Raw genomic sequence first — 121,896 nt, forward strand, 5'->3', positions numbered from 1 at the left:
GAAGATTCTGTGGTGTACTCGTTTGGCTAGAGCTGGGGGCCAGGACGAAAGGGAGAGAATCGAGGAAGAGATGTTGTGTTTAGGTCCTGATTCGGCTACAATTGTGGAGGAGCTATGTTTGACAAGGGCTAGTGCAAGAGGGAGGCAAAAGAGTAAGGAGATGAGTATTAAAGTAGAAACTCACAAGTAGAATAAGGCTGGGGTTGTTAACAGAGATGGAGAAAGTGGTGATTGGTGGAAGAACCAGCAATTTGATCATGGTTATATCTCACCTTACTTCGTCACTGATAGTGAGAAAATGGCTGTTGAATATGAGAACTACAAGGTAATATAATCAACTACTGTTTTGTTTCTGTCTGGAGGTTATTTTGGTCATTGTAGTTTTGCATCCTAACACAAAGTTGTTTTTGCAGTTGCTTCTTGTTGATAAAAAGATAACAAATGCGAGAGACCTTATTAACATTTTGGAGGATGCTATTTACAGGAGGATACCTAATTCATCAATTTCCTTAAGTTTATAGGATTATGAAGTGGCAGAGACTTTAAGATTGGTGGTGGTTTCTTGGGCTAACTGGGTAAGGCGAGATTTATCTCAATGGCATTATTATGGTCTATCATGATTGCTTATATTATGGCATGACCAATCATGAAAGAAATATTGATGAAAGTGGTATTCCAGCACCCACCGAAAACAAATGTGTACTTTGATATTACCAAACTATGGCCAAGCCTAATCATTCCGGCGTCCTTTGCTCTCTTAAAAAGTTTCATTTCTCTCTATGTTGACAAATTGTGTAATTATGTAATTGTGATTTTTGCACTGGCATGGTTTGTAAATTGACTGGGTCAATAAACCTCTTAAAACTTTCAAATCAAGAATATCTTTATTTTTACTGATTATTGACCCTCAATAAAAATTTTATTGGGGGGCAATAAACTTTTTTATTGGCAGTCAATAAATCTCCTAAAACTTCTATGAGATCTCCGATGACCTCCCCGTAGACCTCCGTGACCTTTCCGGGAGGCAATAGAACTTTTATTGGAGGGCAATAACAGTTTTTATTAGGGGTCAATAAACCTCCTAAAACTTTTATGACATCTCCGACAACCTCCCTATGGATTCTGGCAAATTCCAGCGAGGTTCCGGCAAATTCTCCAATCAAAGCAAATTCCAGCGAGGTTCCTCAATCAAAGTTTTATTTGTCTATGTTAGAGAGATTAGTCCCCCTTCCCCCCAATAAACTTGTATTGTCCCCCAATAAAAGATTTGGAATTGATGTAATCTTATCATCTTCTTTCTCAATTAAAGTTTTATTTGTCTTATTTTAGGGAGATTAATCCCCCACTCGATCAATGCCTAAGTAGCTATTATTCCACATGAGTTTGATTAATTTGAAAGATAGATAAGCCAGCAAATTGCCAAAAACAGCCCAATCTAGTAACTTTGTTGTGCTGGAATGACTGAAAAAGTTACATTCTTTAACTTAGAGCACGAACAAATGTCTAATCAATGTATTTTGACTCTCAAAGTAAATATGAAACAATATAACTGATACTCATAGTTTCAGAAAGATGGGAGTAGATGCTCAGCAAAAATATCTAGTTTCGGATGTAATTGAATTCTTAATAGTTAATAGGCTAGATAACTTGTTACTAAGTTTAAGTTTCATGTTTAGAACATTAGTAATATGTTAGTTTCATATGAATTTTACTAGTTTCAGGAACTGCTATGGTGTTTCGAAATTTGTCATGGAAATTTCAAATTAGTGCAAAGGGTTGCGAGGTTGGTGATTAGCAGTGCAGCACTCTAAAGTCGATCAATTTTCCTCTTCTTTTTTTATTTCAATTCTGATGTTTAATCAATGCAAATTATTGGTAAACTAGCAGATGATGGATCTAGCTATAATAACACTCAGGTAAGGATGGCTACATGCATGATTCGAAAATTATGCTTGATTGAGATCACACGTAAGCAAGGCCTCATGACTCCTGTACCTGATCTTCATTCAGCCCACCAACCAATGGAAGATCAATCAAGCGGTCGGTTCTGCGGTGGTGTCAAACTGTGCAGCCAGGGCTCGCAGCATGCACCTAATGTGTTTAGCACATCAGAAAGAGAAAAAGAATTTAAGCTCGAGGAGATGGAAGCTAGCAAAAGAGAATGAAGCCGGTCGGGGATCTTCATTTTAATCTGTGGCCACCTGGTAACTGTGGGAACACTATCATATACATAGACATCAAAAATTGAGAAGACAAATATACACAAACATAGATGTCTCTACCTCTACCTAGCCCGCTCATAACAGACTACTTTCAAGGGGCCATTGCAGCTATTAATGTCCACTTCTACAACCAACAGTCTTGTTCTTCCATGGTTTCTAAAAGAAATCAAAGGAATGTACTACTAATATACAGGCTCCGGACTCATGGACGGTCTGACGCTTGAGGGCATTCGCACAGGTTGGTGCATGGAATCCTCATTAACACCAAAATGTTGTTCCTCCAAGCTCTGCAAAACCTCACAATCCATTTCATTCTCCTCATTTTCACACACAAAGGCTTCACCAACATCTTCATAGCTGGAAATTTCTTCATCTGCTTCATCAGTACGTTGAACCATGTCCCAGTAAATGAAATTCTGCCGGATGAATCTTCATACAAACAAAAACCAACTGTTAGCATGCATTCGATTCTTCAACTAAGCAAGTTTTCCTTTTCCCATCCACATAACAGTATCCAAAAGAAGTGTGAACAGAGGCTTCCTGTGTTGTATGTGATTTCAAATTAATGTATAATACAATAATTTCCTTATGACGCGATCAAAATCAGATGAACACAAACCTGTCACTTTTTATCAGCAGAGATGGGGCAAATGGGAAGAACTTGTGAAGCTCTTCCTTCCCACCCCATGCCCATGAATATTCTGATTCCAGAGCATCCTCAAAACTCAAAGACCTCAACCATTAATTAACCAGCTGCATTCACTTGCCCTAGAAACTCCTTCACTATGGAAGGCAGACATGCCTGCTTAAAAGAAAAAATAAATATGATGATGATGCCAGTGTATCATCTAGGGTAAGACTGCATGATGAAATATCCTTCTTCAAAACAGTCCTCACCTTCAGCGGGCTAAATTTAATGCTCAAAATAGACTCTAAAGGAAGGCCAGCAAGGAATGACTTCAACTGCGGATCATCCATCATTGATCTCATTCGGAAGCACAGCAAATAAATGATGGCCTGTTGCACATAAATAACCATCAATAAAACATGATCTGCTCTTATTCCATATAAGCTAAAAATAAATACATAAATAACCCGCGGTGACAAAAGATATGACATTGCGTATAAAACATAAGCAACAACAGTAGAGGAGCATACAGATCACATAATGCAATTAATGAAAGACTTGGAGACATTTATGAAACAGGATTACAGACTCTGTGCTTGTAAAGCCATCACCTTATCCTATCATTGTGCATAAGATCCTTAGGGAAGCTTCCGAGCCAAGCGAATTTCGATTTCAAATTTTCAAAAGATTGACCTAGGAAAACTTGTGAAGAACTCACCCCTTGTGGAAGGGAACTAAAAATGGTTAGTTATATAGCTTTACAAAAGTGTTCAAAGTGAAGAGCAACCTAAGATGGAGAGTACTCTTGATAGGTGAGAGGTCACTTATTGATGATACAAATGTAATGATTGGGGGGTGATGAGCAATCTTGGCATTCAAGATACAACTTCTCAAGGTGTGCATATGTAAAATAATGCACAATAGTTATCGGAAAATTCATAATAAAAAATTCACGTCATTTCTGCAGGGGTGCATCGTGCATTTGATTACAGAGGCAATGGTAAAATGGAATTGAAGTAGAATCTTTTGATGAACATGAATATTATGCATGAAATGAGTTGAGACTCCATCCCCTGATTATGAAACCGATATACAGGCTTGGGACCCAACTGCCATACAGAAAGCTTGTATTCCTGTTGCGCAATCAAGGAAGGTCGGATGAGTTTATTGTATAAAAAAAAATCTGTGCAAAGTCCATCAGATATAAGGGTCTCGCCCAGTACGAGCACATAGGTTTCTCTAGCATATCAAACAATGCCAGAATACAGCAGAGGAGTTCTAGCATTCGGTTGTCACCTAGGTATTTACAGAAAGAAATTCCCAACAAGGTATGATCCTGTGTCTATGCATGAGCTATGCCTACAACCCAATAGCCACAATGGACCTATTCATATCACAACCAAACCTAATCATTGTTGTTTAAATGTGAACTGACCCCGGTCTATGAGTTCCACCTAAGCGAAATGGATAAAGAGAAGCAAGCAATGTATAGCAACTAAGTATGATATATGCAGTTTAAACAGAAAAGTGTTCTTCAACTTGTAATGAAAAGCTTAGTTCCATGTCTTCGAAAGCATGTTATCAGTGTCTCACTAGAGTCTGTTAGATAATGAACCTTTTTGCAGTCCGAGAGTTAATAACAACACATATGGAATGGTGTTTGATATAGGAAAGAATAGATACAAATATGACACCCAAAAACTTTTATAGCATACCAAACAATGGGCCAATTATACACTACCTAGAAGGAAACCTAAAAACTTTGCCAGTTCACACCAAAAAAGAAACGGTAAAAATTATGATACTCAAATTGGATTCTGTCCAGTGCTGGTTGAACACTGCAAAAACAAGTCAAACAAGACTAAACATATTTAGAGATAAACTACTACAATGATTGTCATTTCCTACACCTAAACCAAATTATTCATAAGTGGAAAATATATACCTGGCATGTAGAATAAAATATTCCATGGGTTTCTGGGTTTATTTTACCATCTTGCTCTTTGACATATTCGTTATACCAATCCACCAAACTGTAACAAGCATAAGACAAATGCATTAGAGGAACAGGAAATTATCAATCAGGTTGTTTACACTACACCTAAAAAAGGCACCAACGTTTCATCCATTACTGCGGTCAAAACTAGTGCATGTCAGTCATTTTTGCAGAAAGGTTATTGACTTCCAGTAACTAAAAGAACTGTTTCATCTAGCTTATTCTTTTTTATTAGCTCATGTCACAAGCCTAAACTATAGATCATACTTGCAGTGAAAGTAGATATACTTCTAATTTGAGTGGAGGTAGTGTTATTGATTCAAAAATATCTGAGATATTATTGACCCACAGAAAGTAACTTTACTGCATGCCAATAACTTTGTCCGCATGGAAAATTTCTTCCCATTTGAGACACAAGGGATGAAATCTTCCACTTGGTCTGCCAAGGGAAAAAAAAAATAAAAAAAAGCCAAGTGACCTTAAGTGTGACAAGCTTAGATAAGTTCATTGCCTCTTTCCTTTTTTACGTCTCAAGGATTGTAAGAACAGATAGATTAGCTCAAATGTTTGGGTTTGCATACGACCTTTTTAGCACTGTCTGACATAAACTTCGCACAAGACAGATAGCTAGCAAGATAAGCAACAGCACTCATCCTGCACAAAACTCTAAAGACATTTGTACTATCAATAGTACAAATAATAAATGATGCCCCTAAGCATCTAATTTTAATTTGTTCTCAAACCAAGCATCTAAGCGTACAGATTGACAATAAGCAAAAATGTCCTAACTTTTACCACAAGTACAGATGAATCAAATACATTCTCCAGGTGTCCACACACCATAAGAAGGAAAATCTAGAAATGTGCTAACGAGTTGTATCCACCTAGGACATTTTACAAAACAATAAACCTAAATGGGCCAATTGGTACAGACCAACAGTAGTACATCTGTGATTTCAACTAAATGAAGCCCCTAAAGCTTTCAATTTCCAACAACCCAATGTGCTATTAGACTGAATGAAACTTTCAATTTCAAGGTGCCCATCCCCTTTTGGGGCTAGTTTGATTAGAGTCAACACAAGTGTAGGACTGTATCTATGTGTACTGTCCGTGGTACAAACGGACATTGATACTTGAGTGAAAAAATCATGCTTGAATGTAGTTAAAATGTGCCTCATCATTGAATGGAGCAACTGAATGAGTTGGTGATAAAGTCTGATGTCATTCAAGCATCGTTCGTTCTACTATAGAATCCATGCTCGGTACACATCACTAACAATCTTAGACCTGTGATTTCATTTTAATCAGCCTATCCCCTGAAGCTTTCAATTACCACCAAGCCAAGTTGTGGGTACTTACTGGTTCAAGGTGCCCCTATGGCTAGTTTGATTAGATTGAAAACAAAAGTGTAGGCCTGAAATGGGTACAAACTACAAAGGGTAGTAAACTGCAATTTGCCCAATGTTTTGCTTTGTTTTCTAGAACATTCAGTGGTGCTTGTAGGTCAGTTGATATGGATGCTAAGCATGACCTGTCTAAACCATGTTGCTTACTCAAAATGAGTAATAACTGCAAAGCAAAATAGTATAGCAAAGATAAAATATACAAGTCCACTTCACGTGATTTGAAGACAATCCATAAAGCATCTAGGAGATGAATATTTTAACATTAGTAATCAAAAAGTAACTATAGATCAAATGCAGGCATATCACTCGAGTCAAAGGCTTGCAATATCTGACCAAAATTTTCACAGACCTAACACGTGTGAGTTCAGAGGGCGAATACAAAATTTCTGCAAGCGTGGAAGCAAATCTCTCACCACAGTTGACAGGATCGAGTTCACATGCATAGAACATCACAAACTGCAATAAAGCAAGTTGTTATTGCAGAGACTACTAAAAACAATAAAGAAAAAATATTTCCAGCATAAACAGAAAAACAAGAATGAAATGCATGAAGATGAAAAATATGATCATATGTAGGCATTACCTGGACAAATTTTGACTTGAATGCGGTCATTACATTCTTCTTAAATGACTTGAGCAGAGTTTCAAATACCTAGACAAACATAAATAGGAGATAAAATGTAAATACAAAACAGGGTGTAGATTGTACTAAAAGTGTCAACCAAAAAATAGTATTTGAGGTTTAGGGTTTAGGGTTTAGGGTTTAGGCCACCACTTTCACATGATTCAAGATGCTCAAAAGTTAAGACCATCAAGTTATCTAATTTTTCAGCACAACTCTTCTGAGTGACTTCATTTTTAGTGTCTTCTCTGGGAAGCTGTATAAAATACATGTCAATCAATTTACAACGGAAGGCTAAATTCAACATATGCAGTCAAGAAGAAGAAGAACAAGAACAAGAATAATTTGAGGAAGAAATGCTAAGCAAAGTTCTATTTTCAAAAGCAAAAACCACACAGCACACTATGTTTCTCAAATTGAACAAGTATTAATAAACTTCTTCCAAAGCAACAAATACATTCATATCCTGCTTCTCCATCCTATCCATCACTCCCTCCCTCCCATCTTCTCTTCCTTAATAAAATCCTCAGCACCTGTTTCCCACTTTACCTTTTGCATGCAGACCTTCTTAGCAACTACTTGTCAGCATTGATTTAATTGGAAATATTTTATTTTTTTACAGGGTCCTATCTCAAAGGCACATCCAGCTCTGGATCTCAGACTCTTTTCACTTAATTCTCCATCGCCCTCAGTTCCTTAGAAACAGCCTTAATTCAAAAAGAGTTCCAAAGCTAACAAGCATCATGTTTTCAATTTACCTAGTTTAAGCCAACTCAGTCATACCTCACTACCATCATTCAGATAAAGGTGTTCCAGCTCCATCTGAAATAGTCCATGATCTTGTGAGAATTCTTCAATGATCCAATTTCCAACTGCAGAAATCAGATGATAGTGTTATCATAAATAAATGCCAACATTTCTTTCATAACTAAATCAAATTCAACATTCAATATACATACATCCAAATCTAGCAGCAGTTGCACAACATATGTGACCACTGAGACCCGAACAACTTAGCCAAGTGCACCGCTCTCCAACTTTAGCATGTTCTCTACGTATAACTCAAGAGCAAGAGTACTCTGTAAAAGCAATATCTTTAAAAAAAAGGCAATCTTCAGATAGCACTAATCTCATAAAAAATGCAGACATTAAAAGGAAGAAAACAGATATCAATGCATGATCGATATTCAACCACAACAGAAGAAAAGCGAATGTTCAGAGAAAACAAGATTTTGGCAAACATTGACCTGCTTTTTGTTTGTATGATCAATCCATATCTCATTAGGTATCAGAAAGAAAATAATGATTGCAAAGGACATTTTCTGAGCTAACACTTTAGTACTAGCTCGAGTGCATGGTAAACATACAGTTCCTTTTCTGGTATAATATCCATTTAGACCACGGTAAACTAGTATCAGCAAATTTCTAGGGGAAAGAGGTGACAAATCAGAGATAACTTTCAGAGCTCTGTGGACACGAGTTAAAACGTGATCCTTCTTTTTAAGACCATGCGGCACCTTCAACTTATCCAGCATACAAGGAACCTGAGACACGAAATTGGATACGAGCATCTCCAAGCATATATCAATATACTTCCCACTTGAAGTGGCCTGCGGCATAGTGAAGTAAACATTTCAAAGTCTTGCTAAAACCATTGTTTTAAAAGATGACAATTGCAGAACAACGTGAACTCCCTTACCAAAGCAATAATCAATTCAATCAATGCATCCATCACCTCCGGCCCATAGTTCCACAGGCTCATGTTAAAAATCTGAGCACATTTTCGCAATAAACAATTAACAAAACCCTAACCAATGATCATGACAACAAAACGAAGAAGAACAGAATTCTACTCTCAACTCACTGCAGAGTAAAGGTCGCAATGAGCACTGTCAATATAAGCAGCTGCGCCTGATAGTCCTTTCAAAATTGCCTTTCCCAATCATCAAATTTCAAAACTCAGTCACACAAGAATCGAATCGAATGATAAGCAGAATGAGATAATCAATATAATCGAATAAATGCTAAAACTAAGAGCTAAGAACACACACCACGAGCTCAGCTACGTCTTTAGGGGAGAGGTTTTTCTTCCTGTGCAGAACCACAACCAGGTTCCGGTAGTTTTCAGAAGATTCAACATCTCCCTGAGCCACACTCAGACTCATCAAAGCTCATAACTGAACAAAACTATCAGTAGCATTCATTCATGCTTCATAGTTCCGAAAACTTACAGATGAGAACGTCCCTGACGTGCAGAGCTAGGTCATACTCGGAGTAAACGGCGTCGTTCATATCAAGGTCTTCTCTGAGCTCGGCGGCCATGGTGTCCTCCTGCAATTTCGGAGGGATAGCCTGGACCTGAGGTTCTGGCTCAGCTGAAATAAACAGGTAGGTTCGTCGGAGGAGTGCGTTTTGGTGACGTCAGCCGGTGCCGGTCGCCGAGTGAGAAAGTAGGAAGAGAAATTCCCAAAACAGAAATCAGGGTTTTGAGGAAGCGGCGGAGCCTCCGTGTAACTAACTCAGTCCTCGAGTCTATAAACGCGGGAGATAAAAAAAACGGTTGTTAAGAGTTATATTAAAATGGTGGGCTTTGAGAGGCCTGTGCTGGGGTCTAAATTATGGGCTATCAATCCAGCAACCCGTAAGAGAAAAGGCCCTATCCAATCTCAACGGAAGATCCAAGCCCCCAAGTGAATGAAGCTCGCCATTATCCATGTTTCTGTTTTATGCGGTCCGATTCAGATTTCATACTCAGAGTAGGGGTGGCTGAAATTCCCGAACATGCCGAAACCGGCCGTACCGCCGCCGTCGGTGCCGACTGAGATGGTAACCGGAAGTTTCGGTACGGTATACCGTACCGTATACGCGTACGCGGCTCGGTATTGGTACCCTAATATCAATTATACGGTATTACCGTACCAACCGTACATTTGTACTTGTATTATTTTTAATTTATTTTTAATACTAGGTATGTTTATTAGCCGTTGATTTCTAGGGAGGGTAAATGATAGCCGTTGGATCTTAGTACTGATCGGGTTAACCTAACAGGGGTCACTCAGATAGCCTTCATTTGCAGCCTCTCTCTTCGTCGAGTCTCGACCCTCTCTCCCTCTCTCTTCCTCTCAGAACCAAACCCAGCCCCAATCGGCCAATCCAATCCCAAAAACAACATGTCGAATGAATCGATCATTGATGCGAACCTCACCAACATAAGCTTCAACCCAGATTGAGTTTGATTTGAGAAATCCCCAAATCGATCGACCAACCCGAGACTGTTCCTCTCTCTCTCTCTCCCTCTCTCTCGACACCATACTCTCTCTCTCAGAACCCAGCCCCAATTTCTTGATTCCAGCCCCAATTATACAGAGATTTTGGCAAATCCAGTCCTAAAAACACAATCTAAGCAAGATGCGAAGCTCACCAACATAGATATCCTTTGATTTCGAACTCGGGGCAGACTCGAAGTGGACGCTCTGGTGGTCGGTTGACTTGTTGTCCCAGTTGGTTATCATGCGGAACAGAGCAAGAGATGGTTTGAGAAAGAGAAGCAAGGGGGAAGTGAGATTTGGGGGTCGGAGATATAGATGTGGGTTCTGTTAAGGGTTCAGTATGATGATGATGGTGTGTAAAAGCTAAGCAAAAGCAGAGGAGAAAGAGAGCTAGAGAGGGAGGGAGAGAGAGTGGGGGGGAAGGGGACTAATCAGTATTCAGCCCGTTCATCCACTTCGGTTGGACATGAACCGGAACTAAACCAACCGAACCATCGGTAACCGAAAGTATCGGTACCGACTTTTCCGGCACGGTAGTGGTACTGAGTTTGAGCCTCCCGACAGGTTCCGGTCGGTAGTCGGCCCAGCCCCAAAAATGCGGTAACCGTACCACAGCCAGCCCTCAGACCTGCTCAACTGTTGTTGAATATCGATTCAAAGATAAAAAAATAATAAATTAATTGAAATATTCATTATGCACAACTAAACACAAATCAATTGATTACCAAAACATAACTCTTCTTTTATATAGTATTTCTTTTAGAAAGTCATTATGAGAACTTGGAAATCAAGAATAGATTAAGAGCATGATAAAGTTTACACCATGTATTAGATGATGTGACTTATACCTAAATAGGTCTTTTACCCTCTTTATTGCTTTGCTAATATGTTCTTGCAACCTTCTATTCTCATAGAGTTAGCAACACATCATGCTTAGTAAGAACTAAGAAGTAAGAAGTAACCCTTCAAGTTGCGGGTCGCATAATACCTCATTTGTTGTTGGAGGTTCATTAGAGAATGGCGTAATCGGTCTTGCGTTAAATATAAGTTGAGAAATAATTCTTCTTCTTTTTTTAAATTACATAATTAACCAGTTGTACGATCTAAGCTATGTTCACTCATATTGTCGTAAACGCGATCGATATTCACAACTGGTAAATAAGAATCACGATTTGGAGTAGATTTTATTTGTACATAACACTGACAATCAAGACATGGGTTGGTGGCACTAGGGCTGTCACTTGATTTGGTAATTACCAAACCGAATAAATACCAACCGATATTTTAGATTTGGTGTACTGACTTTTTGGTAACCAATAATAATGAAACCGAAATCAAAAATTACTGAAAAAGTTGGTTTGGTTTTGGTAAATACTGAATCTACCGATTATCTAAATATTAGTTTTATATACTATAGTTTTTAATACACATACATGTATATTAAGAAATAAACATAAAAAATTTCATAATAGTATGAACATTAATAGTACATGTATTTTAAGTAATCTGGTCAAAGATGGTTAAATAACTTAGTTTTATTAAAATGGCTCAAACTTGATGTCATTATGTACAAAAGAAAGTTATAATAAGTAGATGAATACAAAGTTTACGACTATAAAATTAAAAAAAACCTAGTATTGTTCATTCTAATTTATATTACAAAGAAGTAATTGTTATAAAGTTGGTAATACCGAAATACTGAATTTGGTAGATATGATTAAAAACAGAAAATTTTAGTTGGTAATTGGAAGCTCAATTTTGAAACCGAAAGCTTTAATTTTAAAGTTGATAATACCTATGACCAATTCAAGCCGACTGAGTAACAACGATAGTTGGTGCTCGTAGAAGAAAGGTGAAGAGAAGACACACAGTCACACTCAAGTAAGTGAAAAGGTGAAGGGACACACAGTGGACAGGAGAAAAGCATTGCATGTGATGGGGGAGAGGTCCTTGGCTCACTCCTCTCTCTCACTCTGATGGTAGCAGTTACTGGAATTCCATATCTCTCTGTTTTTTTTTTTTTTTTGTGAGAATGGGAATTCCATATCTCTGAAAATTGAAATTAAAATTAAATAATAATAAAATATAAAAAAAGCCCGTAGAGAAAAACGCTTATGGCGTGAGCAGTCATGCCAGCTGGATACGGTTGGACGTCGACCATAATCCACAAAGAAGCAATAGCGACACGTGTCGCCTATCCCAACGTGGACACCTGGATACTGCAATTAATGCCAACAAGTGGGTCAACCTCAATTCCCACGGTTGTCAGTTGGAGACTTGTAGACGACCCCTACTCTCTCACCTTATGGAAGAAAAGAAAAAAAATATATTAAAAAGTTGTCTTAAATATTTTAAAACCTATATTTTTTTTTTTATAGGTAACTGTTTGTGATTATTTTTGGACATCCAAATTCGCTTTTGAATTTACAAAAGGATTAGTTATAAATCATAAAATTTTCATTCATATTTTTAAATTTTCATTCATATGTGTGTGGAGAGAAGTTAAAGGTAGTGAAAAAACTTCTCATACAACTACTACATTTTCTAATTATCATTTTTTTATTCTTTTATTTTTTATTTTACAATTTATCATATTATCTTTATTGATTAATTATATTTTATAATTTTTTAATATATAAAGGTTAAATTGAAAAAAAAATTAATTTTAGAGAGCAAGCTCTCTTCTCTTAATAATAGTATAGATAGATAATATAGCTTAAGTGAATTTTGGACATATTTGACAATGCAACCCGGTCAGAAAGCGGTTTTAAACTTAAAGAATCTCAAACTAATATTATAACATGTTTTATTGTGTGATGTCTAACATTTGAAGTTTACACTCATTTTCTTTTATTTTAATAATATATGCGTTATTAAGGTATAAATATAAAGAAAAGAGAAAGTAAAATTAAGAGAAGGGCAAATGATAAAAGAGGTCATTTTGAAGTACCTTATTATAATTCAGATAACACAAATGTTCTCATGATAATTAAGGTTACCTCTTAATAACTTGCCACTAAAATTAAATGTAATTACCAAAGATGCCACTGGGCAGCTCTCTCTCCCTCCCGTTATCCAATCCCGTCTGAACACTCTCGACCCTAACCAATCTCTTTCTCTCTATCTCTGCCCCGCCTCCGTCCGCACCTTCAAGGAGCACTCCTACTGCGTCAACTCTGCCTCCGGCGACTGTACCGCACGCGTCTCGGACGTGCGTGAGCCTAGATCCACCATGATCATCCCGACGCACGAGTTCGAGATCCTCTCTTGCGATTTGAACAAGTACGACGACTGCGTCATCGCCACCGCCTTCGTCGACAAATCGATCAAGGTTTGGAACGTCAGATCCATCAGAGCTCCGATTTCGGTGCTCAACGGCCACAGCTACACCGTCAAAAAAGTCAAATTCTCGCCGCACCAGCAAAGCTTGATGATGTCGTGCTCGTACGACTTGTCGTTGCTTCAATACAAGGACTAGGCACTGGTGACGGTTCCGATAGCTACAGCTCCGGCCTTGGATCAATGACTGATCACTTAGGGTTCCGGTCCTCCCATTCGCTCTCAAAATGCCTTCAATTTTGTGATTCCCTCACTTGAAGAGTACCGATTTGCTAAGGTTATGATTCAGTAGTAGGATAGGGTTAGGTTTTTTTTGCTCTATCAGAGCTCTGACTGTGTCTCTGTGCTTGCAGCAAGAGGATGAAGAGGTGCTGGTGCTGCATACGGATTTGGTCGAAGGTCCTCTGCCGATGGAAGGTTTGTATTTTCAACACTAACACCATCGTTTACTGTTTTGATTTCTTAATTTTTGTGTTTAGAGAGTTGGGTTGAAGCTTTGTGTGTTGCGTAGTTGATTTGGATAATTGAGCTTTCTGCAAATTTGGTGCAGTTGGGTGATTAGAGTGCAAGTGAATGGATTTTTATTAGGCTTTTGTTTGATACATGTTGATTACAGATGAAGCATATATGTAATGTTTAGAATCTCATGTCCTGTTGCTTGCTGGGATCTCATTGAGTTTATGAAATCTGTAACAAAAGTACTAATTCAGTCTTTAAATTGTATAGTTTATCTATATATGGAACTATCTGTTTGGGTATCTGCGTGTGACTGTGACTGTGACTGATCGAATATTGTGGCATACATGTATATAAATGAATGATATACGTGTATATAAATGAGCAGACTTTGTTTGAATTGGTTTGACCTTTTATAAACCAGAACTCATGAGACAACATGAAAATCTGCATCTTGTTTAAGAGAGGTTGACCCATTTGCTGACCTGTTTTGTTTTAATAAAAAATATCACTGTCATTTGCATAGTGGTCACTCCCAATTCTGGGTTTTCATGCCAATATTGATAAATATGATATTTTATTTTCCGCATATATTTTCATTTCAGCCATGATCAACATGTGCATCTCTACATGGTTCTTGTTTTTGTTTTGGACTTTTATGGTATTTGATGTTTATAGTAGCTCAAGTAGAGCCGGCTAGTACAGTTGATAATCAGCCAGTGGAGGAGCCTCTAACCGTCAAATTGACTTGGACAATTGAGAGCCTGTCTAGGTTGAACACCAAAAAGCACTACTCTGACATGTTCATGGTTGGTGGTTATAAATTGTATTATTCCCTTGACAATCATCGTATGGTCTAATTTAGCTCTTGAGCTACAGATGAGTTTTTACTACCATAGGGGTGTGTTATTTGTATAAATTTGTATTCTTATGCTTCTTTGGGATGTAGGTAGTTTTCATGGAATTTTATATCCTGGAAAATGTATTCAATCAAAGATGTCGGTTGCCATGATTCTTTTTGTTGATGGTGCCGATTTCACAGACAAAGTCACTGGCCATGTCACAGTTATGAACATGTCACTGACCATGTCACTGTTAATCTCTGGCCAAGTAACTATTAACCTCAAGTCACTGGCCAAGTAACTAGTAATCTCAAGTCACTGACCATGTCACTGTTAATCCCTGGCCAAGTAACTACTAACCTCAGGTCACTGACCATGTCACTGTTAATCCCTAACAAGTCACTATTAACTCAAGTCACTGACCATGTCACTATTAATCCCTAACAAGTCACTATTAACTCAAGTCACTGACCATGTCACTATTAATCCCTGACAAGTAACTACTAACCTCAAGTCACTGGCCAAGTAACTGTTAACCTCAAGTCACTGACCATGTCACTGTTAATCCTTGGCCAAGTAACTATTAACCTCAAGTCACTGGCCAAGTAACTATTAACCTCAAGTCACTGACCATGTCACTGTTAATCCCTGACAAGTAACTATTAACCTGAAGTCACTGGCCAAGTAACTATTAACCTGAAGTCACTGACCATGTCACTGTTAATCCCTGGCCAAGTAAGTATTAACCTGAAGTCACTGACCATGTCACTGTTAATCCCTGACAAGTAACTATTAACCTCAAGTCACTGGCCAAGTAACTATTAACCTCAAGTCAGTGTAACTACTAACCTCAAGTCACTGTCGACCATGTCACTGTTAATCCCTGGCCAAGTAACTATTAACCTCAAGTCACTGACCATGTCACTGTTAATCCCTGACAAGTAACTATTAACCTCAAGTCACTGGCTAAGTAACAATTAACCTCAAGTCCTGCACTCCATACTCAAACAATAATCACATAGAGCTAGAAGAACAGATATTACAGAAAGGGCAACTTGTATGGCAGATCAGGAATGATTCTATTAGTGGCTTCAAATCTTAATAGATGAAGTTGTTTTCGAATTCTAAACACAACTTTAAACAAGAACAACCTTTTTTTACAACTCAAAATGGAACCAAACTTCATTCATTGGATACCTAAACTGTTACAGAGAGATGTCAAAGGGAAAGGAAGGTGGCATTCTACTCCTTCGAACTAATCATTAGAATAATATAATGACTATCTTCTTTTGTTTTTTCTTCCTAAGAAACCATGTTAGCTACACAGGTCCTGGAGCTATCAATAGACCAGCCAGTCCAACAACTCTACCATCTGAACCTGCCAAAGAGACGCTCATGCCACCTGACCTGCTCTTTGTTCCTTCATTCTCAGTTGGCATATATGATCCAGACAATGAAAGTATCTCAAATCGGCCCTGTAAATAACATTTCAAGTAAATCATGTCAACCTAGTCAAAAACTTGAAAGTTAAAATCGGGTTGAGACAAAAGTACAGAAGTCATATATAAAAACAGTGAGATGCAATAATGTACTATCTTCTACTTGCCAGAGTTGATCCATTTTTCACAGTAATGTTGATATCTCCTATTTACTAATACAAGAACATTTAAACAAAAAAACAATACTATATGTACAACAGTAAATACAAGAGTAGAAATGAGAATACTTTGCAACTAAGAAGTTACATGATGCAATAACTTCATATGTTAAAAATTACACAAACACTTGCAAAGGACGGAAGGTCGTACCTCGTATGTTAAAAGTACCTCTAGAAGTACTGGGTTGTCGAAGTGTGACATTTGATATGGTACCATTTGCAGAAAGTATGCAAATAGCATGAGATCCTTGTTGAGAGAATGTCATAATCTTCATCGTGACATCCTGCATAGAACAAAAGACACATCAGAAATCAAGTATAGCATAGATCAAATCACTAAATATTTAATGCATGCTTAAGATATCTTGAGATATGGGACCTGAATCAACTTTCCTTTTCCTTTTTTCTCTTTTTCTTTTTGCTCGTTATTAAAACTGATTTCCCATAGAATCCATACTTTAAGATGATAACTTACATTATCCATTGTGTATTGTCTTGGTAATTTATACAAAAGAAACCCATACTTGATTTACAATGGAAGTATACCATTAGGCCTCCAGAAAGCTGGGTGTACTAATAAATTTGTATTCATAAACACTTCAGTCTCAAACAAACAAGCAAGTTCTCAAAAAGAAAGAGTAGATTATCATCCAAAAACCGGGAACAATTCAAACTATTAATACAGACACAGACATGGAAATCCTCAACTAGTAAAACACTAGGCTAACAAGTTAATAACCAAGCAACTTAGTACCACTGGGAATCAATTCATTATATTTGTATTCCAACCAATTCTAGCCAATGCAAGAAAACAACATCAACCGGAAAACTAAACAAAAAATCAGTTCAACGGACACTAGTTTGACAGTAAAGAATCCTTATACAACTAGAGAAATAACGCAACAAGTACAGAACCCCTCATTCCAAAATCCAGATTGATATCTAATTACAAACTTCACGGACAACAAAACAAAGTAAGATTACCATCATTTCTATTCTCATACCACAAAACTGAGCATTTCAAGCTATTTTTCTAGAACTTAATTCCTCAGGACAAAAACCAAAACAACGGTCCGAAGGTCACAAAATCCTCACCAATATATCCAAGCAGAATAACTACTAATATATTCGAGGCAGCCATACATACACTTCCATTACAGTCTATAATTCATATTCATTCAATCACTAACACATATATAAACGAAAGAAAATGACCAAGAGATCCACACCTTGACACATATATAGAAATTGAAGGCTTACCAATTCCAGAAGCTCCGCCGGTGACGAGAGCTGAGAGACCTGGTTTCAGCTCCATTTCATCGGAAATTGAAGAGCTAAGGTGATGATGACGATGACGATGATTCTCTCCTATAAGCATGTTATATGAAAATCCACAACTCTCTTACACCGCATTGGAAGTGAATGATACATTGCCTGACACGGAAAACAAAATTTCACAACTCCTAGTCTACAAAATTTTGTTCATGATCGTCAAATTTCATCAAAAGAGAGAATTAATCCAAAGCTGTGCGCGAATTTGTGTGATAATTGAACGAAAACGACTCTGATTTATACAGATGAACTGGAAATTTCAAAACAAGTACAAAAAACATATTCAATCTACAATCACAGTCACTACTATTTCTCACGAGCATCTCATCAAACACCTTATATGCACAAAAATCTATGCCTGATTCAACGAACCACTCTTTGGAGTTTTTGCCGGAGCTCATTGGAGAAAGCTAATTCGGCCTGAAATTCCTGCAACCTCCGGCCATATTCTTCATCGGATTGCATATGTTTTCGTATCCAAACACTTAAATTGATACGACCGAGCAAAAAAAAACTTCAATCGAAAAAAACCTTAAAGTGAATTTCAGAGCAAAACCTGAACAAGGAGTGATGAGGCGTCGACGACGAACACATTTTAGAGCTAGGCGCGGCGATCGTCGATGACGTTCTCGTCAGCCATTGTTTCAGAGATCTAGAAAAAAAGAAGAAAGCTGTGGATTGAAGCTCCAAAACCATTCAAAATTGAGATTTCAGATCGTCGTAGAGAGACCAAGCGCAATCTGAAGCTAGCGGCGGAGAGAGAATCTCCAATCAAATTGAATCAAGCTTTCTGATTAAAAGATAGAGAAAATTTGAGCTGATATTTTGAATGAATAGCTATAAACGTGTATTACTTTAAGGGCAAAATCGGAATCAAAAAAATTAAAAATTGACATTTTTTAACATCACATCATTATTCATAATGACTAAATTAATATTACTAACAATTCACAATGGATCTTTTTATCAAGTGGAAAACTAGGTGATCTTTTTATCATTTCACTCTCTAAAGTGACTTTTTCCATCATTTCCCTTTAAGGGAACTCACTATCATTTTATTTGTAGAATTAATTTAAGAACAAATGAGCACAATTTTCTAGCTCACTGATGTTACTATTTACATAATATCAAACATAGAAAGATCAGATGTCTGAACCTTCATTATAGCAATCAATTATTCGGTTATATTAAAGCATGTATGGACTATGGAGTTGAAATAATAAAACACCAATAATAAATCTCCGACAAAGTACAACTGGTAAAATGCCCAAACGTCGTTAAGCAGCAGAAGCGGGGGCAGTTTCGTAATCTCGAACTGATAGATGACTATATCTTGAGTTCCGTTGATAACCGATCAGTCATCAAATAAGTCGCAATCGTTTCACGCTATATATATGCACCAAAAAATTATCTTTTTCTTTTTTTTGGGAAATTTTTTTTTTTAAATTTCTGTAAAATTAAAAAAAAAATTATAAATGAAATTGCGAAATCCTCCAAAATAGAACATATGGAGAAATAGCTGGATTTCTGAGACGACGACGCAAGAGAGAAGAGCCAGCAGCAACCCCCAGTTCAAATTTACATAACTACCCACTCACACCTCCACTCCCACACTCACTTCCCTCTACCCTTTTCGTCCAATTCAGATTCCAACAGATGGAGTCGACGGCGGAGTCGGTAGACCAAGTGGTGGAGGAGATTATGAGAATCCACAGATCCTTGCCGCCGCGGCCCGGCATCGACGAGGTGGAGGCGGCGAAGGTGCTGATTCAAAATGTGGAGAAGGAGGACCAGGCCAGGCTGGAAGCCATTGCTAAACAGACCAAGAGCAACAACGTCTCCGAAGAGCTCTTCATGGTTTTGCAGGAGATGCAGAAGAACATGGTCTACTTCAACAGCAGAGAGCAGAAGCAGGAAGCCTTGAAGTTGCTCGATCTTGAAAATCTTCACGAATTGTTCGACGATTATATCCAGAGAGCTTCCACCTGCGTTTCTTCTTCTTCTTCGGCTCCGTCGTCTTACACGAAGTCGATTCCCAAGGCTAGACCTAAGCCGTTGGATTCCGCCGCGGCGTACGTGTACCGCTCCGACAGAGAAGTCGGTAAGACTAAAGCCATGGTCAGCAGAGACGACAGTTACGTGGTCAACAAGGCCAAGAAGAGCTTCTACGCCGACGGAATTGGGCCTGGGCCGGCGGTTTCCGCCACGCCGCAGATTGCCGATTCGTCTCTCAAGTCTGGTCTCGCTCTTGCTTCATCTGGCGCTGGAGGTGTGTATCTAATACTGTAAAAAATCTATATGCTTTGATTTTGTTGTTTGAATTTGATTTTGGTGCTGTGGTTAATTAGACAATGTGGGTGTTTGGTTCAGTGTTAGGGTTAGGTCAAGAGGGTGAGAAATTGAGTTTGATAAAGCTAGCGAGTCTAATTGAAGTCTTGGCCAAGAAAGGGACTAAGGAGGTTAATCTTCGAAACAAGTTGAATGACCAAATCGAGTGGCTGCCTGATTCGATAGGAAAGCTTTCGAGTTTGCTGACTCTTGATTTGTCTGAAAATCGGCTTTTGGTCCTGCCATCCACCATTGGAGGACTTTCGTCCTTGACCAAATTGGATTTGCATTCCAACAGGCTCACTGAGCTACCGGACACTATTGGGGATCTTCTTAGCCTTGTCCATCTTGACCTTAGGGCAAACAATTTGGCATCTCTGCCTGCTACATTTGGCCGATTGGTGCGTCTTGAAGAGCTGGACTTGAGCTCAAATAGGCTCTCTTTGCTTCCTGACTCAATTGGGTCGCTTGCTAGTCTCAAGAACTTGAATGTGGAGACCAATGAGATTGATGAAATTCCTCATAGCATTGGTCATTGCACGAACCTTAGAGAGCTCCATGCTGATTATAACCGGCTTAAAGCACTTCCAGAAGCCGTAGGAAAGATTGAGACCCTGGAGATTTTGTCAGTGCGTTACAATAACATCAAGCAGTTGCCCACAACCGTGTCATCTCTACTGAGCTTGAGGGAACTGGATGTGAGTTTCAATGAGCTTGAGTCAGTGCCTGAGAACTTATGTTTTGCCACCTCGCTGGTCAAGATGAACGTAGGAAACAATTTTGCTGATCTGCGGTCGCTACCAAGGTCCATTGGGAACCTCGAGATGCTTGAAGAGTTGGATATCAGCAATAACCAGATACGGTTTCTCCCCGACTCTTTCAGGATGCTCACACGACTGCGTGTTCTACGTGTAGAAGAAAACCCTCTTGAAGTGCCGCCTAGACATATAGCTGACAAGGGAGCGCAAGTAAGTTTCCTAAGCTGTATTTACTTTCATTCATCAAATATGTCCTGTAGCTTTTATCTCAAGGCTAATCATGCTTTCTTTGTGCAACATCCTAGGCTGTTGTCCAATACATGGCAGAGCTTGTCGAGAAAAGAGAAGTTAAAGTACAACCGACTAAGCAAAAAAAGAGTTGGGCTCAAATCTGCTTCTTCTCAAGGTCAAACAAAAGGAAGCGCAATGGTGCAGATTATGTGAAAGCCTGATTGATTACTAAATAGCTGAGAAGAGACTTGACGATTTCAATCAAGTAAGCTGTTGATTCAACAGTTTTCGAATTCACTTGTATGCTGTAAAATTAGAATTCATGGGTGAAACCCCCTGATTGGTATCACTTTTTGACACTGTTGTGGTAGCACCATCCCATCCTCTCTTTAGGACATAGTTTTACTGGCTTGTGACCCTGTATGGTTAAAGTTATCATACTGTTTTAGCTAGTTTGATGAAGTTGTAGTAACATTCCTCACGACTCATATGTTTTCGTTATCGTTTTTCTAACAGGGATACCAGGCTACTACCAGCTGTTAGCAGGTTAGATGATTTCAGGGACTATGAATCACCCTCATCTCATTTGGATTGGGTGGGTTTCAAAATTTGCTCCATTGACTATTGCATACCAAATTGTATATCGTTTTTTCCCCTGTTATTGTTACATTTTTTTTTTTTATCCATCTGTATTTCTATTGTCTTCTAGTCAAATGAGGTGCACAATTCAGCGGCATATAGGAAAAGGAAAGACGTTGTACTCTGTATATCACCTCCATTGTTCATGATAAATTTCGTTGTATCCACTTCCTCCCACTTGTAATAGAATTTGTTTCCATCGAAATAGAATCTAGAATCTTATTTCCACTTCATTGATGTTGTTCTGGTAAATATTTGTAAAGTTGACTTTGATGGGATCTCGGTACCAGAACCCTTGACCTATCAATGTGGTGAAAGATCTCTTATCTAAGCTTCTAATCTAGACCTTAGGAATATCCCCCTGGAGTACTGCTTCTGAAAATCTAGTTGACTACTATCTCCGTCTGAATAAAATTCCTTTAAACTATGAGTGCAATCGGATGCTTCAATTACTGTCATAAATGTACTGGTTAAACAGTCAGTGCAAAGTGCAGCTAGGAAAGAGTAGCAGATACTCATAACTAAAGAGGTCAAATATTGTTGCTTATTTGGTCCGGGATCCGCACCATCACACATCACCTCAAACTCGATATCAGCTTTCAAACTCCAGTAACCGAGTATTGCAACCCTATTTGTGGATGACTCGAATCTAGTTTGGCATTGTTTCCAGAACGGCGAAAAGCAATTCCAGGTAATCAAAAATGCTTTTAACAGCATTTGACAAGAATAGTTAAGATGTTTTCCGATGAAGCATGGTACTGTGCTTATTGTGCAAGTGCTTTCACAAGAAGCACATGGAAGGCTCCATCTGTTTTAGATGGGTATATTCAACCAACAATCTCAAGGCAACTCCCGACTTTGCCTCAGTGTTAGAAAGAAACAAAACCCCCAGAGTAAGAAACCCTACAAATGAAGAAAAGGCAATCCAATCCCAACTATAAAATAGCAACCCCATCAAGGCCATCACATGCATTTCCTCACTCGCTTCTTTACAGCTCACCCAATTAGGTTGGAAAATTGAGAACCCAGTTTCTAGGAAGGTCCATTCAAGCAAAGCATATGAGACCTACCAGCATGGAAAAGACCGGTGGCGGTGGTGGCCCAATAGATTTCTCAGGTGGGTGGTTGGCATTTTGGCAAAACTAATAGAATCTGGCATTTGTCAATATAGAAGATGAGGTGGTGGTGGCTCTAGTGCATGTTACAGAACACTCTTGTTGGCTTTGTTGAGAAATAGGGAACAACAGCTCTACAATGCAATATCCTGCACCCAACCTAAGCATGAGTTTAACGACCAAAGGGGTTCAAGCCTATTAAATTCGATTTAGGGGGGTTTTGGCTAGTACTGCTTAGTTCTCTGCCCATGTGAAGCAGCTGTTGCCAATTCATAGAAAATCTTATCAAAGGGGATAGGAAAAACATATAATTGATGCCTAAGATCTGTTGGAACTTGGAACCAAGAGACCCATCTCAGATATTTCTTCAACTTCACATAATGTGAGGTTAAATTCACAACTTCTTTTTCTAGGGTACACGTCATTTTTTTTCACAGCTACTCATCATATGTTGAAGAGATAAAGACGCATGAGTAGGAAAATTAACTAAAGACCAAAGAGGTTAAAATAATCCCATTGCCATCATTGGGGCACTTGAGAATGTCTTGTCTCTATCATTTCTCTCCTTTATTCATCTTATGTTATCCGTATCATGAGAAGATCAAAAGAGAAAGACTAACTCACTCTTTCCTACTAAAAAAAATCTTATCAATATATCTACATTGAGAAGATTTTCACTAACTAGAAATTCCTATGGCTACTGAGGTTAAAATAATCTCACTGCCATCATTGGGGCACTCGAGAAGGTATGGTTTTAATATGTTTGAGCGAAATATTATATGTTTGGGTGGCTTTTTCTTCATCTGAGAAGGTGTGGGTAAAAATCCAAAACCAAAATATGATTACTATCGTGGCTACACTATACTCAGGGCCGCTCACCTGCGGGACACTCTTTAAGGGACAAAACGGGACAAATCAGCCACAACCGTTGGATGTTAAATGAATAAATCCTACGGATCTGTTTCATCCTAATTCTTATCCCAACTCCCACTGTTCATCTTCTTCTCCTCTCACGGCTCTCTAAGCCATGCCCAGATTTGTTCATCTTCTTCTCCTCTCATATCTAAGCCATGCCCAGATTGTTTTCAACTTTTCATCTTCTGCTCCTCTCATATCTTTATCTGCCTTTCCATTTTTTTTACCCATTTCTTAGGTAAAGTCTCCCAACTATATTTGAAAATGATGAAATGGGTACGACCTGTGAGAGTTTATGCAGATGGGATATATGATCTCTTTCACTTCGGACATGCCCGTTCTCTCGAGCAAGCCAAGAAATCGTAACTCTCTTTCTCTGTTTTTGTGTATTAGTTCGATTTTTTGTTGATAATTTGAAGTGGGTTTTCATTATTTTTGGCTAAATTCGTTGTTTTCTTTCTTGAAAGTCAAGCAATTTCCTTTCTTGGTTTTGGTTATTGTCAATTTGTAGTTAGCTGCTGGATGTTGAGGTCTTGAATGCGATATTGAATTGCATTTGTCTTGGAATATGAATTTTGGGCCAAAAAGTTTCATCATTTTCAAATATAGTTGGGAGACTTTACCTAAGAAATGGGTAAAAAAAATGGAAAGGCAGATAAAGATATGAGAGGAGCAGAAGATGAAAAGTTGAAAACAATCTGGGCATGGCTTAGATATGAGAGGAGAAGAAGATGAACAAATCTGGGCATGGCTTAGAGAGCCGTGAGAGGAGAAGAAGATGAACAGTGGGAGTTGGGATAAGAATTAGGATGAAACAGATCCGTAGGATTTATTCATTTAACATCCAACGGTTGTGGCTGATTTGTCCCGTTTTGTCTCTTAAAGAGTGTCCCGCAGGTGAGCGGCCGTGACACTATACTTATGCGGGTTTCTGTTTCATTTGTTTGGTATCTGTCAACGTTATGCACAAGATTAATTCAAGAAACAAATATCTACAAGATCTTCTGTCTAAAATATATAGCTGCATCTTAATAATCCAGAATACTAATATCATATATAGTATAATGCTTGCCATGTACTTAAAAACAAAGAATCTAATCTCCTTCTTCTAGTTCAGAAACCAAGAGATAGATCACATCCAGCATTAAAATTAGATAAATTTCGATACTAAGTACGATAAGGACCCGAAACAAAACTAAATGAGTTATGATTGATTGATACTCACTACAAATCCGAAAGTAAAGTGACTTATGAAACTAGATGACTAACAGACTATGTCAGTTTATGTCAATCATAAACAACTTAATTATTGGAGCAAGCTAGAACCTTGATTCCTTGAAACAGAAACAAAGCAAGATAGTTGAAAGTTGTTTCCCAAGAAAAGATGGCTGAAATTTCATATCAGATGCTTGTTGGGCTCCTGCCTCTTGAACAGCTAATTAGTTTAGTTGGGCCACATTCTGTCCTTGGGCTTTGCTTCGTTTCTTGTACTTCCTACGTTTTCCCACTTCAGTATGATTCTGCAAACCAGTATTTTCGTCTGATGGGCCTCCTCCTAGTATAAAAGAAAACCCCGACTTAATCAGGAGTGAATTACACAAATTTTAGGTATTTCTACATTGATTAATAGCAAATCTTAAAAGGACATCTCCAATCAAATTGGAAGCAAACAAGAATCAAGAGTGGCTCGAATCCAATCTAACTGTTGATGGAGCTAAGTTTGTGCAACAACAAAAATTAATAAACAAATTTATTGTTGAATAATCAATAAAATAAATCATTTGGTGTGTATAATATATATATATATATCGGATGTAGTACTAAAAAGCTCTAGTGATGAAAGGGGATGGAGACTTTGAATGAGATTAGGCTCAGAAGTTCGAACCACTAGCAAAAGAAGAGATACAAATAGATGTACTGGTGTCTCATTCAACTTGAATGCCACCGAGTATTTAATTATTTTTTAAAGATCATAACATCTAATATACGAAACCGTCAGCTGTTACGTAAATTATATTAACATGTGAGACATTCGAATAAAATAAAGCACTATATATCGACAAGGTATCTCACTATATCCACATAATGATTTTTCATAAGTAAAATTTTCACTGATCACATAGCAAGGTCTGAAATTGGACCAATATAAGGAAATTCACCCATTCATGGCATAATATCTGACAAAACTTCTATAACCAGCTCCATCATATTTAACGATGATCAATGAATATGATTAGCTAAAACCATTTAGTCACTGCAAAAATTAAGGTATTTGTCACTACAGATCGATTCTAAAGCTTATTATTAGAGGTGGAGCATTCACCATTAGCATTTTGCTCAGATTCTGCAGAGTTCTGAAGACGAAGGAAGTACTTCTGGGCATGACTTGCAACTTGTGTTGGGTTCCTTGACATTACACAGTGTCTAGATATGCTCTTCCAATCCCCCTTGCCATATATCTTCAAGCCCTGAAGGAACAACCTGTTTATGTCAAAACATTTGAGTACATCAATATCGCTTTATAATTTTATCTATTTTTAATCTGGAAAAGAATCTAACAGTGTGTATAGAACACTTACTTATGTTCTTCCTCAGTCCATATAACACCTTTCTTTCTAGGCTGAGACCTAGGATTTGATTTCACCTGAGTTGGAGTAGTCTTGTAGTCGGGTATCGGTATAATACCCGTCTCAATCTTCTCAATGTCTTCAAACAAATCATCAAGGTGTTTCTTGATTTCCCATAGAGTTTTCCCAGGAACCCTAGTCTGTATGTTATCAAACAGGTCCGGGGCACCAAGATCAAACTCCGCGAGTGCAGTCTCAAACCTCTTGTTCTCTTCGAAAGTCCACTGATCACCGTCTTCTGCAAGCTGGGCTGTAGATTCCAATAAAGCTGAGGAAGAAGAAGAAGGGAAAGGTGGAGAAGGAGCAGTAGGGAAGAATGAAAACGGTTCCATCTTGTTCACACGATTATGAAAGAAGAAAACAGAGTTAAAATTATTTCCAAACTGGTTCAGTCAATGTACATATTATACTTGGTTCTTATACAGCTGGTTGTTCTTCCAAGATTCTTCTATATGCGTTGAAAGCGTGACACCGGAAGTTACCAAAAACGTTGGCGAATCTTATAGGGTGAATTTACTGCAATGATGTGGCAAACTTAAATTTATGATAATGCCAACTCACAAATATATAACCTGGAAATTATCCATAATGTTTGTTTCCTGGAAAATAATCATCCATATTGTTTATTTTTTGGAAAGTAATTATCCATATTGTTTGTTTTTTGGAAAATTAAATTATCCATATTGTTAAATTTTCTTAATCCTAATCCTGGGGTAGACCGACCTCTATATGGAAATCTCCCGAAAATTTTTGGATACTGCACTCGCATTATGACTCTGGAGAGACCGGATCTCATAATTAGAGGACTAATTAATCTCACCACCCAAATGAATATGAGTCTATGAGATGTTAATTATTTGTATATTTTGTTAGAACGTACAGCTCCAAACATTAACTGGCCTCTTTATTGGTCCTTTTGTTCTCTCTTCTTTCATGATTTCTGGTTTTTACGAAATTAAAGTTTCAGTGTGCGATATTGTAATTTGCAAAAGATGTAAGAAAAACCATCTAAATATTTAAAAAAGCTAATTGAGGAATTCGTTAGAATTTTGGAAAAAAAAAATTATAGTTTTGTTACTACATTTCATACAACAATGACAGTTTTCTTGTAGAGCTCATTGTGATGAGCAATGATATATCAACCTATGGTGAGTTCCAGGTCAAGGTCATGCTCATCTTCAGCCTTACCATCTCCACGATCACCAGTAACAGATGATGAAGTACTATTTCCTCTTTCAGCAGAAAGTGAAAAAAGCGGGGCTTCCAATGGGAACCAGTGTTTTCAAAGGCGTCGCCGAGGCGAGCCCGGGGCGCGCTCCGGTGTGAGGCGACCAGAAAAAGCCTCGCCGGATCAAACTCAGACGTGCTGCTGGAAAAGCGGTCGCCCAGGCGATGGAGCGTCGCTTTTTTGCAGAAGCGGCGCCTCAGGCGGCAGTGCGAGGAAGAAGAAGACGCGAGGGTCATTTTTTTTTCTTTTTCTTTCCATCAAAACGACGTCGTTTTGACTTTTTTTTTTTTTTTTTTTCTTTTTAATTTCCCCAATACGAAGTCGACATCTATCACATTGACTTGTCTACTTCTATCAGATTGAGAAGCAAACTTTTTCTCTCTTCTTCTTCGTCGTCGGCGACCTCCGACAAGTCGCAGGTCACTCTGGTCTCTGTGGCTTCTAGCGAAGGAAGGCGAGAAGAGTTCCACACCGAAACAATGACGGATGAGGCGTCGGGGAATCCAAAAAAGAGAGACAATGACGGATGAGGCGTCGGGGAATCCAAAGAAGAGTTCCACACCGAAACAATGACGGATGAGTACGATTTCTATTGGAACCCAAAAAAGTGAAGGTAAGCTCTGTAAATGAAGTTTTTTGGGATTTTTGGGTACTATGTGCTGAAGTGGGTATCAATGGTGTTTGGTATCATCTGCATCTCATATGGGTATGAGAAATTTTGGTTCTTTAATTGTAATTCTAGTCTCGTATTTGAGTTCTTTGTTTGCAACCAATTTTGAAATATAGGAAGAGTTGTCATTGACTTTTTAATGTGTTTAAGCTTGAATGATGAAATCAATGTCCAATTCATGGTGTTAATTGATCCACGAGAGTTCTATATGTTTGAACTTCAAGAGTTCTATATCTCGGTACTCATTATATGCTTCCTTGTGCCCTCAGGCAGAGACCATTGTGAGGTCGAAGATGGCTTGGATTTACGGCCAGCAGAGGAATGTCTCAGCTCAGTTGCTGCGTCTCTTTTTCAATGACTGCTTCATTGAGGTAAAGAACTCAGATTCTTCATGACTTTGGTGTGAGTTTTTTTGTGATATGGCTTTAATTTCTGGTTTGAAGTATCGAAATATAAGGATATATGGATTCTTGAAATTACGGATTTCTTGATTGTTTGTGGCTGATCAGCTTGGCATTGAATGTGGTTTGGGGTTTTGCTCAAATCGGTTTTAGTTGCTCTGCTCTGAACCATTGAAATTATTTCTTGACTCTTGTAATTTAGGGATTTTTTGACTCTTGAAATGCTTAAAATGTAGCTTGTTTCTTTGGATTTTTCTATATGGGTGTTGTTTGGAACCTTATTTAAGTATATTCATATTATTTATAAATGTAGTGTATTATTATAATAATTACGGGAAAAGCGATCGCCTCAACGCCTTGAGGCACTCGCCTCGCGAGGCTCTAGGTGGTCGCCTTCGCCTTCGCTTTCGCATTTGAAAACACTGATGGGAACCGCCTTAAAATCTGTGGTGGTTTCATCCCTGAAGTCGGCAACGGGACAGTAGTTGGCGCCGCAAGGACAGGATTAGGCACCGGCTGCCTCCATTGGCCCCGGCCCCTCAAGAGCCCTGGTCCTCCTGAGGGTTCATGCGCTGTCTGGTTTGACCTACGATTATCCTTCCAACCCCCAATTGACCAGCCTCCTCAGGCGCCTTGATGCTGGATTTTTTGCATGATCGAGGAGCAACATTGACCACGATATCCATTATGTTTGATGGACCAATTGATGTGGATGGTGAATCTTTCTTAATTAATGTAGCAAGTGGCACGTAAGCTTGTAGAGCGAATTCGCCTGAAATATTCTGCAGAATAGTCATATATCTGTTCAGGAGTCTTCGTCTTCACAAACTTCTCTGCCATCATACTCCGACCAGTTGCCCATGCCACACTTTGAAAGACCTTCCACGAATAGGCTGAAAATTGATTGCTTACCCAATTAGACACTCATATATACCATATGCCTAACCACATAATAGATAAACTAGCTTAAAAAATCAATGTCAGTTTTACAATTTTTTTCAAATATTTCCTTCACATAGGTAGAGACCAAGATCAATGCAACAAAGCCAAAAAAAAATAAATGAGTTCTAGTCTCCCTCAAAAAAAATTTCCATGAGACAATCAATCAATGCATCTCCCAGATCTGCTTACAGAAACAACACTGTATGTTGGATTGAAATAGATGGGAATATGAAATTTGGAAATGCAGAAGTTTATGAGTTGCTACTGCAGAGCTCTTCAGTTTCTATTGAATGGATTAAGCAACAGTACATCAGCAGGGCTATATTTATAGGCAGCTTAGGACTCTAGACAATTCTATCTTAGAGAACCAAAAACACTCATTGGGACTCTAATACATCATTAACTTAGACTGTTACAACAACCAACAACTTCATAAATTCAAATCAACAGATAAACAGAAGACTCTAGAGTTAAGGAGAAAGTACATTAATTCCAACACTCCCCCTTAATGTGCTTTCTTCACCACACCAATGAGCTCCCTGAGATGGCAGAATTTTTCCTTTGAAAGTGCTTTGGTGAGGATATCAGCCAACTGCTCCTCTGATCTGCAATACTCAAGCTACACTATTTCTTTTTCAATTGCTTCTCTGATGAAGTGATACTTGATTGCAATGTGCTTTGTCCGTTCATGATTGACTGGATTCTTTCCAATGGCTATGGCTGATTTGTTGTCACAGTACAAGGTGGTTCCTTTCTCTTGCTTCTCTCCAATGTCTTCAAGAATTCTTTGAAGCCATATCGCTTGAGATGTTTCTTTTGCTGCTGCAATATATTCTGCTTCCGCAGAGGATTGAGCCACAACACTTTGTTTCTTTGAAGCCCATGAACATGCCCCTGAACCAAGAGAGAAAACATAAGCTGAAGTCCTCTTCATGTCGTCAAGGCAACCAGCCCAATCATTGTCAGTGTACCCAACAAGAGTTGATTTTTCTGCTGCTTTGTATAGAATTCCATAATCAAGAGTGCCCTGCAAGTATCTTAACACTCCTTTTGCAGCTCCGTAATGAATTTGACTTGGCTCTTGCATATATCTGGAGAGAAGACTTGCAGCGAACATGATGTCAGGCCTAGTAGCCGTTAGATACAAAAGACCACCAATTAAACTTCTGTACTTTGTAGCATCTGCCTTCTTTGCACCATCCTCCTTCTTCAACTTTTCATTTGCTATCAAAGGAGTAGCCACAAAATTGCACCTGAGCAGATTAAACTTCTTGAGAATGTTCTCTGCATATTTCTTTTGGGAAATAAAAATCTCATCTTTTGATTGAGATACTTCAATCCCCAAAAAATAATGTAGAAGGCCCATGTCATTCATCTCATAACTACTCATCATATCTTTCTTGAACTGCTGAATCACATTCGATCTCATCATTGCCAGTAAAAATCAGATCATCAACATAAAGAGAAACAATGAGAATAAAACATGCTTTCTTGTACACATAGAGGGTAGGCTCACTTAGACTCTTTTGAAAAACTCTCTTGACAAAGTATTTGTAAATTTCAGCATACCATGTCCGAGGAGCTTGCTTAAGCCAGTAAAGAGCCTTTTTTAACCTGTAAACTTTGTCTTCTCCCCCTTTAACTAGAAACCCTTGAGGCTGCTCTACATAAACTTCATCTTTCAATACTCCATTTAAAAACGCTGACTTCACATCAAGTTGAAATATCAACCAATTCTTTTGAGCAGCAAGAGCAACCAAGGTTCTTATAGTTTCAAGTCTTGCAACAGGAGCAAAAGTTTCAGAATAATCAATACCTGGCTGTTGAGTAAATCCTCGAGCCACAAGTCTTGCTTTATGGATGCTTCCGTCTTGATTGAAATTTGTCTTGAAGATCCATTTCACCCCAATAACTTCTCTGTCTTTTGGAAGATCAACAAGCTCCCAAGTCTGATTTTTTTTTTCTATCATTCTTATCTCCTCCTCCATTGCTTTCACCCAAACTCCTTCGTTTTGAGCTTCTTCAAAGCTTTCTGGTTCTATTCCAGAAAAGTTTCATGACTCATATAGGTCGTTGAGTCTTCTGGTCCTTAAAATAGGACTCTCTAGTGATGAGTACTCTGGAGTAGAAGGACTTGCATTTGAATTGTTTGCTGGAGTAGTTGGTGACTGAGGAATGACATCGTCTTCATGCTGCTCCAATGGAATATTTTCTTCTTGTTGAACGGTAGCATATGGCAACTCCTGCACTTTATTTTCATTCCAATCCCAGCTAGCATTTTCATTAAAAATCACATCTTTGCTCACAATCAACTTCTTAGTTTCAACATTGAAAAGTCGATATCCTTTTGAGTTGGTACTATACCTAACAAAGATGCATTTTTGGCTTTTTTCATCAAACTTACTTCTCTTTTCAGCAGGGATATGAGCATAACAAATGCAGCCAAAGATTTTAAAATGACTTACAGATGGTTTGAATCCGCTCCAGGCTTCAAATGGAGTCATATTCTTTACTGCTTTGGTTGGACATCTGTTGAGAATGTAAACAGCCATATGCACAGCTTCTGCCCAAAAGTCTTTCGGTAAACTCTTCTCATTCATCGATCATTGAAGTTGCCATCTCCACAATTGTGCAATTTTTCCTCTCTGCGATCCCATTTTGTTGGGGGTTGTAGCCTACTGTCAACTGCTTCCAAATGCCTTTATCTTTGCAAAAATCTTCAAATTCATGAGAGGTATATTCACCTCCTTTGTCACTTCAAATGACTTTAATTGTGCAGCCACTTTGATTCTCTACAAATGCTTTGAATCTTTTGAAAACCAGAAAAGTTTCTGATTTCTCCTTCAAAAAATATACCCAGGTCATCCTCGACAAATCATTGATAAATGTGAGAAAGTACCTGAATTGATTGAAGGAGGGAGTTCGCATTTTGCCACATATATCAGTATGCACAAGCTCCAGTAGTGCCTTTGCTCTCCATGAACTTTGTTTTTGGAAATGGAAGTCGATGTTGCTTGCCCATGATACATCCTTCACATGAATCTGATGTTGCTTCAATTTTCGGCAGCCCATTCACCATGCTATTCTGTTGAAGAAGCTTCAGACCTTGGAGATTTAGATGACAAAATCTCTTGTGCCACAGCCAAGTGTCTTCAACAACATCTGCCTTGAATGCCTTCATGCCATCATAATGAAATATAAGTGGAAAGTTTATGTTTTTCTCCATTCTGACATGTGCAATCACCATCTTTGCCTTCTTATCATAAATAGTGCAGTAGTCATCATAAAAAATAAGACGATAACCATTCTCCTGCAGTTGTCCAACACTTAGTAAGTTTTGGCTTAGGTCTGGAACAAACAAGACATTATGAATCTGCTTTACTCCCTTCTTAGTTTTGACTGCAATGCTTCCTTTCCCCTGTGATTTCACAATAGCACCATTGTCGAGCTTTATCTTTGGAGAGACTGAGGTATCCAGATCAACAAATATGTTTTCATACCCTGACATGTGATTACTACAACCACTGTCAAGATACCAGGTCCTTTGTTTTTCTTCAAGGACTGCTTGATATGCATAGAATAAATTCCCAACTTCATCTTCATGCTTCTTCTCAAAGAAATTTGCTTGATTGGTTTCTTTAAATACGCAGTTCTTTTCAGTATGCCCAAATAAACGACAATACGTGCATTTAGGCTTTCCACGAAACCAACACTTTGCTGAAGCATGATTAGCTTTATTGCAAATCTTGCAAGAAGGCTTAGTTTCAACATAAATCGTACCTTTGTCATTGTTTCTGCTGCTGGACTCTGCTTTCTTCCATTTTTTGTCTCCCATCCGATGATCATCCCTTGGATTAACTCTGCCTTTCTTGATAAATTTTGGTGATTTGAAGGTGAGTTTTGACTGGAAAGCACTTTCAACAGCTTCCTCATTGCGTCCTAGCCTTCTTTGCTCATGAGACTTCAAGGACCCCATCAGCTGCTCAATGGATAAGGTGGTGATGTCCTTGGACTCTTCAATTGCAACAACAATAGGATCATATTTCTCAAGCAAGCTGATTAAGATCTTCTCCACGACCTTCTGATCTGACAAGTCTTCACCAAGGGTTCTCATTTGATTGACAACCTCAGTTACTCTAGAAGAGTAATCTTGGATGCATTCAGATTCTCACATCTTCAGATTATGAAACTCCCTGTGTAAAGACTGAAGCTTGATGGTCCTTGCCTTGCTATCACCTTGAAACTCCCTTTCCAAAATCTCACAAGCTTCCTTTGCTGTGATTGCTCTTGTTATTCTTGGAAAAATTTCGTTGGTGACTGCATTTTGAATTTTTGAGAGAGCCTTGGCATCTGTCATTGCATCTGCTTCATATTTTTCTCCTTGTGCAGCTGAAAGTTGATTCTCATCTTCTGGTTTGGTGAAGCCCTTCTCAACGATCTTCCAAAACCCTTCTGACCGAAGCAAGGTTGTTATTTTCACTTTCCAGAAATCATAGTTTTCTCCACCAAAGATGGGAAGAAAAGAATATGAAACTGGAGTGGTTTCTTTAGGAGACATCTTGGCAGGTTGATATAGGGGACGCCCAATATGAACGAACCTGGCTCTGATACCAATCTGTTGGATTGAAAAAGATGGGAATAGGAAATCTGGAAATGCATAAGTTTATGAGTTGCTACTGCAGAGCTCTTCAGTTTCTATTGAATGGATTAAGCAACAATAAATCAGCAGGGCTATATTTATAGGCAGCTTAGGACTCTAGACAATTCTATCTTAGAGAACCAAAAACACTCATCGGGACTCTAATACATCATTAACTTAGACTGTTACAACAACCAACTATTTCATAAATTCAAATCAAGAGATAAACAGAAGACTCTAGAGTTAAGGAGAAAGTACATTAATTCCAACACTGTAATCACCAGTACAAGAAAAATATGAATATACACCAACATGCATTAAAGTAAACGTAGTATACTCTAAAATGTAAATAAATAGACCAGATAAAATGAAACAAATTAGAAAAAAAATTCAGAAGCAAAAGCCTTACTGGTGGTCTTTCTCTTTCCACTCAGGATCCAAAACGGGGGGAGTCTGACCACCCTGCTGTATGTTTTGGGTTCCAGACCCATGGACGTTACTGTGGTAAACTGGTAATGGGATCGGCTCGGGCCGGCTGTTGTTGGTGTTGGTTCGGTTAGACTTTGATGCTTCACCTGCTCAGTCCTTATGAACCTTTTGTAATCATATCTAGATCTAGGGCGTCGGGGAAAACGACGGGACTGGTAATTTAGCATAGCAGCAGCTAGCAGAAGAAGAAGCTGTTAGTTGACGAAGATATGTGGGATTGGACGCTGGGGATGAGCAGGGCTGGACGGAGGAGTGTCAACAGTGAGGTCGATGATTTCAGGGGCCATTTTTGGCTGATGAAAACGATGATTTGAGGGGAGGGAAAGTTGAGGGCAATGGAGCTGAGGAGGATCGACTTGCACATTCAGCATGAGGTCTGTGGCTCTTCTTATAAATTGTTAGGGCTGCAACTAAGTTACAAAATTACCCTTCGAGATATATATAATATTTGAAAAAGATTACGTTTCGGGAGATTATCCTCAAATTACCATAGTGCTTTTATAGTAAAGAATGACCGAGACAACCCTAGTTTCTAATTTCGTGAACCCTAATTGAAGAAATAGGTGAAATGATGTGGGAAAATAAATTGGTGGATACAATTAGTGTAAAGAAAATTAAATTTTATTTTTGATTGATCTTATTGAAGAAATAATTAATTGTAGATATCATCACTCAGTCGTATTTGGAATATATGTATAAATCATCGAGTTCCACTCTAACGAACTTTATTTATATAATGTTACGTCTCTTTATGTAAAACTATAGAACTTAACTTATCATCTGCGTGTCGTATATCAAGTCATTGAAATTCAAACTTACAATCTTTTCAGTACACGTGTTCTTTTTATTGGTAATTTAACTTCAAGACTTTCTAACTAAAAGTTCTTTAAATGGATATATGAATCAACATAGAGACGACAAAATATAATAAATGAATTTGAAGAGTAATGCATGAAAGTTTAATTCTTAACAAGTTCGGTCAATCCAAAATGACAAAAAGTCCAATTTATCGGCAAAATCTCATTGATCTAGTACAACTGTACAATACGACTAGTTCACTCACAAAATTTACATGAGCGGCGGAGGAACAATTCTCATGTTCACCTCTTGGGTGAATTAGCATATTCACCCTCTTTTGTGGTTAACGCATAATAACATTATAATTTTCTAATCCAACCATTCATGTTGTATAATGTAATACAAAGATTAGCTATGTAAAAAATCAATCAAATTGAAGATCTTTTAGTTATTCATTTCTATGAAATACATGGACGGTTCATCATAATAACAGTAAGTGTTGTTAGAATCGTCCATTTTTTTGATTTAGTTAGATAATTAAATCATTTCCGATTCAATTGATTTTTTACAGAAATGATCTTTAAATACTAATTTAAGATATGGACTGTTGGATTATAAAATTTATTAAGTAAAATTGAGTTAATCGACAATAGGGGTGAATATGCTTGTTCACCCTAGGGGTGAACCTAAGAATTGTTCGCGGCGGAGCATGTTTTTGACAATAATGTAAACTAAAAGAGTAAAATGATGAACAAATTAACTTCATAAAATGATACTAGTAGTAAATAATTATAACTATTCATAACAGTAAAAATGAATTACAGCTAGGGTTTGTGAGTGAGAGCTCACAAGGGTAAAGTTGTAAACTAAGTAGTCGATATTTTTTAGGAGATTCTCTCAATTGAATCTTTATTCTAACATAGGAAGCAACAAAAGTAATTAAAACACAGGAGTAACGCTTTCTATTTTCAAAATATATACATACAACAATATAAGGCAGGTAATCTGTTAAGCAAAATACCAAATCTAGATTAAATGTTCCAAGTTTCCATATCCACGTGTGTGGAATCTACGCAGTCAATTACCATGCAAACTCATACTTTTGAGTTCCTAACCATACTTACCATGTGAGCTTCCATCAATCTCTGGCGACCGTTTTGGTCAAAAAAATTAAAAATAGAAAATTTTTGTTGGGAAATATTTAAAATCCAAATCAACAAGCCCAGTACCATTTGGTCTAATGGCATAGTCTTCCCTTTGAAAGTGGGAGGTTGTGAGTTCGACTCACGAAAGACTAGTTGTAGCATTTGAGTTGTTTATCTGATAAAAAAAAATCCAAATCAACTTAATAAAATATATATTTAGTCACATGTTTGTTCATAGTTGATTTCATACTAGAAGAAGGCACATATATCATAGGATATTAGGATTAGTAATACATATATGAAGAATAGTATTCGAAAAGAGCCAACTAGAAAAGTATTCGAAAAGAGTCAACTAGTAATCAATTTCGTTCAACAATTCTTTGAATGAAGTTCTTAATATGTGACAACAATTTTCTCTGTAACTTAAACATTTAATTCATTCGAAGAGGTAGGAAACCGAGGGTTAATAAGTTCTAGTAATGTTTAGTTTTAACAAAAATAAAGAGAATTTTTTTTTAAACAGAACAAAAATAAAAAGAGTTGAGGAACCAAAATTGTTGCTCTCATCACAGACTGAAGAAGCTCGATTAGAACGAAAAGACATTAGGGCACTTTATTTTTTATCTTCATTAGTCTCAATCGTTAAATATGTAATCATGTTATTAGCAATGCAAAATAAATCTCTTTCAGAGGGGTGGATTATTACTACCCATTTAATATGCCTATTGTTAATTATGCTATACATACATACATACGTACATACAAGTTCATGAGAATTCACTCATTAGTCTCAATTAGTCCAAGGGGAGAACGAAATTAAAACTTGATAAGTTTATTAACGATAGAATTACACTAGCTACATCGCACACAAAGGGCTAATTAATGTTTGACTACAGAGAAAAACCCTTGAAAACACAACCAAATTAAAAACAAACATCGAGAGCTTAGAATTGTTATACAACAAGGACATCATTAGAGTGAGAGGTCCAGATCAACTTCATCTTCGACATTGCCATGATTATCACCATTGTGGGGAACTGGATTCTGCTCATATTCGACCATGGCATTAGATGCTGGCAGTGCCAGTATCCATTCTACATCTCCAGGCTTAGCAACAGCCACATCTCGATACACACTGAGATCCACATCATTGTCACCCTTACCAGAAGTTGACGAACTACCCCTTTCACTCACAATGGGAAAAAACTGTGTCTCCACTGGGAATAACCTCAACGTCTCCGGTATCTCCCTCTCCGGAGCTGGTACAAGAGGAGCAGGCGCTGGAGGAGCCGAAGCAAGAGGTGCTGACATAAGAGGAGCCAGCACATGAGGAGGAGGAGCCGGCATTGAAGGAGCTGACGCAACAGGAACTGGCATAGGATGAGCTGACATAAGAGGAGCTGACACAAAAGAAGCCGGCACTGGGGGAGAGGAAGCATGCAAGAGGAGATGACACAAGAGGATCTGAAGCAAGAGGAATTGGCATGGGAGGAGCCGACACTAGAGAAGGTGGTATATGAAGAACTGAATCAACATGTGTAGGTACAAGGTATACACTTGATGTGTTGGCATCCCTATACAAAGCACTAAAGAAGCCTACAAAGTTCATCAAAACTGATGTCGGAGAATTTCAGGTAATTGCATCTCATGCATAAACACGGGATTGCAACACATGTTGCAATCCCCGAGTCAGTCCTAGTCAACCCTACGTTTTTGGGAGTCCAATTTTGGAAAGTATCTTTTGGTTTTTAGATTTTATTTTACAAAGATATTTTTCAACTGATACAATCGTGCTTTTGAAGTCCTAGGTAATTTAGGATTTGTTTATTTTAATTTGATATCTTTTATTAAAAGATCTTTCCTAGTAGGAGTCCAATTAGGGTTAAGTCTTAATCGTTGAGAATTTATTTTCTCCTCAATATATTCAGAAAAGCAGCGTTGATTGTAGAGAGATTTTGATGCAAGAATTATTGTGTGTCTTGCTTGCTTAGAAAGAGTTCCATAGGAGTCCATGAAACACTTGTTCCGTGTCTAAGTGTTTCATTGTTCATTCATATACATGCATTGATTCTCTCGAGATCAGTAGAGAAGATTGGTACGTGGTGCAAGTGGAGCGATATTTGCAGATTGTTCAAGTGAAGAAGAAGGTCAAGATTCAAGACTTGTGAGTCTAGAGATTGTAGCCGCGTAGAGAGCTATATGTGTTTGTAAAGAACCATATCTTTCATCAATAAGTTGATTGATTTTATTTGGGTTCTCAAGAATAAGAGCCTCGCAGTGTTTTTAATATCAAAATTGAGGTTTTCACTGCATAACTAAAAATCTGGTGTTCTATCTGTTTGATATTTTTGATTTCTGCCCAGTAAGAATTGATACGTGCCTTGCAATTCCCATTTTCCAGAAAACACATTCTGTCCTTGTATTTTCAAGAGAAATAGGAGAAGATAGCACAGAAGGAGCCGGTACAGGTGGAACTGACGCAAGAGAAACCCGCACAGGAGGAGCAGACACAACAGGAGCTGATATAGGAGGATCTGACGCAAGGGGAGCCTGTACAAGAGGAGCCGACGAAAGAGGAGTCGGCATATGGGCAATTTTTCCCTGTACAGCCGACTCCAATAGCATTTTTTATATAGGAGCAATCCTCCTGAAGTTACCTGATAAGCCACATCCACGGGCGTCTTTGAGCTTGACGATGAGCCGGAATTGTTTGCACGAGCCATACAGTTCACCGGCTTATTCGGGTTTGAGGAACACATCTGAGTGTCTGACGCATTAATAATCTATATATTGACAATTTAATGAATTAAAGAACCTCATGTCACTTGTAATTAAAACTCATATGTGATCACTGAGAAATACAAGTAAATTTCTCAAACTAATGACTCTTCACATAATTATGCCAAAGTTAAACGAGGCATCAATTAATTTTAAGACATACAAGTCATGGCAAGAACGATTTCATAAGACGAATGCATACAGGTGAGAAAAATGAAATTTATCTCCTCCAAATCAAATAATTAATTTAGTCACAAGAGAGAACCAATGCCTCACCCAAATCTGCTTACGCAACAAACGTTGGTGGTTTGTCATAAAATTTTTTTTTTTTTTTTAAAAAGAACAAACGTTGGTGGTTAATTAGTAGTAATGGAGTCCATAAAAACCATGAAGTATGAGTGCAAGTATAGCTATAATGTTAATAAAGAAATAAAAAAAATTAAATTTTTGTTGAAGCAAAAACCATTACATATGATCTGCCTCGGTTAACTGAACCTTGGACAAGGTCCCGCGTAGTCGATAATAGTTGAACATGCATGGGTTTTGTTCCCGATCCGATGATGTAATTCTCAGAAGAGCTTCTCACGAGGCGAAGCTGACCCGGTGTTGATTGGTTGGGATTTCGGGGCTCCATGGCCGGTTCACCAGAGATTCGCAGCCTTTTGGGAAGAGGCTGAGGTTGTTGTTCTGGACTAGGCCGAGGCTGGTGCAGGTTTTGCATCACAGCCGGGGCAGAAGGAGAACCAGCTGATGTTCGGGAGGTGGGTCTGGGGGTCTTCGGGCTAGCCGGAGGAGAGTCGTCGGTAAGATCAACGAATTCAGCGGCCATTACTGGTTATGAAAACAATGGTTTTAGCAAGGTGAATCAAGGGCAAGGAGAGGACTTGCAGGGAGGAAGAATGGTAATTATGGAGGCTGGTTTAGGGTGTGGCCGGGGCCCGGGTGTGCTCTTCCACATGAGCACCTCTGTTCATATAAGCTTATGACTGCGAGGAATTTACAGAAAAACCATTGGATAAAGATGCTTGGGTCCACCAAAACTGGATGAGGTTTCAAAACTTTACTGATAAAATTACTAGAAAACCTCTCAGATCGATAATGACCAAAACCACCCCAGGTTAATCTTGCCCTAGTGACCAATTCTATGAACTAGATAAATCACTATTTTGCAATACTTGATTAATCTCACTATACAAAGAGGGAAGGTGGAAATAAAATAAGTACTTGAATCTGAGCTAAAATTTACTATGCATTGGTTTTTATAAGTCGGCTAATCTTAAAACAAAATCTTTAAAAGAATTTGAATTTAAAATCACGTATATAGTAATTCTAGATTCAATTACGTGTCAGCTTCCTTTAAAAGAACTCTATTCTTTATGACTTTTAGAAGTTTTAATTGAATAAATTACGTGTCAGCTTCCTCTAAGCATTGTTTAACACATGATGATCGTTCATCAATTGACAGTCAGTTAAATAAATATACAACTGAGTAAGTTATAATTCCAATATTGTAAAGGTCATGGATTCGATTCTCTCTGGCACATGTAATGGTGAGATGGGTTAAGATTTATTTATTTATTTTAAATAAATAAATAAATAAATAAATAAATAAATATACAACTGAGTATGTAATTAAACGACAAACAGTAATCACGAGCTTGAATTCAAGCACAATAGTGGACGTATTATAAATAGTAATATCATGTAACGCTCTAATCTATCATAGTAAAATCTTATTAATTGTTCTCGTACGATATCTGTTTGGACCCAAAATGAGCATTTTGGTTTGACAAAGCGTGTCTTGGAGAAATTGAGCCAATATCAGTGGCTCACATATATATTTTCGATAAGTTCAAAAATATATTATTAAGAGGCTAAATAAGGCCTACCAAACATGGAAATGAAAAATCAACTTTAGCACATTTTCCTACTTCGGCTAGGAGAAAGCGAGCTAGACAAGAAATGAGGGATGGCGGACTAACCATCCAAACTCCAAATGAGTTGAAACTTTCCAGATTAATTCTAGACATCCCATTGATCATTTCTTATGAAGAGTGCCAAAGCTCGTTCGGAGTGGAAAACCTTCAAACAAACAGTCCAATTTTCTGCAGAAGCAAAACTTGGAAACTGGACCTGTAAGAGGTCCAGCAGTGTTTTCGGCCCAACCACTATATGAAAAGCTCTGAAAATTTATCAGGATGATCTAAACTCATAGTGGAACATTTCTTATGAAGACGTCATGGTCAAAAACGGAGTGCTTGATGGAGATAAAATTGAAGGAATTTCCTTGTCTAGAAAGGCTTGGAAACTGGACCTGTAAGAGGTCCAGCAGCGTTTTCGGCCCAAACACTATATGAAAAGCTCTGAAAATTTATCAGGGTGATCTACACTCATAGTGGAACATTTCTTATGAAGAAGTTACGGTCAAAAACTGAGTGCTTGATAGAGATAAAAATTGAAAGATAAGGGAGTAGAAAATGACTCAAACCTAACATTCCATTAAGTGTTTAAGTGCTCAAACCTAACATTCCATTAAGTGTTTAAGTGCTCAAACCTAACCCATTATGATTTGTTTTTAAGGCCAAATAGTGTTGCTTGGTAGCCTATAAATAGAGGCTACAACATAGAACAATTGACCAATTCAAACAACAACACCGATTCATACATCAAAACATCTCTAAGATGATCTAAGTTCTCTCTAGAGCAAACCTCTCTAAGAGCAACTCCTCTCTTTCTCCTTCTCTTATCGATGATCACACTCCTAGTCCTAGTCTTCTCAGAAGCCGACTTTCAGTGCCACCAAACCCTCTGTCAACGTACTTCGGTCCTAGTCTCCTCGGGAGCCGACGGTAGTGCCGCGACCAAAAAAGACCAATTCATACATCAAAACATCTCTAAGATGATCTAAGTTCTCTCTAGAGCAAACCTCTCTAAGAGCAACTCCTCTCTTTCTCCTTCTCTTATCGGTGATCACACTCTAAGTCCTAGTCTCATTTGGAGCCGACTATTAGTGCCACCAAACCCTCTGTCAACGTACTTCGGTCCTAGTCTCCTTGGGAGCCGATTGTAGTACCACGACCAAAAACACCACAAAAGACCAATTCATTCATCAAAACATCTCTAAGATGATCTAATTTCTCTCTAGAGCAACCTCTCTAAGAGCAACTCCTCTCTTTCTCCTTCTCTTATCGGTGATCACACTCTAAGTCCTAGTCTCCTTTGGAGCCGACTATTAGTGCCACCAAACCCTCTGTCAACGTACTTCGGTCCTAGTCTCCTTGGGAGCCGATTGTAGTACCACGACCAAAAACACCACAAAAGACCAATTCAAACAACAACACCAAGTCATTCATCAAAACATCTCTAAGATGATCTAAGTTCTCTCTAGAGCAACTCCTCTCTTTCTCCTTCTCTTATCGGTGATCACACTCTAAGTCCTAGTCTCCTTTGGAGCCGACTATTAGTGCCACCAAACCCTCTGTCAACGTACTTTGGTCCTAGTCTCCTTGGGAGCCGATTGTAGTACCACGACCAAAAACACCACAAAAGACTCATTCATACATCAAAACATCTCTAAGATGATCTAAGTTCTCTCTAGAGCAAACCTCTCTAAGAGCAACTCCTTTCCTTCTCTTTCTCTTATCGGTGATCACACTCCTAGTCCTAGTCTTCTCAGAAGCCGACTTCAGTGCCACCAAACCCTCTATCAACGTGCTTCGGTCCTAGTCTCCTCGGAAGCCGACGGTAGTGCCGCGACCACAACGGTTACAGAACCAGCCAAGCAAGGGTAACGCCCTCGCAAACCAGCCAAGCTAAAGTCACGCTTTAGCAAGTTCTCCCCACTTCCCGGTGATTTTCGCTCTGCTCGATCTACGACGTCGAGTATCGATTGTGTGAACAAGAAGAAACTCAACAAAAGTCCTCACCACGAGGCATAAAGAATCCCGCGACGAGGTTGGTGCTCTCCTCGTCTACAATCGCTTGATAGAAGTCAGATCAAGGGACACCCCCGACGACCGCACCCGAACGGTGCTGGCACGCCCGCGCATAAAAGAGACTGTTGACCAGCTGCAACAAAATTGGAGCCAAACAATATCATCTTAACGAATTGTTACATTGCACACAAATTTTAGATTGGGCATACAATAACACCAAACTTAAGTGAAAATGCCAAAATAATGACAACAAGGACAAGTAATTGTTATGTATTGATAACAATACATAACATAGAACGTAGACAATATCAAATAACACAAGAATGGTAAGGTACATATATGGGTAAGAAGAGGGATAGAACATTGTAAAGGACATGAATTTAATTTTCACTTGCATATGTAAGGGTGGGTGGCCTAAGAAATTTATTTTATTTTATTTTTTTTATAAAAAAAGGTAAGAAGAGGGATAGAATGGTAAAAGAAGCATGATGTGCATTTGAAATTTGAAATATTAGGAGGAAAAGGGAATCTACATAGAATTAAAGAGGTGACGCATACTAGTAACGCCTTTTTTTTTTCATATATATTTTAAGACTATTGTGGATTTTTTTTTTTTTTTTTTTTTGACATAAAAAGTACTTCATTTTTTTGAAAGGGATAAAAAGTACTTCATTCATAGAGGTGAAAGCTACCTCAATTGATTACAATCATACTTTAGTACATCCTCCAGGAAATCCGGAGGTTTAATAAACCACATAGAGCCATGACTAGTTGCATAAGCTGCATTAACCAAACAGTGAGCCACACGGTTACAAACCCCTGAAGTATGTTGCACTATAATATCAGTTCTGCAGGTGAGTTCCTGACGAATATCATCAAGCAGTCCTTCATCATTGACATAAGTGAATCGTGCATCAGCAATACTAGAAACTGCTTCCAGACAATCAGTTTCGATAATGACCTTGCTAACCTGCATTGTAGCGACCAGCTGCAATCCCTCCTTTATAGCACACAACTCCACTTGTCTTGCAGATGCAACAGCTAGAACTGGGGTAGCAAAAGCAGCACAAAAGTGACCTGCATCATCACGTAAAACACCTCCCACACTCCCCCGAGAAATACCTGGGAGGAAACTACCATCAACATTTAGTTTCCAAGTACCTATGTCTGCCGGTTTCCAGATTTGCTTCTGTTTTGGATGAACAGGTTTAGTCACCCGTTGTGCTTTGCCATATTCCTCCAGCCAAGCGAACGAGCTAAGTACCAAAGCCTCAGCCGACTGTTTGGTATTATTCCACAACATATTATTTCTATTCTTCCACAAAGCCCAAATGATCATGAGAAGTTTGGCAAATAACTCCTTCTTTAGATGCATAGCTTGTTCGAAAAGCCACTCTTTAAAATTCATTCGAGTCAATAAACGTCTTCCCAAATTAAACGGGGGTGCATTCAAAATGGCAGTTGCTATAGGGCATTCACAGAAAACATGGGAAGTGTCTTCGTATGCATGAGAACATAAAAGACAATGAAGATCACCTGTGTACCCTTTTGTACTGAGGTTTGCTCGTGTAGGAAGGAGATTTGAGCAAGCACGCCATGCACAAATTTGACCCTTTCCCGGTACTTTTGCCTTCCAAACCTTCTGGCATAACTCTGCATATGGATTACCCTGAGATGTAGAGGTCAGTACATGCTCTAACACTTTTGCCCTAGCAATCCAATAAGCAGTTTTTACAGAATAGAAACCTTTTTTTTCCGGACTCCAACAAGGTTTATCACATAAAATCCTTCTACTGAGAGGGATACCAAGCACTTTCTGAGCAACCTCAGGTGGGAATATTGCATGAACCGCAGCTGGGATCCACTGTCTTATGTTGGAATCAATCAAGTCCGAGACTAACTCAAACACACAACTTGGAGGTTTCTGAGTCAAAAATTGATGGCAATCGGGAATCCATTTGTCCTGCCAAATATTGACCTGAGTACCATTGCCAATGCTCCACTGTATTTCAGCTTTCAGTACCGGCCTGCCACTTAAAATACTTATCCAAGAGAAGGAGGGAGAGTCCCCCAGTTTAGCTTCCCAAAAGGAGCAGTTGGGATAATATCTTGCCTTATACAGTCTTGCAATTAACGAGTGAGGATTGGACAACAATCTCCATCCTTGTTTTCCAAGCATAGCCAGATTGTATGCATAAATATTTTTGAACCCCATACCACCTTCTTGCTTTGTGAGACACAATCTCTCCCAACTCCTCCAATGTATCTTTCTCTTGTTATCTGTATCCCCCCAAAAGAATGATGCACAAAGTTGATGAATATCATCACAAAGAGCCTTTGGCAATAGGTAACAGTTCATTGCATACAATGGCATAGTTTGAGACACTGCCTTAATAAGGATTTCTTTACCAGCTGCACTCAAGATCTTTGCCTTCCAACTGACCAGTTTTTTTGTCAATCTTTCTTTGATATAAGCAAAAATAGCTGACTTGGATCTTCCAACCCGCATAGGTAGTCCCAGATACTTGTCATGCTCCGTGACACATTGAACACCAAGAATAGAAGCTAATTCTTGTTTCCTGTCAGCCATAACATTATTACTAAAGACAACACTGCTTTTCTGGAAATTCACCTTTTGTCCTGAGGCCTTTTCATATGTATCCAGAATAAATTTGTATTGTACACATTCTGCAGTGGTTGCAGACCCAAATAAGATGCTGTCATCAGCAAAGAAAAGATGATGCAAAGTAGGTGCTTGAGGACACATAGTAAGCCCCTGAATGGTGTGTTGTTGCACAGCTCGGGAGATTAGGGCTGACAGCCCCTCACTACACAGTATGAATAGATAAGGTGATAAAGGATCACCTTGTCTGATGCCCCTCGTAGGGGTAATTGTAGAAGAAGGCTCACCCTGAATGAGAATAGAATAGGTCACAGATGTCACACATTTCATGATGATTTGAATCTAGTGATCGGCAAAACCCAGCTTTGTCAGAATGGCAAATATAAAAGACCAGTCAAGTCGGTCATAAGCTTTAGAAATATCAAGCTTCAGAGAGAAAAAACCTTCCGCCTGATGTCGCAACTTATGCATGAAGTGTGCAGCCTCATTGGCTACTAAAGTATTATCCGAGATCAATCTACCCGGAACATAGGCACTCTGTAATGGGGACACAATTTCAGGAAGCCATACTTTGAGTCTATTTGCTACAACTTTCGAGCTAATTCTGCAAATAACATTGCAGAGAGCTATAGGTCAAAAATGCATCGCTTCTTTGGGATCACTGATCTTTGGTATTAAGCATAGGTAGGTATAATTTGATTCGAACCACATATCCCCATGAGTAAGCAAATTTTTCACTGCCAGACAAACATCATGATTGACAATATCCCAATACTTTTGATAGAAAAAAGGAGACATACCATCTGGCCCCGGACTTTTGGATGGGTGCATTTGGAAAAGGGCTCGCTTGATCTCTTCATCTGTGTATGGGGCTACCAGCATGTCATTCATATGATCTGTGACCTTACAGGGCGTAGCATCGATTACCATTTGCAAAGCATCCATATTGACACTTTCTGCTGAGAAGATGTTCTGAAAATATGACTTCAGTAACCTTTCAATATCAGACTGTTCAGATTGCCATGCATTGTTTTCATCTAACAGTCCTCTGATTGTATTCTTACTCCTTCGATTGCTTGCCTTCCTATGAAAATAAGCAGTATTCCGATCGCCTTCTTTTAACCAAAGAGCACGAGATCTTTGCTTCCAATACTTCTCTTGGAGGGCAAGTAAGTGACTATATTGAACATGCAACAAACGTTGTTCTTCATACAGTTGGATAGAGTGAGGCTGCTTCATCAAATCATTTAGCTTTTCCTGGATCACTCTCATCTCAGTTTGTTGTTTGTTGAAATCAACACGATGCCATTCACTTAGCCTTTGCCCTACTGCCTTCGTTTTACTTCCAATTTGTTGTAGAACATTTCCTGTAGTAGGCATTGCCCATTCCTGTTTGATTATGGTCAGACATTCCTCCCGATCGAACCAACTTTCTTCAAACCTAAACGGTCTTTTAAACTTCCTCCGGCTCTGTGGTTCCTTGTATGCCTCAATGAGCAAAGGACAATGATCAGACTCCGATGGACTCATAGTGATAACCCGGCTGCATGGGAATTTATCTCGCCATTGTACCGTTTGAAAACCTCAATCAAGACGCTCCTTGGTGTATCTGTTTGACCATGTGAAATGACTACCAACAAAGCCCATATCACTGAACCCACAACCAGTCATGGTTCTTCTGAATTTTGCCATGGCAGCCAGCGCTCGGGGAGGCCCTCCCGACTTATCTTTTCTTACCATCACTTCGTTAAAATCACCTGCCATTAACCATGGCAGTGAACAGACCTGGGCTGCTAGGGCATCAATCAGCTGCCATGTTCGATCTCGTCCTCCACGGGCAGCTACACCATATATGCCAGTAAAGCGCCAGATCTCGGTTCCTACCTTGCCTACCTCAACGTCTATATGGTTTGAAGAATGGCTTCTCACATGTACATGAGTTTCCTCTGTCCACATGATGGCCAGGCCCTGTGAATCTTCCTCGTGAGCGACACAGAAGCTGTCCTTAAAACCAAGTCGCCATGTGAGTGAGTCAATGGTACTCTTTTGGGCTAGGGTTTCAGAAAGAAAGATAAGAGTTGGTTTCTTCGCGAGCACGATATCCACTAAGGCTCGTTGGGTTTCAGCATTTACTATTCCTCTGCAGTTCCATACCAGTATGTTGCCTTGCAGCATCCCGGCAGACTTGGTACCACCGTAGTCGGCAGTTTTGGTGGCAGCGCACAAAGATGGCGGCGCCTTAGGGTTTTAACTAGAATTTTTTATGGAAAATGTTACTGCTTGGGACAAAAAATCTATTTTAAGGGCTTTTGAACAAGTGCAACCTTTTGCAATTTAGGATCACTAAGACTATTGTGGATGGATATGAGTTAAAGTTAACAAAAATGCCGGATATGGATTTAATGTCACATTAATATTCATTGCATCAGAAATATGTAAAGTCAGATTTCTAACCATGTTTGTCATGTGATCTCTCCTTCGATTTTATCGACTGAGTTGGCATCCATGTATGAACTATCTATATATGCATTATGCAAATATTATTGGGTTGTATTGGCGTTGGGCTTTCTTATTTGAATTGAATTATTATATATGAGCTTCATACTCATGGTGTTATGGTCGGAAGGGAAAACATAGAAGTTTTGATGTCACCCAAAGATGGCATAATTATGCAAACTTAATTATGAATTTTTAATTATTTTTAATATTGAAAGGTATTTTGGGGTTTTCAAATTTTGGTGAAGCTTGACACCAAAGATGGCATCTCTTTATGAGCAAAGATTGCTGTTCTCTGTCAGAAATTACCATTCTAGTTTTTGAATATTTATTAGCGACTATTTTAGTAAAATATTTAACACTAATATCTACAATATAATTTCCTTCTTTAAAAATAAAACATCATATTGAACTCTGCACTGTGTTCTACAGTTAGGGTGTTTGGTACGAGTTCTAAGAGCATCTTTAGCAGACTCTCTATTTTGGCTCCTTAGCTATTTTGGAGAGCATTTAGCACCTGCACCAGACTTCTAAGTGACTCTCCATTATAACTTTTAGCTATCTCACTCCTAAATATAGAGAGCGAGATGAGGCTCTCTATACTTTAAAACATTCCTTTTAAGTTATTTTATGTAATTTATAAATACATTTAAACTATTTAATCTTCATTTAAAAAATAATATAAATTCAAAACTAGCTAAAATAGAGAGCATTGATGCAGACGTATTTCTAAAATTGCTAGCTAAAATGACTTTTTAGCTACTTTGGCTAAAATTTGGCTCAAGAATGGCTAGCATTGCTAAAGATGCTCTTAGGAAGAGGGTAACGAAGAGAAGCCCTACAATGACATGCATCATGGTTTCATCTCAACACAAGATTCTTGATAGAAAAGAACTATGTAGCTATATTCTTCATTTAGTAGTTTAGTACTCTTGTGGTAGATATACTGTACACCTATGACCTATATATGTTCAAATTAAACCAAAGGCATATATTGTACTGGGTTCTTGTCCATTTGAAGCTGATGCGAACTTACGAAAAGAGTTGGCAACCCATTTCATATAGAAAACGCTGCTATATATGATGTAAAAGTGTAAAACGCTATATAAATGAAAATTGATGCCAACTCATTTCATGAAGAAAAATCCATCAACGAAATTAATATTAAAACCAGAGAAAAAAAATCCATAAATTCATATTTAAAATGATATATAGTTTATGATACTGTGAAAATAACTGACTGATGTTTGCCCACACGGCAACCCATCGAAAATGACCAACTAAATTAAACCGGAACGCACAAGCAGACCTAAAAGAAAATAAAACGACGACACTGATCATTAACCATAACCAAATAGCGGGGAGACTCATGGACCAATACTGTAGTTCGAGCTTGAGAGAGATAGATCAGCTGAGAAATCATCACAAGCTAAGATCTATATCCTCCTCCTCTGGCTTAGGAACTCGAAGTTTCCTCAGGTCTACAACCTTCCTCCCAGGCTCAGTGTCTGGTGAACTACCCATGTCTTCTGCAACTGCCCGGAAAGATGGCGGCTCGGTGGGGAACAGGATATTTCTCTGCCGAGGAACCGGCATGGGAACCGGAATCCCCACTGGTACCATTTTTTCTGCCATCGACGCCATTACCTGCACTAGCGGAAGCTTCTCAGGTATAGGCTCCAAGCAACGTGCAACAGACCTGAAAATCAAAATATTGTGAGTAGTGTCACGTATAGTATAAAAAAATGTCTTGAAATGAATGAGACTATGCATAATCAACATGATGGAGTAGACGAGAGATATTAATCTTGAGATTACACAAGATCAAGTTCTTTCTCATTTTAATTATACTGAGCCACTCATAATGAAGAAATGATGTCATTTCCTCACCACACTAATGCAAAGTGAGAAAAAACAAGTCAGTTCTTTCTCTTCCTTACAGGAATTACTTCAAATCAATGCATCTCCAACATCCGCTTAGTTACAAAAACAAGATAATGAGCAAGTGAAAATAATTAGTATTGACAATATGAATAAGTGCCGATGCAAGCATACTCTTGATGTTAATTAATAAATTAATTAAAACAAAAAGGTTTAGGAGACGAGATATTACTGGTACTCTTGCTCGCTTAAGTAAATCCTTGTTAACTTTGCCTCAAAATGGTACAAGTGGGGCCTTTGTTCCCTTCCGGTGCCGCCCCCATTGACGTTGTTGAGAGCAGGATGAAATGTGGGGTTCTGGGCCGCTTGGCGCGGCGGTTGAGGTTGCACCGGAGCCTCGGTTCTCGGCCTTTTCGGTTGAGGTCCTGCAGTTTGGCTTGGTCGACGTAGCTGCTGCCTCCTATCGGCTGAGGAAGAAGGTCGGGCTGGTGAGGATGTGTTAGTGTTTTGGGACATAACATTTTGAGGTCCAGAACCGTTGATGAGGTCAAAATACTGTCGAGCATCCATGTCAGTGAAGAGGAAAGGAAAATGAGGTCAGCGGTTAAGAAGCGAGGTAGTTGCAGGGGCTCGAGGACTTGCTTTCTTGGCTATGGTGGCCGGTGCCTCTTCCTTGGGAGTCATGGCGTCTATTTATAGCTCGTGGACTGCTGGCGAATTTACCAAAGTACCCACGATGCACAAGTTTTTTCCATAACATGTGGGACCCAGTAAATCTAGATTTGGTCGTCATATTTTATTGTAATGACCGAAACAACCCCTTTTGTATGTAACCCTAGTTGCTAAAATGGTGTAGTTAGATTATATGAAGAAGTACTTGAATAATGTAGGAGATTAAATAGGTGGATAGAATGCTCATTTTCATTACATTACATTGAAGAAACACTCCATGTAAACGTAGTTTTGCAACTCAATCATATGGATCAATTTGTTAAGACATTTATTTGTAAGTGTTTGCGAGCGATCAAAATTTATTTCGCAAGTGTTTGCAGGCGATTTTCATACAGTTTTAAATTTTTAATAAAATAAATCACATGCATGCACACATGCTTTCTTGACACATTATAATTCATTATTAATTCAAACTCAAATTAGTGTAGTACACGTGTTTTCATAATTAGTTGATGACTTGACGTATTTTCTTAATTACTAATAGGCAGTTCATTAAATAGACATGCATAACGCACGATCATTTATGAAACGACAAATGTAATCATGAGTCCAAAAAACAATGAATAAACTAAGCAACTTTAAGTCCAAAGAACAATGAATGAACTAAACAACTTCAATACAGAAAACTATTAAAAGCCGATTAACTTCTCAACAAAATCTCATCATCTCATTACGATATCATCTCAGTGATTTTCTCGCTCGAGAAACTAAGATATGTACGATAATGCAGTAATGTTAACACTAACATGGTAAATCATGAATCAATAGAATCACTAAAGTATAGTATATAGTTGAAATCCTAGTAGCAGTGGGAATAAATAACACATAAGAGTATGAGAACTACACAAAATGTGGGGTAAGTGAGGAAAAATTTAAAAGGGTAAAATGGTAAGTATAGAAAACAATATAATATTATGAGAAAATAAATGTAGACAGATAACTTAACATATAGGGAGGGAGAGGGTACCCCTCTAGGAAAAATAACGCATACAAGTAACGCTCCCTCCTTCACGCAAATTACGCAGGTTCTTTTGTTAATTTGGTAAGCAAAATGCCAAATATAATTGAATGCAAAATTAATTTCACATTAGCAGAATAGGGAAATGACATAATGTAGTAACGCCTTCTTCTATTTTTTATAAATACATACAAATTTGGTTAGGCTATAATGATAAAACAAAATGCACGAAATTAATTAATTCCATATTCACATTAAATCCACTATATGTTTTGCATGTGACGTCTCTGGTTTAAATGTGGAGGGATAGGTTTCCTGTGGATGGTTAAAACTCTTGATTAAATTACCATTTTACTTTTTTCTTTTTGGGTCAATTCTATTTTAGTTTTGGACCATCTTTTTGGGACAAGTTTTTAACTCTACTAGTCTAATAAATAAATTTTTTCTTCTGTTATAATAGTCAGAAAGAGTAATTGCATTGTAAACTTATGTAACATTCTTTTTCAACTCAAAATATTCTTGGTCAAAAAATAAGAATATGTAATTTTTGACAAAAAACATATGTTGTAGTCCACAATTTTGGGTGGAAATTGTGGTCTTGAAATTTATTTATTTTATTTTTTTGTGAAAAGTTATAGGATTTAGTTTCCATGGGTTGGGGCATTAACCGTAAATTTTAACTCTCTTCTTTTTCTTTTCACTTTAAGATAAATAGATAATTTTATAGTTAATGTGATAAATTTATAATTAAAGGCTGAGTAACATGATAAAAACTTAGCACTCGAGGATGACAACAATGACTAAAATGATGTTATGTAACATGAAACATCAATATATCAGATTCACCGTAAAATTTTCAGTGGTAACCCTGATACATTATCCATAGATTGAGGCGGAGCCAAGTTATATTTCTCTAGTTATTTGTGACCTAGCATATTCCAATATAAACAAATTGAGGTAATTAGGTGCTCGATTGGACTCTAGCAACCCCTTACAAGACATCCTTATACCAACAAAGCCCAAATAGAGGCCCAACATTAGGCCCAAATTTAACTACAGCCCACTACCACACCAAGGAGGCCTCCACCATCCGACTGCCGGAGGACGCCGCAACCGGCAGTGCCATCGCCAATCCAAAACGGCACTAATTTCTCAAGTTATTACAAACTGTGGTAACTAATAACTATTAGTCTATTACCTTAAGTAAAACTTTTGGTCAAGAATCCTTCTATAAAACCCAATAGACTATATTGTAGTGTAGCAATATAGATGTTATTTGCTACCCTCTATTTGATGGAAAATCTATAAATTGAATTATTTTCATGGTCTCATTGATTGTTTGACCTTCTAACACTATCCGGTATTAGAGCAGAAAATAGCACAATTAGGTGTCTTAACAACTTGCCACTGTTTAGCGTAAGAAGAGGGCTTCATCTTGTTGTGTGATTCAAGAGTCATATTAGGAATTTCATTCAAAAACTTTTGGACCCGTTAAAGCCCAAAAGTACCACTTAGATCACTTCTTTCTCAGATCTGTCTGGAACAGAGATGCCAGAATTCATTGTTTCTCTCTGTTCTTGAAAGGTAAAATTTTTCACTCAAGAAAGTGGGCTCGTTTAGGCAAAATTAGTTACTAGACATTCCATTAGCTCAACAACTACCCATGAACAAACTCTGTTTCACTAACTAATCTATGTGCATTGTAAAGGTTTTGATGCTACAAAGTCCAAGACTTTCTCTCTTCCTCAGCAGAGTTTAAAACATGTGGGGGGCGGCTGTTCTTGTAGCCATTGCTGCTGCAATAGGAAACTTTCTACAAGGTTGGGACAATGCAACCATTGCAGGTAACTTCTCAATCCTCATTATCTCCATTGTTAGACCATTTTCAGTTTTTACAAATCAATGATATGGTCGGTAGGGTTTCCCACAGTGCGACCGAGTTCATATCATTTGATGAACAAGTTTGGCGTTATAGTATTATTGCAGATCAATATGCATTTAGATGATAAATCACTCAGATTTCATTAAATATCAATATGTGATTGGTATTTGCAGGGGCTGTTCTTTATATTAAAAAGGAATTTAAATTGGAAACTCAACCAAAAATTGAAGGGTTGATTGTAGCAATGTCACTGATTGGAGCCACAGTGATCACAACATTTTCGGGGCCAGTATCGGACTCGCTCGGAAGGCGTCCCATGCTGATAATCTCATCAGTTCTATATTTTCTCAGCAGTTTGGTAATGGTATGGTCACCCAATGTGTATGTGCTTCTCTTGGCACGGCTGTTAGATGGTTTTGGGATTGGCCTAGCTGTTACTCTTGTCCCGGTCTACATTTCCGAGACATCCCCACCCGAGATCAGAGGACTACTGAACACTTTCCCACAGTTTACTGGCACTGTTGGGATGTTCTTTTCATACTGTATGGTGTTTTCAATGTCATTGAAGGAAGCACCCAATTGGAGGTTAATGCTTGGAGTTCTTTCGATCCCATCTTTGCTTTACTTCGCATTCACTGTGCTTTATCTGCCTGAGTCTCCAAGGTGGTTGGTTAGTAAAGGGCGAATGGCCGAGGCGAAGAAGGTTTTACAAAAACTACGCAGCAGGGAAGATGTTTCAGGTGCATAAAGTGACCTTCCTTTTTGTGTTGATATTGTGTGTGTCCAAAATGACGCTGTTTAAGAGTCTAGAGTTACGTATGCATGTGTTCTTGGGTTTAAAATTCACTGTTTATGGTGTTTATATCGAAGATAATTGATTTTGACACCACACTAGCACTGCAAGTAGTGCGTAATGAAACATTCTATTTTCTGTGCTGATATCCTGTTATAAAATGTTTGAGAAGCGTTGCTATTGTCTGTTCTTGTGCTAATTTATTAGGCTTGATTGATCGATATGCTGCAGGTGAGTTGGCTTTGCTGGTGGAGGGTCTTGGAGTTGGAGGGGATACATCATTAGAAGAGTACATAATTGGTCCGGCCAATGATCCGGATGGCCGTGAAGCAGCTCCAGAGAAGGATCAAATAAAGCTATATGGACCGGAGGAGGGACGAGCCTCATTGATTGCGAGATCAGTCACAGGACAGGCAAATTTCGGCTTGCCGTCACGCCAAGGAAGCATACTGAATCCAAACGGGCCTTATGTGGATCCTCTTGTAAACCTATTTGGTAGTGTCCATGAGAAGCTTTTACCTGAGAGCTCAGGAAGTATGCGTAGCCTTCTCAATTTGCCAAATATGGGGAGCCTGCTAAATGTGGCACCACCACATGAGCAGGACAAAACTGATCATTGGGATTTGGAGCACGGAGATGGTGTCTCAGCGGGGACTGATTCTGAGGACAATGCACGAAAGCCATTGCTTGCGAGTAGACATACAGCTAGTATGGCAAATGACATGCTTCCTGGGAAATCTACCAGCTTCGTGGGAGGCATGAAGAGGCGAAATAGCCTCCTCATGCCGGGAGTTGGTGGCGAAGCAGTGAGTAGTATGGACATTGGTGGTGGCTGGCAGTTGGCTTATAAATACTCCGAGCGCGTTGACAAAGATGGGAAGAAGACAGAAGAGTGTCAAAGGGTTTATTTGCACCAGGAGGGTGCACTTGATCAATCTCGCCGTGGCTCAATGATTGGCTCAATGCGCGGCGGCTCTATGCTCTCAGTTGCTGGTGATGGTGATACTCCTCTGGAATGTGAATATTTTCAGGCTTCTGCTCTTGTTAGCCAACCTTCTATAATTACCAAAAATCAAATGAGCCGGGATGGACCACCAAAGCTTGGCCCTCAAGAAACTGCTGTCCAAGGATCCAGTTGGTCTGATCTTTTGGAACCCGGAGTCAAGAGTGCATTGTTTGTTGGCGTAGCAATTCAAGTTCTTCAGCAGGTACTGACATTTCCTGTTGTGCCCAGGAAATGTAATATGTGCTCGAACTTGACTAATTAATCTTGTCTTAAATTTGCAGTTCTCTGGCATAAATGGGGTTCTTTACTACACTCCCCAAATTCTTGAGCAAGCAGGAGTTGCAGTTCTCTTATCAAATTTGGGTCTCAGTTCCACCTCAGCTTCTATTCTCATAAGTGCTCTCACAACCCTATTGATGCTTCCATCTGTAGGCGTTGCCATGAGACTAATGGATGTCGCGGGCAGAAGGTGAGTTTGTGATCAGTTATTGAAAGAGGAGAGTCCCCAGAAAATCTTGTTGTCTTGATTCAACATATATATTTGATATATTCTAATTCTCTTCTTGCAGGTCACTCTTGCTGTGCACATTACCAGTCCTAACAGGAACACTCCTACTACTAATTTTCAGCCAACTTGTCAACATGGGTTCTGTTGTTAATGCCACAATTTCCACCATCAGTGTGGTGCTCTACTTTTGCACCTTTGTCATGGCTTTCGGACCAATTCCCAACATTCTCTGCTCTGAGATCTTCCCAACTCGAGTTCGAGGAGTCTGTATTGCAATATGTGCTCTCACGTTTTGGATAGGAGACATCATCGTCACTTACTCACTGCCTATTCTGCTCACCTCTATGGGTCTCGCCGGTGTCTTTGCCATCTATGCTGTTGTGTGCGCCCTTTCTTGGGTGTTTGTTTTCTTGAAGGTTCCAGAAACAAAGGGAATGCCCTTAGAAGTCATCTCTGAGTTCTTTGCAGTTGGTGCAAAGCAAGCTGAAATTGCAGAAAGAATTAGTTCTTAATTGTTAGTCAAGGAAATTAATGCATGGTGCTTGTTTTTTGTTTTTCTGGTTTTTTTTCGATCACTTGTCTTTAGGTTAGAGGAAAGTAGGCACAATAACACTTAAATTAAGTCACGAATGAATCCATGTAAAATGGTGATGTGAATATGAGTGCCTGCTATGTTATCCATGACAGTTTGTGTATATAATCTTTGATATACTACATGCAAGTCAAATGAAATTTGGCTGTCCGTCTCGACTTTTCAGTTATTAGGTTGCGATAATAACACTCTAATTTTAACTCCTTACTCTGAATTAGACATTTTTATAAAGGCAATGATAGGGGGTCTCAATGAGGCCTAAGATTTATGACCTCAAATTCTAGGTGTCATGCCACGTAAGCAAATACAAGTTTTATTTTCAATTCTACATAATATATATTGCCACATCATGATTCAACTTTATCCTTTTATATTTCCTTTAAGATTTTTAGGGGGTGAATTAATGACACTAATTAATTTAATTAGGTGACGAAAAAAATTGCGTATTAATAGCAACCATTAATTATGTATTAATTTAAGGAAGATGTCTATTTAATTAAATCTTTTCCAATAATTTTTCTTTCCAAATAGCATTAATATATTGAACTAGGTGACAAGATATATGCATTAACTTTTCTTTCCAAAGTTCAATTAACTTCGTCTAAAAAATAGAATTAATAAATTGAATTTGGAAAATATGTACGTTCAAATTAATTTTATTAAATTTATTTACAAACAACTTTTTACAGTACAACATGGTTATATACAACCCGATCGATGCTGGATGCTGATGCGGATTCTTCTGTTAGAGATGGCAGCACGTCGCGGCTCGGATGCTCGTCTTGGCGGTGTTCGTTCGAGTCGTTAACGATGGCGGGCGGGTTGGTGGCCAGCAGATCGGTAGCAGGCGGGTCGTTGGCAGGCAGCGTAACGGCGACACTGGTTTTTTTGGCTCGAGGAAGGAGGCTGGGTTTCCTTGCTTTTCACATATGGGCTCGGTGCATTGGGCCAAGGTTTTGCCTAGGCCTATTAGTATTAGCTTATGTTTTTCTTTCCTTTCCTATTCCCTATTTTTTGTAGGGAACTATGCACGTTTTGTTTTTCGGTGACTGTTTACTATGTATGTTTCATAGTTCATAGACTCGCTTTTAATAAGTGAGCATTGGATGCAGGGCTATCAATGGGTCGTGTTGGGTTGGGTTCGTGTCAGGTCAATGTATTTGTCGTGTCGCAAAAGACAAACCCAAACCCAACCCATTTAATAAGCGTGTCAAAAATTTAAACCCAAACCCAACCTATTTATTAAACGGGTTACCCGTTTCCAACCCGCTTAACCCGTTTAATAAATAGGTCATGTCATGTTAGACAAAATGACTCATTTAAGGCCTCGTTTGGTTCACGGAAAGGAAAGTAGTTCATTTGTCTTTCCCATGGGAAGGGAAATGAAATTTCCGAAGAACTTTCCATTCCGATGTTTGGTAATGTAGGAAAGTTATCCGGAAAGTTGTTAAAAAATATGTTTAATGGAATAAAATAATGTGTTGTAAGTAATAAATGCAAGGAAATAAGGAGGGAAAATGATTCATTTGGAGTATGGAATGAACCATTTTCCCCCTATTTTCCTTTGCTTCAGGAAAGTATTTCCTTTCCTTTTGCATCCCAAACACAGGAAATGAACAACTTTCCTTTCCTGATACTTGCTTTCCACGAACCAAACGAGGCCTAAGGGTTAACAATGCAACCCATTTAACTAAAAAAATGCATAAATTGATTAAATTCGCTAAAAACTCCACAAGACGAAAAATATAAATAATTATAAATAATTAAATCCAATAATTATAAAGAAAAATATTTCAAATTGTCTAATCCTATGATCAAATACTCCCGACGTCTAAAATTTCAAGAAGAAGTATAACATATTCGGGTTATACAGGTTCACTTCGTGTTGGCAGATTGACCCGTGGCCGACCCATTTATTAAATGGGTCATGACAGGTTGACCCACGGCCGACCCGCTTTTTAATCGTGCGGGTTGAACCCGCTTTATTTCGTGCGGGTTTCGAGTCGTGTTATCGGGTCGTGTAGGAATTGACAGCCCTAATTGGATGTCTTTAATGAGTGGTACTTTCGAAATACCACTTTTCTTATTTGCTCTCTGTTTTCAAGGTAGTGGAAATGTATGTAATGTACTACTCTAGCTTAAGTATTAATGAGAAATCGTTTTGATTTTGATTCAAAAATATATATATGTATAGGGCTGTCAATTCCGGCACGATCTAATAACACGACTCGAAACCCGCACGAAATAAAACGGGTTGAACCCGCACGATTAAAAAGCGGGTCGGCCGTGGGTCAACCTGTCATGACCCATTTAATAAATGGGTCTGCCACGGGTCAACCCGCCAACACGAAGTAAACCCGTATAACCTGATTATGCTATACTTCTTGTTGAAATTTTGGACGTTGGAAGTATTTGATCATAGGATTAGACAATTTGAAATATTTTGCTTTATAATTATTGGATTTAATTATTTATGAGTTATATATAATTATTTATATTCTTTGTCTTGTGGAGTTTTTAGCAAGTTTAATTAATTTATGCATTCTTTTAGTTAAATGGGTCGCATTGTTAACCTTTAAATGTGTCATTTTGTCTAATACGACACGACCTATTTATTAAATGGATTAAGCAGGTTGGAAACGGATAACCCGTTTAATAAATAGGTTGGATTTGTGTTTAAATTTTTGACACGATTATTAAATGAGTTGGGTTTGGGTCTGTCTCTTGCGACACTACAAATACTTTGACCCGACACGAACCCAACCCGACACGACCCATTGACAGCCCTATATCTGTATATTCATATGCATGTGTATTTTTCCCATTATATTTTCACAATTTGCAGGAACCCAACCAACTTTGAATTCATATACATGTGTTATGCAAATCTATTGATCGAATGTATGTACAAATCTATTGATCGAATCACATGAATTTTTTTTTTCTGATCAGATAAACAACTCAAATGCTACAACTAGTCTTTCATTCACAACCTCCCACTTACGAAGGGGAGGCTATGTCATTAGACCAATGGTACTGGCCAAACTTTTTCTATTCTTGATTGAATAATTCTTTTTTTTTTTAGAAGAAAACCAAAATAATTTAGAACCATTAAATTTTGGAATGATAAGATAATATTTTTATCAAGAATTACATGTATGATTTGACAAATAGGTGATGTGTGTAGATGACATAGCATGCAAGATTTGGGGCCACAAATCTTAAGCCTAATTGAGGCCAACAATCATTTTCCCTTTTATAATTTCTACACTCATGTCAGTCATGTGGTGGAGTGCCAAAAATTAAATTTAAATGTCATCATCCAAATATTGAATTCATGAGTGACGTACAGTCTTGGAGCACATCACCACCTATTTCTCTTTGGTGAGAAGGCTTACCAATCATATGGAATTCAACAATGTACCTCCGTCAATGTGCCTTTTGTTTTTGCATTTCTATTTGGAAATTATTTATTAATTTTTTGGGTGAAAATTTGGTAATTAATTAGCACAATTGCCAAGGAGTGATTTTTATTTTCTTGCCAAACTTGAAAGCATGACAGATTGGCCTTGCAGAAAAGATTACCAGCTATACAAAGTCTACCGTTAGAAGTTGTTCCCAATTATTACGTTTCACCTTTGCCTTCTCATATTTGACACGTTTATGAATGTGAATGTCACCTTCATATTCCGAGACCTGCAACCAGCTAGTGACAAACTGGCCTGTGTTGTTCAAAATTCAAAATCAAATTTCATGACAGTTCTTCTTTCGATCAAAAATTTCATTACATATTCATAAAATCTGAAAAAGCTTCAGTTGTTCGTGCATCTGTTATCTGAATTAATCCTCTTCGGGCCGGGGTTCCGGAAAATGAGAGGAGCTGTGCATGTAGCAGTTGCTGCAGCAATTGGTAACATGTTGCAAGGATGGGATAACTCAGTCATTGCAGGCATGTCGTCCCATAGTTTCTGATTCCTCTGTTTTTCAAATCGTTTATTTTTTGCCACAATGTTCATATTTAGCTCTAGTTGTTTCACAAAAATTAATATTGCAGGGTCTGTTCTTTATATAAAAAAGGAATTCAATTTAGAAAGTGAACCGACATTTGAAGGGCTTATTGTAGCAACATCACTCATTGGAGCCACATTGATCACAACATTTTCTGGGCCAGCATCGGATTGGCTGGGGCGGCGAACAATGCTCATAATGTCATCACTGTTTTTCTTTGTTAGTGGTCTGGTAATGTTGTGGTCTCCAAATGTTTATGTCTTGCTTTTGGCTAGGTTGTTAGATGGTTTTGGAACCGGTTTGGCTGTTACTCTTGTTCCTGCGTATATATCTGAGATAGCGCCACCGGATATTAGAGGAAGACTGAATACACTTCCACAGTTCACTGGTTCTGGTGGGATGTTCTTGTCTTATTGTATGGTGTTTGGAATGTCATTGATGGATACACCAAAGTGGAGATTGATGCTCGGGGTTTTGTCCATTCCATCATTAGCTTATTTCGCTTTGACAATACTTTACCTGCCTGAATCTCCTCGGTGGCTTGTGAGTAAGGGACGAATCCTCGAGGCAAAACAAGTGCTGCAAAGACTTAATGGCAGGGAAGATGTTTCAGGTGCCTAAATCTTGCTTTACTTGTTCTCCCATTTGATTCAATTCATTGATATTTTATGACATGCTTGCTTACTTGGAATCCGAATTTTTAGCAGTCCTACATTGCCAACTGGTTTTGAGTTCGATGCTCTAGTAATTCTAAAAGGAATTGGTGCTAATTAGTTTATATGCCTATTATTGGTGCTGACTTGAGGCTTCTATGTTGTACAGGTGAGTTGGCTTTGCTAGTTGAAGGTCTAAACACTGGCAAAGATACATCATTGGAAGAGTACATTATTAGTCCAGCCAATGTGCTTAACCAGGCAACAACTGAAGAGAAGTACCAAATAAGGTTATATGGGGATGAAGAGGGAGTATCATATATTGCTAAACCAGTAACTGGACAGAGTTTGACATCTCGCCATGGGAGTGCTACAAACCAAAGTAGCATCTCTCTTAAGGATCCTCTTGTGACGCTCTTTAGTAGTGTCCATGAGAAGCTCTCTGAGAGAGGAGGAAGCAAGGGCAGCAGCATGCTTCCATTTCTAGGCAGTGTTCTGGTTAATGCTGGGGAGCATCACAGTAAGCATTGGGACATGGAGAGCCAAAGCGACGATGAGGACCATGAATCAGAAACATCCGGGGCTTATGGTGATGACAGTTTGAGAAGTCCATTGATCTCGCGTCAGACAACAAGTGTGGACAAGGACATTGCCACTCCTAAATCCGGTGGAAGTGTTTTAGGTGTAAGAGGCAATACCATTCTTAATGCTGTTGAGGCAGGTAGTACTAGTAGTATAGATATTGGTGGTGGTTGGCAGCTTGCTTATAAATATGCTGAGCGAGTAAGCGAAGATGGGAAGAAGGAAGGAGTTCAAAGAGTCTATTTGCACCAGGAGAGTGCACTTGGGTCTCAACCTGCATCGGTTGTTTCCATTTCTGGTGTAAGGCAAGAAAATGGAGCAATTCAGGCTGCTGCTTTGGTTAGTCCCCCGATGGTTCTTCCACCAGAAGCTGTTGTTAAAGGTTCAAAATGGAGAGAGCTTTTGGAACCAGGAGTCAAGCGCGCATTGGTTGTCGGGATAGGACTTCAAGTTCTTGAGCAGGTAAAATTTTACTCTATATTGCAGTTAGTTTGTGAGGAACCTACATTATCTTACTGTTATGTTTCTATTCATAGATCTTCAAGAACCACATTGTTACCATTAGTGAAAGGCATCAATAAATTTTGTGATAGCAACATCAAATTTCCTCCTAAAAAAATAATAAACACATCAAATTTATTTAAGCAGTCTGTATAAGCTTTATGACAACTAGCACAAGGACTTGCCTGAAGGTTGCAATTCAAACCTTTAAGCAAACTGTTTCTATCTTCATGACCACTTGACAATAAATATTGTGACTAGTGTGCATTTAATCTCCATTCTCTGGTTCTCACTCCTCAGTATTTAGAAAAGATACAAAAGTTGTGGGAAATTGACTTGTTTTTCTTATTGCCTCTCTGCACAGATTGCTGGCATAAATGGGGTTCTCTACTACACTCCTCAGATTTATGAGCGAACAGGCATAACAGTTCTTCTGTCTAACATAGGACTGAATTCGGCTTCTGCATCTCTCTTCTTAAGTGCCATCACAACATTCTTAATGCTTCCTTGCATAGCTACTTCCATGTGGCTTATGGATATAGCTGGCAGGAGGTAAATTCTCTTTCTACTATTACTTTCATTTCCATAGAATATGCACTCTTTGAAAGTATGACTGTATGAGTAAATATTGTAACTATTAATCTGAATCTAAATACCTTGAACACCATAACTTAATTTCCTTCATCTTTCTTCTTGTAGGTCATTGCTGCTATCCACATTACCAATACTGATAGTGGCGCTTGCTTTACTAGTGTTTGGCAGCATTGTCAACTTAGGCACTATTTGGACTGCAACAATATCCACTGCTAGTGTATCGGTCTACCTCTGCTGCTTCGTCATGGGCTTCGGGGTAATCCCAAATATTCTTTGTGCAGAGATCTTCCCTACTCGCGTCCGTGGCCTCTGCATTGCCATTTGTGCTCTCACTTATTGGATTGGAGACATCATCATCACTTACTCATTCCCTGTCATGCTCTCCTCCATTGGTTTTGCTGGTGTCTTTGGAATCTACGTTGTCGGATGCATCATCTCCTGGATATTTGTTTACTTGAAAGTGCCCGAAACCAAGGGCATGCCTCTAGAAGTGATTTCTGAGTTCTTTGCTGCTGGAGTAAAACCAGCTTCAGATAACTAATTTCACTCCATTGAAATTTTGGGTTTGGTAACTTGTTTGTACTGAGTTGAAGACAGTGTCTGAAGTTGACATACATAATTACATACATAATGTGAATGAGTTGCTTTTCTATGGAGATGGTTTCTTTGCTAGTGGCTCGTAAATAGTCAACACAATGTCAATGGGATAAGATTTTCTGGTCATATCAGTTGACTTATCTGATCATAGATCATATCAAATTATCAACCTTTCTCATCATAGTGTCTCCATATCGAATTCTTTCCCTACCATTGCCGGAAAAATTGGTCTTCAATGCACTGAGCCCCGAGATTGTTGCCCTATCAAGCTTGATACTTGCCCTACCATTCAACTTCCTCTCCCTACAGTCACTTTCATAATGTATCTGATAGTTGATGGTTATCACTTGTTTCTCAGAAGTCAGTGGCTTTGTACTTGAATCCGTCCCTCTCGTTAATGCCGCTGCACATGCACTTTGATACCAAAGAGAGTCAATCCTCTTGAAGATTTTCCATTAGAGATCTATCAGAATAATTGCTTTCTGTATCTCACACTTGAAGATTCTCCACTAATGACTAGAAGCACTGCAATTGTGTTAAATACAAGTGCTTGCTATATTCTGTTTCCTACGTTTCTCCTATTAACCTTAAATTACTTGAGTTCCAAATTAATCAACTCTACGTACTGTGTTTATAAAAACCCTTCATGCCGATTCAAAATTCAAGTCGAGAAATAGCCAATTCAAATTGCAGAATCCAACACTCTATTCTTAAATTTAGTGAAAGAATAAATCTAACAGTTGAAAAATCTGAAACATCACATATTCTTAAATGCATAAAATGAGTCACCTCGTGAATATCTTTACTTCATAAAAAAATGAGACCAATTAATCGAACAAAAATTGTTTTATCCATTCATTCCATTGTAAACTGTGTGTTATTTACTCCCGAAATTGATAAAGTATTTTGCTCCCGAAAACTCGGAGCTTCGTATACCGAAACCTAGGGTTTCGTGCGGCAGAGCGGCGGCATCGGTTTCGATCACTGCTTGCTAGAGGACGTCTTCCGACGTCGATCTCGTCTGGTGTGCGTTGGGCGTGTGCAGCGGCAAGGGTTCTTTCGGCGTCGGTTTTGAAGGCAAGGCGGGTCGGATCTGGATTGCGGATCCGTGGCAGAGCTTTGATGCGCGGTGTTTCTGACTGGTGTCGACGTCGGGTTCTGGATTGGTGAGCGTGCAGTCGTCGCAGACGTGGGTTGGAGGTGGTGATAGGATCCTTGTAGCGGCTTTGGGCGAATAGGGTCGAGGCTTGGAGGCGGACTTGCTTTCCGGTGAGGTTTGGGGACACCCACACCAGGCTCTGTCGCGTTTTTTCAATGGTTGAAGGGCGAGGTCGACCGCCGGAAGTGCTGGACTGGCAGAGGTCGTTTGTGTCGGGATAGTAGCGGCTCCGGCGATCCTACCAGGGTTCCCGTGCTCTCCGGTCCAAACTTCAGAGTGAGGGCAGTGGGAGTTGGGCTGGGCTTTTGGACTTAAGCCCACTTTCCCTCCTCTTTCTGATTTGGGCAGAAGATGGGTCGGGCTTTTTGATAGGTTTGCTGCGGGCTGGGCTCAACATGACCCTATATCAAGGCTGTTCACTGCATTGACGGGTGGAAGGGTACACCAAGATGGTCTTAGGCCCCAAGCTAATCAAGGCAGATGCGGAGAAACTAGGGTTATGTTAGAATAAATTTAGTTAGTTTTGGCTTTTTCCTTTTGGTTTTTTTTTTTTTTTTTTTTTTTTTTTTGACTTTGTCAAGGGGAACCCAAAGGCTTCCTAGGCCCAAGATAAACCCCTTCGGCGCATGTGAAATGCTCCAACTGTGCATTGCAGCACAGTGCCTAGTCACTTTGACAGCTTCGGGGTTCGAACCTAGGTTGGGGAGCACACCCAACAAGGCAAGAACCACTAGGCCACTTGGTTTTTAGTTTGCATTTTCCTTCTTGGTTGTTAGTTCTTGCATTCCCTTTCGGGTTTTAGTCTGACTGCTTGTGCAGTTAGTTGAGCAATGAATGTAATGGGTGATCTTCGGATCCCCTAGATTGACCATGTACGGTCGTTATGATCTTTTCGATCATTGGAATATATTCCATTTCCCTCAAAAAAAAAACTGTGTGTTATTTACAAATTACAACATAGTAAGTCTTCAATTTTATAGATAAAAAGATCCTAAACAAAAGAAGGAAGAAAAAAGGATGAAAAGAAGTTCTGATAATAAAAAAGGACTGAAAAGAAAACTCTGATAGTTGTGAGGAATCTCCAAAAAGTCCCTCCCCCAAACAACAATGTCAAACGAGTCCCATCTCTCCTTTCAACTTTCAAGTTTCAACCCAGCCCTGGAGCTTAAGCTATAGCAATTAGCAAATAGGAAAGTTTCTGAGAAAAAGTGAGTGGTAAATTTTAGGGTTCTAGATCCAAAAAAAAATTGATCGGAAAAAGTTAAAAAAAAAAAAAAATGGCAAGTCAATCGGAGGAAGAAGCTGTTCCTATGGAGAAGAGGCCCGGAATCTTGTTCATCGGATCACCCACCGTCGGCAAAAGAACTCTCATCTCTCGTAAAGCCTTCATCTTTCTTCAATTTCACGACTGACCCAAAACCCCTCTGCCATTTTCTGATCAAAGTTCATGACTTTATTGCAGGATTACTGGGTTTGGACTTGGACGATGGTTCGGATTCTTCACCGTCTCAGTTGGCGGTTCATGGGTATGTGAAAAGTTTTGATTTTTGGAGCAAAGATTTGATTTTTAATTTCTGGGATGTGGATTTTTTATTAGGGTTTTAACTGAAATAGGTGGAGTATCAATACTAAGTACTACACAGCTGATGTGGCTGTGTGGATGGCTCATCTTGATGAGCAGTTTTCGATTGAGAAGGTTCCAATGTATGATCAGCTAGTTGCTTTGATTATGGTGTTTGATACAACTGAGGTTGGTGTAAAATGTCATTCACCATTTTGAAAAATTGGTGAAGTTGTTAATAGGTTAAGTTTTTTTAGTGTGATTGGTGTTGATGGAGTGTTTATGTTTTGTTTGGTTCAATTATGTGCAGTTGTCATCTCTTGTTGCACTTCAGAAATGGGTGTCGCGCAATGATCTTCAGAAATTCGATATATTGTTGTGCATAGGGAATAAAGTTGATCTTGTGCCAGGTCACCCAGTTCATGTGGAGTATAGGAGACGTCTGCTGAAGATTGGGGAGCCTTTTGCTGATTCCCAGTCGGATGTTACTGAGTATGGAATCTCTGAAACTGATGGGAGCAGTTTACTGGGGGAGGATGAACCAGCTTGGGAGGCTAGAGGGTCGTGTTTGGAATGGTGCACGGAGAATAACATTGAGTACATTGAAGCTTGTGGTTCGAATGCTGAGTTTGACAAATGTAAGGCCCTCCTTTCTGACTTCTATTCTAGGAATAAAAAGTACATAGGAATTTGTTTATGATGATTGGAAAGATTCACAGGATTGAAACCTTTGTCAAAAGATGAACAGAATTGAAACTAGTATTTGATAGAACTCTTAAGATTGTGACTTTCAATGTTATAATCAACTATCTTTCATGGTCTATTAGCAAAATCGTATTGAATGATTATATTGTTATCAAACTATAATGGCATGCTGTGTGAAATGAGTCTTTGTAATGATGGAGCGGTTTAAAAGAATTAGTATTTGACTATTTTCGCATCAGGATACTTGAGTAAGAACAATAAACCTTAGAGCAAGTATTAATGCATATGTTAGTTTCATGAATAGGAAGACAAAATTGGTTAGCTTGAGAATAAAAAAAAGTAAATTTATGAAAAAAAAAGATGTTGTTTGGGCAATACATCGTATACCTTTTTCTTTTGCTCTCTTTATTAGAGCAAGTATTAATGCATATGTCGGTTTCATGAATAGAAAGACAAAATTGGTTAGCTTGAGAATAAAAAAAAGTAAATTTATGAAAAAAAAAGATGTCGTTTGGGCAATACATCGTATACCTTTTTCTTTTGCTCTCTTTATTATTAGCATCTTTTAAGATAAAAGGTGCTTTGTCTCACAGGTTTGTCAGTTGATGGCGATTCACAAGGTGTTGAACGACTCTTTGGTGCTCTTTCTGCACATATGTGGCCTGGAATGATTCTGAAAACAGGCGATAAGATTACTGAACCATCATTACCTGAAAGAGAAGGTTATATTCCCTTTTTTTCTTTTTTCCACATTTTGTTTTTGCTTTACTCTTGAAGTAGAGTTCTGAATGTTTTAATCCTCTCTGTTAGACTCGTCAGAAGAAGAATCTGATTATGAATTCGAGTATGATGTCCTATCGGCGGGTTCAGCTGAACCTTTTGATGACACAGATAAAGGATGGGGATGGGTTTCTGCCAGTGATGTTGCTGGAACCTCAGAAATGGGAAGACTGGATGCTCATAATAATCTTGTCCAAGAGAATGGAACTACTAGCGCTAATGAGGAGATGCATGCCTCTACATCAACGGCTGCATTACATAGTGATATCAACAAGGAAGTAGTGGTGCCCAATGCGGAAGAACCTGACCGCGACACAGAACTTGATCAACGCCAAGAGTTAGATGAGGATACACCTTTCGAAATTGAGGATTTGGAACAATTGATGTCTGAAATCGGGAACATGCGTGACAGCTTGAGATTGATGCCTGATTTTCAAAGACGAGAAATGGCTGCAAAACTGGCCATGAAAATGGCATCCATGTTTGGGGGCGAGAGTGATAATGAACAGGAAAGTTGATGCTTAATAACGGGCTATTGATATTTAAGTAAACCCTACATCCCTGAGTTTCCCACATGCTGGTAACTTAAGGGAATCAGCGGGTCTTCTTCAAGTAAGGAAAACGATGGATGAGCTTTTTGAAGATATTTTGTGCTCGGTCTGTCCTCTGCTTCTCAGGTGCTGTTGCAGAATAGACATAAATCACTAATGCTCATAAGCTAGGCTGAATCTTTAAAGTTGTAAGAACTTGTGTTTTTATTCAAACAGTGGTTATTTTAGGATAGTACACATATAGGAGGCCAAATCAACAAGTTATCTTCTTAAAACCTTTTTGTATGAACACAACCAGCTGTGGTGTCTGATGATGATTCAAAACTTCGATGTGTAACTTGATTCCATTTATGATGATTCAGAAATTTCAGTAAGCTGAATGGCCTGCATTGTCTCTGTGATTGCTGCATTATTTAGTTTGTATGATAATTATAGCTTTAATCATGAGAAGGGTAACTTTCATTGATTTGGACTGTTGAAAATCACAATCATGAGGAGGATTGATAGGATGGTGCAACATAGAGAGTTGCCAAGTTTGACAATTGCAATTGATATTTCTTGTCCGCTGGAAAGGTGGTGCAGAAAGTGCAGATAGGCCGGAGGAGATGGCGAGTTGTTATTAGTCGAGAGTTTAGGAATGGGAGAGGAAATTAGGCAAAAGATTAGGACGGCTATAGCCAATGCATATTATTATATAGAGGTTTTGGAATTACAACGACTATGAACCGTATAACATCGCTTATAAGTGATCAAAATAGTGATTAGCGGCGGATCAATATTAGTATAGTCACAAAGTGAAGTTGGTGCCTGCTTAGTGCTATTTTCTTGTCAATTCATATCATACCAGGAATAAGCCGGTAAATATCGGCTATTGCCTTTTTAAGGTTTTTCATTGACCAAGGAGATATTTAGCGGGTTCAAGTGGTTTTATATTACCGGAAACGACAACTTAATGATAATTTTATTTGTAGTATTGGAGGAGATCTCAAGTTTGAATCCCTCTGCTCAAGGTATAATTTGAAATATGCTTTTGGCATGTTCGGGAGCACTATCAGCTATGTTCTAAAAAGATAACCCTGGGTTTATATGAGGGTTTGTCTTCATCACTCCTTCGAATCTATCTATCTAGTAATTTTCTGCTGAGCTGCATGAAACTTAAAACCATAAAGTATTGAACCTGGACAGCTTTTCAGTAGGATGAAGTATCACCAACACACTCCCTCCCTAAAGCTCAATCATGTTCAGAGGATGAGATTAAACCACCAAGTCTTATCAATTTAATCTCTTTGATAAGAATAATAAGACTGATTAAATTCGGTAAAGCAATACTAGTGGAACTACAGCTTAAAGTTCTCCCCAAGTTTTAGCCCCCAAAAACTCAAAGGGGTAATGAAGAGTATCTTTCCTCCATTCACGGACCATGCTTCAGCTTGACGAAATTCTCTGCTATCAATCAAAAGAACACAAAAAAAAAAAAAAAAAAAAAACACCCCCATGATTCTCTGTTGGCTAACTTTAACATTCGGATGGTACATAAGCTCTTCGAACATTTTCTCGACCTTTTTTTCTTAATCGTTAGCGTCAATAGCACTCCAGGTTGCTATTGACCCATCAAAGTGCTCCACAAAAGTTCCTCAAACGAAAGTGGAACATAATTTAAACAATAGCAATGGTTGTTGTGCTTCTTCAACATAGACCTCTCTCTATGTTGGTATTAGGTTAGGATTTTCAATTCTCTAAATTCTCCAAGAATCTCTGACCCATTGACCCTTTGATTAGTTTAAGCAACACGCAACACACGCAAACCCTTAATTAAAATAGCTTAATTAGCCCAGTTGGGTTGCTTTTTGGAACCATATATTTTAGCTTCTTTTTTTTTTGTAGTTTATTAGCTTTTGGCTTCAAGAAGACAAGAACTAGACAAGTTTGGAGAGAGTGGACATGGATACTGGGAGTGGGAAATTTCATGCATTTGATATATTAATAAAATTAATAATCCACTACAAATTAACCCAAAATGAACCTAACTCATTTTTGCTGCATTGGCATTTGGCCCAGAAACAAAATCAGTAAAATAAACACAAATTTCCATTGATGGATTCTCTATACAAAGATCGAGCCACAGCAAGTACAGATTGATATGAGGAAGAAGAAAGAAGCAAGTGGGTTGGGTTTAGATTTGGGGAATTCTTAGGGTAAGAAAATATTATTACTCTTACTATTACTATTACTATTACTATTACTGCTGCTGCTACTACAACTAGTAGTTGTGGCAGCGGCGGAAGCAGAATGAGCGGCGGCGGCCAAGGCGAGTGGCGGAGGGGCAGCAGGGGCAGAATGGTAAATATGATCTTGCCGAATTTTGAGCTCAGCGTCAGAAATGGCGGGGAAGTTGCCGCACTTGTGACACCGCGCCACCACCAGGATCTGCCGACACGACGGACACGACGAGTGGGACCCGAGCCACGTGTCGATGCATCCGACGTGGAAAACATGCCCGCACTGCGGCAGAACCCTGATCTCGTCGCCCTCCGCGAACTCGCCGAGGCATATGGCGCACTCCGACCCCATCTTCGGCGGCGGCGCCGACGGTCCGCCGTCGCCGTAGATGAACTTGGGGAGCTGCTGCAGGACCTTCTTTTTCAGCCCCTTGTTGGCAGAAGAGGCCTGTGCGGAGCCGGGTTCACCGGCCCGGCCCCCGCCTGGCGCGCGTCGCAGCCAGGCGCAGCGCGCCACGGCGAGCAGGCCCACGACGCATATGACGGCGCATAAAAGAGCCGCCAGGATAACAACAAAGTCGGATTCCAAGGTCACGGCCTCAGGAGGCGGAGCGGCGGCGTACTTCATCGTTGAGTTTGCTGTGGTGAGAAATCTCTGGGAGCGAGGCATGGCTCTATGTACGACAGTAACTCTAATGTCGTTTTACGTTTCTTAATTCTGACTTCTGAGAGAGAAAGAAGCAAGAGAGAAATGAAGGGGGGAGCTTGTTTTTTTTTTTGGGGGGTTTTAGGATTTGGAAAGTTTGGAAGGTTGGTGTTCGTATTTATACAGAGAAGAGAGAGAGAGAGAAGTGAGGGAGAGGAGAGAGAGAGAGAAGGGAAAGACCAGTTGGGTCTGAAATGGGGAGGAAAGAAAGAGGGAGGAAGAGAAAAGTGAGAGGGTTTGGGAGAAGATAGGGTGACCGAGAGAGGTAGGCAAGGTCGGCCCAGGTTGGCTGGCCCAGATAGGATGGATTCTCCCATATTTAGCTATTCTTATCTTCATTTTCCATCTTTAATTTTCATGCTTCTGCCCTCAAGACAACGAATGCTTTTTTTTTTTTTTTTATAGTTAATTAGCCAATATTAATCACACTTTACTGCAATAATTAGGGTTTTAAGTTCGTTTCCGGAAGAGATTGAACATATGTGACGATGTTTGAGTATAACATATAGATAACTATATAGATTAACGGATAAATAAGATAATATTTCTAGGACGGTGCACTGAATTAATGAATATATCAAATAATATCTCGAATTTAAAATGTGCCTTTTTTTATGGAAATAATTCTTTATTACATCAATACGTGTTTTTAATTGATAGGATATATTTTGGCCAAAACAAAATCAAAAGAAACGTATATAACTTGCCCTAAAGAAATTTCCAAAAAAAAAAAAAACTTGCCCTAAAGACATTTTTGTCTTATCCTGAATTTTCCATACATATAGTCTTATCTTCAGTTTTATCTTCATTCGGTAATTGCCCTAAAGAGCAACCAATCCATTATGTGATTTGGTAAAATTAAGCACGGTGTATTGCAATAGGAGAAATTTTAAATACACACTCCTAATCACTTAATACACATCCCTTATATTTTATATTTTAAATTAAATTTTGTAGGTAGGTTAAATGACCAAAACACATCTATGCATTAGAAGACAAAAAAAATAGTCATATTTTCCTTATATTATTCTATTTATGTATAAATAGTTAGATAAACAAAGTAAATTTCTATACATGGCCTCCTAATTTAATACAAACTATCTAATTTAATTTTTCCTTAATTACAATTTATTTAAGTGAGGTTAGAAACCATAATATTTAGAATTTCAAAATCAATGGCATTAAATGTTTTTAAAACGGATCGCTTTACTCCCATTTTTTAGTTAATTTCCTTTTTTTTTTTTTCCTAAGAGGGTTTAGAGCATCTTTAGCAATGCTAGCTATATTTTAGTCAAATTTTAGCTAAATTAGCTAAAAATTTATTTTGGCTAGCTACTTTTAAAATACTTATGCATCAGTTCTCTCTATTTTAGCTAGTTTTGAATTTATATTGTTTTTTCAATAAAGATTAAATAGTTTAAATGTATTTATAAATTACATAAAATAATCTAAAATGAATGTTTTAAATTATAGAGAGCTTCATCTCGCTCTCTATATTTAGGAGTAAGATAGCGAAAAGTTAAAATAGAGAGTCACTTAGGAGTCTGATGCAGCTGCGAAAATAGATAAAAAGTTAAACATGCTCTCTAAGAGTATCTTTAGAAGACTCTCTATTGTGGCTCCTTAGCTATTTTGGAGAGTATGTTTAGTTTTTTATCTATTTTAGCAGCTGCACAAGACTCCTAACTTTTAGAGTGGCTCTCTATTATAACTTTTAGCTATTTCGCTCCTAAATATAGAGAGCGGGATCAGACTCTCTATAATTTAAAACATTCATTTTAGTTATTTTATGTAATTTATAAATACATTTAAACTATTTAATATTCATTTAAAAATTATATAAATTCAAAACTAGCTAAAATAGAAAGCATTGATGCAGACGTAATTCTAAAGTGGCTAGCTAAAATGACTTTTTAGCTACTTTAGCTAAAATTTGACTCAAAAATGGTTAGCATTGCTAAAGATGCTCTAAACCCTCTTAGGAAAAAATGGTTAGCGTTGCTAAACTAGCTAAGGAGCCAAAATAGAGAGTTTGCTAATGATGCTCTTATTTTCTAATATAAAACATCACGGGTGAAAAAACTTTTTAATTGTTAATTTGTTTGGCCCCTCTAATGACAATTTTGTAGTTCCGCCATTGTGGAGAAACTACTGATATAGTTTTAGTTAAATGTTCAACTCATAATTTTATACTTGATCAACATGGTGTTTGGTGGATGAGAACTCAAATAATACAAAACCTATTTATATGCATCTATTTAAAGGGAATAATAATAAACCTTTATGGATTTCTCAATAACTAACACAAGTAATCAATATGGTTATTTACAAAACATCAATTAATATACTAGAATTTACTAATCATATTAAATGGTAGCCTTAATATAGTCAAATAATAGGATATTTCATGATTTTTTAGATTAACGATATTTTAGGTACTTTGGGTTGTGTATTTAGTAAAATATTATAATGAGAAATTAAATGGGTGGTGTATTCAGTATAGAGTGTGTATTGACGAAGTGGTGTTAGCTCAGTAGTTAGAGCACCCACTACATATCTACGAAGTCATGGGTTCGAGTCACCATGGGGGCAGGAGTGAAACGCTTTGATCCTCTTTGAAAAAAAAAAATAAAAAAAAAGTATAGAGTGTGTATTAAGTAATTTGGGGTGTGTATTTAAAACTTCTCTTGCAATAGGTCTTTCAAAAAAAGATAAACTGTCAATAATTGAAAATGTTTACTATATATAATTTTTTTTTTATTATAAAAAACATGTGAAAATATATAAACGTGACGACAATTTATTTACAACGATAAAGTCATAAACTATAATATTATATTAGTTCTACTATGAGTTTGATTATATTCAAGTTGCAAATATCTAGAAGCAAATTATATACTGAATGAAAATGTGACTTTTGTTTCTTTATAGTTCTTTAGGTGCCTTTTAGAGGTTATCGAATCTACCTCTACATTATATTAAACATTATCTTCTTTAGGTAGGATAAAAAGGTATATTAGTGACTAGACATGCAGTAACTCATGTAACTAAAATTGTGATCAAGTTTAATCAACTTCTCAAGCTATGCTAGCTTCTACAACATGGAAGTGTTCCATCTTGTGCCATTCTTAAAAACACCATTACACATTTATTTTTTATCTTCTCTATGTTTTCACAAAAATACATTAGAAGATATTTTTACCTAAGTATGCTAATTTTAATGATGGTAAACTACTTTTTTTTTTTTATAGTTGTAGGTTAGAACTTTCACGCTTTTGAGCACAAGATTTTGAGTCTCGCATGTCTATCATCTCACCACTAATGCATCTCGAAAGTGAATTGTATTTCATGAATGTGATATATCTATTTAAAATTATTTTGAATAAGTGAAATGAATTCATTATTCAGATTTGTATATAAATAATTTGAATATACTAATTATAATGGATTGTCCTGGACTCGTACTAGGAACCTGTCGGATGGAGTAGAAATCCACAGATAACTCAATAATAGAACTAGTCTACCACAATTGAAAATGTTGCGTTTAATCATGTCACATCATACTCGTGTGACACCAATGCTATTCACACATACTGAAGGAGTAGGTTACAAGTTCATCAACTTCTTCTCCAAATATTGATTACAGACTAGTAGTTTCTCTTTCAGTTAGTTGAGTGAGGTAATTTCTTTAATGACATGATCTTATCAAATTCATATATGGTTGGTCATGTCAGATGATGAGAAGGTAGAATTTATTTCTCAAAAATGAAAGAAAAAAGAAAAGAAAAAAAAGGTACTATGAACAACCTTTTTCAACATACATATCTAACTGTCTCCAAATTGGGGCCATCACTCACTTCCTTTTGACACTAAAAAGGACTATGAATTTATAAATAATGACACTAGTGCATGTTCTAGTTCAGTTTTGGGTCTTATCTTCTTCTGTGATACTTTAGGGTTTCCTTTAGGACCCATTTAGTGATATGTACAAATTATACACAGGGTTTCTTAATATAATATAGGCTGACAAGGCGGCTGAAATGCAGGAAGTGTGCGAACAGTGTTGTTTCATTATTCAAATGTTGCGAGACCGTTCTAAAATAGAGTCATGTATGTGTAAAGAGTAATACTTTAAAAACCAGGAAGAAAGAGTAATACTTTAGGTTTAGATCAAGAATCCCGTGAGGAAGTAACTCTTTAACTTCCATGGTGCGGTGTGTCACACTGTCACTGTTGAATTTATGGAACGACATGGTAGATACCAACTCAACACGATTCATGGCCATGGATTCAAAAGAAAGCCAAGAATAGGGTTTGATCCCAAATGTATGAAAGCAGAGCCAACTAATGAGCAGACTGTGTTGAGTTAATAGGGGGAAGGTGGGTAAAGTAGGGGAAGGTGGGCAATAGTTTAGCAAAGCCAGAGTCCATCAGTTCAATACTGCAATAATTTTGATGTGTTGGGTGGATGAAAGGAAAGGTGGGGTTTTATGGTAGAGCCAAACTCTAGTACTTGCCCTGAATTGGAGGTAATATAATATGCGTAGGACTCTCGACTGGTAGCTCAATGGATGTAAGATGGGGCTACTCATATAAACACCATTGTTCAACTAATGCCTTGCAAGAGAGCAATGAAACATGTGAACCTCATCGCTATTTAGTGCAAAAATTATCTGGTTTTAGGCGTATTGGTCGGTTTGCGGATGATTGCATCCAATTTCGGGTTTTATATTATAACCTTGCATTGGTTAAGAAATGAGTTTTGAGAGTCATGGGTATTGTTTTTTTTTTTTTAACTTAAGATGTTACGAAATGAGTCAACAATGTATATCAAGCTAACACTTTCTCTCACGTGTAATTTTAATTTGTACGTTGAAAAGTTGACCAATATAGACGAACAAAATTGGGGGATGAAAATTCAAACATAATTTTTATCTATACTTAATATCATGGTAGACAACCATTAAATTATATCAAAGTATCTAGTTATGTTTATAATAGAAATGATGGATCCAAATTGGGAGATGAAACAAAAGCAAGTGAATCTTTGATAACGTGGTCCGCAGACTCCACACCTACTCGGCTACTCCTCATCACTAAATAATGCCAAGTTTCCATTATGCAGAGAATGTGACTGGAACCCAAAAAGGAGCTTTATTTTCTGAGAATCTGAAGAACTTTATCTAAATGATTGCGCATTTAGGAGCCAAATAGAGGGACAGCTAACCCTTGTTTATAAAGGTTGTATTAGACAGCTAAAGTTGAATCTTGGGTTGGATATGGCCCCTGGTATAATAATATGGCCTGCGGTTTCTCTATATGAATGAGGAGCTGACAAGTGACAATGTGTCACTAGCACAATGAGTTTTTCCCCAATTATCAATAGCACTATGTAGAGTTGTAGACCTTGAATTAGAGTTAGGTAACTGTCTCTCAAATATTCCTCTGACATCAGCTTTTGAACCCTTTTTTCCAACTCGAAATCAACTGCAGAATCAGTGAGTAGTATAACAGTAGATCAAAGATGAGAGATTTGGGATTCAATTTCATTTAATTGAATCACTGAGCAAAGTCGGTGAGCCGTGACATATTAGTCCTAACTAACACTGTAGAGGTGACAAGTTCAAATCTCTGACAGGTGAGATGAGGAGTCGCACTGTCATCTGGAATAAAAAAAGAATCATTGAGCAAAACCAGGCTAGTACAAAGATGAAGTGGTTATTACTTACCAGCTAGTAACATATGAACAACCAATTTGATGTACAAGATGTGCTACTACATGTAGCTGCAATATTTCAATGATTTCACTAATCTTTCTGCCTAAGTAACAAAAAAATTTCTAACGCAATCGGAAGGCGGCATTGCTTGCTGCTGTGCTGTTTTTCATGTTTGTTTTGCCAGATCAGGCTTCGTAAATGTGAACTCGTCCATTTCAATGGTGGTTTGCTCCTCATGGTGTGGCTCGGTTATTTCAGTTTGTTGCTCACCTTGATCCACTCTTACTATCAAGTTTGTTGATGATGAGGGTGACAAAGGATCGGTTTCATGATCTGATGTCTCGTGATCTTCGAAAGCGGAGGAGCGGGTTGAGTGGCCGGTTGTTTTGAAACGGTGCAATGTAGGTCCAGAGGAGTGCACGGCCGAAACAGATGAGCTTCCACCAACAGTGCTTCCGCCAACAGTGCTCCCACCCAGGACTCGAGCAGGAGACTTGCCTCCTTGCCCGGTGGTCTTCTTTTTCACAGCATTGTGCCACTTCTTAAGGGCCTTGGATGTTTGTTCATCAAAGATGGACTTCTTCATATTTGAACCCATCTGCAACGTTCACCACATTAATTTTCCAACTACTTTCATCTTGTAGAACTTAGAGATATTCACATAAAGCAAGACACCAGATGAGAAATGAACTTTAAGATTTTCTTTTTCGAAGATGATGGCTATTAAGTTTCTTCTGATATGTAACTTATTAAAGGCAGTTTAAATCTGCAATTGCAGAGAAGATTGTCTAGCTTCCTACAGCAGATTAGCATCAAACGGGGCACTTGAAACTGAGCCAAGCTTCTTTTATTTTCCTTGGTTCTTTGTGGTTATGATCATTCCATCAAAATTCTAAATGTAGATGCTGTTGCCCTCAAGAATGTGAGTGACTGCATGAGGAAACTCAGGATTGAGGGATAAAGAATTACCTGAGTTACGAGGGCATATAGTGGCAGTGTGATGTAGCTGCACATACATAGAACTCCGCCCCTGTAAGACAAACCCGCCAATTTATTTTAGATAACAATGCAAGGAAATTAGAACTAAAAACACTTGCCCTTTTTCTAGCAAGGCAAAACCAATTAACTACACCAATCATGTTTGTAAAATATAACACCCATTAGAACAAAGCAAGACTATAGAAATGGAAAGAGAAATCATTGACCCAAGTCTTGTGCTTACCCTACAATTACTTTTGCAATTGCTAGCTTGAAATTGGCATGGAAGCAAGATGTCAACCCAAATGAATACTGCAGAGAAAGTTGTAATTCAACATTTGGTCAGCCATGAGATAAAGTTCAAACAGAGTGATAGAAATATAATTGGAACAGTTCCTTACCCATATCCACAAGAAATATATAATTTGGAACGCATTCTGCATGTACCAGAAAACCAATTTGATAGTTAAGAGGTTGGAAAAGGAAATATAACTCAATACATACACTATACGAATTTCAGTGTATCCAAAAAGTAAATATTGATTACTCATTAACACTGAAACTGCAGTTGAAGAATCTATCTTCTGACCTAAGAATTAATAACATAGGTATCTGGTGGCAACAAAAGGATGACGAATATTCTCATTTCTAACCTACTGACATACTGTGCTGTAAAAAGTGAATAAGATCTAACCCACCTGAACTTTATAATTCAGGCACAGACACGCTGCATCTTTCGACTAGTAAAAGACTAGAGACAAATTTGAATTTTCTTAAACAAATTGTTGGACTGTGAATCTTCACTATAATTAAATAAAGAGTAGGAGATAATTCAAATAACCAAAACAACATTGAGATTTTAAGGTCAGGTAACCCTTTACAGTTTGTAGCAAGCAATAACAGTTTTTCTCCTTCCATGTGATTTTAACTCACATATTCCACTCTAGTAAACAAATCTCACATTTTAAAAGTTGAAAAAAAGAAAAAGAAAAAGAGAGAGTAGGCAATGCAATACCTGAAACAACGCAAAATGGATGAGATGAAGAACCAAATGCGGTCGACCAAACCAAAAGTATCTATCAGAGCCTTGTACAAGAGGAATCCCTTGAACCACTGCGTGCCTTTCTGAGATTTCTAGAGCCATCTTGGTCAGGACGGATTGAAGTTCTGTTCCAATGGCTAAGATTATCTGCATTTACTTAACTGGTAAGAATTTCACTTTGCAACTAATCTAATATATATAATTACACACACAGACACATATATCTTTTCTTCAGAGAAAATTATTCTTACAATGACAGGGATCATGGATGCCCAAAATAGTGCTTGCCATCCTGAAAGAACAGGTTAACAGTAATGTCAGTCAACTTCATTCAACTATAAAGCGCAGAATAATATAGTAAAGGATATCTCTAGGAAGAAGCAGCTTACCTTTAACATTAAGGAGCAAAAATATCACAAATGATGCCCATAGTACGGGACTGTCACATGAAAAAAGCAAATTCAGGATGCTGAACTATAAAGGCAAGATAGTGATAAATACACTAGAAATGTTGACGATACCTGACTCCGACAACGACCTGGAAGTCATCTTCTAACGATCTCTTGATGTACTTTTGGAAGTTGAATTTACTTCCAGGGGCTAAATGGACCTATAATATAGTGTATCCATGAGATGAAATGACAGATTCAACATGAAAATCTTAAACTTTTGCAATTGATGATACTCACAGAAATGAATCCATTGCGCACTGTCAAGTAGTCAGATTTACTAACAGACCTAAAAAATTGTCGAAAGAAGCATCCCTGACATAGAAAATTGTAAGTTCATCAATAACATATAACATATGAGCAACGAGTACAAAAACATTAAGATTACAAAAACTGTAGTGTACTGAATGTAGCCTACTAGGTTTTGACTGTCTGATTCCATTTGCTAAGATTCGTTTTTTTTTTTCTCCTCCCCAATTATTTGCCAAGTTTAAATCAGTTGGATAGAATTATAAGTGACGTTTTAGGCTTTATACTAAGATACTAACTTTCAACTATCATATATTTTTCGGCATCTTGTGTCACATCTTAAGAGCATAAACTAGAGCTACTGCAGTCAAGATATAAAATTTATTATCTTAGTATACGGTACAACGTCACTCTACCTTTATCTAATTGATTATTCTTTATATATATATATATATATATATATATATATATATATATATATATAACGAAAGGCAAACAGAACATTTTGTGCAGTTGAACATAAGCCTCTTGCAAAATTAGAAATTTAGGTAAAGATAACTCACAACATAAAAGAAGAATGGAATCCTAGTCCAGTAACTGGTATGTGCTTTCACAAATGATGTCTCATGAGTAAGTCTGAATCTTGAAGGATCTGCCCAGAAAACATAATCATGTTTAGCTTCTATCACAAATTAGTTATCAATACATGAGATTTGTTATATTTCTGTCAATAAGAAGGGGAATGCTTCGAGTTCTAAAAATAGTTTCTGTACATGAAAGGATCATATACCATTTGAGAACTCATAGCTATGCGATGAAGTCTCAGCCTCCCATGCCTTCCATCCTCGAATCTGTGGAAAGAAACATTCAGCAATTATTGAAGATATATTAGATGCAAAGTTCATTAATTTTTTGGATGGTAAGCCCCTAAATATTGTTTAACATGGATCGAGGACCCAACAAGTTCATCAAGTTCGCATCATAAACTCATATTTCCATATAATCAATGATAGAAACTTTACTTATCTATGCATATGGACCTTTGATTACTAAGAAGACACACAGAAAAACATGCAAAAGTAGACTTTTCATACCTTTAGCCTCCCAAGAAGCATTGTGATAGCACTGTATACTACGTGAAAGGCAGCCAAGAAGAATATGAGGATGTGCAATTGGTGCAATCCATTAATAGAGATCAGTGGCTCAAAACCCTGGTAACAAGAATCAGATAAGTTAACATCCGATAAGAGCATAGTTGCTTGCTGTTAGTTGTAATTTGGAAAATCTTCAAACTTATATGGGATATAGTAGCATGCTTGATAAAACATATAAAAAATTAATTAATTAACTAAAAAAAAAAAGGACTGAAGGCAGGAAAAGAAACTTTGATCCCTGAAGTACAGGCAGTCCAACTGAGCCTAATGTAGCAGACTCAGGACCTCAGTTTGTGAGAGCAAAGAACAAGCCACTGAACCCACCCTTGGGTTCAGAGAAAATGAATTGTTCTATCCATATGTGACTCACAAATTCAATTGCTAAAGAAAGAAGATACATGCTTGGACATCTCATTTGCATAATCAACAGAATGATGCTCTCTACTGTCAATCAAATGGTCAAGTTTAGTGGTGAAGAATAGGGCACACTTACACTCTTGCATGCAGTAGTAGTTGCAGCAGCTAAAAATCGGCGGTCAGTCGATAAGAGTCTTCTGCGACTTGTTGATTCTTCATCTTCCGAAGCAGTTGAAGCTTGACTACATGGCAGCATAGTGTTTGCAACCTTAAGCGGAATACAGATTTTGGCAATGTAACTTTGGCCAAAGGTCAGGATTAGTGAAATAAAACCCAGAATCATCAGCTCTGCAACAATTTCATCATAAGTCAAATGTGTATCCATAGTTTGCTATTTCAGACAAAGATTCAATTCCAAAATAGTGAGAAAAGTTGGTTTAAGCTTTGAATCACTGTAAGCATCCTTTGTGATAAACGATGATTATGAGTAAATGTGAAGTGCGTCTTACCCGCTTTAACCTTCTCCAGAGCTTCAAACAGACCTCTCTTGTGCCTCTCTGAAAGCCACTGCATTGAAATTGTTTCTTTTAATGAAAAGAACCCTCATAAAGTGACATTGCCCATATTAACACAGTGTTCGTTACATTTACAGCACACCAATTTCCTCATATCAAGAAATGAATGGATAGAACAGATTTGAAATCATCAATCTCATAACAAGAGACAGGGATGAAAAGAAAGAAAATTAAACATTGATATTTGCTCGGTTATCATTTCATCTAGAATCCCAGCAGTGAGGCACTTTCTTTTCATCCAAAACAACTTAAGAAGTCATTACCAAGTCAAAATGATCATATAAATGAAACAGAATTTTTATTTTGCTGGAATTCACAGCCTCCACCGTATGAAAGAAACTATAGTCAATTGTAATTGCTTCTACATGGAAAGAAAAAAGACAGAATTCTTGACTAAAATGATCAGGAAGTCAAACCAGAAAAACTTGAATTGCGATCCACGATTCTGCATCAATCACTTACACTAAAAACTAAGAAACGCAACACTGCTAATGAGCAAAAGGGTATTAAAAGAAACCGATTTGAAGTAAGAAACGCAATACGAATGAGTAAAAGGGTATTCAAGAAACCGATTTGTAGTTACAGAGAGAGATTAGTACCGTTCCGACTTTGTGCAGGACCTTCTCCAAAATCAAAGAGATGATGATGATAACAGCACAGACTCCGGCGACGGCCCAAGTAGGCGTCCGGTCCAGCTCCCTCGACGCCGACGTCGTCGTCGTCGTGGTAGTCTCCTCTGCCGCCATAGCCACACCCACACCCAACAAGAACAACCCGAACCACAGAACCAGAGTTAAAGATGACATCTTGAAGCTTGCCACCAATAATATGAATCAAACCCGGAAACTGTTTTGGGATGATGGACGCAGCTTTTATATATAGCCAAAAAAAACAAACAAAGATCGATATAGAAGCGTTTACTGAGTTTCCTTGTCTGGGTCTACGCGGCTTGGTTACCTTCTCCAGCAGAGTTTGAGCATTATTAATTGTTTAATGGGAACAAATGGAAGCAGCTGAGGTTGGATTCGGTGAGAGCTGAAAGCAACAGCAACAGCAACAGCAAAGGAAGGAAGCAGCTATAGCAACCAATGGCCGGGATTTGTCTTTTTTTTTTTTTTGTAACGTTCTAGGCTTCTAGTAACCAAAATATTATTAGTAAGGTATTAAAATCTTAAATGGACTCCATGAGATTGTGGCATTAATGTAGGGGAAATTGAAAGAAGGATTTAATTTGAGGTGACCGAGCTGAAAATTAATGCATGGCTAAACTGTGTTGATCATCGAGGTCAAACTGAGGACCAGTCGTGCTGTGATTGCTCTTTACAGTTTACATTGATATTACCAAGAGCAGAATCTGGTATTTCCATTGATACCATGTCCAGGATTGGAAATGGAGGAAAAAAATGGCAATTATTCTCGTGCAATTAGGGTCCCGCTCTTCCGTGGATTGGGGGAGGGGACATTAATGTTTTTTCTTGTTCTTTTTTTCATCAAAATAAACGTAATAATTATTTTACCAAATTTTGCTCTTTTTTTTTTGAAAATTCGGAGAATCATTATCAATTCAGAAGTCAGAACACTGAAAATGCAAGAGTAGACCACCGGAAAAGGACCATCGAATGGTGCTTCAGACGTGGAGTCGTTGACCCTAAAAGAGAAAAAGGAAAACGATTCAAATAGAAATAGGGATGTAAGAACATGGAGGGCTACGTAGGGTAGGAACCGTAGGATAATGGACCAATCAATCTAACCCCACCAACACAAAATTTTAGCTTCTTGTCCTTCTCCTCAATTTTTTCAGCACATGTTTTTTGTCAAGTCCAAGAAGCACATGGGAGCATTAATAATTTTACTCTGTAACTTCATCTTCTTCCTCAGATCCGATCCTGCAATATTTATGCTTTGGTTTTTTCATGTGTGAATAAATATGCAAAGAATCTGGTATTGGTGGTCGGACCTAGTATACTATATATATGAAGCATGCTTTGTGCGTGCATAGCAGATCTAATATTAATTATCTCAGTTTAATAATTTTGAATCCACAGATCCGATCCTCCGTATAATATACAGACCAAACTGGAAAGTCGTATTTGAAAATTGAAAATTATCACAGCTTCATAATTTATGTGTTAGTTGTCAATTGAAGAAAAATGTGATAAACTACCCACGTAATTGAGTACTTCCCTCTATTATTTTGTTCTTCAAACGTAAAACATCATGAATATTATGATGCACAAATTAAGAGTTAAAGTAAACATTTTGTACTACTTTAGAAGTGAAAAAATAGTGAAATAGTAACTGTCGTAATTATAAATGATGGTTATAAACTTATAATGGACAACATTTTTTTTAAATATTTTAATATTTTGAGATCTTATCTAACGAAACCTTTTTTTGTTTTTGTTTTTAATTTTTATAATGAACTCACATTATAAGTACGAGTGAAGCATTGCATACTGCTTATCTTCAAGGTTTCAACCATATAATCGTAGAAGGGGATTCCAAGCTTATCATTGACTGTGTTCTTCGCTCTGTGACTATTCCCTGGTATATCAAGACTTTGATTCAAGATATTAGAGACTTGACTGACAAAATTCATCATATCATCTTCAGACATATTTATCGTGAAGCAAATTTTATAGCTGATCATCTAGCTTCTTTAGCCTATAGTTGTGATAATCCAAAGATTTGATTCTACTGCTTACCCCTTTCTGTGTGTCTAGCGTTCCGTTTGAATCAGCTGGGAGAGAGCGTTTCACGTGGTTTTATTTTTACTCTGTAAACATTTTCTTTTCGGTCATCAGGAAAAAAAATAAAAATAAATAAAGTGCAATACAAACAAACTGCCTAGTCCTGATGCATGCCTGCCTCTCGAAACTTACGTTGGAGAGACCCATAGTCAGTATTCTTCTTGTTCTTTTCACAATATATGCCAACTTTTCCCGCCCAACAGGAACTACAAGTTGATGCCATTTCCATTTTGTTCCTTTTAACTGGCCAGACAAAACTAGTTGATGCGATTCATCATCTGACCAGATGTATAATAACCTCTCTTTATAATAGATACAGGTCAATTTTTTTTGTTTTTTGGCAGTAAGATATTTGGATAGTGGAGATGTAAAGCTAGGTCATTCATATTAGTTTAATTAGTGCTAATTATATACATTAAAAATTCTAAAGGGATACAACAAGGGCAAATCGAAAAGGGATCCCCGCACGCAACTCCTCATAGGTCATAGCATCAAAGTTTCGCTCAAGTTGTTGATACCACTTACATACCGCCAAACATAAACAACGACCTCGTACGTGATCCTCGTGACATGGTAAGTCCCGCTTACGACATGCATCCGGTAGACCAACACTCGAGCTATCTCGCCATGGTGGAGGTTGGCCGGTATCTTGCCAGGAGGCCATCCTCCCATGCTCTCCAAAAGGCTTCAAGAGAAACAAATAGACACATATTGTCCCACATCGGAAATATATATAGAATATAATTGGACTTCCTTTAGCTATAAGAGGAAGTCCCTCCCATTCTTGGAAATGGATGGGATCATGAGATCCATGATCCTCACATTTGTATATTACAAAGGCTACTTGGCCTCACTCATAGTGAAATCTCTAAGTGGACGTAGCTTTGCCTCAAAGACAAGGTGAACCACTATACATGCTTGTGTCACTCTCTCTCCATCATGCTTCATACTTAGTTTCCGTATTCTCACACAGAAACACAAGTCATTAAGGATTTAAGGGTTTTGCATATGATATACTCGATGAGTTTAAATAAATAAATTGTTTGAACAAATCTCTCTTGAAAATATTGTACGAGCACAATGCAACTAGAACAGAGCTTAGAGTCTATGTTTCGATTCTATGTAATTTGTAAACTCGCTAGTTAGGAGTTACATTGTTTGATTAAAAGAGAATGAGAGATTAGCTGAGAAGTGAAAAACAAAAAAGAATAAAACGAAGTTAAAGAAATGTATGGATGCAGAATTATGGCGACATGATTTTTTTTTTTTTTTTTTTGAGAAGAATATGGCGACATGATTAGAATAACCTTGACTATGAATAAAATACTTGGTGAATGAATAATAGATGCATGAATTTTGGTAACATGATTAGAAATAGATTTGTTTATTTTTTTTAGAGATAAAATAGAAGAGTAGGAGATATTATCTATTTGTTAAATATTGGGCTAAATACAAATTACTACCCTGTGGTTTAGGTCCAAAATCAATTCAGTCCCTGAACTTCTAATTTCATCAAAAACACCCCTGCACTTTCAATTTTGATCTAATAGGTCCAATTTGTTAGTTTTCGACAATTGAGTTATTTAACTTGTTAATGTGGATCATATATGACCTATGTTTTATGATGTGGTGTCGAGGTGGTCTGCATTGTCAATTTAGGAGTGAGTCCTACTATTAAAAATAAATAGTTTTTCTACAAATAATCCAAATATTTGAAAGAATATTAACGAATTGGACCTATTAGATCAAAATTGAAAGTGCAGGGGTGTTTTTGATGAAATTAGAAGTCCAGTGACTGAATTGATTTTGGACCTAAACCACAGGGTACTAATTAGTATTTAGCCCTTAAATATTTTTGCATGAGGCGTCTATATGCCCTAAAAAGAATAGAATAGAACCACTTGACCCTAACAAAAAAAGAAGAACATAAAACGTGATCAAATGGTTGGGAAATGGGAGGAATATAAGAAATAATGATGGCCCTAGATAATTACATTTAACCAAAATTTACAAATATATATTGTATACATTTCAGGACCAAATCAAGATTCACAAGCGACCTAGACGTGGACTGGTAGTCGCCCCATCCAGATCCAATTCATCAGTCACGTCATGTTAAATTGTTAATCATCTCTCATCATCATCTACAATTCAAGATCTGAGTTTGGAAAATTTCCTTTCTAATTGAAAGGGTCATGCATGAATTGGACTTAGTTGACATGTTAATTATAATTGAAACCGTACGTAAAACATTCAAGAACAAAATGTGGATTGGTCATTTTGGACTTGGTTGACTAATAACACTGCCTCGGTGCCTTCCTCCCTTTTACTGTTGTTTTTTCCAGATCAATACTCCGTCAAAATCTATGGATTAATTCCTCCAATTTGTCCATCTAGGTTCTTATTACTTGGTCGTTTCAACTTTCAACATAACAAAAGAGTTTTGTACTAATTAATAGTTTCAAGAATCTGGCTATAAGTTTTGTTTTACTAGAAAGGTGCTTGATGACATCAAAGACGTGATGAGTGAGATAAATAAATAATTGGTTTTTGAGAAAATTCAAAGTTTTGTAGCCTTTGTCTACCTCTTTTTTTTTTTTTTTTGGTCTGATATCTTTGTCTACCTCAAACAAATTTTTTTTATGACTTTAAAAAAATATTTAAAAACATTTGTATCTTGACTTTTGAGTTTTGTCAATCTGAGAAGTTCTTAGAAATCATTATTTGAGGTGGAAAAATTTTGGTGAGCAAATAAAAATATGCAATTTTGGCCAAAAATCATATGCGTCCACTGTATAAAGTAGAAAATTGGAAATCATGATCTTGGGGACCGTCTTTTTTATTTTATTTTTTATGAGAAAAAAATAATGGTGTCCAGTTTAAAATGTGGCCAATATATATATTTTTGAATTAGAGAAATTGTTTATCCATCACAAGTCCAAATAGACCGTTACATATCCTTCTGCTGTCAGTTAAGGTCATAGACAGACAAGAAGATAGTGGTAGTGCCCACAGGTGGTACGTAAAAATAGTCTTACTCATTATACATTCAAATACGTAGAGGTAGCGGAGACCCTCCATTGGTACTACTCCAGAGGCGCTAGAGATACTTAGAGTGCACATCGGTGCTTAATTTCCTAATACAAGGAATTTATTGTATTTAGACAAAACTAAAAACATAGGGATGGGCCTAGGGCAAACACCCCAGCCCACCTTAGAAGCCCAAAGGCAGCCCAGAGAGGAGTGACCCACAAGGCCCAGCAAGGATGGCTGGACCCAAGCCCAACTTTCATCTCAGCCTCCCTGACTGCACCGCAGTGCTCGAGGCAGGACCAACTTCCCACGATGCCCGATTCGATGCAGATCCACCGTCTAGCCCCTCAATCGTTGATGAAGGGAGACCTACAGTGTACAGACGTCGTCCGGAACTCGCCGTCTAAACCATCATCCAAACCTTGAGCCAACACCCCTCTTGCAGAGCTCCTGAGCAAGTAGCCTTCAAACACCCGTCCGGCAGCGGCTCATCCGCGGCGAGGAGACCCCCCACCGACCTCGAGCCCCGCCAGACAGGCAGAAAAGATGCAAACCCTAGACCCAAGAGCAGTCCGGGTTTTTTTGGAGCAGTTAGAAGTAGTCCAACCCGAACTTTGATTTTTAAAAACATATAGCAGAAATGTGGCCAATAAATGTGCAAGAAAAAATTGAATTTAATCACTTGGGCCGAGTGGATGTGCACGGTAGGGCCAGACTCGTGGGCCGAAATAACTATTCTGAAGTCAGGCCAAGATAAAAGGCGCTAAAAGCCCAAAAGATGAGCCTCCTGCCATTTTATTTCTCTGGATTAACAATGGTTGGTAATTTGTCTGATCTTGATTGAAGCTAAGAACAAGGCCATAGTTAGTTCGACGATACCAAAGTTGGTTTGTTTTCAGTGGGTGGTCGAATACCATTTTCCTCAACACTCTCTCTTTCTCTCTCTCTCTCTCTCTCTCTCTCTCTCTCTGCGTTTCTGTATTCAAGTGTTTGACAAACCATGAGTGCTCTTTCGAGCTCCTTCGTTTCACTTCAGAATCACAAGACCCACTTCTTGACTGGTAATCCATTTCTTCCCCCTCTTACCCCTTTTATTTTTCATGTATGATTTGATTAATTTCAATCAAAGTTTTGTTTTTTGAAGATTGTTATATGCAATAGGATCAATTGTAGATTTGACATCGTTTTTGATCCAGTAAATTAGGCTTCTTTACTGAAAGATCGTAAAACTGAAATGCAAGAATTGCCCATTTCTGTAATACCATAATGTTTGTGACAAGTGTTCTGGGGTTTAGTACCATCTTCAATGCCTATAGATGCTTCTTTACTTCATCTAAGCAGTTGAACATTTTTTTTCTAGGGAAAACCTGAAAGAATCAATAAAGGGTATCATCAGAGTAGATTATTAGTCAAGTAACAGTTGCAAGAAGTAAATTTTTGAGCTATAAGTGCATAGAGTTAATCAGCTGGTATGTTTTAGCTTCTGCATTTATCACTTTCACTAGGCCACTTCAACTTACTTTTCTCAGGATGTTAGTTGGGTTCTCTGAGTTTGATGCTCTTTCAGCTTTGGTTCAGTAATGCATGATTACATGGTAGGCAGAGTCTACGTCTGCCGCTTTTGTGGTCCTGATCAAACATGCAGTTTGCTAAATTACATTGGATTTCAAATATTCCATTTTTTTTTTGTTGATTGTTTGCCGAATGTTTGATGCTAGGTTCTTCTTCGAAGCCAGTGAACCATTGTATTTTAAACGTTACGCCCAGTGAGCTTACATCAAACAAAAGGCCACTTGTTGTGCGAGCAGGGTATGAGTATACATTTCTATCAGTTGCTTAGGAGATGGTATAGCAGTAACTATGTGCACACCGGTTATCAGTGTAACCTTTTATGGTGTGCACATATATCTCATAGGCTATCCTTACTCAGCTATTAGTGTACTTTTGAATGTCTTTCCTGTCAGCTAATTCTTCTGTTTTGAGTATAACTTTTCATGGATGCCAATTTAATCAACTTCAATTACTTCTCCCCGCTTCTTTTTCTTTTTGCATGTACAGTAGTGAAAAAAGTACTGCAGGCATCTTCGTTGGTGGATTTGTGTTGGGGGGCATAATTGTTGGAGCATTAGGCTGCGTGTATGCACCTCAGGTATGATGATTTGTCATTCAGTATCAATGCATCACATATTACTTGATTTTAGCATGTTACTGCAGTCTTGCACTCTGATTCTTGTGCAATGAGGACATAGTTTCTTGCCCCCCTCCCCCTTCCAAAGATTACCTTCTGTAGTTTAGGTAAAGTTATGCAGTTATCTGGTTAACTCACATATGACATTGTAGTTAATTTGAAAAGAGGAGCATTTGATGTGGGCTTATGGACTATAGTGCTACATAGCTCATCAAAAGAGGAGTCAACATGTATAGTGACTCAAAAACATGTACTTGACTGACAAATAATCTCTAATCCAGATAAGCAAGGCACTTGCAGTAGCTGGATCAGATAGAAAAGAGTTGATGAAGAAGCTGCCAAAATTCATATATGATGAAGAAAAAGCTCTTGAGGTGAGAATTTATTTATTCCTGCATTTAGCTTTGGTGATGAGAAAGGTTAGGATTATGCAGTTCTAGATTTATAGGAGGGAGAAAGATTCTTTTTCTCTTTTTTGTGGAATCAGTGTGATTCCAAATGCCAGAAGAACATATTCTTAATTGGTTGAATCCCAAACCCTTTAGGGAGATTAAGTACTACCAGGATACAAAGCCAATGGCGATAAAGAGGAAGTATCTATGTTTTCTTTGGACAGGAAGGGTCCGGCTTGAATTCTATTGCATATATGCGGCTTATTGCTTCTTAGTCTGACTATTTTTCGTTTCTTGTTTTAAGTTTTGAACTTTAAGGTGAAAAATATTGTTGGCCAGCCCACTATAACTTTTTGGATTATGTTGTTTGCTCAGTTAGTTCTTATTTTGGATCTGAACGTATATGTTTTTTGGTTTTGTGTTTTGTGACTGACCACAGAAAACCCGCAAAATACTGGCTGAGAAGATTTCACAGCTAAATTCTGCCATAGATGATGTTTCTGCTCAGCTGCATGCAGATGATGCCCCCCCAAATGGAGTTCCAGTATCTTCAGATGAAATTGAAGCTTCCATATGATATAGTATCTGCATAGTTTTTTGTTGAACTTGTTACATGTGTTTGGCATCGAGAAATAATGTTTAAAATCTTCTTCTCATTTGTTTACCTTGTTTATAGACACGGTTGAATACATAAAAGACAGCAGCTTCTGTAATTTGAAAACCATAACTGTTTCTGGAATACTTATTTGCTTTAACATCAGTACATCATCAACTTGTTTTCCACTTGTTTGTTTCAACAGGAAGCTTCCCATTGTGTTGTAAAAGGAGTCCTTTTGCTTCTATTTAATTGTTGGGTTGGGGTTTAAACCAAATGTGGAGGTATTTGGGTCGTCAATGAACAGCCCAAAAGAACATCAAAAGTCTCCTTTTATTTTTTGGGTCTGAAAGGCTCGAAAGGCCATTCTTTATTTTTCATTTTCACGACCAACTAAATACCGGAAATTCTACCATACGTTCAACTGTTCAAGTACCAGTGTATCTTTTGTTCTGATTGGCTGATTAAGGCGATCTTTCGATACAAAACACGGTAATGTCATACACCGGTGCATCATAGAACGTAGCATGGTCTCATTAGATACATGAATATAAACCCCAAACACGGTAATGTCATATACCCCACCGGTGTATCGTAGATCGTAGCAGAATAGCAGATCGACATATATTAGACTGTAGCATGTATCATTCGATAGTGTCTGCAGAGTTTTAATTGGACTTGTTACACGTGTTTGCCACCGAGAATAATGTTTAAAATCTTCTTCTCGTTTGTTTACCTTGTTTATAAACATGGTTGAATAACCACCACAAATGGTCGAGTTGATAAGAACCTTCAGATATGGAACCCCAACATTAGGGTTCGAATCCCATCGACGTTTATTGGAGTTAAATCTCAATATATTCTTGGTGGCCAGGGGGAATGAAGCATTCTGATATGATCTCCTGACACGGATTAGTCTCTGAGCCTAGGAAGCATTTGAAGAACCTTGTGATTTAGATAAAAAAAAAGGTTGAATATATAAAAGACAGCAGCTTCAGTAACTTGAAAACCATAACATGCAGTTTCTGGAATACTTATTTGCTTCAACATCAATTATCTTTACATCATCGACTTGTTACTTGTTTGTATCAACACGAAGCTTCCCATTGTTGTAAAAGACTGAAAGGAGCCCTTTTGGCTTTTGCGTCTATTTAATAGTTGGTTTGAGATTTAAATCAGATGTGGAGGTATTTGGGTCGTCGATGAACACCCGTAGAGAACATCAAAAGTCTCATTTTCTTTTCTTTTTTGGGTCTGAAAGGCTCCAACTAACTAAATACCCGAAATTCTACTATACCCTTTAAATATGGTGCATCTTAGGTTTTTCAAATATTAGATGCTGATTGGCTGATTAAGCCGAACTTCCAATACAAAACACTGTTGGCGTGAGTCATACTTACCTTATTTATGTAGATATTCTGTAATATTCCATGATCTGTAATATTCTGTAATATCTGTAGTATTATTAGGTTTACTATTTTCTTTAGGAGTAGTACTTGTCTTATTAGGCGCAATTGTAATTTGTATATAATTCTTTCTTGTAAGGTGAATGAAATATCTGAGTTATTCAGTCAAAATTATCTCTTGTTTTTCGTTATATTTGACTTGGTATCAGAGCAGAGATCCGATCCTGGACTCTAACTCATTGTTCTTTGATCCTTGACCCTTGTTCTTTGTGCTTGGATTTGTTCCTTATCCTTTGATCCTTTCATCACCGTTGCCTTCTTATATTTCCAAGTACTTTGTTGTTTTTTCCTTCCGCTACGTATTCACCATGGTGAAAGATCAAGACGTTTCTCCCAGGTTCTCCTCAAATCTGACTTGTAACTACTGCAAGAATCCAGGCCACATCAAAGCAAATTGTTACAGGTTGGTTGGTTTTCCAGCAGGCTACTTTGATAGGCCCCGACCTCAGGACAACAAACCCAAGGGAAAGGCTGCTGTTCATCTTGTTCAAGACCAAGATTACTATGCGGTGACAAAACCATATCACACCAACTTTGCTGGTAAGGATACCGCATCCGTAAGTCGCGGTGGTAATGGTAAGGTTGGAGTTGCTTTAAAAATTTCTAGCTTTACTGGTGGCAATACTTGGATAATTGATTCTGGAGCATCTGACCATATGACCTATGATCGTAGTTTCTTTCTTTTTCTCAATCCACCCTCTATTTCCTCTGTTGTCAATGCTAATGGTGATTCTTTTCCTGTTTTAGGAATAGGGTCTGTTCGTCTCACCCCTTCTTTGACACTACATGATGTTCTTTATGTCCCTGATCTCTCTCATCATCTTATATCTGTGCCTCAGCTTAATACTCAATCTCGGTGTTTTGTAACATTTTTTCCGTTGTATGTGATTTTTCAGGACCTTCTCACCAGGGAAATAATTGGCAGGGGTTATCTGAGGGGTCAACTATTTCATCTGGATTGCATGTTCGCCGGAATGAAGCCGGAGAAGGCAGTCCAAGCAGCTTTGATTTCGACTGGGGTTACTAATCAAGTTGAAGAATTATGGCTATGGCATCGGAGATTGGGGTATCCTTCCTTTAGTGTCATGAAGAAATCTATGCCATCCTTGTTTCTGGGCATTGATGAGTCTAAGTTGTATTGTAAGTCATGTGTCTTAGCTAAAAGTCATCGTACTAGTTATCCTTTGAGTACTACTAGGAGTTCTTTTCCTTTTGAGCTTATTCGTTTTGATGTCTGGGGACCTTCCCGTGAGTCAACCTTGTCTGGCAAACATTGGTTTGTTTTGTTTATTGATGATTATACCCGTCTTACTTGGGTCGATTTATTGAAACACAAATATGAAGTCTTCTCTGCTTTCCAAGAATTTTTTGCTCTTGTTCAAAATCAATTTGGAGCCAATATTAAAGTCTTTCGTTCTGATAATTGGGGGGGGGGGGGGGGGGGGAGTTTGTCAATTCTCAGTTTCACCAATTCTTTCATTCTCATGGGATAATTCATCAAACTACTTGCCCTCAAACCCCTGAACAAAATGGGGTGTCAGAAAGAAAGAATCGTCATGTTCTTGACATAGCCTGGTCTCTTCTATTTAGTGCTCATATGCCTAAGTATCTTTGGGGAGATGCAATTCTCACTGCTTGTCATCTCATCAATAGGCTACCTTCCTCTGTTCTCAATGGTCAAACCCCCTATGCTGCCCTTTCAAATCATGTGTCTGTCCCTTCGTTTTCTAACCTCCCTGCTCGTGTCTTTGGGTGTGTTGTGTTTGTCCATGTTCCTAAGAATCAAAGGTCCAAACTCGATGCCAGGGCATTAAAGTGTGTTTTTGTGGGCTATGGTGTTAATCAGAAGGGTTACAAGTGTTTTCATCCTCCTATACAGAAAGTTTTTGTTACCATGGACGTCACATTTTATGAGGATGCATGTTATTTTTCTCCCATCAATCCTTCACTTCAGGGGGAGAAACACACTTTTTTGGAAGAGAAGTCTTGTGGGATTAAAATTCAGCCCATTGAAGCCAATGACACTCCTGCATAAACAGAAAAGGCAATTGCCGAACAGAGCATTGTGAGTTCCGAAACAGAAAAGGCAATTGCTGAATCGTTTACCCTTCACCATGCAACTGCCGAACAGAGCATTGCGAGTTCCGAAACAGAAAAGGAAATTGCTGAATCGTCTACCCTTCGCCATGCAACTGCCGAACAGAGCATTGCGAGTTCCGAAACAGAAGAGACAATTGCCGAATCGTCTACCCTCCAAGAAGGCCAAGCTCCTCCACCCCTCTTAGATACAGATAACCCTTGTCAACCAATCCCTGAGGAGCGTCCCAATCTTGAGGTTAGTGGTGTTTCTTCTAACTCTGATATTGGTGATAGTGTGTATGTTTTGCCTCCTAGGTCCACCCGTGGTAAACCACCTCGTCAATATGAACCAAGTTTAGATGTTAAGTCTAAGTATGCCATAGCTAACTTTGTATCCACCCACCGATTATCCAAATCCCATGCTTCTTTTGTGAATCAAATATCCTCTGTATGTGTTCCCAGTAAAGTGCAGGATGCTCTCAAGGATCCCAAATGGTCTCAAGCGATGAATGAAGAGATGGAGGCATTGGAGAAAAATAATACTTGGGAGTTGGTGCCGCCTCCACAAGGAAAGAGAGTTGTTGGATGTAGATGGGTGTACACTATCAAACACAATGCATATGGTTCAGTGAACAGGTATAAAACAAGACTTGTTGCAAAGGGATATACTCAAACATATGGCGTGGATTATGAGGAGACCTTGCTCCAGTAGCAAAGATTAATAGTGTTCGAGTGTTGATGTCTCTAGCAGCTAATCTAGATTGGCCTTTGCAACAGTTTGATGTGAAGAATGCCTTTTTACATGGAGAGCTATCTGAAGAAGTCTATATGGATCTACCACCAGGATATGAGGCAAGCACAGGAGGTAGATTTGTGTGTAAGTTAAATAAGTCCTTGTATGGACTCAAACAATCACCACGAGCTTGGTTTGGAAGATTCTCTCAAGCAATGCGTCGTTTTGGGTACAAGCAGAGCAACTCTGACCATACATTGTTTCTGAAACGCTGTGAAGGTAAATTAACTGCCTTGATTATTTATGTTGATGATATGATAATTACTGGTGATAATTTAGAGGGAGGTTGAAAGATTAAAAGATCTGCTTGCATCAGAGTTTGAGATGAAAGATCTTGGTTCTCTTAAATATTTTTTGGGGATTGAGGTCGCCAGGGGGAGTTCAGGAATTTTCTTGTGCCAAAGAAAATATGTGCTTGATTTGTTGACAGAGACAGGAATGCTAGGATGTAGACCTGCTGATACTCCTATTGAGCAGAATCATAAACTGGCTGAGTACCCTAATCAAACTCCTACAGAGAAGGCTCACTATCAGAGGTTAGTTGGCAGATTGATCTATCTCTCACATACTCGGCCAGACATTGCATATGCAGTTAGTGTTGTGAGTCAATTCATGCATAATCCAAGTGAAACTCATATGGAAGCTGTGATCCGTATTCTGAGGTATTTAAAGTCTGCACCTGGAAAAGGCTTGATGTTTTCAAAGCATAATCATCTTGATATTAGTGGTTATACAGATGCAGACTAGGCAGGTTGTGTTACGGATAGAAAATCTACTTCTAGTTACTTCACGTTTGTAGGTGGTAATCTTGTTACTTGGAGAAGTAAAAAACAAAAGGTTGTGGCTAGGTCAAGTGCTGAAGCAGAGTATAGAGGTATGGCTCATGGAGTTTGTGAATTACTTTGGTTGAGAAATTTACTTCGTGATTTGGGATTTAAACCCAAACGAGCCATGGATTTGTATTGTGATAATAAGGCAGCGGTGGATATTGCTCACAACCCAGTTCAACATGACAGAACTAAGCATGTTGAGGTTGACAAACATTTCATTAAAGAGAAGCTCGATGCTAAGCTTATCTCTTTTCCTTTTGTCCACTCAGAAGAATAGTTAGCTGATGTTCTCACGAAGGCAGTATCGAGTAAAGCATTTCATGACTCACTTGACAAGTTGGGCATTCGTGATCTGTATGCGCCAACTTGAGGGGGAGTGTTGGCGTGAGTCATACTTACCTTATTTATGTAGATATTCTGTAATATTCCATGATCTGTAATATTCTGTAATATCTGTAGTATTATTAGGTTTACTACTTGCCTTAGGAGTAGTACTTATCTTATTAGGCGCAATTGTAATTTGTATATAATTCTTTCTTGTAAGGTGAATGAAATATCTGAGTTATTCAGTCAAAATTATCTCTTGTTTTTCGTTATATTTGACTAACACGATAATGTCATACACCGGTGTATCATAGTAAAATGGTCTCAATAGATACATGAATATAAAATCTTATTTTCATCCCCAAACACAAAATAAAATTGATGAAGAGGGAATTACATTTTCACAAGCAAACTGAAGAAATGGCGGCTGGAGTGGTTTCCAGATCGATCTTTATCGTTTAACCTAAGAGAAATTCGTCCTCGTCATTCTTTAGTAATTAACATTCTGGGATCAAAACAGCAAGGAAATAAAGAATAAATATGCATAATGAGACAAATCAAAGTCTGCAACGCATCGTCAATTCGTCATACTCCAAAACCCGAATCTGCACGGTAATGAAGGATGAGGAAACCAGAATGATCACAACTCTAATATGTCGATCCGCTCAATTAAATCAAACAAAATGAACTATCTTGACAATGAAAGCAGCATAATATGAAGTTTAAGCACGTAAGTAAGAGCTGGCTATAAGTAGTTAACCACATTATTCAGATTATCTAATTCCGCCAAATTAAGACGTTGTTTTTCTCTTCAACTTGAATACAAAATGATTGATGCAACACTTGAACTGAGTTTGACAAAAGAGGGAAAGTCAAATAATGTTGCCAACTAGTCACAAAGAGGTGCATTGTATAAAGTATATACTACAATCATGACTAGACAAACTTTAAAAATACATGAAACACATGCGCAGAGTAAATTTTTATTTCGAACTAAAATTGATGTTATTGGTTCCGAACAAAAATCTAATCTAAAAGTGCAAAACTCTTGTTTTTTTTTTTTAAATGTAACTGGATTTCGTGCACAAACTACAATTTCCTGCATCGACCGTGATTTCTTACATGGAAAGATTCCAGCTTGTTGGTCAGTTTAAAATTATAGCATCAAGAGAAAAACCATCCTGAAAATATAGAGTACGTATATCAATTCTTGGAGGAGATTATTAGGGTGGAGTCCATTCAACTTCAACTTGGACGACATATCATTGATCTATTCATCTAATAATGTATAGGTCGGTCCAAGCTCAGCTAACTCTGAATCCCCACGAGATTTGAAACACATGGAACTATGGAAATAATGTGTTTGTCCTTTTATTTATCATTATTGTTTTTTTTCCCGCATAAGATTAGTAGACGAACTCGATCATGACCTCTTTTATATATTTATGAATGAAAGACTTATGTCACTAGACCAATTAATCGTGTGAGCAATGTGCTTGTCAATAACTCATGCGGAATATTAAGAAAGAACTCGATACTTAATGATGGTGTGTTGATAAAGAAATCCAAATCTGCAAAAAATATCTAAGTCATCCAGTTAATTCTTCGAGGAATAACATATAAATAATGCATAATGTATATATAAATAATGTACATACATATTTAAATCATATACATATACATATCAATGTACATGCAATATTAATGTACACAAGCATTGTTTTCTCGTATATATAACGCCATTAAATGTTCTTCTACAGTAATCAAAACCAAGGCTCAAACTCTTGTATGATAGTTGATTATGTAAAAAGAGGTTATTTATTTATCTATATCTATACTATTATTAAGAGAAGAGGCTTTGTTAGCCAAAATCTAAAATTTTGACAGAATTGACCCTAGAAGATTAATAAACTTTGAGAATTAATTAAATCACAAGGATAATTAAGACATTTACAAAATGTATGTTTATTAAAAAAAAATTACTCACAACCCACTTTTCTCTCTCCCATTTTCTTTTCTCTGCAATAACCAACTTTTTTTTTTTTTTTCTGAAAGAAAAAAAATAATAACTTGCACATGCAGAGCATGTGTGGAGAAATGCTAGTTATTATTCACAACAGAGGTTTTGTTAAATTTTGACAGGTTTAACCCTGAAAAATTAAAAAACTTTGAGAATAAATTAAATCACAAGGGTAAATATGACAATTACAAAATAAATTTTTAGATTAAAAAATGATCCCACAACCCCCACTTTTCTCTCATACTATTTTATCTATGCAATAACTGTTTTATTTCATTTTTTTTTTTTCTTAAAAAAAAAAACTATTACACATGTATGAAAAACTGAAAAAGGCTAGTATTTTATTATTACAAAGCTAGAGTAATGAAAATTTATGGTGTTACATTGGTCAAAGTTGAACGCGGATATATATCAAGCCAATTCCGTTTACAAACTTGGTGGAGGCATGTACATGAGTTGTTAATGTTATAGCCTTTGTCACTTTGCCAAATGCATGCCAACCAGCTCATATATTTGATAGGATGTCAATTAAATCAATGGTGGTCCGCCAAATATTATTGTGTTGTAGGTTAAAGAATAAAGAACCATGCAACTCATATTGATCATGAATTCATGAAGTAATATCAAGCAAACGTACATTTCATTGGCGTGCAAATAATTCAGTGGTCACCAACACCCACCGACAACAAACCTTAATGATGCACTTTATTTTTTGTCATAGCAAAGGATGTAAAAGTTGATAAAACACTACTCAAGCCTTGAGAATTAGAACTAAAATAAAGAATTTTTTTCTTTAAAAATTCAAACAATCTCCTAATTGCTTTAAGTTAGAAGATGTTCATTCATTTTCCTTTATCCGACGTATTTTGGGTCAAATGTGTATGTATTATTGGTGACTTTTTATTTTTTCCGACTTATATTTGGTCATATTATAGTTATTTATAATTTCGTTTTAACTATAAAATATCATTTTTGTTTTAAAAAAATTAAATTTGCCCACCACAAATTCGGGTGGCAATGTGAATCGAATTATAGTGTGTGTGTAATACATATGCATATGTAAGCACGTACGTTCTCAAAGGATCTGGCGCCCACCATACACGTCGTCAGATACCATAAATACTCATTCATGGGGAAGACTCCGAAATCATTTACGCAAGGAAATCAGCTGTCCCCAAAATTCCTGTCCCTCCTATTCTAGATAAACATTATCCACCTGTCTTCTCTACTAACAGAGATTTAACCCTGTTAAATAGAGACTTAACTCTGTTAAACTTATATTATTTTAGTTAAAGATAAATAAAATAAAAAAAACAACCAAATAATCGTACAGACTTGGTGGAGTGTTCCCTGAAGGTTTCAACCTTGGGGTTGACGGTTGACGGTAGCCGGCTTGTCGTCGTCTTTGGAAGACGACGAGCGGTGGTGGGCGTAGATGACGACGACTCTGGCTGGTATCACTTCTGGCACCGGGCGTTTATCTTCAAGATCAAGAAGCGGTGTGGAGTTTAATTTTTGTTATTTCTCCTCTAAGATAGTTTAACGGAGTTAGGAAACTGTTAAGCTATGGACAGCTGTCAGAATATTAAGCAAGTGACAGGTTTGGTATAAGCCTATGCCTATACCGGGACAGGTGATTTCACATAAAGCCTTCACCAAATCATTCTATACCAAGAGTGCATTATTAGTTTATGAGATTTGATTGAAAACACGTGTGTAAATCAAGATCTACATATCTAGAAGGATCGATCTCTCTGAATAGGTATACCATACACGTATGACAAACTCTTTAATCTGATTTACCACCAAGACATTTCGAGTATATATGATATAAGTGAACCGTTAAAAAATTTATCACTAATATGTTCGTCCGACCTAAATTTTCCTCCTGATATATATACAGGTGATAACTGTGATTCGGGTTGATGTCTACACTTTATTCATTTTATGTTATTTCTCTACAGTACGGTGTTGTGATATAAATATTGATCATGATCACGTACTCTACTTGTTATATTTTGGTCCAGCCAAACTTTTAGTTGCACTGACAAATTTGAAGTTGTCTATTTAGATTCAGTCATTCAGATCGAGCCTGCCTAAATATTATTCTCATACGTACACACATCATGTGGTCTGTTCACTGTCGTGTACGTTTTTTTGTGTATTATATCAAGGAAAATCAAAGCTAGCTATAGCGAATTTCTAAGTGGTTGGACTCTTCTAAAATATATATGCAGGCTCAGAAAAGTTTTTGGTATTTTGCAAATAAACACTATATATATTTTGTATATATAGTAATAATCAAGCTAGCTAGATAGCTGCAGCTACAACAAAATTTCGGCATTACCCTAATCATAATGTCTTGAAGTGGCCTGTATACTTTATAAATGATTAACTTCTAGTGCATCCATCTTCGATCAGCTTTCGTTTTTGTTTGATTGAACTGGTTTAGAATTAATCTGATTTTACCACGTACAATCTTCAGTAATATCCATACTAATATTCATACATATTGAAAATTATATAGTTATTTAGGATATATTCATACATATTGAAAATTATATAGTTATTTAGGATATGCAGTTGAAATACGATATGCCGATAAAACAATAGATGATACTTGATGGTAATTAAAAGTTTTAAATGAAATGATTTAATTAAATTATTTTTTGCAAGTATACATCAAATGGAAACCCTAAAAGTATACAGCAATGATCCAAAATATGAACCGTTTCTTTGATCATTGCTGTATACTTTTAGGGTTTCCATTTGCGGTCAACTTTTCTAGCCAGTGAAGTGTGAATTGTAGCATATATGGCTTGAAACAATTTACTTTTAGTTATGTGCAGCTAGCTAGGTCCAGCGGGCTGATTAAGCAAGAAAATGGGGGTTTCCATGACTACAGTTAATTGCAAATGTAAACTTCCAACTAATTAACCCATCAAATAATTGTGGAACCTAATTAACTTATGGAGGTGGAACCATATTGACGTTTATGCATGTGGAGGTTGTCTAGCTAAGCTCTATAAATACTTGGAATCAGTAACATGCATGGCAATGATGGCATACCCTTTCTAGTATATTTGGAAAATAAAAAACCAAACAGAAAAGTAGCTCTTCAATATTAGTACTACCATAGCCAAGAGCTAGCCACCATTGATTGTAGAGATTAACGCGAGAGATCGAGAGTCGATCGAGGAGTCTTGGATGGTCTTCATGCTTTCTAGCTCTTCCTTTTAATCACCTCCCTTCTAAAGCTTTCCCCTCTCTACCTCCCATTTCTTTTTCCGACCAGACGATGATAGCCGGTGTCGGAAACTTTAACTCTTCGGCATTCCACACCCAATTCCAGGTATGCTTCTGTGAATATTTAACTCAGATCTGCATACACTTCATGTTTCTGGTTTTACTTTCTCGTACGTTCATGCGAATTCTGGGTTGTTTATTAATTCTTTAACTTGATTAGTGGTTAATAATGAAGAAGGAATGAAGATATGGTTATCGTCTTTCTCTGTAATTTAACATAATTGCAGACGCCTGACTCTGACATTTTAATGCATACTTATCTTTCTCTCTACCACACTTCAATTTTTGGCGATGTTTTGTCCTTTTTTTCAAAGAAAAAGAAACAAAATGAAAATAATCTTACTCCCATTACCAATCGCCATGGAAGATATGACAGCTAGCTTTGCGTTATAAACAAGTCCACGTCTAATCTGAGTTCGCGTATTGGCCAACCGTTCTTCTTGATTTTCCTTTTTCATTCTTATCTGCAAAAGAAACGATGATGATGACGAAAACTTATTACACGTCTCGGTGATATGGAATTGATGTACGTAACTTCCACGAACGGCGCGTAAATCTTCGAACAAGTGATTTTTCATGTGGAGGCAATATATTAAAGTATCGGTATCATTTAGACCTAAAAATATGCTTAAAATAAATTTCATAACTTAAGGTAGGAATTTTTTTTATACATTAACGTATTGGTACATTCAAAATAGACTAATTCTCTACGACAGTAAACTAGCTACATCTCTTGATCCCTGCGGAAAGGAAGTAGTCTAATTGTTATGTGATTAGGTTTTGTTTTTGTTATTTTGGTATGTGGCCTAGCTCTTTGGCTCTGTCCTTTTAATTTTCCCCTTTCTTAGACCTGTGAGGCTGTGACCAAACATCACCTTTCTTGGCCCCATTTAGGGTCCTGATCTTTAACTCCTTTTTGTATAACTCCTTTTTTTGTTAGCTATCAATTATTAGTCCAGAAATTGAAAGGGAATCAAATTCTAGAGCCTAAACATCATTTGGTTGGGTCCAACTATACTTCATGTTCATTCTAGACCACTGTATTTGCATATTTAGAATATAAAGATATAAAGGGGGAAAGGGTCATTTATGGTATGGCCAACCTAGTTCCACTCCAATTGGGTTTCAAAAACCAATTTGCAATCAAATTCATGAACCCAAGTAAAATATCCAGAAAAGTTTTGAAGCAAAGTCCCAAGAAAAATAAGATTTTTGACACTTCTAACAAATTTGAGATGCGTACGATATTTTGGTGCAATAATAGAGACGAGAGCTCCATGATGGGAGTGTGGTACTGAAGCAAGTCTTGACAAATGTTGAGTATCTTCATGGTTATTTCCTCCCAAAGTTCACATGCAACGGCCTTTTACACTCTGGCCCTTTCCCTGTAAATATTAAAGCTCAATTCTTTGATTTTAACCTGCTTTGGACTTTTCTGATTAAACCCCTTGGTTTTGTTCTGTTCCTCAGGTTTCTGCTTCTCTTCCTTTGGAATTGTTTTAGCAAAGTTACAAAGAGGTTTTGAAGCTTCTCAAGCAGAGATTGAACACTTCCAAAGCTAGCACATTGAAGCAGACTTAACTAAACAGAAGGAAATCGAAAGGTACGAAAAAAGAAAGAAAGATGGGTTTCTGGACTCTGCTTGAGGTGGCATCTATGCCAGTTCTGCAAGTTTTGATAATCAGTCTGTTGGGAGCTTACCTGTCTACTGAGTATTGCAATCTTCTTCCTTCAGGCGCCAGAAGATCCTTGAATAGGGTATGTCATTTCAAATTTAAGCATGATCCTGCTTGTTTTCGCTTGATCTCGAAAGTTGTTGAGGTTTGATTTGCAAATGCAGATAGTGTTTGTGGTGTTTACACCCTCCCTCATGTTTGCAAGTGTTGCCAAAACTGTCACATTTGATGACATCATTTCATGGTAGGCTACATTTGTATGAAATTTCCCATTTTCTTGAACTTTTCGGATTCATGGAGTCCTTGATCATTCATGTTTCAGGTGGTTTATGATTGTCAATGTGGGACTTACATTTTTGTTTGGAACCATTCTTGGATGGTTAGTGGTAAAGATACTGAAACCAAAGCCTTATCAGGAAGGCCTTGTAATTGCTACATGTTCATCAGGTAATTCATGCTCAAATTTTTTTTTCAGAACTCTCACACTGATGTAATTTGCTCATGAACTAAATCACTAATTATGCTCAATCTTGTTGAATATATAGCAAACTTGGGAAACCTTCTACTTATAGTTGTGCCAGCAATTTGTCATGAGGATGGGAACCCTTTCGGCGATCATGAAGTTTGTAGCGCAGTTGGACTCTCCTATGTCTCGTTTTCCATGGCGGTAAGAAATCACTTACACTTCATGATGTAAATCAGTGAATTATGAAGTTGGTGCTAACAATTTTTTCACTTGGTTGGTAATGCAGCTTGGTGGTTTCTTCATTTGGACTTATACTTATCAGCTGATAAAGTCCTCATCTGTGAAATTTATAGCGCTTCAAGAAGCAGAAAATGAGGCCGCGAAGAGGCCAAACAAAGATTTAGATGCTGATGGAGCAACTCACCTTCTCAAAGGAGGAGATGAAGAGCAGGGCTCTATTGTAGTCTCATCTAAATCTGCGGATCACCCCCCTGCTGTAAGTTCCTCCTAATGTCATACTAGGGATTCAGTTTCTGGCTTATGTGCAAATATTAACTCAAATTTTTCTTTGGACTATGTGGATTACTCAAATAGCAGATAGTAGCTCATGAACCAGATGTATCATTCCCCCGAAAAGTATTAGCGTTCTCTAAACAGATTTTACATGAGTTACTGGCACCACCAACTCTAGCTGCAGTGAGTTTTCATAGCATTTTATCTAAATTATATTAGTAAATGCTTCAGAAGGCCTTAAGACTGAAACATAAGTTGCATGTTTGCTTGATTTGATGTCTATGATCAGTTTATTGGATTTGTCTTTGGGGCAATTCCATGGCTTAAACGCTTGATAATTGGTGACTCAGCCCCCCTCCGAGTGATCCAAGACTCAATTGCACAACTTGGGTGAGTAATTGCTAGGTTCAGAGCTTAAGGCATCCCCTATGCTTCTTTAAAACAATTTTTCAAGCTAATTAACAGCTAATGCACTGTGCAGGAATGGAACTATTCCTTGTATCACACTTATTCTTGGAGGCAATCTCATCCAAGGTAATGGAGCAAAATTAGATATTCAAATTTTCCAAGATTAAACTACTTTCTCAAGATCTAACAGAGTTACTACTACTATATGCTTGTGAACAAATAGGCTTACGAGCATCGACAATCAAAATACCTGTCATCCTTGGAATCATCGTTGCTCGATATATTCTACTTCCAGTAATTGGTATTTGGATTGTAAAAGGAGCAGACCAACTAGGGTTTCTCCCACCAGACCCTTTGTTCAAGTTTGTGCTGATGGTTCAATTCACATTGCCACCTGCCATGAACATTGGTAAGCAAGCAATTGCAATATTTTGTTAACACTTTACTGAACTAGACCTAACCAAACAATGTAGTTCAATTCGGTGTACTGAACGCGCTATTGGAGTACTTACATGAATACATGATGCAAATGCAGGTACCATAACCCAGCTGTTTGATGTCGCCGAGGCAGAGTGCTCGGTCATCTTCCTGTGGACATACTTGGTCTGTGCCCTAGCACTTACTGTGTGGTCTACAGTCTACATGTGGATCTTGTCTTGAATTGTTGAGGGTGGCAAAGCATTCCTCAAAAGTAGTATGTAGCATTATTTTTCGTTACAGATTCGCACGCAAGAGCGTAGGATGGATCTGCATTACATCTGGGTTTCTATATCTTCTCCATTTTCTGATTCAATTGGTTTCAAAGTAAAATTTTTGTTTAGTGTGATTTGCGAGAGTCCGTAGGTCACCTGCTTTTATCTACTTGATGTGTAGTAGGAGTAAAGTATGAAGAGAAACAGGGTTCAGTTTGATTTTCACAGGTCAATGATTCTCAAGTGTCATTGACAACCCTGTCATGTATGTAGCTTTGTGAAATATTTGTTCTAGTGATTGTTCTCCTGGAATTGAAATCAGTAGGGTACAACCAACTGAACTGCACAGATCCTGCAACTGTCCAAACCTACTTTCACTTGATTCCTAAATGAAAACAACGTCCATGATATGGCATAGACCGACGAACAATCATTCCCCGACGACCAGTTTTAACAGTTGAAGACTATGGACAACCTTTACCGACGATTATTTTGGTCGGTCAAAATGGGTCTTCAATGTTTTCAATTACAAGTTAACCATCAAAACCAAAGTTTAACTAGATTTTCATTGAAACAAGAAAGCAAGAGAATCCCGAGAAAGAGTTGGGTCGGGCAGCCTGACCACGTGGCTTGTCCAACATTCCAACCATGGTCTATCACCTAAGTAGTAGGATTCACAATTTTGAAGCAAAACCCCAAACTAACCAACCTAGTATGACTTGCGAAAATAGGAATTCTCAGCTGGCCTTCCCAATACACGAAATAGAATGACATTTCCATACAATCTTTAACCTGCCAGTCTGCTTCTAATTTTTCAGCTCTACAATAATTTTGTGAACGGTCATGCCAAGAAAAAAGATCAAAGTTAAATCAAATGAAACTATACAATCTTCCTGTGCCGCAACCCCTGCTTACGATTGATAGAACCAAGCATCAATAGCTCCTGGCTCGCACAACCGTACAGGGTATAGGGAGGACATGTTACTCATTACAACAGCTTAAGCTCGAGTTTCGGTCTATTGGGCTGGGGCTCAACAATCTCCAAATGGATTCTCACTGTCTGCAGAACGCTGTATGAAATGCTGCCATCCATTTTTCTAATCTTCTGCTGTTGTTCATCTACAAACCATTCTCCACTTCCCTTCTCACCTCTTGGGGTCAAGTACACAGGCCCTTCTATGCCAAACCTACAAGAGAGACAAAAAGAGTTTACTTCATAAGAACAATATCCAAATGAAAATCACAGGAAGTAGTATTAGATTGGACAACTGATTTGATAATCACACGAATAGAAAGTAGCCAGAAATTGTAATCAGAAGAAAATAATGTACTCTTCACAAATGTAATTACGCATTGGGCAAGATTTCCGCCCTTCCACACACACACATACACACACATTCAAATTTAATCAAATGGAAGGGAGGCTTCTAAATGAGTTTAGAAAACATACTGGGGGACAAATACAAAAAATCCATTGGATCTTATCCTCACAACTCTTGCCTCCGCATCCGTTGGCCTGCCCAAGCAAAATGAATATGAGAGAAATAGACAAAGACGGAGACAGAGAGAGCCAAAGAAAGAGGTTCATACCGTGTTCTGAAAAAAATCAGAGTATGGAGTTCCACTGAGGCCCTGCTTGCCATCTGAGCATTCCTATGTCGATAGTTTAAATCTGTAACACAACACATGAAGCAGCAAATATGAGAAATACACAGCATTACAAAAATTGACAAGGCATTGGACAGTCTATAGAAGATATTGGGATAATCTTGGTTTAGAAAAGCAAATATGATTAGAAAACTTCTGTTAGTGCAGTGTACAGAAAATGGGCTCATTTTAAGCACAAGCTGATGGCTGCAGATACATTATTGTTATACTATCACTTATGAACATGGGAGATATCTAGGCATAGGAGTAAGTATTCTAATATAATACTCAAAACAAAAAGTTCGATATGAAAAAATCCATACTTTCAGCAATACTATTGAGTTGGGGTCCATCTTGGAATACAGTTGGAAGCCTGTGTATACCCAGAGACGCAGCAAGCAACCGGTGCACTATGACATCTGTAGAAAACGATACTTCTCAAGTCAAACAACAGTAACTCAGATCACCAAGAACCAAATGACTAAAACTGAAACTAACCTGCATATCTCCTTATAGGAGAGGTAAAATGGGTATACAGAGGTGCTGCAAGCCCATAATGAAGATATTCCGGAGGGCTGAGTTCCCCACTACAGAAATAAACGGCCTAGATTGTGCAAAACACGGAAAATAAATACGTTAAGAAAAGTGTCCTCGAAAGTAATTCCACCGTAATCAACCGTTCATAGAAAATTACCTGTGTCATGCATCTAGTGGCCAATATACGGATTAGCTTATTAAAGTACGGATCATCACCCTGCATAAACATTTATATTGACATTAGTACTTGACAGAGGGGGGAAAAATCTTATAACTTGAGCTAAACCCATAAGCCCCATATCATTAACATGCCTATGAAATTAACACTTACCACAGCATGGTCGAGTGAATCAGCCAGTGCTTTTGATGATGAAACATCCAAGTTGAGACCAACAGCAGCAGCTGTCCGTAACAAAGGTTCAAGCATCTCTCTTGTTGGAGTAGGATGGCGCCTGCACAAACACACATGGAGTTTGAATTGATCAAAATAGAGACATGGCAAAGTTCAAATGCAGGTATATGCCTATTTTGCAAAAGCAGAAACAGTAGTTAGAAAATGAATCCATCTTTTAAGAAAGCTACACCTCACCAGAAACTGATGTATTTTCAACTCAATTAACCTAAATAGATCACCATGCTACTCCATATAGCCTTATTTGTAAGAAAAAGGCAACCAGAAGTCCATTTCAGGAAAATAGCATGAGGCCGTGAAAGTACTTGAGAAAAATCCATCAACTTACCTCAATAGTGAGCACAAAGGATAATGTTTAAGAATCTTCTCAGCAACTGAAACATTAGCAGCAAGCATAAACTCCTCAACCATTTGGTTTGCTTCGCGTATCTGGTACATACCTGCGGAAACAATTATAAACATGAAAAAAATAACTAAAATAATAGCCAAGGGAATGCCGGGGGAAGTAAAATCACTACAAATATAAACTAAGCAATAACAGAGGTCATGTTTTCCAAAAGTCCTTCTGCGTAATGTTCTGACAGTTAATAACTTAAAATACCACACATAATAACATAATGAGATTGTGAAGTCCGCTTTAAATAGAATAATCCCTAATTTCAAGAGATACTGTATAAATTCCTTGGTGAATTACCCAACAGCACAGCTGATCCCTTTCTCAGTGTGTAAGTATACTATTAATCAAATTTTTCTTTATGTTGGAGAGAGAAAAAAAATTCATTCAAGCAACATACCAATATCAAGGGGATCATGAGTCTCAGTGTCAATTTGAAATCTGACTTCAGCGGATGCAAGAGTTAAGGCTCCTCTCTCAATACGTCTTGACCTCATTATCTGTAGCAGTGTATATGAAAGGATACTCAGAGAAGTTAAGAAAGAAAGAATCATATTACATCTGTTTGAATCTATAACCAAATGGTCCACATGCAGACCTTTGCTAATGTGTTCATGTTTCTCAAATCTGTAGTTACTGGATCCGTCAACCGGCTGAAATAATATAAGAAAGAGCTATAATGAGAATCCAGAGCTACAAGAAATTTAACAAGAATCTACATGAAGTCAAATAATGATCATGTTTAGGAGAAACAATAATACATAAATGATAAGACAGCTCTCAGTCCAAAAGAAACAATTAGAGTTCTCAATAAAAACAACTGGTGTGGTTAAAATGAATTTATCTACCATAGTGTAATTAACTTGGACTAGAAATGTACCTATCATCCATCCTTGCTTGAGCTTCTACATAAGACAATGCTGCAGAAGATTTAATGACACTTTTTGTGTATCTTGTAGATATAATCTCAGCTTCTGATGTCATTTCCTGAAATTCAGGTAAACAAATATATAACAATCTCCAAAAAGAAAAAGAAAAAAGAGCCTTAGATTATAATTCACTAGATGTTAAAATTGACTAGTAAACAAAGACTAAAAGTGCCTTATCATGACTAATTAGTGAGTGAGCATATACCCAAATAACAGAAAAGGCTAGCCTTTCCACATCAGATCGGAGTGAACATATATCTGCACAATTAAGGATTATTAATCAGTAAATACTCAACCATTTTATAATCTGCAAGGATAATGCACTCACTACAACATTAAAACACAAAATAAGACCTTCTGTCAGAGGTTTCGGAAGCATGTCAATGCGTCGATCGACAAGGTAGACTGATGTTCCCCTTTGTGAAGCCTCATCATCAAGAGGGGTACCAGGAAGTACAAAATTTGTAACATCAGCAATATCTAAATGAATGTTAAAGATTAAACTTGTAGATCATTTCTATTCACAGAAATTTCCGTGAAACCTCATCAAGGTAGTAGGATGATGCACATGTTAAGAGTGGGAGCATCCAACTCAACAATTGGCAATGGGTGGAGAGGCCCTAGGTTATATGCTAGTGTGAAACTCCCAAAACTTAATATGGCTTCTCATGTGTGCATGATTTGAGCCAAATAAGTGGACAACTTATATGACAGTATATGCAAGGCCACACATTCCCTGTTGAAGGGCACTCTTAACACTCATCAGCAATTAAGTTGAACAATATTTGAGGATACGGACACCAACTTCGTAATTTCCATTTGGAAGAGCTGTACAATGAAGTGCATCGTCGATATCCTTGCATCCTGCATAAACCATTAGCAAAGTATCTTAGCTTAATGTTAACTGAATTACATTTTCCCAACACAAAACAGCAAAAATTAAGAAAAACAAACAAGTAGGAAGAGAAAGAAGAGCAAGGAGGGGGAAAAAAAAAGGGACAGGTCATATACCAGGAGGGTCCACACTAAAGACACGTAATTGTCGCAAATCCTCCCTAACAGGATTTGCCAAATCTGCAGAGGACACAGACCATGGCAATGGCGGCAAGCATGCTAGAACTTGAGTAGAAAATGGTCTTGTATTTATATCATTCTCAATCAAGACCACCTGCAGGATCCATAAAAGCCAATGATAGTTGTTGGCATTAAGTTTCAATTGATGGTATATGTCCATTTAGCTTTTGTTTAAAGAACAAATAAACTAAGGTTTAACTAAACTACAAACTGAGGAAAGTAAAGATGGTTGCTCCAACAAAAAGTATAGCAAGCAATTGGACCCCTTCAAGCATACCTCAGTTTCAGTATCTTTATCACCAATTTGTCCTATGGTTCGTACATAATGGCCAGAAGGATAACGAGACAAACAGTCCCAAGAATCAACCGCCACAATAATTCTCTTGTCCAGAAGATTTTCTAGCTGTCGAGTTTGAATTCGGATCTTAGGAATCCTACAATCTTTTGAGACGAATAAGGCATGGGCAACACCACCACTGCCAGCAGGCTTAGCCATCGGCTCCAAAGATCCACAATAACTGCATGAATGATTAATTAGTTTATATCAGATAACTCGGCCAATAACCGGAAAAGCTCATCATAACTGACATTAGCGACAAAGCATAACAGAAATAATTAAGAAGAGTACAATGCAAATCAATACCATTAAGTTTCACTGGCATATGATACAAGAGAGGTACACATGCATATGCATGATAGACGAAAGGTGAACATCACGTATGATGAACATACAAGATGAACATGTATTTATATTATCCATAGAAGTGGCCTTCAGAATTTGTTAAATGAATTTATGGCAGCAAACCTTTTTTTTTTTTTTTGCAATTTCCTCATTGAAAATGAACCACACATTCAAGGGGCGGTAGTAAGAACAAATTGAAGTTCAGAAATGCCAGCACGTTACGTTGACATGTTGAAAATACAATAAGATATTCATTGACCTCTTAAGTAATAACTAATAATATGAAGAATTGAAAGTTCTATTAAGACAATTAATCTAAAGCACCCATGAAAGAAACATTCAAAGCACCAGAGAACAGAAAAAAATCTTCTTCTTTTTTTCTAGAAGAAACCAGCAAAAAACCATACCCAATTTTCTTTGACAAGTCCCCCTACTTTGTATTTTTACATATAATTGTATATTGTTACCAACTATGGCAAATCAATCCCTATGCTCTTTTTTGACCAGTCAATCACTACACCACAACACTGTCATGCTACAAGGTAATACATCGCTTGCCCCCTAATTGAAAGAAGCAACATGTATTTAAGCTATAAACAAATTAATTAAAACAGATACCACTTCCGTATGCAGGACAAAAAGGCTTCAGGTAACAACTTAAGGCAACTTACGAATGCCAATTCCGCTTTATAATACCAACAATACGGCCAGATGGACGACTTGAAACAGAACATGTTTCTCCAGCAGAATCCTGTGGTTGAACTGTGGTTCTAGGAACATCATCAGCACTGCCAGGAACCAGATGAACACCTTCTTCTTCTTCATCCTCTGTGAGAGGAGACAGTGTACAGAATATACTCATTAGAAGAATGCAATAAGAAAACCAAAAGTAGAAAGAAAGAAGCATGTTTCAAAATGCAAAACAGTCCTAAATATAGGCTCCAGAAACTCAGCAATGCACTTATTCACATGTGGGCTTGAGATATCAAAACTCTAGCAGTAGATAACTTATTAGGAGTCCTCTTCTTTTACTTTCCACTGTGGGAAGATGTCTTTTTTCTTTTTTCTCATTGTATTCCACCCGAAAAAGTAACTAGAAATTAGACCCAAAATTAGCCTCAAAACTCAAACTTATGATTTCAAACCAAGCCTTCTCCTGGTAAAATCAATTATATGCATGCAGATCATTTTCATGTATTAACTACCTTCATCTGCTATCGCAAGAGATTTCTCCTCATGCCATTGCTCCTGAGGCAGAAGCTGGACTGCCACTACATCACCATCAAAGGCCCTATTCATGTTTGCACGTCCATAAATTATTATTTCATCACTGAGGCTCTGGCTTCCAACATATGCTTCAAAGGGGTTGTATCGGTTCACCCTTAGTTTTCCTTGATGGTAGATACCGCACCGGATACCAGAAGTAATCTCTGACAAGGGTTTATGCTGGCAAAAGAAATGAGAGCAAGAAACTGGTTAGAACACCCTGATTTTCATGTTACTTAAAACATCAATACATAAACGCTTGCAGACTCAGTATTGCAATACCTCTGAGTAAACAATTTTCTTCTTAGATGGTCTTAAATCTTCAACTTCCTCCATGATTACATCTTCTGACGACGCAGGATGCACAAGCAGATCAAGCAAATCTGGTCGACTCAATGATCTCACATACGACTCCACTGAAATTTTCCAAGTCAATAACTCCATCAAATTTCCATCATGAAAAATGAAACATGCACTTAAACCCTATACTTATAACACAGACAGCAACCAATCATACACACCTGTCTCTGCAGAAATCCCCTCTTCAAGAGCCTTCCTCTTATTCTCTTTGTCATTAGTTAAAAGTAAAATACGAACAGAACCAGCCAAATGAGTTTGATACCATTGAGCAGCCACCCGAATTGCTGAATAACAATTTCTTAAATGTTAACAGATTTCAAAATTCACGGATTCTTGATTTACACTATACTCAAATGCCATAACCAGCAAGTGGATATTAACACTGCATAGCATTGGCAGGTAATATAGCGGCACAAAAATAAACAAGTACAAATCAACAAGCACATCGTCAAGAATCAAAAACTCGAGATCAAGACGAGTGCTAACCTCTATCGTTTCGATCATTTTTACTTTCTCCACTCATGTCCGTAACATATGTATCCCTGAACACGGAGTAGCAGTCACCAAATAAGAGCACAAACTCCCAACAAAAATGATAACCCGAAAGCAACCTATAGTACATTACGAACATTTATAATTCAAGAAAAGAAAAACCTACTTGTGATGCTCATTAGAGAAAACAAAGAATTTCCTCAAAGAATTACTGCATAGAGCTCGAAGTCTATTGTAAACGGACAAGTTCCTGTTCTTGACCTCCTCCAGCACTATCGAAAGCACAACCACGTCGTCAATCGCCGGATTCTCAATCAAATCAATCTGCAAAACCACACGGCAAAAAGCTCAAATTCACTTCCTCATTCACGGAGAGAAAGCGAGTTCAATAACACCAGAGAGAGATTCCAACCTGATTGAGCACCACATTGGTGTCGAGGATGAGAACGGTGGAAGCGGTGGCGCTCAGGCGAGCTTGGGAGGTGTCGCATACTTTGCATACCGGAGCTCCGCAGTAGATATCGTGGCGGAGATAGTGCTCTCTGACGACCTGAAAACCAGAACAGAAACCCTAATTAGATGGAAAACCCTAATTGAAGACCAGAGAGCAGAGAGGTTCATGGTTTGGGAGGGAAATAGGGGAATTAAGACCTTGGTGATTTTGCCTCCTCTGGTTCTCTTGACGTATGACCGGTTCTGCAACATGGTTGGGAAGGTCCGAGTTGGCGGAGCTAGGGTAGTTCGTTATCGGAGATGGAGGAATACGACGTCGTGTTGGCTACTTCGGCGAGTTTGGAGGGAAGCACTGTGAAATCAACTGTGAGAATTTGGTTTCGTGTCCGGGCAGTAAAGAATAGAATGAAGAAAAACAAATTGCTGGGTTTATAGTGACACGTGGTAAGCAAGTGACGGCTTTGATTTATGATAGTCTCCACTGTAACACTGTTGCCCTAGGGTGTTCTATAAGAAAGAATAGAAATAAGTCAATAACGTTAGAAAAATTTAATTCTATGATTTCTGATCTTATAAATTAATTTTTTAAATATATTTTTATGTTTTTTTTTTTTGGCTCAAAAAGAAGGATAAGAGATGCCAAGAAACTTCCTGACCGCGCCCTGTGTTATTAAAGAAAAAAAAGATACAAAGAGGGAGAGAAGAACACACCATAAATTAAAGAAAAACTAGCTAATGAAAACGAAATTGTGGAAGACTTAAACAGTCACTATTGCAAGTTGAAACAATGAAAGGAGGAGTAACGTCCCACCAAACTAAACCTGTTAAATAATACCATGATTTGCTAAGATGTCAGCAACTCTGTTACATTCACGAAAGATATGTGAGGAACGAAAATGCATATGAGAAATGCGGTGCAAACAATTCATCCGCTCTACTCTAAATTGTCATGGCACCAAATGAGGAGAGTGAAGAAAATTAAGAATAATGGAAGAGTCCACTTCTAGCCATATATGCTTCTAATCTTGGACCCATGCAAACTCAATGGCCTTGATAACTGCCATGACCTCGGCTACAACCGAGCTAGGGATGTCAAGATTCGAAGAAAAAGCACCAAGAAAATTCCCTCTATAGTCACAAAAGACAGCCCCATAACCATGAAGGTTGGAGGGCTTTTTCCAAGCTCTATCTGAATTAATCTTAACCCAACTAAAATGAGGAGTATGCCAATTTACCTCAATTATTGTAGGGGCACGCCATGGATTACATTGAGCACCGAAACTTCTCACAACTTGAAGGTATTGTACAAGATTATGCATGCATCCCTTAGCAAGACGACTAGAAGCTTGTATATGTCCTTAATAAGTCTAGAAATCATAAACCTTGCCTTGTTTCTAGCTTGCCAGATAAACCATAGAAATGGAGTGTAACAAGCAAGCCATAAATCCTTCAATTAAGGGCTACTCTCACCTATGAAAGGTGTGGTGAGATTTGGCAAGAAGGGGATTATGGAAAGGGTCGGAGACTTGGCATAATATCGGCTTGTTTTACCTGTTAGCATGTCCGGTGTACACAATGTCTTCCATGTGTCCATGCTCAGGAAGTACATCCGAGATGAGTCCCATGTGATTAATCATGGTACCATCGAGGTGAATCCGGATGTGACCTTCGTCGTTAAACCTGTTCGTATCTTGGATAGGTCCATGAAGAGGCTTCGTAGGAAGGAGGTTGATTTGGTTAAGGTGTTGTGGAGTCATCATGATGAGGGGGATGCATCATGGGAGTTAGAGTCTGACATGAGGGAGAAGTACCCACAACTGTTTGCACTACTAGAAATTTCCCCAATAGCACCTTTTGATAGACACTAAAAATAATCCGTGGCTTTCTCAAACTACTTCACACCAATCTTTGACATCAGTGACATAATTTTTGATTCCACTGTACATCAGTGCCTAATGGGTAAATAGAGTACTGAAACAGTGCCAGAGTCATTATAATAATAATATAATTGGGCTCCAGGGTTCCTATGTTTGGGCTGAGCTCTTGAGAAAAGTTATGGTGCGGTGCTGAGACAGCAAACCTCTCCTCTTTGGTATATATTCACTTGGTTCGACTAAAAACCCTACCCTGCTCTCTGCTTCTCTCTCTTTCCGTCCGTCTCTCTCTCTCTCTCTCTCTCTCTCGTTGTCTCTCTTCGTCCTCTTCTCTTTCAAAAGCCATGTTATTTTTGGGCCTAAACCAACCTCGAGGCTTTGGTGATTCAAGGTTGGCTTAGGGAGTGGGAGATCTGTTGTAGCGTTTTCTGACGACGACGTAGATTTGGATCTACGAGGCATCGAAGGCGTTCGATGGAGCAGGGGAGTTGGCCTGAGCCTAGAGCTTGGGGTGCTCGAGGTAACTTTCTTGTTTCTCTTCTCTTATGTTTTTAAAGTTTCGATCTTTAGGCTTGCGTGTTGTAGATCTTGAATGTTTCGCTTGATGGATTTTTGTTTGTGTAGGATTTTGTTGTGGGTTGGAGGGTATGTTGTTTAACATTCAAGTGCTTTCCCCCTTCTCACTCTGGACTTCTATGTGCAGGGATTTGTCTAACAACTATTTATCAACAAGTCTTCCCCCATGTCTTAAAGCCCTTTTCTTTACACTTCTCCTCTCTCACTCTACTGCCGAGCCGGATTTCTTTCATTCGATCTCTTTTCTCTACTGCGGATCTGCCAAATTTATCGAGGAACTAGCCGCAATGGTGAAGAAGGAGTTTCGGAGGTATTAACTTTGAGCTTTTTTATTTCATTTTTTCATCTGAATATTTAGGGTAAAGTAATTGCAGAGGTACTTACTTTCCCCATTTTCGTTTTATAGCTTTTAGTTTCGAAACTGGAAGGCTCAGATCTACAAAAGGCCCTAACTTCCAGGGCTCGATATCGCCAGACGCGCGACGCGTCATTGTCCCCTTTACTTTTAGGGCCTTAAGGTGAATGATTAAGGACCATCTATACATCAGTAGCTCTCTAACATACCGGATCTATCAATTTATGACTGTTCTGGGTTTTGTGTGGTGGGATTTTGTTAATTTTCGGGCTGGGGTGCATTATAATGTTGTGTTGGAGAAGATTGAGGTTGGAAGTGATGTTATAGAACTTCCTACTAGTGGTGGTGGTGTTAGTGATAACATATCCGGCAGCAATTCATACCAAAATATGGCATTTTTTTAACAGTGGTACAACATTTGCTTATTTACCACCAGAGTTGCAGGAACCAATAGTGAAGAAGGTATCTGCTAATTTCATTTAGATTTAATTTGACTTGGTATAGATATGTTCATATGTTCAATTAACTCTTACATCAGATATTGGCTTAGGAGCCTGGATTGAAATTGTATACTGACGAGTTAACATGTTTTGAGTATTCCAAAAACTAAAGCACTTTTCTAACATGCAGCATTACTTATTTGAATGTCTTATTACCCTGGAAATTAAATGCTACTGATACAAAATTGATATATTATTGTGCTTTTGTGTGAGGACCTTATTGATCTTGTTAATTAATTAACTATATTTTGCAGGGGTTGATGTTAACTATGAAGAGATAATTGAAGCAACTTCAATTGGCTTTAGTTCAGTGATTTCCAAATTTGTTCGAATGGTTAGTGAACTTACTTTTACTCATGACACAGACAATTGTTTTGAGCAACCTTGCTTTTGTGCAAATACACCAACTCATTAAGGATATTTATGTATATGTGCTAATTTCTCTATCCTGATTAAGGTGAGTGTTTGGTGCTAATTGTTTCATGTATAAGTTTCTGTATTGGGTAATATATTTGTTTTTGTTCACTTTCTGCAGTTGGATTTGGAGAAGGGAATGATGGACTACCTATATGCAAAGTGTGAGTCTTAGAGTTATTCACTCATATTAATGTTTAGTGTTTCTTAGGAATTGTTTTTCAATGTTGAGTTTTATACCAAGAATGATTAAGAGAACTTCGTAAACTTATGATAGTCACCACAATTTTTGATAGATAATGCAGGGGAATGTTCCATTTCTGTTATGTTTATTTTTCTCTAATGGTTTATCTGTCTTTTAATATACAGGCACTCCTTGTATCATAGATTGTGTAATGGCAGAGCTTGAGAAGTTGGGTCAGAAATATCGTGTGGCTCTGAGGTATTTTCCTATGTTTTCAACAAATTGTTTTCTTGACCACCAGGGTTTGAAATTGAAAGTGTGTATGCAGATGTGCACTGCTGTTCCTTTTCGTTGTTTAATTGAAAGTGTGTGTGCAGATGTGAACTTGGTTAACTGTAAAATGTTCCTCCTTTCACAGCTTTTTTTAGCGGCACAGCTTTGCTTGGACATGCTTCATTTCATAAATTTACTTTGCAAACCTTTGAGACAACTTGTAGTTTAAGAGAAACATCAAGTGACAATTTAACTGAAGTCGATTCATTTAGCAAGCTTTTAGGACAGTCTCTATGTGCAGTTATCTATCAATGTTTTCATCTAACTTGTACCCGGAGTGTGTCAAATGTTACTTTCCATCTCTAGTCTTTTCAGTAAGTATTTATCCACATATGAATTAATGTTGTGTTCAGTGTTAAGAGTTTTCTTGGTCTGGAGTTGGGAAGTTAGTATAATGCTGGAAACCTTGACCCAACTTTTTTCATGGTTGCTAATGTAATGCTTATTGCTGTTAATACTTTGTGATGATTTAATTTTTGTTACTTTACAGTTGCAAGTAATAATGAAATCTGAAGATATGTGTTTGGAGTCCGCTAAGTTCTTCCCTGTGTTTGATAAGGTAAGCTTGCCTACTTAGTTTTGGATCATCGTAAATTATAATCCATGTTAGTATGAAAAGATCAGAGCAATGCAGTCATTTAAAATTGCATAATTTTTTATCTCCCTGGATGAATGTGGAGATGCTTCTGTTTAGTGCTTTGCCAGCCATTGGTTCTTGACCATTGAGTTAAAAGAGTTGCTCTTGTAAAATTGCAGGTCAAGAAGCTGCAAAAGGGACTGTCTAAGGAACCCTGTGAATCACTGACGAAGCTTACAAGAGTATCACTTCTAGTAGTGTATATCTCATGGATGTATTTTTAACTTGTAAATTTATTGTATAATACATTTAAAATACAGTACAAGATCATATATGCACCAATTATTTGGTGCATTTTTTTTTAATATAGCCTACCAATTTTGCCACTGTTATCAGTGTGATTACAAAGGTTAAATACCCACTAATTCCATAACAGTATGAAGAGCTGCATTGGTTTCTGTGTTCACATTGTTTTTTTAATGGTGGCCTTTGTACATTAGCACCTGCAATTAAGGGGACTGATATTCAATTAGTGGCTGCATAGTGGCTACTGCCCTTTAGCCACCAAAATCAGTGTGTGTTGGGCCAAAAGCCACTTTTATAAATTGGTCCCCATTGGGGAAATTTCTAGTAGTGTTGTTGATGAGCTTACTTGAATTTCGAGACGAAATTCCTTTAAGGAGGGTAGACTGTGAAGACCCGAAATTCTCAGTTAAATATTTTGTAATTCGATATTTGTTCAATTTTATGAAATATGAGTTGTGGGCATGATTCGTATGTCGTTGTATGAGAAATTTGGTTTTGAATGAGTTTATTTTCGAAACAAACGTTATTTAGGGGGGGGGTCACTAAAATCGATTTTTTTTACGTATGAAATTTGGGAAAACTTTTTTCACAAAAGTTGTAGAGCTCGTCGATATGAGTTCGTGTGTATGCGGAACGCAAGAATCGGAGTTCGTACGAAGAAGTTATCGCGTTTGGAAAAGTTTCCATTTTGGGTATAAAAGTATAAAACCCTAGCTATTTTTGGAAAGTTGCCAAAAATAGTCAGTTCTCCATTTCTGGAAACCGACCTATTCTCTCTCTCTCTCCCGAGCCGAAAACAGAGCAAGTTTTCGCCGGCTCCGTTCTCACAACTCCGGCCACCAATCCTTACCAAACTTCTTCCCTCAGCTTCATCTTGACCTTTCCCAGCTGCCAGTGGCAGCCTTGTGCCTCCTCGTGGCCTGTAGCGGCGACGGGAAGCCAAACCCGATTTGGGTTCATTTTTGAGCCAACGTCGATATCTCGAGTTACCAGCCACCACAACCCTAGTTCTTTTACTTCCTGAAATCGACTTAACATCCTGATAGTGCTCCAAGAAGGACTGCCCCTGGAGTGATCGATTTCATGCTGATCGGAGCTTCGCCGGTTTCTGGAAAATTTTCGGTCAAACTGGACTGTTTTCAGGTATTTTCGACCACTTCCGTTCATTTTATGACTTCGAGATAGTTAGGGAAGTTGTTCAAATCGATGAAACGAAGAGGAACACCTGTCCCCGACACCGTTGGCAGTGGTCAGCGGCGGCTCTGTCTCTAACTCCGGCGGCCATTTCCTGAAACCTCAAGGGCAGTTTCTGCCCATTTTAATGTTCTACATGTCTATACGATCATTTCGATATATAGCATGTAAATTTTGGAGATCGTATGATTAAGTTAGGAATTTTACAATTTCGATCGATTTTGATGGTTCGATTTATGATCTGTGAAGATCAGATCGTCCAATCGACTTGTAGTTTTGTTATAATGATCTTAGGACTGTCTTGATGACTTTGTGTGGTCACGGGTGAAGATCCGACAGTTGGATCTTCGTATAAGTGCGTTTTATGAATTGTGCGCTAAGTTAAATATTGTATTTGGTTAGGTGTTTGACGGTTTGAGTTGGCGGACGATTGTGAATCGTATTTTGTGTTGTTAAGAAGACGCGGCAGGAATTTAGAGGTGAGTAAATCTCACATGGTTCATTTACGAACCGGATTTCCTTATTGCACATTTAATTGTTATGTGTGAGAAAATAGTTTTAAGAAAATGAGATTTAAAGTACATAAGAAAATGAATTTCTTGGTTTTACTACGTGTGAACTATAGTTTGTATTAGTGGTCATTCCTGAGTGGATGATTACGTATATATATATATATATATATATATATATTTATGTGATTTTATACGAAATGGTGTGACATTGAAATATGTGGATTTTTGATTATTTCGTTTATATACTTGAATGAAAGATTTATTTGCCATGAATATTATGATAATTGGTATTGTTGTGAGTATGATTTGGGTGGAGACGTGATATTGTGAATCGGGTGGGATTCTGTTTATATTTTGTTATGCGGACTGAAATGTCCAAAGTTCGATAGTTATATTAATCAGAGTGTTTTGTTCTGAGGGCAGAAATGTCCAAAGTTCGACGGTTATCATTGTGATAAACGAAGTACTTTTGTTCTGCGGGCAGAAATGCCCAAAGTCCGACGGTTATAGTATTAACCGAAGTATATCAGATGTTTGCACCTGGGCCAAGGTGACAGGTAACGATTCAAATAGAGCTCTAGTCTGTTTTGGGAGTACGGTCATGGTGGTAATTAGGTTATTGCATTGTGAGTACTTTGTGTCACGTGAGTTGGGTTGGTGATTAAATTGTTGGGGTTGTTGTGTGTGTTCGGATTGTTGGTTTGATTTACTTGAATTAAAAGAATTGTGATTTAATAAATCAACCGTTCATTTCTTATTTACTCACACGAGCTTTCAGAAAGCTTACCGGGTTTTGTGTTGTTGCAATCCCAGTACACTATTCAAACGGTGTAGCGGCGAATCTCACAGGTCAGGAGAATCAGGGTGGAGATCGAGCTGAGTAGGGCAGCAGTGTTGAGTTCTGCACTTAGTCTATTTTGGTGTGTTTTGTAGACCCTTTTGAGCGTAACATTTTATTTAAGCTGGTGTTGTAATAACCGAATCGAGAGATAGTTTGCTACGAGGTTTGTAATGTGGGTTGTGTGATGTTGTTGGTTTATAAAAAAAATTTAGGATGTTATTTGTTTTAGTTATTATTCATGTTTCGGATTTGAATTTATTATTCTAAATTCGGGGTGTGACAGCTACGATCACCAAGTCCCAAATGAAAAAGCTCAATTAAGGAATTAGGAACCCAACCTTGAAACCATGTAAAACTATTATAAACGAAAATAATTTAATCATATAATTGCATAAAAAAACAAACTTTTATTAAAATTATCCATCTATATGATACAAT

At 37.9% G+C, this 121,896-nt stretch overlaps 11 protein-coding genes, 2 long non-coding RNA genes and 1 pseudogene across 17 annotated transcripts; 8 read left to right on the plus strand and 6 right to left on the minus strand.

Annotated features, from left to right (window-relative positions):
- Positions 1 to 2,047: 2,047 nt before the first annotated feature.
- On the minus strand, positions 2,048 to 9,196 carry LOC133738350 (uncharacterized; annotated as a pseudogene).
- Positions 9,197 to 16,099: 6,903 nt separating this feature from the next.
- LOC133738429 (AT-hook motif nuclear-localized protein 7-like) lies at positions 16,100 to 16,921 on the minus strand. Its single transcript, XM_062166007.1, has 4 exons — positions 16,913 to 16,921; positions 16,607 to 16,721; positions 16,387 to 16,424; positions 16,100 to 16,255 (listed from the first exon to the last, which is right to left on the minus strand). Exons 1-4 carry the CDS (start codon positions 16,919 to 16,921, stop codon positions 16,100 to 16,102), a joined length of 318 nt encoding a protein of 105 aa, XP_062021991.1.
- A 2,216-nt stretch (positions 16,922 to 19,137) lies between these two features.
- Positions 19,138 to 21,958, plus strand: LOC133715101 (plant intracellular Ras-group-related LRR protein 4). Its single transcript, XM_062141463.1, has 4 exons — positions 19,138 to 20,038; positions 20,140 to 21,065; positions 21,161 to 21,351; positions 21,603 to 21,958. The coding sequence occupies exons 1-3, from the start codon at positions 19,426 to 19,428 to the stop codon at positions 21,305 to 21,307; spliced, it is 1,686 nt and encodes a 561-aa protein (XP_061997447.1). The 5' UTR covers positions 19,138 to 19,425; the 3' UTR covers positions 21,308 to 21,351; positions 21,603 to 21,958.
- Positions 21,959 to 23,207: 1,249 nt separating this feature from the next.
- Positions 23,208 to 24,755, plus strand: LOC133727153 (uncharacterized). The gene is made up of 2 exons (XR_009855033.1): positions 23,208 to 24,117; positions 24,267 to 24,755. It is a non-coding gene; the product is annotated as an uncharacterized LOC133727153 (long non-coding RNA).
- A 780-nt stretch (positions 24,756 to 25,535) lies between these two features.
- LOC133737453 (transcription factor DIVARICATA-like) lies at positions 25,536 to 26,748 on the minus strand. Its single transcript, XM_062164999.1, has 2 exons — positions 26,335 to 26,748; positions 25,536 to 26,236 (listed from the first exon to the last, which is right to left on the minus strand). The coding sequence occupies exons 1-2, from the start codon at positions 26,712 to 26,714 to the stop codon at positions 26,047 to 26,049; spliced, it is 570 nt and encodes a 189-aa protein (XP_062020983.1). The 5' UTR covers positions 26,715 to 26,748; the 3' UTR covers positions 25,536 to 26,046.
- Positions 26,749 to 53,553: 26,805 nt separating this feature from the next.
- LOC133715115 (monosaccharide-sensing protein 2-like) lies at positions 53,554 to 56,970 on the plus strand. Its single transcript, XM_062141487.1, has 6 exons — positions 53,554 to 53,681; positions 53,806 to 53,941; positions 54,153 to 54,719; positions 55,004 to 55,980; positions 56,060 to 56,247; positions 56,348 to 56,970. Exons 2-6 carry the CDS (start codon positions 53,860 to 53,862, stop codon positions 56,796 to 56,798), a joined length of 2,265 nt encoding a protein of 754 aa, XP_061997471.1. The 5' UTR covers positions 53,554 to 53,681; positions 53,806 to 53,859; the 3' UTR covers positions 56,799 to 56,970.
- Positions 56,971 to 60,590: 3,620 nt separating this feature from the next.
- LOC133715124 (monosaccharide-sensing protein 2-like) lies at positions 60,591 to 64,255 on the plus strand. The gene is made up of 5 exons (XM_062141499.1): positions 60,591 to 60,827; positions 60,933 to 61,499; positions 61,709 to 62,583; positions 62,987 to 63,174; positions 63,322 to 64,255. Exons 1-5 carry the CDS (start codon positions 60,749 to 60,751, stop codon positions 63,755 to 63,757), a joined length of 2,145 nt encoding a protein of 714 aa, XP_061997483.1. The 5' UTR covers positions 60,591 to 60,748; the 3' UTR covers positions 63,758 to 64,255.
- Positions 64,256 to 66,072: 1,817 nt separating this feature from the next.
- LOC133727154 (uncharacterized) lies at positions 66,073 to 68,943 on the plus strand. The gene is made up of 6 exons (XM_062154779.1): positions 66,073 to 66,349; positions 66,435 to 66,498; positions 66,587 to 66,722; positions 66,844 to 67,171; positions 67,832 to 67,960; positions 68,049 to 68,943. The coding sequence occupies exons 1-6, from the start codon at positions 66,250 to 66,252 to the stop codon at positions 68,534 to 68,536; spliced, it is 1,245 nt and encodes a 414-aa protein (XP_062010763.1). The 5' UTR covers positions 66,073 to 66,249; the 3' UTR covers positions 68,537 to 68,943.
- A 1,692-nt stretch (positions 68,944 to 70,635) lies between these two features.
- Positions 70,636 to 71,705, minus strand: LOC133715132 (RING-H2 finger protein ATL8-like). Its single transcript, XM_062141512.1, has one exon. The coding sequence runs from the start codon at positions 71,456 to 71,458 to the stop codon at positions 70,760 to 70,762; it is 699 nt and encodes a 232-aa protein (XP_061997496.1). The 5' UTR covers positions 71,459 to 71,705; the 3' UTR covers positions 70,636 to 70,759.
- Positions 71,706 to 77,158: 5,453 nt separating this feature from the next.
- Positions 77,159 to 83,120, minus strand: LOC133715140 (MLO-like protein 10). Its single transcript, XM_062141520.1, has 15 exons — positions 82,615 to 83,120; positions 81,950 to 82,007; positions 81,577 to 81,788; positions 81,024 to 81,140; positions 80,720 to 80,780; positions 80,493 to 80,581; positions 79,921 to 79,995; positions 79,753 to 79,841; positions 79,621 to 79,670; positions 79,483 to 79,523; positions 79,205 to 79,378; positions 78,591 to 78,626; positions 78,434 to 78,501; positions 78,181 to 78,241; positions 77,159 to 77,809 (listed from the first exon to the last, which is right to left on the minus strand). The coding sequence occupies exons 1-15, from the start codon at positions 82,819 to 82,821 to the stop codon at positions 77,378 to 77,380; spliced, it is 1,770 nt and encodes a 589-aa protein (XP_061997504.1). The 5' UTR covers positions 82,822 to 83,120; the 3' UTR covers positions 77,159 to 77,377.
- Positions 83,121 to 88,599: 5,479 nt separating this feature from the next.
- On the plus strand, positions 88,600 to 91,161 carry LOC133715148 (uncharacterized). The gene is made up of 5 exons (XM_062141532.1): positions 88,600 to 88,859; positions 89,517 to 89,607; positions 89,857 to 89,947; positions 90,268 to 90,360; positions 90,818 to 91,161. The coding sequence occupies exons 1-5, from the start codon at positions 88,799 to 88,801 to the stop codon at positions 90,953 to 90,955; spliced, it is 474 nt and encodes a 157-aa protein (XP_061997516.1). The 5' UTR covers positions 88,600 to 88,798; the 3' UTR covers positions 90,956 to 91,161.
- A 10,369-nt stretch (positions 91,162 to 101,530) lies between these two features.
- LOC133715163 (protein PIN-LIKES 7) lies at positions 101,531 to 105,867 on the plus strand. Of its 2 annotated transcripts, none has more exons than XM_062141553.1 (11): positions 101,531 to 101,837; positions 103,262 to 103,549; positions 103,632 to 103,711; positions 103,790 to 103,914; positions 104,013 to 104,134; positions 104,220 to 104,429; positions 104,528 to 104,629; positions 104,736 to 104,836; positions 104,928 to 104,980; positions 105,078 to 105,263; positions 105,390 to 105,867. In XM_062141553.1, the coding sequence occupies exons 2-11, from the start codon at positions 103,415 to 103,417 to the stop codon at positions 105,512 to 105,514; spliced, it is 1,239 nt and encodes a 412-aa protein (XP_061997537.1). In that variant the 5' UTR covers positions 101,531 to 101,837; positions 103,262 to 103,414; the 3' UTR covers positions 105,515 to 105,867. The 2 variants fall into 2 exon arrangements, with proteins under 2 accessions (XP_061997537.1, XP_061997546.1); XM_062141562.1 differs by having other exon boundaries at positions 104,531 to 104,629.
- Positions 105,868 to 106,300: 433 nt separating this feature from the next.
- On the minus strand, positions 106,301 to 114,214 carry LOC133715158 (exosome complex exonuclease RRP44 homolog A). The gene is made up of 24 exons (XM_062141539.1): positions 113,991 to 114,214; positions 113,752 to 113,889; positions 113,506 to 113,663; positions 113,334 to 113,389; positions 113,009 to 113,131; positions 112,770 to 112,903; positions 112,427 to 112,667; positions 111,893 to 112,049; positions 110,817 to 111,057; positions 110,477 to 110,633; positions 110,261 to 110,329; positions 109,820 to 109,945; positions 109,671 to 109,723; positions 109,417 to 109,523; positions 109,135 to 109,189; positions 108,937 to 109,036; positions 108,471 to 108,582; positions 108,062 to 108,182; positions 107,888 to 107,947; positions 107,692 to 107,797; positions 107,517 to 107,612; positions 107,137 to 107,218; positions 106,997 to 107,062; positions 106,301 to 106,733 (listed from the first exon to the last, which is right to left on the minus strand). Exons 1-24 carry the CDS (start codon positions 114,042 to 114,044, stop codon positions 106,535 to 106,537), a joined length of 2,811 nt encoding a protein of 936 aa, XP_061997523.1. The 5' UTR covers positions 114,045 to 114,214; the 3' UTR covers positions 106,301 to 106,534.
- Positions 114,215 to 115,969: 1,755 nt separating this feature from the next.
- Positions 115,970 to 118,948, plus strand: LOC133727155 (uncharacterized). 4 transcript variants are annotated; one of them, XR_009855037.1, is made up of 8 exons: positions 115,970 to 116,186; positions 116,291 to 116,552; positions 116,649 to 116,760; positions 117,352 to 117,431; positions 117,633 to 117,675; positions 117,881 to 117,953; positions 118,519 to 118,587; positions 118,785 to 118,948. It is a non-coding gene; the product is annotated as an uncharacterized LOC133727155 (long non-coding RNA). The 4 variants fall into 4 exon arrangements; XR_009855036.1 differs by having other exon boundaries at positions 115,971 to 116,186; positions 116,370 to 116,552; positions 118,785 to 118,944; XR_009855035.1 differs by lacking the exons at positions 115,970 to 116,186; positions 116,291 to 116,552; positions 116,649 to 116,760 and adding an exon at positions 116,767 to 117,059 and having other exon boundaries at positions 118,785 to 118,932.
- The last annotated feature ends 2,948 nt before the right edge of the window (positions 118,949 to 121,896 follow it).

This window comes from Rosa rugosa, chromosome 1, assembly GCF_958449725.1.
Source record: "Rosa rugosa chromosome 1, drRosRugo1.1, whole genome shotgun sequence".
Taxonomy (NCBI): domain Eukaryota; kingdom Viridiplantae; phylum Streptophyta; class Magnoliopsida; order Rosales; family Rosaceae; genus Rosa; species Rosa rugosa.

Bases quoted from the DNA above. Each gene is read 5' to 3' on its own strand.
- LOC133738429 (XM_062166007.1), bottom strand. The intron at 16,425-16,606 runs GTACTTTTAACA...ATTAGTAAATAG, and splicing joins ACAACCCAGTACTTCTAGAG to GAGATATCAACATTACTGTG. The intron at 16,256-16,386 runs GCAAGTAGAAGA...TGTTATTTACAG, and splicing joins TGAAAAATGGATCAACTCTG to GGCCGATTTGAGATACTTTC.
- LOC133715101 (XM_062141463.1), top strand. From the start codon at position 19,426: ATGGAGTCGACGGCGGAGTCGGTAGACCAAGTGGTGGAGGAGATTATG. The intron at 20,039-20,139 runs GTGTGTATCTAA...TGTTTGGTTCAG, and splicing joins TGCTTCATCTGGCGCTGGAG to TGTTAGGGTTAGGTCAAGAG. The intron at 21,066-21,160 runs GTAAGTTTCCTA...GCAACATCCTAG, and splicing joins TAGCTGACAAGGGAGCGCAA to GCTGTTGTCCAATACATGGC.
- LOC133737453 (XM_062164999.1), bottom strand. From the start codon at position 26,714: ATGGAACCGTTTTCATTCTTCCCTACTGCTCCTTCTCCACCTTTCCCT. The intron at 26,237-26,334 runs GTAAGTGTTCTA...TGACATAAACAG, and splicing joins TGGACTGAGGAAGAACATAA to GTTGTTCCTTCAGGGCTTGA.
- LOC133715115 (XM_062141487.1), top strand. From the start codon at position 53,860: ATGTGGGGGGCGGCTGTTCTTGTAGCCATTGCTGCTGCAATAGGAAAC. The intron at 53,942-54,152 runs GTAACTTCTCAA...TGGTATTTGCAG, and splicing joins GGACAATGCAACCATTGCAG to GGGCTGTTCTTTATATTAAA. The intron at 54,720-55,003 runs GTGCATAAAGTG...GATATGCTGCAG, and splicing joins CAGCAGGGAAGATGTTTCAG to GTGAGTTGGCTTTGCTGGTG.
- LOC133715124 (XM_062141499.1), top strand. From the start codon at position 60,749: ATGAGAGGAGCTGTGCATGTAGCAGTTGCTGCAGCAATTGGTAACATG. The intron at 60,828-60,932 runs GCATGTCGTCCC...TTAATATTGCAG, and splicing joins GGATAACTCAGTCATTGCAG to GGTCTGTTCTTTATATAAAA. The intron at 63,175-63,321 runs GTAAATTCTCTT...TTCTTCTTGTAG, and splicing joins ATGGATATAGCTGGCAGGAG to GTCATTGCTGCTATCCACAT.
- LOC133727154 (XM_062154779.1), top strand. From the start codon at position 66,250: ATGGCAAGTCAATCGGAGGAAGAAGCTGTTCCTATGGAGAAGAGGCCC. The intron at 66,723-66,843 runs GTTGGTGTAAAA...AATTATGTGCAG, and splicing joins TGGTGTTTGATACAACTGAG to TTGTCATCTCTTGTTGCACT. The intron at 67,172-67,831 runs GTAAGGCCCTCC...TTTGTCTCACAG, and splicing joins GAATGCTGAGTTTGACAAAT to GTTTGTCAGTTGATGGCGAT.
- LOC133715132 (XM_062141512.1), bottom strand. From the start codon at position 71,458: ATGCCTCGCTCCCAGAGATTTCTCACCACAGCAAACTCAACGATGAAG.
- LOC133715140 (XM_062141520.1), bottom strand. From the start codon at position 82,821: ATGTCATCTTTAACTCTGGTTCTGTGGTTCGGGTTGTTCTTGTTGGGT. The intron at 79,996-80,492 runs GTGAGTTATCTT...TTTCTATGTCAG, and splicing joins TTCCATTCTTCTTTTATGTT to GGATGCTTCTTTCGACAATT. The intron at 77,810-78,180 runs GTAATTCTTTAT...TGAACGTTGCAG, and splicing joins TATATGCCCTCGTAACTCAG to ATGGGTTCAAATATGAAGAA.
- LOC133715148 (XM_062141532.1), top strand. From the start codon at position 88,799: ATGAGTGCTCTTTCGAGCTCCTTCGTTTCACTTCAGAATCACAAGACC. The intron at 89,608-89,856 runs GTATGAGTATAC...TTGCATGTACAG, and splicing joins CCACTTGTTGTGCGAGCAGG to TAGTGAAAAAAGTACTGCAG. The intron at 90,361-90,817 runs GTGAGAATTTAT...GACTGACCACAG, and splicing joins ATGAAGAAAAAGCTCTTGAG to AAAACCCGCAAAATACTGGC.
- LOC133715163 (XM_062141553.1), top strand. From the start codon at position 103,415: ATGGGTTTCTGGACTCTGCTTGAGGTGGCATCTATGCCAGTTCTGCAA. The intron at 104,135-104,219 runs GTAAGAAATCAC...TTGGTAATGCAG, and splicing joins ATGTCTCGTTTTCCATGGCG to CTTGGTGGTTTCTTCATTTG. The intron at 104,430-104,527 runs GTAAGTTCCTCC...TTACTCAAATAG, and splicing joins CTGCGGATCACCCCCCTGCT to CAGATAGTAGCTCATGAACC.
- LOC133715158 (XM_062141539.1), bottom strand. From the start codon at position 114,044: ATGTTGCAGAACCGGTCATACGTCAAGAGAACCAGAGGAGGCAAAATC. The intron at 110,330-110,476 runs GTATATGACCTG...TGGTTTATGCAG, and splicing joins CTTTAGTGTGGACCCTCCTG to GATGCAAGGATATCGACGAT. The intron at 108,583-108,936 runs GTATGTTGCTTG...TTGTTTCCGCAG, and splicing joins TCATGATCCCCTTGATATTG to GTATGTACCAGATACGCGAA.